At 45.6% G+C, this 144,179-nt stretch overlaps 2 protein-coding genes and 1 long non-coding RNA gene across 4 annotated transcripts; 1 reads left to right on the top strand and 2 right to left on the bottom strand.

The window, feature by feature from the left end:
* Positions 1 to 27,410: 27,410 nt before the first annotated feature.
* Positions 27,411 to 100,512, bottom strand: LOC139057641 (protein regulator of cytokinesis 1-like). Its single transcript, XM_070536232.1, has 11 exons — positions 100,291 to 100,512; positions 84,950 to 85,205; positions 68,324 to 68,560; positions 65,346 to 65,513; positions 62,823 to 62,972; positions 61,713 to 61,857; positions 54,692 to 54,921; positions 48,817 to 48,960; positions 39,602 to 39,847; positions 31,094 to 31,201; positions 27,411 to 27,800 (listed from the first exon to the last, which is right to left on the bottom strand). The coding sequence occupies exons 1-11, from the start codon at positions 100,320 to 100,322 to the stop codon at positions 27,657 to 27,659; spliced, it is 1,860 nt and encodes a 619-aa protein (XP_070392333.1). The 5' UTR covers positions 100,323 to 100,512; the 3' UTR covers positions 27,411 to 27,656.
* Positions 100,513 to 114,026: 13,514 nt separating this feature from the next.
* LOC139057642 (uncharacterized) lies at positions 114,027 to 123,713 on the bottom strand. 2 transcript variants are annotated; one of them, XR_011512955.1, is made up of 4 exons: positions 123,629 to 123,713; positions 122,493 to 123,490; positions 122,066 to 122,278; positions 114,027 to 114,142 (listed from the first exon to the last, which is right to left on the bottom strand). It is a non-coding gene; the product is annotated as an uncharacterized lncRNA (long non-coding RNA). The 2 variants fall into 2 exon arrangements; XR_011512954.1 differs by having other exon boundaries at positions 114,027 to 115,501.
* An 8,761-nt stretch (positions 123,714 to 132,474) lies between these two features.
* LOC135896264 (uncharacterized) lies at positions 132,475 to 133,829 on the top strand. The gene has a single exon (XM_065424617.2). The coding sequence runs from the start codon at positions 132,487 to 132,489 to the stop codon at positions 133,699 to 133,701; it is 1,215 nt and encodes a 404-aa protein (XP_065280689.2). The 5' UTR covers positions 132,475 to 132,486; the 3' UTR covers positions 133,702 to 133,829.
* Positions 133,830 to 144,179: the final 10,350 nt, after the last annotated feature.

A 144,179-nucleotide genomic window follows, 5' to 3' on the forward strand; every position in this document is an offset into this window, starting at 1 on the left:
CCCTTCGACCTGTTTGCTTACGTACGCGTGTCCTTTGGTCTACGCAACGCAGCTCAAACGCAGATTGCAAAGATTCGTTGCCGAGATAACGCGCGGCCTCCCTGCTATATTCGCCTATATCGACGACATCCTTGTCATGTGTCCCACACTACACGATCATGAGCGTCACCTATACTGTAACTCTTTCAACGCCTTGTGGTTCTCAACCCCCAGAAATGCGTCTTGTCTTCCGAGCTTGAGTTTCTAGGCCACCACATCTCGGCTCTGGGAATTCGTCCGTTGCCATCTCACGTCCAGGCCATAAAGGACTTCCCAGCACCCACTGCCCTACGCCAGCTGCGTGAGTTCCTGGGCCTAGCGAGTTTCTCCCGGCGCTTTATTCCGCGTTGTGCTGAGCTTCTGCACCCACCGACTGGCATTCTTCCCAGAACCAAGGGCTCCTCATCCGCTATTTCCTGGTCTCCCGAAGCTCAAGCTGCTTTTATGTCTGCTAAACAAGCCGTCGCTGATTCGGTACTACTCTTCCACTCGAGGACTAACGTACCCACTCTCATCGTGGCGGATGCTTCCAGCCTTTCCATCGACGCTGTTTTCAAACCGACAACTGACTCCAGGTGGCACCCACTGGGTTTCTTCCCTCGGAAGCTCCAAGCTGCCGAGACTCACTACGACGTTTTTGGCCATGAGCTACTCCCCATGTACTCCGCCATCCAGCACTTCGGGCACTTCTTGGAGGGCTAACCATTTTACGTTCTAACCGATCACAAGCCTCTGACCACCCCTGTTCCCTCCGTCTGCAACTCTTTCCACACCTGTTTGTATCTGGCTTACCCTCGTGCCACATGCCAGCGGCTCCACCTCGCCCATACATTCAGGCTGCCTTTCGTCGTACGCTTTTTCAATTACTTCACGACATCTGCCATCCCAGACCCTGATCACGCAGCGCCTCGTTACACAGCTGCACGTCTGGCTGAGCATTAACATCTATGTTCAGCAGCGTGCCCGCTCGTGCCTCGCTTGCCAGAGCGCCCGAGACCCGTCACACGAAGACTGCCACAGAGTTTTTCTTGCCACCTAGATGTCGCTTTGAACACGTCCATCTTGATTTGAACCGCTTCCTCCCTCTCACGATTGCCGGTAAGTTCTGACAATGATTGACCACTTCACCCGTTGGCCCGAAGCCGAGCCCACTTCGGACATCACTGCGGAAACAGTCGCCAAAGACTTCGTTTCGTAATGGGTGACCCGCTTCGGATGCCCCAACACTGTTAGAAGTGATCGCGGCCGGCAATTTGAATGTATACTCTCTTCACTCTACTCACCACCTGCTGGGCGCTAAGCAGCTGCCATACCACGACATACCACTCTGTGTCAACGGCATGGTTCAGCGGCTCCATCAGCTCAAGGCTGTCCTCACTGCACGCCTGAAACGAGACCCCTGGCTCGGCCACCTTATTAGAGTGCTTCTTGGCCTACGCGCCGTCCTTCATCGCGACCTTGGCTGTTCAGCGACTGAACTCGTCTACTGTGCACCTCTGTGGCTTCCTTGAGACTTGTTCATTCTTTCGGCGCCGTTGCCCCAGCCGCTGCAGTACCTCCAATGCCTACGTGACTGCATTCAGCAACTGCGCCCCGTCCCGCCTCGATGTTCTGAGCACAGCATCTTTGTGCATTCTGAACTTACGTCTTCGACGCATCTTTTGTCAGACGAGATGATGTAAAGGCGCCTCTTACACACTCCTACGATAGGGCGCACCGTGTCCTCCACAAGAAGCCGAAGTCCGCCAACATCTTATAGAATGCTCGTGAATAGGTCGTTTCGTTAGACCGCCTCAAACCGGCCTATCTCGAGACGCCTACCATGGAGCTCCCCACGGATGTCGCCGGTGTATCCACCGGTATACATGTCACCAAGATAGCGCCATCTCTACCTCGTCGACGCGTACATTTTGCCGTCCCGTCTTGGCGGGGGCCCTGTAACGCCCACCGACGCCGCAATTGGCGCTCTCAGCCGTCACCTTGGTGACGGCTGAGAGCGCTAATTATGCGGACGCCAATTTTATGCGGACGACATTGTGTTGCTAGCTAACAAGCAAAGTGGTTTGCAACGTCTGGCTAATATTTGTGGACAGGAAGGCAACGATTTAGGTTTGAAGTTTAGTGTTAGAAAATCAGGTGTTATGGTATTCAATGAAAACAGTGAACAGATAGTGGAGATACAGGGCCAGGAAATACCTCGGGTAACAGAATATAAATACCTTGGTATATGGATAAACGAAGGCAATGGATATATGGAAACACAGGAAAAAACCATAACAGTAAAGGGGAAGAGAAATGCAGCCATAATGAAACACAGAGCGTTATGGGGATACAATAGGTACGAGGTCCTCCGAGGTATGTGGAAAGGCGTAATGGTTCCAGGACTTATTTTGGAAATGCGGTCGTTTGCTATAAATCAGGGGTACAATCAGGACTCGACGGGAACCAAAGGTCAGTGGGTCGCCTCGCATTGGGCGCTCACGGGAAGACTGCAAATGAAGCTGTGCAGGGTGATATGGGCTGGACTAGTTTTGAAGTGAGGGAAGCTCGCAGCAAAATTGAGTATGAAGAACGGCTGAGGAATATGGAAGAAAGTAAATGGGCTGGGAGAGTGTTCAGGTATCTTTACAGGAAAAACATTGATTCACAGTGGAGGAAAAGAACTAGGGAGCTTACCAGCAAGTATGCGGCCTGTAGGGTGGACAACACAACAACAAAGGTCAAACGGAAAGTCAGAGAAGCTGAATTAATCTCATGGGTGGCGGCAATGGAAAAGAAGCCTGCCATGAGTAACCGCTTAAGAGGAAAAAACGAAATCAGGAAAGAAACCATTTATGATAACTCAAAGGGAAGCTCATTACTTTTCGAAGCGAGATCAGGATGCCTTAGAACACGCACCTATAAAGCGAGATATAAGAAGGAAGAAGAAGCATGTGCTTGCTGTGCTAAAGCTAGGGAAACTACGGAGCATGTTTTATTAGAATGTGAAGACTTCTACCCAGCGGTCGATTTAGGCACCACTGGCCTCCTTGAAGCCCTTGGGTTCAGAGGGAGCAGTGGTAAAGCAAAGATGTCCGCAATAGACATTAGTAAGAGGCGACTGGAGGATTGGTGGAAGAAAAATAGGGAAACGACAAAAGACGGAGACGTACAAAAGCACAGTTCGCAATAGGGGATAAGAAAATTTGGGCGTGGTAGTTCATAGTGTTTTTTTGTGTCTTTTTTCATTGTTTAACCTAGGTAGAATATTAGGCAGTATAGTAGCAAGAGCTTGGTGGCGCAAGCCACCGCCCCGTTCCAAAGGGGACGCTCATAACACCCATCCATCCATTGGTGCCGGCTGCAAAGCCGAGGGGAAAAAAATATGGGTGGTGCGTGCTCAATGCACAAGCACGGCATGGTCAGTTTATTTATTCATTATTTACTTCCTACAATACCCACCGCGCCTTGCGTTACTGTATTGAGAGGGGGGGGGGGCAAAACAATGCTAACTGTATCGATAAAAAGCCGATAAAACGAAAGAAAAGTACGCAAGAAACCGAATACACAACCATAAAAAAACAGCAGTTTATGTCACAAAAGTCACCGTAAGCTGGATGAGCCCTTTATAAGGAGCCATTATAGAAGGAGCCTTTATTGGAGCTCCATTTTCGGCAGCACGCACTAGAGGTTCGTACCTTGCGAGGAGGTACGAACCGAATAACGTGTACCGAAGAGTAAACACAGGTATTGAGATCATGCGGCGCTCATGTCACATCCCTTGACCCGTGGGACGATACGATGCTGCTGCTGTCGACAATGATAATTTATTTGTATGTCCTTTGAAAGGAGGCGGTGACAAATAGTCGCTTAGCCTGCTTGAGTTGGCCAGGTCCATCCACATGCAACATACAACTGCTGCATGCAACTGCTACATGTAGGGACTGTTACGTCTCAACACTACCAAGGGTGTTAATTGTACGTTTGCCACGTGTCAACCACAGCACCCCCTAACCAGACGTCAACGGGGCGTGGACGACTGAAACCGCTCACCCCCCTCCCCCTTACCTGCAAACAGGAGAAAAGGATGAACGAGAGGGAACCCGCCAACGAATGGATAAGTGCAGTTAATTGAACTAGTCAAATCACCTGGCAGGCTGAGCGAAGAAGAAAGACAGCATGCAGCCCGGCAGCTGCAGGATTCCACGAAAGGCCCTAAGCCCGCGTCTCACCTTGCAGACTGTGGAAAGAACGAGGTTGGCCACGACGAACGAACCAGGTGTCGCCGGATGATTTGTTTCTTCCACAAATTCCAAACCAATTTCTTCGAGGCGGAGTTACTGTGGGTTATGGATAGCCCGGGCGTGGTATCGTAACGGAGTCGACGATGGTGATTTGCTTCTGGACAGTCTTCAGATTCCCTAGTAGACTCGCCTAGGGAAGACGAGGAGATTAAAAGCAGCTACCTTTTTTAGAGTGAAACAGAGGGTTCTGATGTGAACCGATACGTTAACTTGCTCTGGCATGGAGTGGGCTTCCACACTCTAGCCGTGTAACTAAGCTAAATAAATCCTTTTTCCTTCATTTTCTACAACTACATGTCGTAGTCGAGCGGCTTGGTGGTTTCCATGACACTTGGTGGAATACAACGCAACTGCAATGAAAAAATCTGCATGTATCGGCTCTACGTCACGCACAGCTCAAGTTGTGACAAGTGGCACAATGTGATGCTAATTCTGATGATGATTTATTGGCATCTCCTTTGAAACGAAGTGGTGAAAGTCACCTAGCCTGCTTGATTTATTCATGTATGCTATAAATGTTTTTCCTTCCAGCATTCTTGTGTACATCTCATTCATTCTTTTTTTCTTCCTCAAGACCTCTATTTCCCTCGTACCGCTACCTATGAAACTGCTGCATGGCGTGTCGCCTAGTGTAATATTACGCTACTGCAATGCAAAGTGTGCACATATCAACGCTACGCGGTAGCATTCATAATCCGTAAAGGACATAGCGGACAACATTGAAGAATTCTACAGAATTAGTGAGAGGGTAGCAGTAGATATAATCAAACTGAATAAGTGGTATAGATTAAATGTAGTACAAGCCTACGCTCTAACATCCACTCACAATGATGATGAAGTAGATCAGTTTTACGAAGATGTTGAATTAGCGATGAGAAAAGTGCAAACTCAGTATCCTGTAGTAACGGGTGACTTCAATGCAAAAGTGGGGAAAAATAAGGCTAGTGAACAAGCAATTGGCAACTACAGCGTCGATTCTAGGATTGCTAGAGGAGAGATGCTGCTGGAATTCGCAGGAAAGAATGAGCTGCGAATAATGAACGCCTTCTTCGGGAAGCGTAGCAACAGAAAGTGAATCTGGAAAAACCCTAATGGTGAAGCAAGAAATGAAATTGACTTCATACTTTCTGCCAATCCCAGCACAGTGCAAGATGTAGAAGTGATAGGTAGGGTAAGATGTCATGATCATAGGTTAGTGAGAGCTAGGATTCACCTCAATTTGAAGAGAGAACAAGTAAAGTTGGTCAAGAAGAAACAGACCAACCTAGACGCAGAAAGGGTACAAGCAGACAAATTCAGGCTTGTGCTTGAAAACAAATATGCAGTCTTATAACAGAGAGATGAATGTAAATTGAGGTAATTAATGAAAGCATAACTAGGCTAGCTTCAGAGCCAGCAATTAAAGTGGGATGCAAAGCACCAAGGCAAGCAGTAGGCAAGCTCTCCCAAGTAACAAAAAACCTAATAAAGAAATGACAAAAAATGGAAGTGTCCAACTCGAGAGATGTCAAAACGAATCCACAAGGCGAAAATAAGGTATATTCAACATTATAACCTGACAAACGCTGAGGAAGCCGTAAAAAATCAGTGAGACGGAAACTTGGCATAGGACAAACCATGATGTATGCACTAAAAGATAAGAAGGATAATATCATCAGCAATATCGAAGATATAGTAAAAGCAGCGGAAGAATTCTATACTGACCAGTACAGTACCCAGAGGAGCCACGATACCTACATTTGAAGCAGTAATGAAGAGGTTACAGAGACTCCTCCTATAGCTAGCGATGAAGTCAGGAGGTCCTTGCAAGACATGAAACGGGGGAAAGCGGCAGTATAAGATGGAGTAACACTCAATTTATTTAAAGATGGAGGAGACATAATGCTTGGAAAACTGGCGGCTGTTTATACGAAGTGTCTATCGACTGCAATGGTGCCAGGAAACTGGAAGAATGCAAACATTATACTAATCCACAAAAAGGGAGACGGTAAAGAGTTGAAAAATTATAGGTCCATTAGCTTGCTCCCAGTATTATATAAAATATTCACCAAGATAATTGGCAATAGAATAAGGGCAACTTTGGACTTTAGTCAACCCAGTCAACAAACTGGCTTCAGGAAGGGATACTCTACAATGGATCACATCCATCTCATTATTCAGGTAATAGAGAAATCCGCAGAGTACAATTAGCTTCTCTATATGGGTTTGATAGATTACGCAAAGGCATTTGATTCAATATAGATACTAGCAGTCAGAGGCATTACGTAATCAAGAAGTACAGGCCGCTTACGTAAATATATTGGAAAATATCTACAGATATTCCACACAACAAAAGTAAGAAGATACCTATAAAGTGCACTTTTTCTTTTCTGATGTTGAGAACAGGAAATGTGTCACTTGTATAAGCTTGTCGTACTGTGTATGTTGAACGCATGACGGCATGGCCACCCTAGAAAAGAGGTCACGAATGCTGTTACTTCCCTTTAAGAGAGTAACACCTTCGAAAGCAATGGAACCGTTGCAACTGACAACGGAACTGCTTTATGTAGTTAAGGCTTGGATGGAGGCCTGCAGGCTGACCTTTCAATAAAACATCTGCCAAAAATTTCTATTGCTCACCTTTCCTATTAATAGAACGAATGTTGGAGCTATACAGGTTTGAGCCTTGTACAAAGAGAGGGACGCAGACCACAGCGCTGTCCTTTCGTTTAGCGCTGTTTTCTGCTCGTAATCATGAACCAACCAGCCCAAGCTCTTCTACTTGTCTGAATACTGTAGTTGAATGTTCCTTATTACTCTAAATGCCAATGTACATATATGCATACAAGTTCTTCATATGTCTGCAGGCCATAACGATGCACTTCCTATGTGACAATTACCCATTTGTCTTTTGTGAGGTGAAAATGTGAGCTCACAGTTCCGTATTACAAAAGCATAATAAAATACAGTCACTTTAGCATACGCTAAAGAGGGTGAAGGCGAAAGCCAGCACGCTCAAGAGACATGCATTAAATTACTCGACATTTTCATTCAAACGCGTTGTTACTTATTACTTGTTTTCTCTCACTAAAGGTCGTATGTTCGAGTGCCTTAAGAGAGAGAGAGAGCGAGAAAAGGAAAAGAAAGAGAGGGAGGTTAACCAGAGATTATATCCGGTCGGCTACCCTGTATTGGGGCAGGGGCAAAGGGATGTGATAGGCGAGAGAGAAAAAGAATTACAAAAAAAATTGTGAGAGTGTGAGCGCACACACACACTACAGAACTGTTTCTGTAGGCACTGTCACGTAGTCTGCGAAGGCGTTCCTAGTGATACACACTGTCATATGCACCTTAACATGTTCACTGCGACACGCTTTCTTTAGGTCTTGTTTTACCTGCCGAGTGACCTACCGGTGGGACACGCGGCTATGCCTCTTTATTTTATTCGAAAGAGATGGTGCTGCTGTCTTTGCGGCTGGCATTTGGCACGTTTATTTGAAAGATGCTAGAAACGTATGTTGAACTACAAAGTGCTTGCCACCAGAAAACACAAGAAGTCAGTTCCTGTGTTAGAAATATTTATTAGTTAGAGAAAAGGTAAAATTTAGTAGGAACATTAACCATGTTTTTAAGTTTTCATCTTACTCATATTACAGTTGAAACTAGCTTGCTTCTCAGCTTACTTGTGCTTAGAATTAAAGCACAAAAAACAGATGAATGGCTTGCCCGGGCATTATCCACAGAAATTGGTCACTTTTCTCACTCTCACCGTAGAGTTTGGGCTACTGCTGGTACTGGTGGCCGCATAGCAGCCAGTGCAGTGTCGCTGAGTGTCGTGTGCCGATGTGCCGGTTCTTTTTTTTTTCAGCACGTGGACACTCCTCCCACGAGTTTATTCGATGTTGTCTCGACGAGGGCCGAACAGTGAACGAGCCAGTTCTTTTCAAAATTTTATAATTGGCGTAGAGTTTCCTTCAAGTATGCCACGAATGTTCCACGCATTTACGATGGCACTTCCAACAAGCAACTCAACAGCTATACCTTTGTGTACCACTTGAGTCCTTTTCTAAGGCAGTTGTGGTACGACGTCATTTGGTCACTATAGTTGACGCCTTTTTTTTTCTGCATTGTAATCCCGAACGGCCTGATGTTTCGTGATTGGTGCGCCGTCCCTTGTTTTCTTCCAACTGTCCACCAAAGTTGCTTTATGTTCGGCGACAGATGCGAGTATCAGAACGGGCCTCTTGTCCATCCACTTCAGTAGCTTCACTCCATCTTCGGACTGAAGTCCAGTAACACTGTCATTTGCAACCTTTACTTCAGTGACATCTTTTGGCAGCCTTTTCCTCGCTGAGCGAACTTTGCCACAAATGAAAGTGTCTTCCTTTATAAGGCGAGGAGTGAGCGGCAAGCTCATGTAGAAGTTGTCTACGTGCAGTGGGCACAAGAATCTCTGTAATTTTGCATGAGTTTCAAACAAACATCTTCGGCGTGTCCGATGCCAACTTTTCAGTCACAGTTTATGGAATATACATCAACCTTTAGTGTGTAACTGTCTTTTGTACGTGCCTTGAAGAGCCTGACTCCGTACGAACGAAAATCGGCCATGCCATGGCACTATTGTTTCATCTATCACAACTTCCATTCCCGGCTCAAGCAGAGTGGCAAAAATTTTGGTTCAATTTATCTACCAGTTACTGGACCTTAAAGACATGATCCTGCAACTCTGCAACCAGTTAATTGTCTGCAACCTGCTCGAACCTCAAAAGTAGGGAAAAGGCGGTCACGGCTCATATTTTGACGAATGAGTTCAACACCGTACGGGTTACTTTTTGCCCAGTAGTGACTCAGAGTAGGATGATGGACGCGACCAATACAAATTAGTATTCCAACAAATGCTTTCGTTTGTTGGATATTGGTTTCCATCCAATCCTTCAACTGTGATTTAAATTTGGGAGTAGGAAGACGGAGGAAACCAATACAGATCAGTATTCGAATAAACTTTCATTTCTTGGACATTGGTTTCCGTCCAGTTCTTCAATCGTGATTTAAATTTGGGAGTAGTGGACTCCGACATATGTTGTGTGAACCTGTTTATTTCATTGACCATCATTTGCCAGATATCATTCATAATAAACAGTGAGCATAAAGACAGGGCATCATGGCTAGGTGGCAACTAAATGATAGTGGGTGACCTAGAATGCGGCGTCACGCTAGGCGAAGTGGTTATCCATTACTCTAGGATGGGCTGAGAGAAATGAGAGTATCCTACCCTAGCTGAATCATCCGCCTTGAAATCATTAGTCAGGTCCGACTCTCCGTTCGACGTGCTGGCTGAGGTCTGTGACAGTTCGTAAACACTACCTTTGCCATTGATTTCACTGTCTGTCCACTGCTGAACATCTGACACTAAAGTATTTGACTCATCAGCCTGCGATCGCGAAGTTGCTGGTGCACTCTTCCATCCATAGCTAAGTTTACTTGTTTATTCTGCGTTGTGCTTTTTTTGCATCCATAAAAGGCATGAAGATCAATTAGACACGCTGAAAAGCTTGGGAGTAGCAAGAAAAACGCAGATACTTAGTCCAACGGAACATATTTCAGAAACTGCGGCGAAATGTTTGCAAGCAACCCAACTAAGAAAACGTGCCGCCACTCCACTCTTGAAACAAACGTGCCACCCGATGTCCAATGCAATAAAAAGATATATTCATTGAAATTTAGAATCTTGGACGGCAACACAAGAGAGAATTCTCGCGCGTGGGTCACTGGTGGGTCGTAGCATTTAACATCAGACAAGTATTCTACTGGCTATTTATAACCTCACGTAACAAAAATCGTACCTCTGCGTTCAAGTGTCATAAAGTTATCGTAGCAGCAACCAGATGAACGCACGTAACTTTGCTGCCGCATAGGAGGAGCACAGGCTGTGACCCACCGGTGACCCACAATGCAGTTAAAGTGTTAATAAAAGCTACCTTGATTAAGTGCGCTTTAATCAACTTTGCCCTAATTCCCACCAAAGATTGTGGGTACGAGTGCCTTAACTATCTACATGTTAACTGTGCCTTAATCAACTGTGCCCTAATTAACACCAAAGGTCGTGGGTTCGAGTGCCTTAATTAACTATATATTAATTAACTGTACCTTTCTTTTATGCAGGATTAGAGGCATCAATGTGGAAGAAGAAGACAACGAACACGCAAGCAGTGTCACGAGTGCTCCGATTAACCATGCCTTTTGTTTGGCATGATTAGTGGCATCGATGTGGCAGCGATGCGGAAGAAGACGACAAACGCGCGAGCAGTTGCACGAGCACTCCGATTTTCTGTACCTCACAAAGCGCCCTTGAAACATCGGGACCTAAGGCTTTCGCCTTAAAGGGCTTCTCATCAGGTCTGGCCATGTTGAGCTGACAAGCCCAGTGCATACATGCGCGCTGATCGTGTCTGCTAAGTATTGCATCCCTATGCGCCGTGGAAAGAAACCAAATTGCCTTCTCCTCACGGGGGCCGCGCTGCCAGCCGGACAGTTGACGTCAATCGCATAAGGGCACCTACGTACGTGGCAGTGCTGTGATGTCACTCACAGTGACATGTGACTTAGATAATTATTCAAGGCAGCCTCATTTATTTGTTCAGTCTGTTACTTCAGTGGACCAAATAAAGTTTAGAGAAATAATAAAACATACAAACCTAATGTCTGGGTGCTTTTGTTTTACTTCGCACTGTAGCAAGAGAGATGAACTTCCGTTTCGTCTGCTGTTTCCGACGTTTGCGGGCGGAGAACGAAACTATATGTCATTTTCTACCGTGTTCCCGCACTGCGATCGTGCTCTTTCATCCTCTCGCGTCAGCCTCAGTGCTCGTGACTGGGGCACTGACTTATACCGCTAATCGCGCGTTTTCGTGCAGAGCGTGCAAAATCGTCCGCTGCAGGAAACGAGACAAGCGCAACAGCTTGCGCGCGACACCGTCACCGGAAGTGTGCCACTCAACAAAACGCGCGCAAGAGAGAGAGAAGAAAAAAGAATCCCTCGGCTCCGGTATGGGAGAACGCAGTGAAGGAATTTCGCTTGCGGAGGCGAGACTGGGAAAGTGGAGAGAGTGTTTCCATAGGCGGTGACGGTTGCCTCCTCAAATCATGGGCTCGCGACAGTTCAATGATTCTAGCTCTACTGTTAATGAACCAGTTTGAAAAAAAGCTTGCGGTGGAACACTTATTAGAGGGCACGTAACAACTTTCAGCGTATAACCAAAATTTCCCATGTAGCTTGTGAGGGGCCCTTTAAAACAAACTGGTAAAAATCGGGCAGACCGTGGGGTGTTGTTACAGCTCCATCGAGCTTCACAGCTCTCTATACAATCATTGCTGTGAAACCTGTGGCAGAAATAGAGTTTTATGAAATCAAAGGACATCATAGAGTGCGCTCTTGTGGTGTACTATGTGAATTAAATCATTCATCGCCTGTCTGCACAAACGTTTGCATCTCGAGTTCATTTCAAGCACACCGTAATAATGCATGTTCTGTTGAGCTTCACATCGCTATACGGAAGCATTGCCGTAAAGCTAGTGGCAAAAGTGCGCTGTCATGAAACCAGATGAATGCGTATACCACGCTCTTGTGGTGCGCTGCGTGAATGAAAGCATTGGTTGCCTGCCTGCGGAAACGTTTGCATCGCTAGTTAATATCAAGCAAACCATAATATGTGCAGTTTTGTCGAGTGCTTCACCGCACTACACACAAGCACTGCCGTAAAGCCTGTGGTAGAAATAGGAGTTTCAGAAGTCAAATGAATGCATGCATAGGCCGCGCTCTTGTGGTGTACAAAGGGACCAAATTATTCGTTGCCTGTCTCCACAGTAGTTGGTTACGCTGATTTGTGTGACCATATAGGTTCATGTGCCACATCTACCTCTTTGACGAGAAAATAAGCAAGAATGTCAGCCGCTACGTGTCGATGCATGTGCTTTATAACAAAGTGTAGGAGCAGTGCATTTTACATCATGAGTAAGCCACTTATGGAAACAGTATGTTCCCTGAACATTATAGCTATTTAATAGCCTAGGGAAGTGCGCCTGTAGTGGAGGTTGCAATTCTTTTTTTGCATTAGCAAAACTATATAACTCAATTGATGCTTTCTAAAACCAAACTTCGCAATGGTGCGTGCGCTGCGTGAGTAAATTAAGAAGGCAGCATATTAATTGGGTTAAACCAGAGAAATATCTGCAGGTAGGGATTTATACAAACGTTCAGAGTATTTCTTTTTTACGTTGTCGCAAATGTTTTCAGTGACAGCCCGGGTAAGCAGTTGCATATGCGTCCAGCTGATCTTCTCCATTTTCTTCAGGCTTTCTGTTGAACCTTGATGCAACAGAGACGTACCATTCAGCACTATACTTCGTTACACCAAAATTTTCTTACAATGGAATACCGCATGCATTCTTCTGTACGTGCCGCGCATGCGCCCCAAAATTTTGGCCCCTCTAAAGAAGTTGCTGTTTCGCCCGAAACACAGCTAGCGCGACTTCCAACACTCATGAAACCAGCAGCAACGTCGGCTTGCCGCCTTTACAGCGGCAGCGGATTACTTCCAAAGAACATGCGCTCAGCCGCGTGCGGGCACGGCCGAGAACAGCGCGCGCTAATTAAGTTGATCACGGGACGTGGACAGCGCGCACAAAGCTGCCATCCTTCTCGGCTCACCCTCGCAACATTTCATTCGCAATTAACCCCACCACGTGGAACGCAGCGGGGCACTGTAATTTTTATTGCACTTAGACTTTAAGCGGAACTTCAGGTCGACGGCGAAAATTCGCCTAGAGTGCCGAAATAATTGCTATCGCAATAATACACTATAGGGAAAGGTACTATGGAAATTATCCGTGAATTGGTCGAAACTACCTTAATTTCACCAAGCACGCACCCATCCACGGGCTCGCTGCACACGTGGATCGCGCGCGGCACGGTGCATCGACATTAAGGCGTATCGATCTTCCCTAGCTCTATGATTATTTCTGCAGTAGTCAGTTGGCGAGAAGCTTAATTTTCAACCTATGCGCTAGTGTCGTACCTGAATTTCAAAAGTACATGGACCATATATATGTTGGCAAAATAATCGAAACTTGCTCAGACTCGCCTAAATTATACTTAGCTGCTCACTTGAAATCATAAAAATTCTACTCAGTCAGGCTTACTCGTGCTCAAACTAGCCAAAATACTACTCAGCTGAGCTCACTCACTCATGAGACGATCTCAGGGAGTTGACTCATAAGTTAGTTTGTCAGTATATGATGTGTGCTGAACCATAAACTTGGCTTCCTAGAATAAAAACAGTTGGATGGAGCAACAACCATCCCGGCCTGTATATGGACGCGATAATATGTGTGTAATGCAGAGAGCGCGACATTGTAAAGGCTCTCACAGTTACCACGCCATGCTGCAGCTCGTTTGAATAATGTCATATGCAATACCCCTGCCAGCTTTGAGTCAGTCGATCAAATGGAATTGTTATTTACTTATCTCATCACAACACCTAATTTTCCTGCCTAAGGCCTTGGTTGAATTTTCCTTAGCACCCATTGTGTTTCTCTAACAGGCTGCCAATTCACGTGGCATTATGCGTGGCCGATCAATTATCTGATGCCTACGAAATTTGAAGTTGTGCACGTCATGTGGACTCCATGCCAGACTGGTGTGTTGTGGTGCATGTGTTTGTGCAGATATGTAGGTCTACAGTTACAGATTCCCATGTGGGAGCTAGTTTAGTTAGCAACAGTAGCCTTGGAGCAAACACACGCATGAGAGAGTGCTAAAGTGTATCTGTCAAGACTGGGAGCACCAAGGCAACTTGTGCACTAAAGGCATGGGCAGTACCAGCCCACAGATTTTACTAAGTGTGGCTGAGGTGATGCGTCCAGATTTCACTATGAGGAGAGCCAAATGTAAGGTCACCTACCCATCATACCTATTCTGCAGCCTTGGGCTTTTCTAAAACATCAAGCTCAGCATCAACACTTTATCACAGCATAATTATTACAGCTGATGTAAAACATTCTATTGTACAGTTTCTCCAACTCTTTATGGAGGCAGCTATCCATAGATTAAACAGCAAGAGGCTCAATATGTTGACATATCTCCACTGTAGCGTCTCCAGGACCTCCTGTCACAATGGACCTCCTGTCACAATGCATCACAGACATTATTTTAGTGAACTCCAAAAGTGAAGCTCTTCGTTAACATTGGCTAAAATTGTATTTTTTGCAAAGTAATCATGCATAAATCTGTCTGTCACAATATAACACTCCATCATTTCTCGCGGACTTTGGTCCACAATTGTTTTCAGGTTCAGGAAAATTACGCAGTGGTTGGTTCGACAAACTTAACACTGTTGTGCAGAGTGACAAAGGGACAGGACATGAGTGAGAAAACAACACATGACACCTGAGCGCAAGCTATCAACTGGTGATTTTCACAAGACAGTGATTCTGCTCAAAGTACGAACAAAATGAAAAGACAAGTCGTGGAAGCATACAACATCAAGATGGACCCACAGGGCTCATGTGTCATGTGTCAGCATGCCGTCTATTTCACTCAGCAATGAAGAGATTTGCATAATTACTGACAATAGAGGGCACAGGTAGACCGGGAAGAGCACTCCTCTGCATGCGTGTAGGCCTTATGTACGCTTCGTTTGCAGAAAAATAAACCAGTTGATAGTTTGAGCTCAGGTGTCTGTACTGTTTTCTCGCTCAACTCCTGTCCCTTCATTGCTCTGCGCAACACTGTTAAGCTTTCAGGTTGTTTACTATGTGATGTAGGAAGGATAAAATTGATGGGAAATCTAAGTATTCTCGGGCATATTGTGAAAAATATGCCCAAGTCAAGTGTCGTTTTAGGCTTCACTGTCCTCTTTTATGGGGCAAGTAGTAACAGTTGTTTTGATTCTAAGGACGTTGGTTGCTTTTTCGATGAGTCTTACTCATGCAGCCCTTGACTCGACCATTTCCATGACGACTGCACCGACTTCTCATATGACGAGTCATTGCTCCTCCGGTCAAAGGCTATTCTGTGTTGATTTTATAATTCTGGCCCCTGGTATATTCTATAAAGTTATATAAAGTTAAGTGCAGATGCCTCTCAAGCTTCCTTGAGACATCGCTGCGCGCTGGTAATTGGGAAGCTCGCAACAACATCGCCATAAACTGTTTGTGCACCAATTACACAACGTGCATTGCTTTAGCTTTTGCTAACGGAATAAGTAAGACGTCAGGACAGTTCACAATGCCATCAATGAGTTAAAGATGCAAAAGCGATATATGTGTCATGGTAAATTCATTTTCCGATTATAAGCGGAAATAAAAATCATTGTCATCGATCGAAACTATAGAGATGGACGCACTGCAATGAACTCGCTCTGAGCAGACCTTTCCTACTCTTCATCTTGCAACAGAACTGACCAAGTTATTGAGGTACAATAATGGCGCCATAAAAACACAACACTTATACAACCCACTGCATATACAGTAACGTCTGCCCTCGTCACCTACGCTGCCTCTCCACGCTAAGGGCAATCCATTCTGCGCATTCCTTTATATTAAAACACCACCGCCTTCAAACGCCACATGGCCATAGGACTAGGTGAATTCCGGTTAACTATTGGCATTTTTGTTTTGTTTGGTTTCTCCTCCCTTCTCCTTCGTTCTTACCTTAAGTGTGCACTGAAAATAGTCTCCCGGCCTCTGAAGCCCCTGAAACTGCTTAGTTGCTTTCCTAAGATGGGTGTTCACGCTTGAGCCTCAAATTTTGTCAAAAGGACTGGGCTGAATATTAAGTTTCATAATCACATTTTTCACACACAGCCTCGCGTGCAATTTGATTAAGCACACCAAATACGATCACGTACTGCTTATGCAAACAAAGTACACGTCGCATAGGAATCGTGTTAAAGCATGCAGACAAATGGCAACATGCTCAGCTAAATGTCAAATAAGTTCTTCCTCCGTATTCGATGGATCCATGCCTTTCTTAACCCATCACGCTTACCGGACCTATCGAGAAGAGCTTCTTGCCTTTGCTGAAACTATTTTGGCATATGAAGGCGCAGCACGTCTTGGTCATGGAAAATGCCGTGAAGCAACGTTGCACTTGCCACAGAACTTATTTCAAGGCATTCGCAAACCAAAACAACATGGAAGAGCAACGGTGCCAATATTCACTCCTCGCCAATTGGTAAACGTGGCTAAAGCAAAAATGGTGTGGAGCACTACTGTAAAGAAACGAAGCCGGTGTGAGGGCCCACGTAATGTCATCAGACCAACAGCAACGTGGCCTCGGCCAAGGCATGTGAGGAGGAGGCGGCATTCTTCAAAGCGTGTCGCTACTTTACAAAGGTCGAGGGGCTTCAATGGTGGTGTCCACAAAGAAACCCGCGTGCAACGTGCTCGAGTAAGTGAATTTATTTGAAGATTTATCTCCATGCAATTCAAGTGATTTAAATCATGCGAGCTAACTGAAATCTATTTGAAACATTGTTGTGGGACAGTTGCCTTAGTTATGAGTATGAGGACGTTCGCAATGCGAGAATGTTGTTATGTCCAGTGCACTGGTCACTACGATTCAACTGGCGCGAAATGTTCGAATTACTGTGTATGACAGTTACATTTGGGTTAACATTTCTTATGCCGCAATATTAAATAACTTCATTGCGAGGTAAAAATATCCCTGATGGTATTATTTTCCCTGCAATAACTTGATTCTGAGCAGCACTTGGTTGCTTTATTTGCAGAAAAGATGCTCACTAATGAGAAAATCCAGGAATTTTTGTTTGGAGACAAGTCAGGTCTTGGTGTCGATTCAGACTCAGGCAATAAAGCGGAATAATTCCAGCTGGAGTCTCTTCTTCACAGCAAAGAAAGTAGCGATGATGTGTGCAGTGAAGATGAGAATGTTGAAAAAGAAAAGGTTGAAAAAATATCTGCACCAGAACGTTCACGCCAAAAAGCAGCACAGTCGTGGATGGCACAGGTATTTTCGGCTCCAGCCGACATTAATCACACAACTGCAAGGCTTCATCAAGAGCCTCGGATGCTTTTGACATACTTCAAAGAATATTTCAAGGATGACTTTTGGAAATTCATAGCGATCAGAAATAACTTGTATTGGGTTCAAACAAATGGAACTACACTAGGTATGACAGTTAAAGAGGCCAAAGCTCTCTTTGGAATGCACATTGTAACGGGCAACCTGAAGTTCTTTCAGGTCCGCATGTATTGGGCAGCAACAACTCGAGTATCACTAATTGCCGATGCCATGGCAAGAGATTGCTTCTTCTGGCTAATAAATGCATTGCACGTCTGCAACGACTGCGACTATAATGAAAACAAACGATGCTGGAAGGTTCAAGCACTTCTAGATTGCGTGAGGAAAGCTTGCCTGAAAATTCCGAGGTCGCATGCAGCCGGCGTTGATAAACAAACGATTAAGTTTACGGGAAGAACACAAATGAATCTATATGTTCGGGGAAAGCCAAACCCGAGTGGATTCAAGAACTCTGTGCTTGCTGACTCGCTCAGTAGTGTGTTAGACTTCAAAATTTATCAGGGCACCACAACACCTATTCCCCCCAGAGCACAAAGATCTCAGAATTGGTAGAAGGATTGTGATGCATCTTGCAGACACAATGCCTTGTGGCAATGACTGTTTGTTAGTTCGACAGATTTCTCATTTCGGATCTGCTAATCGAGCATGTTCTGGAGAAGGGAATGTTTGGTCACGCTACTGTGGTGACAAACAGCATTAAAATAAGCCTGAAGTCCGATAAAGCGCTTCTTGCAGAAGGCTTCAGATCAAGCCTGGGAAGGTTGAGCACTGACGGAAAAATGGTGGTCATGAAAACGGATGGACACAAGATCAGTTACACTGCTGTCGTCATGTGGTGGAACTGAACTAGTTGGCTCCACAAAGCGCTATGGCAAGAAGCAAAAAAATATGTTGAAGTGGAAAGGCCAGCAAGCGTCTGGTTCTACAACAAGCAGAAGGGAGGTGTAGACCTGAACGACTTCCTTATTAGCCTGTATCGCATAAAAATGAAGACTTAGAAATGGTCTGTAAAGGTCCTTTTTCACTTCATTGACCTCGCTTTGGTCAACAGTTGGCTCAATTACAAGGAAGACAGCAGAGAGGCAGCCTACATGAAGAGACAAGTGCTTCGCCTGCTAGAAGTTTAGGATGCAGGCAGCAGAAGCTCTTATCAGAGCCTCATAAGAAAGGAAATGGCGTAGAACGCCATCAGTGGATGCAACTGATTGTCGTGCATACCACCATAGGGCTGCCATGCAAATACACGACCCTGACATCCGTTTTAATTAAGGCCATTGGCCAGATCCGCAAGTGATGGCAAACTCTCGTACATGCCAGCTTTCTGAATGTAAGACCGAGTCGCAAGTTCAGTGTTCCAAGTGCAAGGTATTTCTTTGTCTAAAGGCAGGCAAGGGCTATTTTCACGATTTTCATAATGATTAAGCACCAAACTTGACAAAGTTTAATTATTTCGACGAGCATGAAGGCTATTACGAAAGACGAAGTCGCATATTCAGTGCTCCTTGTGCAAGTTGTTTCTTTCTATGAGGTCAGAAAAACTGTCCTTGTGATTTTTAAAACAATTAACCTTCTGAGATGATCTAAAGCACCTTTTCAATCAGGAAAGCAGAATGTGTGCAGCTCCAAATGCAACAAATAAATGCCAGTTTCCTCACAAAATATTTGGGATGCAATGGGAAATATATGCAACTTTATTTGGTCATTGCACCATTGAGGGTTGGCAGTTGTTTCATTGCTTCGCCCCCTTTTGCAAGGTTTCAGGGGCGATGTATACTTCTCAGAGCATTTTTTGATGCTTAAGTTGTGAAATGAATATTTACTCACTATCTCTCGTAAAAATCTGTATAAAGATCTATTAGCTATGCTTTTTTGATCTCTACTATAATGCTCATTATACATCAGTTTACTTCGTCATGATATGCTTGCACAAGTCCACAAAATGCTTATAGAAATAAGGCATTTCTCCATGCTCCTAGACATTCTTTTATAGAAAGCATAAGCCTGGTTACGTAGAAAAGGCATTTCTGTGTAACTAAAAAATCGTTGTTTCTATTATACAGTGGAAACTATAGAGCATCTGTTATTATACAAGATTACCATTTTAGGCAGTCCTCTAAAGGATGTTTAAAAAAACCTCATCCAAACACGCCTACCATACATCTATGTGCCATCTAGAAGCAATTTATTTAGTTAATCTCAGGGTAAAAAGATCACGGAGTGGAGTGGTCATAGACAGGAAGATTAAGTACAAAACAGCGATTCTGTTTATACAATGTAACCTGTTACAATAATACCGTAAACAACTACGAAAACATTATTAATGCAATGCACAATATGAGGTCAAAAGAAAAGGAAAGAATGTTATAGTAGTTGATATGTAAAACACATTGCAGTTATTGCTCTAATAAACAATTGAGTCTTGAATTTGAGCCATTCTGAGGGGCAGGGGTATAAAATTCTAGTCTTTTGGTGTACATGATGTACCTTTGAACATGCTATACTCACGGGGCTGCACAATTGGTGGAAAACCCACATGCTAGACTGGAATGCAGAACGAGCTGTTTCTTCAGTCACATTGCATTCCAGCGATTTCATAGCTGACCGTCTCTTATGATCAAAGCAACTTCCCACTGGACTTGTATCCAGTGTTCATGAAGTGTTTGTTTGCCTCTTATTTTAGAGGACTGTTGGCTTTATTAGTTCTCCTGCTAATTGCTTTTTTTGCACTTTTAGAAGTGGATATGGCTGTTCTGGCCACAATGTAAATATTTTACTTATTCTTATTTTAACATATAGCATGAAAGGGAAAGAGCCGATTGTAGCCTTATGGTTAGAGCATTGGGCTCATTTGCTTGAGGTTTGAGAATCGATCCCATTACAGCCAACAAATGCTTCAAGTTTAAATGAGTACCTGCATGTGCTCCTGCTGTAGCGCTGTAGGTTGCTTCATAGTTCATGGAACAAATATAATCCATCATTAAACCTGAAGCTTAGCAGGCACAATGCTCTAAAAAAGAAGATGAGGCAACAAACACAGCAGTTGGCACATATCATTCACTGCTTTCCTTTTTGGCACTCGCAGCAGAGTAATGCATTACTGAATCAAACAGCTGATGAAAAAGCATAATCCTAGTGAAATCGAACAAGACAAATATTGCGCAAGCACTGTAACATTACTGATGCCGAGCAATCTTATTTAAATCTTGATGCGAAACTTGCAAAGAACAGAAGAGAGGCTAAATGTATCCTTGCATTCTTCGCTAGACATTTAATAAGAAAGCTGCAGAGTATGCACAGAAAGAAGGCAGAGAGAAATTTTTAAAGCGAAAGCTTTACTATGCCAGCCAGCGAGCCATTTCGGCCCGTCACGCCATATGCCACATGCCGTGGCCGACGAACGACCTTTATATAGCCGCCATCGCCTAGCAACGCTGCAGCCACACTCCAACAGATGGCGCCGCCGTTGACGCCACTGCCGTCATCGAAGTGCATATATATATATATATATATATATATATATATATATATATATGCACTTCGCTTCAGAGTATTTAGTCGTTATGGAGAGTGCGAAAGAGACTCAACGACAGAACGAAGCGAGGAAGAGACAATGTGCTCAAGAGACGCCAGAAGAATGCGCCGCACGACTAGAGAAGCGTAACGAAGATGTGGCTAGAAGAAGTCGTGCCACGTCCCGGAGTGACTCTTCAACTGCGAAAGAGACCGCTTTGAGTTCTCGAGGGCGTCGGAATGAGACGCTGCGTAGGCGATGTGCCGCGGAAACGGAGGAAGAACGTGCAAGAAGACTCGAGACACTGCAGCTCGCCGAAGCAGCTAAAACGAGCTCGCTTGCACTCTGTGGCAACCAAAGAACCGTCAAGCTCAGAGGGTAGGAATGAGACGCTGCGTAGACGACGTGCCGAGGAAACGGAGGAAGAACGTGCAAGAAGACGTAGCCGTGCAGCTCTTGCTTTCGCAATTCAACTAGGGTTAACCAGAGCTAAACCACAGGCAACTTTTTGAGGTGCATCACAATATTATCAGAAAAGGCCCATGTCCAAAAAGCAGTTTAATACTTGATGTTTTCTGCTTGCACATTAGGTTGAACTTGCATTTTCTATATAAGGTTCTAAACAATAAAGCAATTGTGTGCGAATAGCGAATGCAATTGAACGCCTTTATAATGAAATGCTCCGGGCCTCCGAAGTTGTAGAGGTCACTGCTGTAAAAGTAGCACACCACAAACCTCCCAATAGAACCAAGGCAGATTCGTTCATTATACGGGCCACATCGTTGTATAGTGTTAGGAATGGCCGTACGGGGTGGCAACGTGCCAGCTTTAAGCCCGCTGCGCGTGTTCCAAGCCCCCCCAGACGGGGCGCCTTCTGAGAACTACGGATGACCGGCGGCCACGTGGCGCGCGGTCAGCTCTGGAATGTGGTGCGCCGCCGCGCCACCCGGGACGGTGCACAGTTCTACGAGGCCCTCGGTCGACGACACCGCGGGCTACGCTGTACCGAGAGTTCTACAAAGCCCTCTGACGTCGACTCCGGAGCCTTTGTGTGTGGGCCAAACGGCGGGGCGCTGGCAAATTTACAATGAACGGACGAACGTTTCCGACCACTCGCACTCCGCCCACGCCGAGCGATGACGTCGAACTATGACGTCAAGCGGAGGCTTATAAGCAGCGTCTGCCGGCTGCTAGAGCGTGCTCGGGTCGTGCTCATGTCGTACTTGTCGTTGGGAGCTGAGTGCTCGATGTTATGCTGAAAATGTAGTAGTGAGCTGTGCTCGAATTCTGTTTGCTGAATGTTAATCTTGCGGGCTCCATATGGGAGTCGCGCTAGACTGCCGATGTATGTCTTGTCTTAAAATATGTTAATTTGTAAATAAATCCTGTTCACCGAATTCACCTCTACGACCTTCGACTCCTTCAAATGGTGGCAGCGGCGAGGTAGTCCGACGAGTCCTACATCTGCTTGACAGCGGTAGGATCGTCCGCCAAATCTTACAATAGGCATTTGTTAGAGGCGCTCGAGTGTATTAGATTTTGAATTGAATCCAGGAAAGAAAGGTGAATACTGAATCGATTATCAGAAAATTTAATGCAGTATAATGGTTCCGAATTTCGTGCAACAAGTTGCTGCATATGCTTGGTCCGAAAGTCTATTGTCATAGCCCCAGAAGAATGCTGCTGGCAGTTGGAAACATTGGCAACACCAAAACAGCATGTCAGCCCTGATTACAGCAAAGTTTGTATACTAAGGTCTGGAAAATAGTTATAATGCAATGAATGTATGAATACATGATTGATGGATTATAATGGCACAAGGGCATCTTTGGCCAAAGAGCACAAAGTCTAGAATGTATGAATACAACCAATTGCTTTATTCCCTCTGAAGATGAATAAAATAGTGAAGTTATGTTGCCCTCTGAATACCACATTGCATTTCAGGCATACTCTATCGAAAGAAAGCTTTGCTGCCCCATTTTCCTCCAAGCTTTTGCAATCTTTGTTGCAAGTGGGTGCTGTGTGTCAGCTCGTTAAACCCAATCTGTTTTGACTGCGGATCACATGACTTGACATCACTCCAGCTTCCTACAATCCTAGAGGGAACTCTGGAACTGCAATTGTTTAGCCACCACGGGAATGATGGGTAGTACATGGATTTGTCGAACTTCTGAACGTAACTGTACATTCCTTGCCAGTAGTACCGCTGTAGAAGGCGCTGGTACGTTTTTAGAACTCCAGAGTGCGCACACTGTGGACTGGCATGGAAAGCTGCCTATATTTCGGAACACAGATTGCGAGGTATCACTAACAACCACTGGTGCCCGTCGAGGTGATAATTGCATTGGTGAAGAAGTTAGTCACGAATGGCGAAATGGTGAGCTTGAAGACACAACGTGCGAGTGGTTGGTTGGGCTGATGAACCAGAAGGAAAGTCTAAAAGGAAGGCTATACAATGGTCGTTTCTCTGCTCAGAAGCGATGGTGGTAAGGTCGAGCGAAGAAATGGCAAAATGGGATAGTGAGCAGCCGGCATTGTCACTAGGTAAGGGTGAGCATGAGAGAGTGTCGATGTGAAAATGTTGGCATCTGCTGCAGTACAGCCCACGGATGTCGTAGTCCTGCAGGCGAAGTGCCTATCGGGCAAGATGGCCTGACGGATCTTTCAAGGATGACAGCTAACATAGTGCATGGTGGTCTGTGACTACATCAAATGGACGGCCATACAAACAAGGCCAGAACTTAGCAAGAGCCCAGATGATGGCCAGGCATTATTTTTCTGTCACAGCGTAATTTGCCTCAGCTTTCGTAAGCATACGACTTGCATAAGCCACGACATACCCAGGAAGCTTTTATTTACGCTGGGCAAGAACAGCACAGAGGCCAACACTGCTGGCATCTGTGTGGACCTCAGGAGGGGCTGTCAGGTTGTAATGGCGCAAAATTGGCAGAGACCTTAGGAAACAAAGGAGCTTTGTGAAAGCCTCGTTGGACTCAGATGATCACGAAGTAGCTTCGTCAGGGGCGATATGATGGCGGCAAAATTGTGAATGAAGCGTTTGAACAGCACAGAGCTATGAAAATGCACAATTCCTTGACAGACAATGGCTTAAGGAATTTAGCGACGGCTAGAAATTTGACAGGATCGGGGAGAATTTCATCCTTGCACACAACGTAACCTAGAATTGTCAGCTGCCGAGCTACAAATCAGCCCTTCTTCAGGTTTAGTTGTGGGCTAGCGTTTATTAAACGCACCAAAACACTGGAGCCATTGAAGGTGGTCAAGTCAGCAGCAAAAACTATGTCATCAAGATAGTGCAAGCATGTGTGCCATTACAAGCCGTATAACTGTGTCCATCAGGCACGTATGCAGGATTTTTTTTCGGAGGGGGCCCAACCTAACGTAACTTTTCTATGCAAATGAGGAGTGTCTTTACTAGCACAAATGTGAATAACGCCCCCCATTCGCCATAAAGACGCGTAAACCCGCAAAAGAGAAATGAAATAAAGTGTATCTCAGAGGTACGCCTGTGAGATACACCTCTCCTTTACTTGTCGAACAAGGAACCACGTCAAATGAATTCATGCAGGAAGGAATCACCGTAAAATAAAGATTACTATAGTAGAGTACAACTTAAAAAAAGAACAGCAGTTGGCAACCAAGGCACACGGACCGCGCAGGGTTGTGTTACTCCACCAGCAAATCACAGAAGCAAACAAAATCGTTGTCATGCGGCCTTGTTTAAAGGTGCGTACTTGATACCCGCGAAGCGTCTGCTGTTCTTGAAGAGCCTCTTCATCGGTCGGTGGAAGGGATGAGGTGTGCAACAGACATGCACGTGTATGGAGTCTGAGCATTTCACTCTTCAAAAGTGTGCGGTACAGTTCATTTCACTGTTGAACCTGGTTTACTGATGAAACTTCACTGCCAGCTGAAGTGAAACCTGACAGTAAATAGTTGCAGTTAAGCAAGCATTTTATTTCAATTCAAGAAAGAATTAGGCTTTCACCATTCCACTATAATAGACGAGTGAGAACATACAAAATTACACGCTAATAAATTCATTTTTGTGGTTACCGCCTCATTTATGTAACAGGAAAAGTGTAAAGTACGAATTATTTGCAGCCTCGGGGAGTGGCTGGCGGTGATAAGGGCATAGGCGAGGCTTCATTGCAGACTTAAGTTGTATCCGACTATAGTAGAGTTTCTTGAATCAGCTCTACAAGACTTAGAGAAATAAATATTTGCACAACAATAACAGTTCTTATTTATCCCTCGATTACTGCTCAAATCGATAAGTGCCCAAACTGACTAGCATTGTTATTTGGAAAGTTGCGTAATGATGCGTGGCCGCCAGTCCCATACAGTCGCATAGAGCGCAGGACGCTGCTGTTCTAGACTTGCTGGGCCCACCGTGGAAGGTTAGAAAAACACCCACTTTAGTCCAGCAGAGAAGTGGCTATGTCAGGTGGCTCGACTGATAACTGTAGATGAGTCATTAAAAACACACGGAATTGTTCTCCAATTCCAGCAGCGCTTTCTCTACTTCTTTTTTAAATAAAATTATTTTGATCCATAAATATTTTCATAAACACGTTAAATTTGTTAATTTTCGCTTTTCCTTCCTGTTTGGCTGCTGCCTTGGCTCTCTCCCTAGAAGATCGCATAATTTTTCAACTCGTGACTCGTTTCCAGTTGCCAATTTTTCACGAGAAGTGCTGTGCAATTAGAGAACAGTCATATTACTTATGGATTAAGGGTTGTTGCAGGGTTTGATGATGGACACTGTTTTGCATTATTTATTTTCCACCTTATCTAATCTATATCGCGGGTATATGGTTCAGAGGATCTGCCAGCGTCACGGCGAGCCGTCATTTGAGGAAATAATGAAGTGAAAGGAAAAGCTAAACACAACTGGCGTTTTCTCCGGCCACAACTCATTCTACGAGCATACAGACCATCTGACTACAAACCGAATCACTTTTCTGGTCCCTGGACGAGTCTAAACAAAGAAGGTTGAATTAAATAAGCAACAGCGATGCGTGTGACCCTTGAATAAATGGCGACAACTTAACACATCTTGAGTTAATTGCGCGGGCACCAAATCAATGAGAAAATTTGTCTTCACACCCCAGGAGAGGCCAATAACTACCACTATCCAAAAGGAGTGTAAACGGCAGCAAAATGTTGACCACGGAATAGCTGTCAAGTCTCAACTTTAGGAGTGTGTGTGACGAGTGGTAGCGTGGGTGGGGAGAAGGGGGAAAGGCTATGCTGGTTATGTTGGAGGGGGGGGGGGGGGGGCGCCTTGTGTACATCATGCGCTCAAAAGTTGCAGGCACATTACAAAGTCCAAAATGCATTTTGGCAAATTCGTATAAGCAGTCGGGTGTGACAAAAGTTGCCTTCTGCCATGGGTACTTGCCAATACGCCGAGTGCAAATCTAGAGATGAAGTCTGCACCTTGTAGACCGTCAATCGAGTCGTCTATGCATGGGAGAAGGTAGACGTACATGTAAATGATCTTGTTGAGGCACCAGCAGTTCACACAGAACCATCTTTCTTCATAACAAGAATAGGGGATGCCCATGGACTGTTCGAAGGTCATATCACCTTGGAGCGAAGCATGTCATCGACGTGTTCATGGATTACACGAAGTTCTGCAGGAGATGCACAATATGGACATTTCCGGAATGGCGGTTGTGAGCCAATGTTGATGCAAAATGTAACAGTTGACGTCTGGCCCAGGGAAGATTGCCCTACATCGAAACAACGCATAAGAGGCACAAAGGCTGGGACCTCTGGACTGGTGTGAAGTCATCAGCAGTAGAGGAACTGAACACATCACTAGGCGATAGGTCACATGTAGAAACAGCACTAAACGCACTGGAACTAGCTTAAAATTGACCATTGCCATATGACTGCGGCTCGCAATGTCTGATTATGCTATTTGCCCAATTCTAACATTCGCCCCCCTTTTTTTTTCCTTCAGGAAAATCGAGTCAAAAATTGCCTGTGTGGTGCATTCAGATACCACAAAGCAAAACCGCCTTTTCAGCGTTTGTATGCTTTATGGATGCATTCGCATGCCTGAGCAGGAGGAATGACATTAAGATATACGGCGATATTTACGCCCGACTGACAATACTGCGGAAATTAATTTCTTTGCACTCGAACAGATGCATTTCCCTTGCGGGAAAGAAATGAGCGCGTCACTGCTTGTGCTTGTATTCCTCTTTCGCTTGCAAAAATTGCCAAAGAGGTCATGTTGTGCAGGGTACGGAAGGGGCAGGGGACTTGAATGCTATGAAATCTAATGACAGTCTATTTGAGCCGTGAAAAGGGACAAAGTCGCAGGAAGTCATGTATGATCACTAGGGCGATAGAGTAAGTTCCTGTTGTTGACAGGTGGCCTTGTATACCTAGTGGCAGAGACAGTACATATGCCTACAGCCCAGAGAATGTCACATCACAAGTGCACCATGAAAAACAGAGAAACAACTAGAATAAAACGTTTATTATACAAAGAGCAACACCAGATTGCAACTTCATTTCATGGTGCAGCTGCTGGTAAGAGTATCACCGTCAAGCTTAAGAACAAATTCTAAAAGGATGCCGACACATGTGAAATATGTACAAGAATTTTTACATGACTGTTTACAAAGTCCCGCAGATTAACAGACATCTATAATTAGTAAACATAATAAGACGAAAAAAATTGAGAGCGAAACGTATGGACTGTTTAGGCGGGAGGCATTTGTTCCTCTGTGAGCGTCGCATCCAAGTCTGCTCCTGTGGCCCGTGGAGCGGTTTCAGGTTGTGGTGGCCTCGGTGCTTCAAGTATGCTGCTGGTGAGCTGCTTCCCATTTGCCTGGGCGAGGAAGTGCTGAAAGACAAACGTTTGAAGCATTAATGACCAAAGTTCATTATACCACACTATGGTCGTAGAGCTATTTTAGAATTGCCTTAACCTTATTCATAATTACTTCAACTGTATTCATCACAAGTTTCCAACCACAAGCAGGTTGATGCTTTTTTTTCTTTTACGGAACCTACTTTCAGATCCATTGATTGTGAACAGACTGACATCCTGATGTGCAATTTACTCTCGGAATTAAATTGTGGGATTTAGCATCCTCAAACTGTGCATTGCATTACAAGAGACAGTGTTAGTAGAGGTCTCCGGACTAATTTTGACCACCTTAGGTTGTACACCTAAACGAGCGTTTCAGGCATCTCAGCCCCACTGAAATGCAGCTGCAAGCTCATGCTCAAAAGCATAATGTCATTAGCCAATAGAATTCATTCTTGATTATGCTAGAAGTACAAGATAGCCTTCCCAACTGCTGTCCTGAAAATTCCATTTTACAGCCACGCAAGCTGTGCAGTACGATGGATTATATTTCAACTAAATACTGTGAAACACTTACAAACAGTTATGAATGCATGATGGTTACATGACTTTTATAAAAATAGTGTGAAGAGGTTGATACTGCATGTTAATACTGCCATTATAGGACAAAATAATTGGGTATTATATTGCTGTACCTACTGACATGAAACACAGCCTATTAGCATGGCGTGTGAATGATCCATAGCCACGATGTGCTCCCACCACAAAACAATGCACAGTGAATGTGTCAGGGCAGGCACTGCGGCAGCCACAGAGATCCTTACAAAGTTGTTGAAGTTCCTGCAGGACACCGAGCTCGACGAGCGGCTCTAGCGAGGCAACTGTCTCATGTACATAAGCACTCACCACTTCTCTTATCATCATCATCCATCCCAATACTTTCACTCCCCTTCCCTCTTCCCCAGTGCAGAGTAGCAGACTAGAGCGCACTAGCTCAGGTCGACCTCTCTGTCTTTCCTATCAATAAATTCTATTCATTCATTCATTCATTCCTCACCAATAGACATTTTCACTTTACACTTGGTGTTGTCTAACGAACTTTTTACAAAATTTTTAAAATTGGTTCCTCATTAGGGGAAAAATAAGAAGTTCAACTGTCCCGCTACCATGCCACTAGCAGGTGAGCATTCTTGTAAACAGAGACACCCTCTGTCTTGACTAGGACCTGCGAGCGCCATTCCTTCAGTCTTCTCCCATACCGGAGCAGAAGAATCGCACCATGTTCATGTGTCGAGCCCCACCCTAATTTTTTTTCTCTCTTCGCTGCACAGCGAATTTACGGCAACAACATTGCGCTTTCCTCATTAGAGGATTAACTAGACACATGTTGTGGTGAGGAATGTAGCTAGCAATGAGTTTTACGTAGAAGCATCTGTGTGCGAGACTAACTCTGGCTGGGAGCGCAGCTTCTGCAAAAGAGAGAATGCATGGCATTTGTTTTGAAACTTCAGCTGTTTCTGGAGTGCGCAGTGATGTAATACAGTATACACTCGTTCATATGCTCTGAAGGGAAAAAATGAAAAAAAAACACGTACTAACCAGAAAAATTTACGATCCGAAGTGACTAAAAAATTCCACAGGCTCAACTGTAGTTGACATCTACATAATGCGAAGCGTTGAGCAACTCGTTACGGCATGAGGCACGAGACACCTAAGCACATAGAGCTTAAAGGGCCTTTGAAACGGTTTGGACAAATTTTGTGGATGCATAGGGTACAACTAAAGTTAATCAACTGCACCACAATTTGTGTGAAACGTCTCATATTAAGAGAGCTACAAATGATTACAAGTTACCCTCCTCCATAGTCATGCATTTTCTCCTTAACTCGTTCGCGGAGTGATCGGGGCTAAGCTCCGCCTTCACTGGCTGTGTCATGATGGCACATCATGTCGTCGACTTTCGGTTCTCTAGGAGCAAGCGCGCGAAGCCTCTCCAAACACTCTGCCAGCTACTTGGCAGTCGACCCCAAGCGAAAGCTTATTGAAGCAGCGTGCGTTGCGAGCATTCTGTCACAGCGCCGAACGTGTCTGGTATTCCGGTAACCACAGGCGAGCTGGGCGTTTCGATGGAACGGTGGAGGCATAAACTCAAGCTGATGAAGGAACTTCAGCGTAGATGTACATGGGCTGCCTGATCAGTCTCCACAGTCCGGCCACCCATTGGCGCAGAGCTTAAAGAGCCCCTGAAACGGCTCGAATGAATTTTGTAGACGCGTAGGGTACAGCTAAAGTTAATCATTTGCACCACAAATCCGCTTGAATTTTACAGGCAATGAGAAAGCTTTGCAGGCAATGAGACAGCAGTTAAGTGGCAGGAAGAGCGGGAGCTCAACATAAACTGCGCTTTACGAACACGCTCTTTGCGATCAGGATGCGATTCCCCTATGCAAGCTTAATGGTTGTGTCGGTGACATAGCCTCTGAGACTGCACCACTTCAGAGGCCATGCCGATGAATTCGGTGGGTAGGGGGCTGTCTACATGTAGCTCAGCAGACAACAGCAGCCAGGAGAATGACTTCCGGTCATGGCGCTTTCGAGGAAAACCTCGAGCAGTCCCTGAATGCTGGATCATGTGACTGTGTCCAGCTCTTCTGTCAGAACTAGTCAGACTGGAAGGCGCAAACAGTTTGCGGACAGTCCCGGACTGCATAATCAAAGAGGCCCACTAAAGAGCATGCACCATCCTTCTGCCTTGGAGGCCATGCCCGCTCTTGGCTGATAAGATGCTCCAGGGGACAACACTTGATTTTTTTCAGTCAGCACTATTGTCACGATTACCTAATGCGGGATCAGTTTTTCTTCTTAAGTTCAGATTGCTATTTTGCACGTGGTGTGTCCACAGAACAGGTGTGCCTCGAAGATATCTCATTTTTGTGTCTATTTGTGTGGCTTCACATTTGTATGATCGGCGCCACCACCTCTGTGTGCCCTTATGAGAGTGAAGTGGTGCGAAGTAATGTGGCTTATTTCTTTGATCAATGCAGTGACGCTCTTGTCGACTGTATACTTCAAGGGCATTACTGTATGCAGAGACGACGTCACTCTTGCACAAATCCAAGCAAATTTAATTGCCTCCAAGTATAGTATGAGGCATGGCATTGTAAGAGATTGTGCCACTGTGATCCCTACGAGGTCCGCAAAATCGGTTAGGGACTGTACTTTTATTTTCAAGGGTACATTTAATTTTCTTTGAAAGACAAAAAGAAAATGAGCCGAATAAGTGCATCTTATGCCAAGCCAATATACGTAGACATTTCAACACTCACTGCAAAGCTGTCCATGGAGGTCAGCCCACCCACAGGTCCGGCTGTGCTGCTGGATGGCTCATCAGCTCCTTTTCCCTTGAACAGCTGTCGGCCAGTGGCGCTCTTCTTCTGCAGCAGTGACCAAGAAGAACAGAAAACATTGCTACCCTGCTGCACGTACATGGGCAGCACAAGTGGAATGCCTATTAGCCAATACAGTCAATACAATGCCAAGGGTTGTGAGAAACACTGCAAAAGTCGAAGATGCCAGTACTACTGAGAAAGTACAGACTGCAGGCCTTGGACAATGTCCTGCAGCAAGGGTGCAAAGGCAGGCAGTCATTTTACTATCAACTTGTATTGCTTTCCACTTGCCCAAGTCATTGCAGTGTGTTTTGAGAGGAGTTCTGGGACAATGCTCCTCAAAGAGTACCTCCTCCACACAGTTGTCAGGATGACAACTGTAGAATTAGTCAGTCTACAAGTAAGTTTTCATTGTAGCAAGTGATATGTTCCCCTGCCAGTGCTAACTGATTGTGCCTTCTCTAGTGATCTAACAATTTAGTCACAGACAGATTACAGTTACACCTGCCTATAATGAACCTCCATACAACGAATTCCCCGATATTCCAAAGTCTTTCTATTGCTCGCCGTTACTCTATAGAAGCACATGTATTTGTGACCTCTATGTAACAAAGTGGCAGCGGGAGACACCCTTGAAGTAACGAATTCCCCCTGCCGACCAATTAGCGATGTTGCCCCAAATTTTGTGATTTTAGCGCGAGCAGCAGCCGCATGCATGTCCTGGGGTTGCCCCGCTGCTTCCACAGTGCGGAAAGTGTCGCTGGCACAGAAAGCAGGGGACGACGACGCTGGTCTGTGCATGTCTGCGCACGCATTGAGGCACCTCCTGCGTTCCTAGAGACAGGATCCTACGATTCTTGCTGCTGCGGCCATGTCCTTCTCTCCTCCTCCCTTCAAACCTCATCCTGCTGTTCATTCTAAGTAGCACTGCTGCTGCTTGCGGGTTCCCAGTGGCATGCCAGCAGCGTCACTCTTTGTTTGTCGCAGAAGTCTCTGCACTTCACTTAGTTAACCTGACACCAGGTGACACTACTACAAGAAAATAAACTGTAGCTTTCGATGTCTGGCGAGTTGTAGTGTCTATCCCTTCTTTTCACCATCATGTCATTTGCTCTTCGTTTTTGACACCATACGCACGTGCAAGTTGTCTTCTGTGTCCACGCATCCGGTCACTTTGGTGTATCATGCCAAGAATGAGTGCCTCGACAAAGAAACGTAAAATATTGGCTCTTAAAGACAAAATGGCCATTTGGGACACCGTTTCTCGAGGCGGGGAAAAAAAAAAGCATGATGTAGCTGCCAAATTTGGCATCCCAGCTAGTTTTGTTTGAACATAAAAGATGCAATTTGCAGTGCAGTGGAGTGGAGTCGGGCACCAACGGCAAGAAGCTGAAGCTATCAACTTGCGCCGACGTTGCCAAAATGGTGTTTACATTGACTAAAACCAAAAAATGTTGTTGTTGTTGACTAAGACCATTATGAAGCCTACAAATAATAAAGCTGAGGCAAGCTTGGTTGTAGATTTTTTTTCTTTCATGGAAGTGCGAAAAAAGATGAAAGGAATGAAATGGGGCACCTGCTTAACAATGTTGGGTGCTTGCAGACCGCTTGGTATGTCTTCAAGAGCCGTTTGTGTAGCATTCGACAGATTGTAAGCGCGATCATCATTAGCTAGATTTGGCGCACAACATATTGCTGCAACAAGTTCAGGGTGTGATCATTACATGGGAAAGAAAAAAAAATCAAATTTCGACGACGAAATTCAAGAGTGCAACCATTATGCGTGTGATCATTATGCGAGTAAATACGGTATGTGTCGCTCTTTAACGAACCTCTTTCATGCTGACACAGATGTGGCACTGGGTAGGTAGCGTTGTTCAAAGGAACTCCGATAGAGACTGGCAGCACTGCATATGTGCGACTCGGTCCGTGCTGGTCTGCAATGGACCTCTCGCCAATGTGGGTCACCGCGCACGTGCCACTAAGCGTGCGACAAGCAAGGGAACGATTCCGGGCATTCGCAGGTGCCGGCACACCACACTTCTAGTCTCGGAGGCCATGTACAGACTTCTCGGCAGTGCCACTAGATGGCGCAGTGCGTCCAGAAAGAACCGCAAGAGAGGGGCACTGTTGCCACACGACTTGTTTCTCGGCGTTCGTACGCACCGGCACGCCATGTATTTCAGAGTCCGCACGCAGGCCTCGTGGCACCAGATGGCACTGAATTTATTTATTTATTTATTATTTATTTTACAATACTGCCGCTCTCAGCCGAGAGCCTAGCAGACGGGCATGAACACTTTCTTTTCCAGACATAAATACATTGCGAGTTACACAAGAATGAAAAAGCAACAATATTCAACAAAATACAAAGGATAAGGTAGATAAGCTATACAACAGAACACTAAACAAAGCAGAACAAAAATGAACAACAACCGGGGCATATCATAGTCAAAGCAAAAAACGTGAAGTATTGGAAACAAAAAAGTGTATACATTTTTTTTTCTAAGCACTGTTAGTTTAGCATAAAGAGAACAGGGAACAAACATGAGAAATCATTAATAATCTCTTGTGATGAGCTCCAGTTGTGAAACGAACAGGGATAAAGAATTTGTCGCTGTTAATGATGAGTTAAGTTCATTCCATTCTCTGATTACTCGAGGAAAGAATGAGTACCTGAATGCGTCATTAGAAAAGGAATATTCAGTTAGCGTATGTTCGTGTTGATGCCGTGTTATTCTAGATTGCGAATATGAAATGTACCGGGTGATATCAATTTTATACTGATGGTGCAGCATTTGAAACAGAAATTTTAATCGACCTTGTTTCGCTCTCGTCGATAATGTGTTGAGGCCTGAGGAAGCTAAGAGACGTGAAGGTGAGTCAGTAGAACGATATTTACTATGAATGAACCTTGCGGCTTTTCTTTGTACAGCTTCAAGTTTAGCTATGTTAGTTGCTGTGTAAGGAAACCAAACTGTGTTAGCGTATTCTAAAATAGGTCTCACAAATGTTTTGTAGGCCAGAAGCTTAATGTTCGTTGGAGCGATCTTTAGGCGTCTTTTTAGATAAAATAGCTTTCGTAGTGCAGTAGTTGTAATATTAGTTATGTGTGTTTCCCAATTGAGGTTTGATGTCAGCGTTATTCCTAAATATTTCTGTTGCTCAACCATGGAAAGAGGCGTGCCATTAACGACATAGGTGAAATGAGAGGGTTGCTTTTTTCTTGTTATTGTCATTGCCACTGATTTATTGACGTTAATAGACATTTGCCACTGGGAACACCACTCGGCTAGCGTGTTAATGGAATCAGAAAGATCGAGATGGTCGTTATGGCTGTTAATTTCCTTATATATCACGCAGTCATCCGCGAAGAGTTTGATTTTGCACCCTATATTATCGGTTATATCGTTAATAAAGATTAGAAATAATAGCGGCCCGAGTACCGAGCCTTGTGGTACTCCAGATGTGACAGGAACGACATCAGATGGCATGTGGTCAAACATAACAAATTGTGAGCGGTGTGTTAGAAAAGCTGTTATCCAAGCAGAAACTTCTCCTTTCCCGATGGCATGCTCCACTTTTGCAATTAGTTTAGTGTGACTCACGCAATCAAAAGCTTTAGATAAGTCAAGTAAAATCATGTCAATTTGAGAACGATTATTAATACTAAGAGCGAGGTCATGAACTACCTCTGTTAGTTGAGTGATGGTTGATAAGCCAGATCGAAAACCATGCTGGTGAGGCGATAGGATGTTTTCACGTTCTAGAAATACTGTCATGTGTTTTAGAATGATGTGTTCTAGTATTTTGCATGAAGTGCTGGTGAGAGATATGGGTCTGAAATTGGCAACATTATTTTTGTCTCCTTTCTTGTGGATCGGTATTATTTTAGCCTTTTTCCAGTCATGTGGTAGATTAGAAGTTGCTAGTGATTTACGAAAAATGTGTCCCAGATATCTACTGCACCACTCAGCATATTTTTTTAGGAATTCGTTTGGAATTTCGTCAGGCCCGGTTGATTTCTTAGGGTCAATGTTGAGGAGAAGATTGTGGATGCCGGCATCCGTTATTATTAACCGATCAAGCACTGACGTACAGGATGGTGGAAGAGGGGGGAGTGTGCCATTGTCTTCCGTGAAGACTGATTTGAAGAAATTGTTATATTTGTTTGCCGTTGCACTTTTTTCTTCTTCAGTTAGTTTGGCTGTTGTCTGCTCGGTACTGCGCAGATGTTTCCAGAATCTTTGTGGGTTATCTTTTAGGAAGTTAGCAAGAGTGACACTGTAGTAATATTGTTTGGAATCTTTTAGTTTCTGCTTGAAATGCATAACTGCAGATTTTAACTTCAAGGTTGTAGATGGTTTTGGGTTATTCTTGTTAGCCTTACGAAGCCGATTTGCGCGCCGTTTAGCATGGATTATTTCGCGCGTGATCCATGGATTTTTAAGGTGCTGTTTTTTCTTTTGCATTGGAATATAATTAGTTATACAGTGCAGGACGATGGTTTTAAAATGTAGCCACAATGCATCTACATCAGTAGATTCCTGAGATGCTTTTTCCGAAAAGGAATCGAATTCATGCGACAGATAGGTTAGTATGCTTGCGTCATCTGCTTTATGAAAGTTAAAAAAGCTTTTTACTGTTGACTGGGTAGTAATACAATGATCAAGCTGGAATGTACACATAGGTATACTATGATCAGATATTCCTTCAATAATGTCTATTTGTGGTTGACTTGTAGTAAAATGGTTGCTAAAAAATATGAGGTCGAGGATATTTTTCGTTGAGCCTTGAACGCGGGTAGGACGAGTGACAAGTTGATGTAGGTTAAAATTTAGCATTAAGTCTATTAGCACTTCAGAGGCTTCTGACGCATGATGCATTGTGGACCAGTCTATGTCAGCTAGGTTAAAGTCGCCCGCAAGAATAATCCTGGATTGATGGACATGACGCTGCATATATTTTTGAATTGCTGAAAGGCATGCACTGTCAGAGGAAGGGCTCCGATAAACGCAACCGGTTACGATTGACGTCCCGTCGCACAAAAGTTTGCAGAAAACGGCTTCAGCGTTGTCCACCTCGGGAAGAAGGACAAAGCGAAGACAGTTTTTTATCAGTAAGGCCACTCCTCCACCTCGTGAAGGTCGGTCTTTCCGGATGATTGTGTAGTTTGGCGGGGCAATCTCGTGGTCGAATATAGCGGGTGATAGCCATGTTTCCGTGATGGCCACAATATCGGGCTCGTAATCGACTAGAAGGCCTTCCAAGGCTTCTGTTTTATTTAGGACACTGCGGGCGTTTACATTTATCAATGTTAATCTTTTGATTGTGCGGCTTGTGCCGCTTGTGCGGCTCTGCGGGTTATTCGGCGGTTTGTTTCTGCGTCGTTTTTTTGCATCGGTACTTTGTCCTTCTTCTCTTCATCCCAAATATATGCGCGTTTGTTAATGTAAAGTTTGTCAAAAGAAAGTGATACTTTTTCCTTTCTTTCACGGTTTGGTTTTGCGCTATCCCAAAGTTTCTTCCGTATGTCTCTTATTCTTTTAGAGAAGTCTTCACCAATTGAGTAGTCAGTTGTTTTTAGTTTGAAACCTCGGCTTAAGATTGCCACTTTTTGTCTGTAGTCAAGTAACTTCATTATTACCGGTCGAGTTTTATCTGTGGCTCGTTTCCCCAACCTATGTATACGCTCGATGGCAACTTTTTCTAGTCCCAGGGTGTCTTCGATAATGTCTTTGTTTACAGTTTGCTCTAACGACTCGCTAGTTTCATCGTTTTTTTCCTTTAGGCCATAAATAATTAGGTTAGATCGCCTACTGCGGTTTTCAAGGTCGTCAATTTTATGTTGAAGAATGTCTATTACTTCGCTCATAGAGGCAATTTCTTGTTGACAGGATTCGACTCTATTTTCAAGGACTGCAAGGAGGTCAAGCTTTTTTTCCATATCTACTAAACGTTTTTCTTTAATATCTTTGATGTCAGCTGCAATATCCTTCAGCTGTTTTGAAATTTGGGTTAGATCGGGGCCAGGGTTAGTTTCAATATCACCACCTAATAGCAGCAATTTTGTCAAGGCCAAGGCGACATCAGAAACCAGGATACAAAACGGTGGGCACGGCAGCACTAGCAAGAAAGGGTCGCTTGAGCGGATGAAATATCCAAAATCCTTTCTCACCTGTACAATGAATGCAAACGGGTTAGCGTGCCGCATACTGGCAGTGCCACCGTGCCCAGTGGCCGAGTCGATCCCAGGCAGGCTATTTAAGGCAGCGGAGAGCAGTGGCGCTGAACGCAGATCACGGGCCAGTATCTCCGAGCATGCTATCTTCCGGTGTTGATGGTGCAATTCCCACGATGAGTATGGTGGTGGATCCAGCACGTGGCATCGGGTAGCGTAGAGCTCCTGCGCCGCCCTGGTAGCCCCGGCTTGCGCAGTGCCGCCATCCCCGGCATGAAGCAGCAGGCCGAAGGACAGCTGTACAATGAATGCAAACGGGTTAGCGTGCCGCATACTGGCAGTGCCACCGTGCCCAGTGGCCGAGTCGATCCCAGGCAGGCTATTTAAGGCAGCGGAGAGCAGTGGCGCTGAACGCAGATCACGGGCCAGTATCTCCGAGCATGCTATCTTCCGGTGTTGATGGTGCAATTCCCACGATGAGTATGGTGGTGGATCCAGCACGTGGCATCGGGTAGCGTAGAGCTCCTGCGCCGCCCTGGTAGCCCCGGCTTGCGCAGTGCCGCCATCCCCGGCATGAAGCAGCAGGCCGAAGGACAGCTGTACAATGAATGCAAACGGGTTAGCGTGCCGCATACTGGCAGTGCCACCGTGCCCAGTGACTTGTTTCTCGGCGTTCGTACGCACCGGCACGCCATGTATTTCAGAGTCCGCACGCAGGCCTCGTGGCACCAGATGGCACTGAATGTTCTTAGGGAAGTCCGCAAGAGTAATCATACATAACTTGTCTCGACAGGGGCAATACTTTGTCACTATATTGATTCAATGCGAAACTCATTACCGTGAACAGTCATCGTGAGATGGGTTCCACCATTTTTTTTTCACAAAGCTTTTCATTTTTCATTTCAACCCCCTTTTAAAAGAAACCCTTTTTGCACCTTCGTCTTACACTTCGTCCTGCACTTACCACAACCTGAAAGTCAATGTGCCATACAATCCTTTACAATCCTTAATGCTAAACTTTACATTTTTGGAAGTTTTTAAACTTTCGAAAATCATGAATCAACAAATTGGCCTACACCCACACTCTGATATCCATCTCTAGCATAAGCGTGGACTATAATTGCCTTTCGACATCAGCTGCACTCACCACGCAAACAAAATACATCAAGACCGCTATACAGAACCTCTTTTGTTAATACAATAGAAGCTCGTTAATTCGGATTTGACGGGACCAAAAAAAAAAAAAATGTCCGACTTAACCGAATGTCGAATTATTGAGGGTGCCAAGAAAACAATGAGCACATCCTTAGTACGTCGGCAGCTTTTACTGAATGAATGAATGAACAAATCCACGCTATTTTGCACAAAAGCAGTGCGGAAGCTGCAATTTTCGGCATCTTGTGACTGTCAGCGCAGCCATGGCACGTGTCTTCCGCTGAGACAGGCATTTTACTAGCAAGTACACATCCCAATTATTTTTTTTGCCATTGAGCTGGTTACCGTCCATCGCGATGAAGCCGGTGTTCTTCATACTCAAAAACTTGTCCAAACAAAAACTACTGTTTCTGCAACCGCTACGAACAAAACCACGGCTGCTGTCGACGTGATCATGGACGGCGACTAAACAGTCGTCAAGGCACACAGCCAACATGGTGCTACGCGTGGTGGTAAATGCATGAATTAAGGCTTTAAGGGCACAAATAGGCACAAAATGTTCTTTCGTTGCTATCATTCACGAATGATTTTCACTGGTGACTATGGCAATAAAAACACTGCCGCTACGTTTCAGTAGCAGCTAACACTGGATTTGCTCATTTGCGCCGCTCGCAGAGTTCCGAAAGTTGTGCGAATTGACTGACGTGCTGCCAAATACGTTCGAATTAGAGTCTCATTGCGTTAAATAATGCATACGCCAGCCGGGACCAAAGGAAGAGTGAATTATCTAATTTTCCTAATTAGCAAGGGTCGAATTAACATGCTTTTACTGTATTCTTACTGCAGTTTGTCTTTTACCCCTACTCCTTTCTGTAATGCCTTGAAACTATCTGAAATGGATAAGCGAAAAAATAAAGGCACTTCACAATTCAACTTCCACAATTCAACATTCAGCTCGATTCCTGCTTTGCAATGCACTTTTCATTCAATCATGTCTTGTCTTGAAAACAAGTACCTCTCCTGAAACAGGGCACTCAGGGCTTCGGTACACAAATAAAGCCCCCCATTTTTCTGAATAATATTGGAGAAGTTGCTTGTTCCAGTCATACCTGGGCCTTTAGCGAGCGCCGCCGAATGCTCTTTGCAGCAATGATAGCAGCACCAGCACGGACTGGTGTGCCACCATGTGCCACCTGTGTGTTCTTGCTGGCAGGTGTGCCTACACGCCTGCTGGATCCAAGGGTGGCATTGCTTGCTCCAAGCCGGAACATTTTGGACGCACTGCTAGAAGGTGTTCCACAGAAGGTCCGCTTTGGGTTGCTCGACTTTGCGGGCGTGGCTTTGCGACGGTTCTCCTGCAGGTGAAGCCGGCAAGCAAACTTGAATTTTCAACAGCACAGTGGCCATTCCAACTACAATGCACCAAGAACAGGTTTACTGCCTGCAGGTCAACTAACAAATTCACATCCCTTTCAGATGCTGCATGCGCAATGGCACATGCCGACATATTATTGCCTAAAATTCAGAATTGGTACAAACGAACATAACGACAGTGCACTCCAGGCGTTCTTGAGACAATTCTGATGGGAGCTATGCTGTGACATTCACCATTTTATTCAAGGCCGAATGCAACAAAATATTGGACTGCGCAAGGAACCTAGCTTAATACTAAGTTCCAATGGCAGAATTGGAGTGCTCCCGGATCAAAAGTTTCTGCTTTTTTTGAAGCAACTCTGTTCCAACGACAGATTGAGAGCACCGATCACTTATTCCAATGACAGACCAACAGTGGATCTCAATCCGAGATTGCCCTGCAAAGCACTTCAGACCGCTCAGCCAAAACTGGCAGATTCGACTGGAAGTCTGAGCGACAGTTCCCCGAGCAGCCATTGACTGAATTGACTTGCAGCAGACCGTATAAAAAAGACGAGAGCAGATTATCACAGACAGCACGCGCCACTCAGATGAAAAGGTAAGAGAGACATAGGTTTAGCAAGCACATATATTCTCAGAATTTATGCACCGAAATAACTGAAGTTCCACACGCAGAACATGCCACAGAACTGCAAAAAGTGAATTTGGCCCGATTGGTTCCAAATGTTGCATAAAATATGAGTAACAGCACAGGACACTGGACACAAGAAGGAGACAGACAAAGTGCTGAAGTCGGCACTTCGTCCGTCTCCTTCTATCCATCTTCTTGTGTTGGTCCTAGATTTTTTTTTTACGCTGCAGAAGTACAGCAGGAACCTTTATCATTTGCAAAAACAGGAACGTGTCACTTTGGCATTAGCCAGTACATGCCAACACATTGTCAGTGGAACGATGGTCGGTATGCTGATTTTATTGATGCCGTCGACAACTTCTGCTCGTCCGATGCGGCATTGTCAATGTGGTATGATAAAACTGTTTTGGTGATGCACTGTGCTGAATACAGTCGCCGACCGATTTTCCGGACTCCAAAAATTCAGACATGCTCGATTATTCAGTCTGCTTCGCGGCACCGCAATTCTCCCCATAGACCATAATGTATAACAACTGCCGAAAGTTCGGACACCTTGCAACCTCTCGTCTGATTTTTCGGACACTCCTTGAGTCAACTCAATCGAGAGCACCCTGCACTGACTCTGACTGGTACGTGGTTCGACTTGCTGAACACCATCTCTGTTTTGAACAAAGCCTCCTTGCTGCTCCACGAAGTGGTGCTACTGCAAATCCCCGCTCATTGTCATTGTTTCTGCGTGGTTCGATAGAGTGGCTCCACAGCAGTTCCGGTTTCTGCTTAGTAAGCCATGTCAAGACAATCCAGCAGCTGATTTGTTTCTTCGCGCACGATGCTGCGAGTAGGCCACGTTTTTCGTTTGTGCGACTGGTGCCGGCATGGTGGTGTTTGCTTTGTGTGCTGTGTCGAGGTTCCGGTGATTCAACCATCGCGTCAAGTGTCTAATGGCGCCGACAGTGCCCGCACAGACTGCGCTGGGGAATGCCGGCAAGTGGGTGCCGGGGCCCTAAGATTTGTCGCCTTCCGATGTGCTCCCTACTGATGCGGAAAATGTTCCGCCGAGACCAGCGCAGTGGTTGCATTGCGGTTCTGGACACCTTCTCAATTGACAGTTCCACAGGTGCTGACACTGCTGTACTGACATGCGCAGAACTCGACGATGGCGAGATCGTTCGTCAGGTTTCTGCTGCAAAGCCGGACGATGACGAGTCGGAAGATGACGCACCATATGCTACGCTGACGTCGCATGCGGAGCGTGTACAAGCAGTGACTGTGCTTTCAGCCGCCTATAGTGACCGTACAACCCTCTCCAAGATTCAGGCTTATCTGATAGAGCGTAAACAGAACAGCATGCAACGGCGCATTCGCAATTTCTTTAAACCTACTGCCGAGCCCGAATAAGAGCGTGGAAATAAAGGATCTCATTTTTTTTTTCTTAATCTGCTTTTTCGGACACCTGTTATTCGGACATTTCCGCAGTCCCCGTGAGGTCCGAATAAACGGTCGGCAACTGTCATTGGCCAATTGTTGGGAGAGCATCTTGTCGGTCTCCTATACACCCAGTGATGCCACGCCTTTAGGGGGGACCCGGGTCTTTGGGAACGAAAATCAGCTCAAAATTTGAATTTAAAATTTGAATTTTCCGTGTTCCTGACACATTTCCAAGCTTATCTCCGAAATTTGGTTAGAAAATACCACGTAGTTCTTCTGTTATTGTGATCTAAAGATGCAAATCCACAAGCGTTGCCCTTTAAATTGGGGACAAATCACGCTTGATTTTCGTTGCTCTTAACTCGAGAACTATGCGCTCTGCCAGCGACATTTTGGTATCAATCATGAGCTCACGTTTTCTTTCTGGCTTTCTTTATTCGTCACTCAGCAACATTGCCGGCGGTGCGGTCACGAAAAAGGAGAAAAAGAAATACACAGCGCATGCCATTATTGGCCAGTTTGAGCATGTGACCAAGATGACGAGTCCTGATTTGCTCCAAAGACCACGACCGCTCAAACCACGAAAAAAGCTCCAATTTTGTCTTAGTCTCGCGACTGTGACGCTAGATATGCTGGAGGTCCGACCAAGGTTGAATCGTTACAGGCAAAAACGTACGAGATGCTATAAACTTCCGAAAGTGATTCCGTCATTGCAGTCAGCACAGGATACCCGGCAGCTCGCCACTGAAGTCGCGCCGCCACCGAATGTCACCGCCTCAACTGCTTTGCCAGATCACGCATATCCACACGCCGGTCAAACTCGTGAAGAACTGGACATGGCTGTCGTAACTGAAGAGGAAGTGGATAAGACAAGGGCACATGAGAAAGCTACGCTTGACAAGATTGCATCTGGGACAGCCATGAAGGGAAAGATTCAGCATTTTCTTGAAGATCCAACCGCCGATAGTGCAATAGCCTCAGTCGCAAAGCCCTCTGCTCTGTATGGTGTCATTCGTCTTGCAGCAGTGAACAGCCTTCTCGGCGTTTTCTCATGCAATACTTGCGGTGGTTCTCCGTAGCCGGTGCAGAACGATCAGGATTACAGTCTTGCTACTAAACTGACTGGTTTGAGAGATCTGGGGTGAAGTTGCGTAGGGATGGAGCTCGCGGGGAATTGAGGGCCCAAAAACATGTTCTCCTATTGAAGTGAACGTACTCACAGTGCATGCTGCACGGCAACGGCCAAGCGGCCATGAATTAACCCAGTGCACACTGATGGCCTTGGGTGAAGTTTTTTCAAACTTTCTTTCAATATATCAGTTGTGAAATGTTTTTTTGTTGCTTTCTCAGAACCACAATTTTGATGATGCCATATTGGATGAGCATTATCTCTGCTTCTGCTATCACTGTAATTCTCTTTTTCCAGAAAGCCAAAGCTGTCTACAGTGCAAATACCGCATTTATACGATTGTAAGTCGACCCCCCCATATCACGTGACAGAGAAAAAAAAAAAATACAGCATACCTGAGGGCGCATTCCATAACGAACATTTATTAGCAGCTGGCATGGTCACTGGACTACTCGTCTTCACTCGTGCTGCCATCGTCATCGCTGTTACGGTCCCATAGCGTGTCGTCGTCCAGCGAAATTCCACATTTGGCAAACGACCGCACTACAACATCTTGTGGAACAGCAGCCAATGTCGAATGCACCGAACCACATGCAGCCATCAGGGAGGCTCTTTTGACAGGTCAGGTTGGCGTAAGTTTGCGGTCTTCTGCCGCCAGCCACTCATTGTACTCACGGCAGAGCAGGTCCTCAAAGGCGAAAATCCGGGCTTTTTTCATCACCATGTCGTACTTCACTGGTTGGGACCGATCCTGCACTTCAGCGACGTACCCTACAAGCTTTGCCTACATCGACGCACCCCGCAAGCTTGGCCTACAGCTCCGGAAAGCGTCCTAACTTCGGCCCATGGGAAATTCGCTTGCCGTCACAGGCGAAAATTTTGCTTCGCTGCAGTCACCACTCTCGCACCACCCGTTCGGAAACATTGAACTTGCGGCCCGCTACGCAGTGATTTGTTTCTTCGGCATAAAGGATGGCAACCCTCTTGAACGCTGCTGTGAACGAGAGCCGAATGTTTAGAGGGCCTGGAGCACTCATGACGGCTCAGGAAGCATGAAAGTAGCACGTAGCCGGCAATCGAGTCGAACGCATCAAACTAAGAGCCACAGGGAAACAGAAACACATGAGCGGCATCTGTTCTTCCATGAACTATCGATAGTCCCTGCAAGCGCAGCCGTTCCGGGGATGCCACCGTGAATGGAACAGAGGCACTTCCATTGACCATCGACACCCCCCCATGAGTGTTGCGCGTGCTGTGAAACCCTAAAGAATGTTGAAAAAGCCTTCTGAAAAGCGAACAAACACGCAGGATAGCGAGAACTAAGGGCAGGGCCATAAAGCAAACATAAAATTGTAACTACATTGTAGCTCCCCTGATATCTCATTGGTCTCGCTTTTTTTTTTTGGCCGTGCCATGTTTTGGTTTCGGTTGTAAGTCGACCCTCCCTCTCCCTCTAGCGTACGATAACACAATACAAGGTTCCTAGACAAAAATACAAGAAAATGCCTCCTAATCCATGTGAGAAGACTCATTGCAACTTCTGCTAGTGCAGAGGCCAAGCGGTATCACATGATCCAATGTTCAACGTGAGAACGACTGCAGCATTAGTACTTCCAGTGATGGCGCTTGTGCCCAATGCACCACAGGCAATGCTATAAAGGCTACAGTGACCTTTCTCATTCCTTACATTTGCAACCAAATGAGTCACATTAACAATATAGGCTGTGCCATGCAATTCGATGCAACGGTAACTCTCATGATTTTATGTTGCAAATTATGAAGTGATTATTGCATTAAGGTATCGCAGGTCTAAACCTATTGTGAAACCAGGGGCCATAGTCTCAAATGTTCGCCTCCTGCGACAGTTTAGCCGCCGTGATATTCACTGCTTGTCGCAGTGACTGCTTACCCGTGACGTCGGCGTGCACTACCAATTCGCGCTGTTGAACGCTTTGCATCGCATGAGAGAGCGCAACGTGCGAGTGCAGAGCAGCTCAGGTGTGTTGTTTTCAAGTGTAGTGGCCGCAATACAGGTTCTGCGCACAGACTATGGTTGGCTACAGCTGCTTTAAGTAAAATACATTGAATAAATTGAATTGTGAAATGTTTTATTTTAAATGAATCAACAAATATTGCCGCGAAACAATGCGTGTAAGGCATTACCAATAAGGCTACTATAAACCACCACCCTACCTTATGTCTACTACACTCCGCCACCAACCGAACGCCAAAAGACTCCAAAAGACGTGTTCGTTAATTCAATATATGTCAAGAGCACCCATCGACACCACGACGTTAAAATGACATAGGCAGGAAATACTAAATGGCGCTGTTTATTTTCCGGTTTGCTAAAACTGCCAATGAGCGCATGCCGTTGGCGGAGGTGTGGCCAAGGCGATAGTTTTGCGGAAGGCAAACATTTCAGAATATGGGCCCAGATGAGTGGAGTGACCCATTCTTGCAAACTGCGATTACAGTGCATCACTTCCATTCACGAACTGTGCATTGCACACTGGAAGCACACAGATGAACAAGCGCATGGTTTGAGGTAACCTTCAGTACACAGGTTGTAGTTGTAACACTTGAAGCAATTATTTATAGAAAGCATTGTAGATCATTGTAGGATTATACTTATAATGGATTATTAAGGCATCACTGCAAGGGTGGTGGTCTCGCTGAGTATGTAAATAAATTGTACGAACAATCTGTAATAGATTAATATTGCGTAATAGATTATAATGTGGAATGCATTACTGTATTTACTAAACATGTAGTGGTCGTTGCAATATACAGACCTCCCACCGGTAACAAACAGCACTTCTACAACTTCCTAGAAAACTTACTGGTGTTTCTGACTTCTACCAGATGCATATTTATTATTATGGGTGACATATTGTTACTGTTGAATAACTTATTGTCGAGCGATTTATGTGCAACGCAATTCAATAATACCATTGCATCCTTTGCCTGCTGGAATTGTATCCTTACCCACAAGGGTAAATGTTGAAACAAGTAGTCTACCAGACGTACATATATTACAAATCTGGTATCTAAACACATTCTTTCTGGTGTCCTCTCCCATGACATCAGCAATCATTTGCCAATCTTTTGCTTCCTGCCTGTCATGCACGACATAGATATGAAGGTCCCACAGTTATACAGAGTAATTAATGCTAACACAATGAGTATGTTCAGAACATTAGTTGAAAGTTCACATTGGGATAATGTGTATGATACAACTGAGGTGAACAAAGCACATACTGCATTTATGAAACAGTTTCTTTAGTGCTACAACAATGCCTTTCCACTAAAAGAAACTAAAACTTGCAAAAAGTTTAGAAAGCTTTGGATAACTCGGGAACTATACAAAAGAATTAAGACGAAAAACCATTTGTATCACAAGTTTATGAAGAGCCGTGATGCCAACACCCTCATTGAACTTAAAGAATACAGAAATAAACTTAACCAGGATATTAAAGTAGTCAAATCAACTTATTATATTGATTGGTTTACAGAAGCACAGTCTGACAGTAGAAAAGTTTGGCGAGAAATTACCTTCTTAACTAATAAATGTAATTCAGACCCGCCCCTTACTATTATGACAGTCAATGGTGAACTTCCAGGCTCTGATACCACACACACTTAATTATTTTTTCATTAATGCAGCAGATTCTATATGTACATCGGAGACCACATCAGTGCCAGACACTTCCTAACCTAATCACTCCCTTACAAAATTCTGTTGCGCTTATGCCAACCACTGCTCATGAAATGGCTTCATTAATTCATAAGGTAAAAAATCATGTTTCACCTGGGTATGATGACATACCAGCAGTACCTTTGAGGCATGCGTCTTTTTTAATATGTGACGCTCTGTGTTCCATCGCAAACGGTATGTTAGAAAGTGGAGTGTACCCAGATCGCTGAAGATAGCACGTGCATGTCCAGTTTATAAAAGTGGGGGAAAGAATGACATATCTAATTACAGACCCATTTCTGTTCTACTCGTTTTATCAAAAGTCTTTGAAGGTGTCATTAATACTCGTCTCGAAATTTTTTTTCCATAAGTGCAATGTTATTGTTATTACTTCCTCACAGTATGGATTCCAGACAAACACATCAACAGAGCAGGCACTGTTTTAACAGTAAAAGACGAAATTATTAAGAACATTGAAATGAAACAGTACACTTTTGGCCTTTTCTTAAATTTCCGAGAGGCCCCCCTCCCAATTCGATTGCGTTTATCACAACACCCTGCTACACAAGGTTAACAGTTATGACATACGTGGTATTGCATTTGACTTGCTAAAGAGCTATTTAAATAACAGACTGCAGTATGTTCAGGTTAATGGCATACCCTCAGAGAAATTGGCAATTCAGCATAGTGTTCCTTAAGGATCAAAATTAGGACCATTATTGTTTTTAGTTTACATAAATGATATCGCTAACATATCCGAATCGCCTAATCTGGTCATGTACGCTGACAATACGAATATATTTTCATCCCACTCCTTGTCCCAAATGGAGGCTACGGCAAATGCATATTTAAGAAAGCTACATAACTGGTTATTGACCAATAGGCTAAGCCTTAATTTATCAAAGACAAACTACATTATTTGCCATCCTATTAATACAGTGGAAAGTATCACTCTGAAGGTTGTCTACGAGCATACTGAATTAAAGTGAGTTTGAAACCAGAAATTTCTTGGCATTTTTTTCGATGAGAATCTTTTTTTGGAAATTTCACACAACCAAATTAATGTCTGATCTAAGCAAAACAGTCGGTTGTTTGTATATCTCATTATTTGCCCCTCTCTGGTTAAAGATATCCACATATTACGCACTCCTGTACTCAAGGTCATCATACTGTATTCTTGTTTGGGGAACTACGACGCCCAGCAATTACCTCAAACTAATTTAAATTCAGAGACGCACTTTGCGTGCCATTGAGGGGTTTTATGGCAGGCCTTCAGATTTACCTATGTCACCGCTACTTCAAAAACATGGCATCCCCAAAGTAAAAGAAGTATATAATTTCTGTCTAGTGAAGTACATCCATCGTCATGAATTGTTCTTTTCTTGTCCAGATAATTCCAGCAGCCGATATGCTTTCTGGACGAAATGTAAACTTGTTCCAATCACATGCAGCAAGCAAACACCGAGCTACCAAATTCCCAAGGTAATAAATCAATTTCCCTTTGAAACTGAATATCATCTTCCACAAAAAAGTTTTAAATCTACAATTAAAAAATGCCTAGTGGAACCAACGGAATAAGATACATTTAGTTGACAGACCATTTATTTTACATTCTTTGAGATATTGTTCCTATGTTTTAGGACTGACATTTTTATGTTCGTAAAAAAATTATTTGTAAAAGCTTGTAAAAAATGCTTATAACGCTCAATGTTAAGTTGTGTATGCAATTTAGTTGTTCTTTTTTTTGTACAAATTTCATGCATGTTTACTGCGTCATGCTTTCTACAAGGCTTGAGAAATTCATTACGAATTTGTTGTGAAGTGCTTGCGCGCAATGCCAGCTGTTCTATGGGTGACCAGGACCTTGTCAGGCTCTTGCCTTGTCTTGACGCCCTCTTTTTGTTGAAAAGAAATAAACTTTCATTTTATTGGAAGTGAGAATCAGTTAAAAAAAAAAACAATGGCAGTGCGAAATACACGAGTGATATCTATGCAATCACACTACTGGCATAGTTTGTTTAGCAAGTTGCCTGTTATAGATTAGGAAGACAAATGCTGCCCTCACCCTTTCGAGGCGTTGGCGCTCTTTTTCTTCGGCACGCGCACGCTGCTGGGAATCCAAATGGTCGAGGAAGTCCTTACCCCAACGCGCAAATATTTCACTCCTGCCGCTGTAGGTGGTAATGTATTCTTGAATTTCTTGCCTGAGCTGAAACCGAAATTTGAAAGAGCTCAGAATGCCAGGTTGAAAAAATGATAGTGCAGCGATGTAAATCAAGTGTTGAGCACAAGCTGAAAGCTCGGATACTTTTGGGACATCGAAGCATCAAGAAAACAATGCACTGGATAATTCGAAATGAACGTCACGAGTGCTACACAGACAAGGGAACTTCTGTGCTCCAGCTCCAACTGTGTAAGAGCAAAGCTTTGACCGTTCGTACAGGTAAGGCTTGAGGAACAAAATTCAACTGTTAGTGCACCATTTGCAACACTTAGCATATTTTTCCACGTATAACCCGCACCCTCAAATACAGCAGGCTGAAAGAAGAAAAAAAAGTCGGCATGTAAAACCCACAGAAATAACTCCATACACAATATTGCACATTTTTGCAGAAAGTATCTATGTTTGTGGACGCACAGCTTATCCACGTTATATCTTCGGCCAGCAGCTCTGATCTTTATTTTTGAAAGCCATCAAAGCCTTGGTTAAGAAGCTAACAAGGTGTCGGACCCAGAAAATCTTATTTTAGTTTTCGCAAACAAATGTGACACGTTACTTGCGCTACGGAATGGCCTTCGATATACAGTTTGCATTAGTAAGCCTAAATGGCCCCCTGCGTGGCCTGCAGCGCAGGGCCCATTGCACACATCGAATCACTTGTCGCACTTTCTTTGTTTCCCCACGTAGTGCATGAAAATGCACCGTGCCGACACATATGCTCCCGTGCACCAAATAATGCGTGCATGCATCCCGTGCATCCATCATCCGTGGGCTGTACAAAAGTCGACCGGGGCAGACAACTGGCTCTTAGCTCGCAGAACTTCAGAGTTCATTTCCACCCACGTGTCACAAATTGCACAGCACAGCCACCTCTCTTGCGTGGGCCACCTCGATCACTGTTCGCAGACAATACTATGTGAAATGGGCGATGGCTTAGTTAAATCGAAATGAATAAATTATGGAAGAGAAAAGGAAAAAAATTCACCAGCAATTACGATATTCCCTAATGCGAAATTTCAGCCCAGCTCTATACGCGTTTCCATTTTGCAATGTCTTGGCTGGCACGGACAATGTCTCGTGCAGCATGGCGCAAAGTGTGGTGCCGCTGCCTCGCTAATCGGGATATCACGAGAGGTAGCGTGTGGCTGATGTGTGGGCACGACTCACAGCAGCCGCCGCACACAGACCTCCGTTCATGCAGCGCTTTGTTTCCATATACATTATCGGCAGACGCAATCGCCGCATGCATTGTCAATGGCGTCATCAGTGAACAGACAACATGCGCCACCTTGCGCCACCTTGCGCCATCTAGTAGCGTTCGTCTCAGAACACGTCTTGCATGGCACTGCCTTTGCCACATCTTCCTCCTCACGCTCCCTTTATTGTAACTGCCTTTCATCCCCAACTACGCTACGCGTTCATGGTTCCATCCTTCACTCTGCTTGTTTCCTCAGTTCTACCAACGGATGCCAAGGTACGCAGACATCCAACGCACGAATGAATACATGAGCTGCGCTCTAAAGAAACGGGATGGGGTCTGATTCCGACTGCTCACGGAACTCTAGATACCATTTGTGGAACTCGATTTGAAGACCCATGCTAAATAAAATGTACCTGCATCTCATCGTAAGCCAACACTTCTTGCTACACACTTAGCCCTTCAACCCCCGTATTAATTGTGGAAAAACATACCGAATTTCCCAAACGTTTTATATAGTTGTAATGTTTCTGTCTTTATAATTCTGAAAATGTATTGATTGATTTTTGCTTAGAATTAACACAAAATAAAAGCTGGTTTTAAAAGCAGTTTTCCCTCGCTGCCAACGATAACTCGTCTTTGGCAGTGGAAGCAGCACAACATCGGGCTAAACAAATGCGACTCGTCATTGGCGATATTCGTACAACTTTCCATGACGAGTACAGCCCGGGATGGGGGGTTATGGAGTTAAACAATTTGTGCTTAGCACGGAGAAGCTTCCTGAGGTCACACACTTCTGGTTTTGGGTGTGCCATTCACCATATTTTCCATGATAGAAGCACCAATTCTAGTAGCACAGAAAGGGAATATACCGTATTTACTCGCATAATGATCGCACTTTTTTGTCAAAAAAATTGGTGCAAATTCAGTGGTGCGATAATTACGCGGGTTAAATTTCCAGCGAAAAAAAATTTTCGTCCCGCATTTGATGCGGGATGACAACAGGTCAAGCAGGTGGCTGCCACTGTGCAATTGCGCCGTAATAGTGCGGGATTTGTGCGGGACACCAAAACAAGAATGGCTGCCGGTGGAGCAAGCCAAACACTATTTTTTTTCTTCTCGCGAGTACATTACGCGCATTGAAGCAGTTTATTTCATATCAGTAATGAGTAATATCATTAATATCAGCAAGTTTGCAACAATAACCTAGCCATGTTAACTTTGAGGGGACAAAAACGGAGATGGGCGCGTTTAGCTGCCAGTGACAGAAACACATGGCGAGCATGCTGTGGAAACTGCGGCATCTGTCTTCACTAATATCCTGATATGGCACATTTCCGCTAAAGGTGGGCGAATATCTTAGCTGTGTTACAAGCGTCGGTGAATGAATAGGGTACACTTCTAACGTGTCAGTCTAAATGTGGCCACTTTCATTTGTTGCGTGCCCACGAGCGCAGATGAGAAGAATCGAAAGGTGCCTTTTTGTCGTTGTTGCTGGCCACAACCATTATGAAGCCTACAAATAATAAAGCGAAGGCAAGTTTGGTTGTAGTTTCTTTTTTTTCATGGAAGTCCGGAAAGTGATGAAAAGAATGAAATGGGGCATCTGCTTAAGAATGTTTGGTGCGTGCAGAGTGCTTGGTATGTCTTCAAGAGTCGTTCGCGTAGCGTTTGACAGGATTCGACAAATGGTAAGTGCGATCATCATCAGCTAGACTTGGCACACAACATATTGCTGCGAGAAGTTCGGGGTGCGATCATTACACAGGAAAGAAAAAAAAATCAAATTTTGACGACAAAATTAAGGGGTGCAATCATTATGCGAGTGTGATCATTACGCGAGTAAATACAGTATATTGTTGCATTGCTTTTCGTATTCTGCCAACAGCTGTAAGCCTCAATTAGCCTCATTTCAAATTACCGCCACTTAAGATAAACACGGGGTCAGACAGGGAGACACAATGCTTGGAAGTATTCAAGCTATTAAACTGGGAAGGCTAAGGAGTAAGGATCGACGGCGAATATCTTGGCAACCTTCGGTTAGCCAATGACAATGTTCTAGTCAGCAACAATGCAGACGAGTTACAACAAATGATTGAGGACCTCAACAGAGAGAGTGCAAAAGTGGGGTTGAAGGTTAATATGCACAAGACAAAGATAACGATATATAGCCGGGCAAAGGAACAAGAGTTCAGGATCGCCAGTCGACCTCTAGAGTCTGTGAAGGAGTATGTTTACCTAGGCCAATTAATCACAGGGAACCCTGATCATGAGAAGGAAATTCACAGAATAAAAATGGATTGGATCGCATACAGCAGACATTGGCAGCTCCTGACTGGAAGCTTACCATTATCATTGAAAAGGAAGGTGTACAATCAGTGAATTTTACTGGTGCTGACATATGGGGCAGAGACTTGGAGACTGACAAGGTAGCTTGAGAACTAGTTAAGGACCGCGAAAAGAGCGATGGAACGAAGAGTGCTAGACATAACGTTAAGAGACAGAAAGAGCGGTTTGCATCAGAGAGCAAACGGGTATAGACAATATGCTAACTGACATCAAGAGAAAAAGAAATGGAGCTGGGCAGGTCATGTAATGCGCCGGTTAGATAACTGTTGGACCATTCGGGTTACAGAATGGGTACCAAGAGAAGAAAAACACAGTCGAGGACGGCAAAAGACTAGGTGGCGCAATGAAATTAGGAAATTCGCGGGCGTTAGTTGGAATCAGTTGGGCGCAGACCAGGGGTAATTGGAGATCGCAGGGAGAGGCCTTTGTCTTGCAGTGGACATAAAACAGGCTGGTGATGATGATGAACAACACGTGAAGAACTGCCTTGTTTTGAGAAGCAGTTAAAGAAGCAAGAGGTGCTGGTAGAATCTAAACTGCAGTGTTAGTTAAGTCCTCGTGTTACTGTCAAGCGTTTCTCTGAAGGAATGCAAAAAAATAGATATTATACCATAAACTACTTGTCGTGAGCAAACCTGTTTTAGCAGATTGAAATGAAGATAACTGTTGTAGAAGTCGTACATAGCCAACGTTTGTGACATACGTGTCGCACCGTGGCAGGTATCTGGTATCATAACTGGACTCTTATATGGCATATTTTTGCACTTGTTCATCCACGCATGAAAAACTTACAATGGGCTACTCTGCCCTCCTTCAGCAGGCACTGTAGCGTTCCCTTTAAGAACTGTATTGTCGTCCGAGAAATAAGCTTTTTGAATAAATTTTCTCGGCCGAACACGTCGCAAAACTATATTTGAGACGACCACCATAAGTATACAAGCAGAGGGAACAAGAGCTAACAAACGAAAACACTGCAGAAGGTGCCCGGACACCACAAACTGCAGCAGACAACAGGCGAGAGTGCATGCCCCAATCTCACGGGAGCGACACTCGCAGCGCCCCCTTAGTTTATTCATGGGGCTTATAGTACACGTTTTGCATCTGTACAGCCTTTCTACAATGTTTTGGTTATAGTGCGGCACCGCTTACAGTACGGAAATTCATGACTATGGCGACTTACGTTATAAGCGGTCTATGCTGTAGCCTGTAAAAAAAGCGTAACTTTATTGAGCCATTTTTGCATTCTCGATCAGGAATGTTGTAGCCGGGAAATCGTATGAAACTGAATTTAATCAATGATGTTCTGGCTCGCATGTTCACAGGAGCCTTATCTACAGTTCGGCAACATATATTTTATTATGTTCAAAAAGTGTTCTCCCAATCGTCTCTAAACGATAGACGCACCGGCAATTTTTGGTGGGATAGCTAAGCAGCTGCTAGATGATAGCCAGCCCACAAGCAAACTGGACGGCATGTTACCACCGCACCCACAGGAGTGAACTTTGCGTGTGGTAGTGCGTGGGCTCGAGCTTGGAAGCACAAGGTGGCTGCTGTTACACGTGCTTTGGAGAAGAATGAGAACACGTTGGCAGAGGCAGACGCAGCCGAGAAGAGGAGCAGGGAAGGTGCATTGGCTTGGTCGGTCGTCAACGTTTGAGGGACAAACAGCTGTCGGAGGAACCCGGTCGAGTGTCGACACCAGAGGGGACCTCGAAGTGACACGCCTCGCCCTCCCGTCGCCAAGCGGACGCACACGAGTCTGTCTGCAGCGTTTCCTTACGAACCCTGTGTACAGAATGCTTCGCATTGTTCTCGCATGGTGAATTCCTTATAATCGTGTAGCTTGCTATATTTATGCTTTATCGCATGTTTGTGTGCGGTCTTTGTTGCGGTTTCTTGCTGACCTTGCCGGCATCTCTGGCTTGCACAATTAAGAGTGCTCCCCGAACCAAATCTTAACTGCTGTAAAGAAATTCAGTCTGACCGTGCCAATAGTTCTCACATTAAAAGACAATTGGCAATGTTGGCCAATACTCTTAATGCCAGCATCCCATTTTCTAGGAGAGACTGGCAATAAAGCACATGCTCTCCTGACGGCTCTGTGATGTAGGCCTTAGGTTGGCTGGTTACTGCCAATGAAGACGTCACAATGAAGCATCAGCAGGCACACACCCTCGGCAGCTCTGTCTGCAGGCGCTGCCTCTCTTTGGTCTCAATGAGGAGGTGGCCTCCCCGGTTCATCAGGCGGGACGGGTCCGTGGCGAGCTTCTCCAGCTCTAGAAATCTCATCCACAGGGCTTCGTGACGCTCTGCCTTGGCTATGATGACCTTGTTCTCGGAGTAGAAGTCCTTCAAGGACTTCAGCAGCTGCTCCAACTTTGCCAGGTGTTCCTCGGTGGCATCTGGAAAGGCACAATGCCAGCATGAACAATAGACATTCCAGAGACAGAGCACAAAAATTTTGGTAAGACCACTGTAACACAAATAAAAAGGACAAGACAGACAAGACCAGTCATCAATAGTGTCCGTTATGTTGTCCAGTGTCATCATGTTTCCGTTTTATTTGAGCTATGATGGCCTAACGGAGAATGCACCAACTAGCCCAAGAACAAGTTATCTTGAGAGCACAAAAAGTAGTTAATGTCAGTAAGTGAGTGCCAACCATGCTCCATTTTTAAGGACTTCATTTCCAGCCTTCATAAAGGGCAGGTAATAGACTGCAAATGAGATAGCTGCCTGACACTGAGGAAGTCCTGGTTACAATGCGCAAGGTTAGCAGACGACGTGTAATGACCATCCTGCCCTGTGTGCTTTTGTTTAACTCTTTCACAAGTGTGGCAGTCAAGAACTACAATAGTAACCCAATCGCTGTGTGCTCCAGTGAACAGTTGTCTGCAATGGGGTAAGTCACTATGGACAACTGAGAAGTTGAACCAGTCGGCAAGTGAACATGCTGAACATGAAGATTCGGTGTGATACATTGATTGCACAGTTGCACAATGCACAGAAGAACCTCTTTAATAAGCTTTGGAAAAAAAACATGAGAAAAAAAAATGAACCAACCGGGACAACATACAATGTCAACTAACTAAAAAAAGTTTCACGCTCAACTATTGTTGACATTTACACAATGCGAAGCGTTGCGTGGGACGCCGACGCGCATCAAGCTGGCGGTGCTATGGCGGCCCGAGATGTGTTTTGTTGTTTTCTTGTTGCGTTGTGTCTTAAGTGAGCGATGGGAGACCAAAACGAAATCGACCTGGTAGGCAACGCCGGATGCCGCCAAAGCAAAATGTGACACCCACATTCGCCCACTTGCAGCAGAGAACGGTAGCGTATTTGGATTATCACATACTAGAATCGTGCAGTGCGCTACCAATGGCACTACGCATCATGCACTGTAAAGCACAGGCGAAGATGCTTATCGCAATAGGTTTGGTGGCAATAGCTATGCATGTGGCATGCGATAACCAAGGTGGAGATTTGTTGGTATTGGAATAAGAAACTGCTCACTGTCGCTTTTACGCGAGACGGGCATCTGCATACTGTTCTCGATTGTGTGCGCCTCGTACCTTTTGTTGTTCACATGGGATCTAGTGACTGGGAAACATATGCGATTGCAGTATGCAGCAGGGAGCGGCAGCATGTTTGTTATCACCCATTAAAAGCTTGCACTGCGCTTCTGATGGTACCACGCGCTGTGAAACAGATAGGCGAAGATGCTTATCGCAATAGGATTGGTGGCGATAGCTGTGAATGTCGCATGCAACGATCGTCTGGAAGTGCTGCTTTGCCTTCACGGAGAAAGAAAAAGGAGAGACCATTATGTCACACAGCCAGCCTTGGTAAGCAAACACTCCGGTAAGCCAGCCCTTTGCTCAGTGGTGACTAAACACGTGACAAATCTTGCACCAAGATCACGGAGTAAGAATCGTGATTTGCCGAGACGTTTGGTCGCACCTCCTTCAGCCAGTTTTCTTCTAGCTGAGCAACACCCATATGGATTAGTGCACAGTATGGTGTGGTGCGGCGTGCCGTTGCAAACATGCCCTACATTCATTCTAAGAGTGTGGCTAGTATCATCTCCAACAAATCTGCTTTGGCGGGTGCCGTTTTTTCCTTGCAGCTATTCTTGATTACCGAACAGCCATTTTATTTTTTGGTTGTTGTAATAGGTTAGGTTAAGATAGGGAACCTAGCCAGTTAGCTTGATGTGCGCACTGGGCAGTAAGGCAGTGTTGTAACGCATAGGGATGCTGCACACAATATTGTGGTTAATAGGTGTTGTAGTAGGTTGTTGTAATATGGAGTGCAGGTTACACACGGTAGCAAGTTGCACACGGTATACATATATAAATTAAAGCAACTGAAACCATGATTTGTCTCAAAATGCTGTGCAAACCAACATGTTTTCAAATATAAATGCTTTTGGATATTTACAAGCATGCTGTTTCCCCATCCCTCATACCTATGGATGCAGCTAACATGGAGCGCTTCAGCATTCTCGCGGTGAATGAATGGATGCATTGATTGCTGCAGTAAATTCCGTTATCGACATCGCTGACGCATCCACAGCAGAAATGGTCATTTGTGGCTTTATCAACTTTATATTTAATAACCCCAGACAGGCTTGCAGTGCAAATTTTTACATGCACATCAATCTCCATCAGCACAAGCATATTCATGCACTCAACTCTTCTGTTCGCATTTCCATGTTAAACCAGACTTGCACATGTTATGGAAAAATGTAACAAATTACAATTACAATTACTTATAAAAAATTAATTGACTACAGTTACAAATTACTGTTCCATGAAACTAATTTAGAAATTACTCAATAGTAATTGATACATTCTAAGTTATTTACTTCCAAGCATTTATTAACATTGCATAGATTCAATGAACACAAGCTGACCAGACCTCTTCAGTTTATGCTTTGCAGGCCTTCACACGGTGCCTATCCGCACAAACAATTGCTTTTAAAAATGTTTCGCAGTCACCGTCTGTTGCTGTCAGTGGGAAGACACCAGCAGCAACAATGAAAACTTGCACGAGGTGGAAAAAGAGATGGAAAGACAGGGAACCTAGCCAGTTAGCTTGATGTGCGCACTGGGCAGTAAGGCAGTGTTGTAACGCATAGGGATGCTGCACACAATATTGTGGTTACTCAGCATCTGGATCTTTTGTGAAGCGTAGCGCTTCGTTGTTGCTGAGACTAAGACGACGTTCCCGTTTGGGCTAATGAAAAGCTGCAAAAATCATCCTTATGTGACTTCCTGGTCCACAGATAGCATAACATGGTCTGCGTATGCTCCTATAAGCTGCACCTATCTCTGAAACGCTCTCTTTTCAACAGAAGCCTGCTCCTCATTCTCTTCTGGATGCTTTATTTCGTAATAAAGCAGATTCCCATACGCAGCTGCTATTTGTAGATGTGGTCTGCTACGTAGCGTAGATACTGCGGCCGCTGCGGGGTGCCACAATGAGTCCACTGGTGAAGTGCACTGCGGCTCGCTGGAGACCACCACTCTGGCATACACGTGGCGCGTCGTAGGTGCCAAAAGTGGAAGTAGTGGAGTTTTAACATCCAAAATGAAATTTGAACGCCGTGCCAGGGCAACATTTAGAAGGCTGGGCGTTGTAGGCATGCCCTGTTCTGTCATAGCCTATGCGGTGGGAGGCATTGAAGGAGTGGAAGCAACATGAAGGCCACGTTTGATTGCCAATCACTATGCTTCCGCTAAACACATTGAAGTACTTTTTGCGGCAGGGTATTTCTGAAATTGTCTATCTGAAATTGTCTATTTTCACGCAGATGCATTTCTCCTGATCAGTAAAAAGTGGTTCAGGGCACCTTTAACATCTTAAGTGACTTTCACCATCAAGACATTCCTGCACTTGCCCAATTTATTGGCGAACATCTGGTGGAGCATTAAGATAAGGAAATGAATGTTCAGCCTGCAGGCTTCCTTGTCTGAAAATGTGCATTCGGGAGGCTGCTGCATGGCATGATCTCGGGCGCTGTATTGCAGTTTATGTGAAATTCAAGTTCTCATAATGCAAAGAAGGGGTAAGGCGTGCAGACACGGACACAAGAGGAGAGAAGTGGACAACACGAATGCCGACTATCAACTGAAGGAAGCACTGAGGTGAAAAAAAGAAAGAAGACAAAACTCATCTGCGCATGCTCTGGAAAGATAGCACCATGTGTCAGTCGGGTACACGTGCCGGTCTATGTCAGAGGTAACTGTTAAGGCATTCGATCACTTCTTTATGTAAAGTAATCGAAACCCGACTCACGCACGCACTTCTGCCATTATTGATATGCCATGCCTCCACCATGAGACGCGTATCTTCATTCCTATGCCTGTACATATAGCTCATTCATCTAACTTAGGCGTGCAGTTACAATCTTGGCAGTCTTGCCAATGTAAGGAAAGATTAGAAGGCAATCTACCGGTTGACAACCTTTTATGTTCCATTAGCCTCCAATTGATACACTGCAGCGTTTGCCCTACATAGAAATGGCCACAGCTAAAGGGACCTTTATATACCACACCTATACGACAGTCGGTAAAACTGTTGTTCTTGATGTGCTTCACTGGACAAATATCTGCTCTTTTTTTGCCTTTCACCTGCTCCTTTTTTCGCTGCACAGCAGCGCATATCTTTCCTAGCTTATTGAGAGCAGTGAAAATGACATCAACACCATATCTAGCGGCCATTTTTTTAAGCCTGTGCGATACTGAATGAATGCAAGGAACAGCCACTACTATTTTCTTGATATTACTGCTTTCTGTAATCACGTCCATCCCTCTCGAAATATACTTCTTTAGGCTTCAGCCCCAGTGGCCACTGCTACAGTAGGACTTCTCTGCATTATGCATCCTTACCAACTAGCTCAGCTTTCTGTCGTTCAACAAGCTCAATGCTATGCTGCTTGTTACAGGTTGCCTCGTCAATAAATCAACTGGTTACATGTAACGAGTTACTCAAAAATGTAACTGAATTACAGCGAGCATTACAGAGTAAACTAAGTAATTAATAAATCACAATACTACCAAGAAATGTACCGTATTTACTTGATTCTAACGTAGCCTCAATTGTAACGCGCACCAGTTCTCCATGACAAAAAACAAAAAAAAAGAAGAAGAAGAAGAAGTACAATACTGCGCACCTCGTGCTTTCATATAGAAATAATATTTTCTCTCATTTGGAAAACAACAGATTTAATCCCAACACACTAAAGTTACACAAGCATACACAAGCATCCCACGCAGACCCAAACTGCCGCCGGTTCTCTTCCGCCAAACGTTTTAACAATCCAGTCAGCAACCAAGTCCATGGTCATCCAACCTTTTTCATTTGCGTGCACAATGACGCCACTCAAACACTATTCCTTTTGGGAGCGTCTTCCGTCTGAATATAAGATACGGGTGCAGCTTGCACCCATCCACAGCGCAACAAAGCATTGCGGTGGCTCTAGTTTCTTCGTGACCGGAAGACAAAATGCTCACTTGCTTCGCCCCCTTCTTTTGAACGGTTGTGGTGGCAGGCATGTCAAAGTAGAGCGGCGTCTGACCGGCATTTCCAATCTGTCCGAAGTGGTAGCCGTTTCTATGGCGCAACTTCACAACGTAGCATTGAAAACGGCGCAATTTCTCTTTATATTCTTCGGGCAATTTCTGACATATCCCTGTCCGCCTTCCAAGAGAAAAGCCTTTTTTTTTTCATAAAATTTGATAGCCAGCACCTGCTCGCTTTGAAGTCACTCCGCGTTAGCCCTTTTTGTAGGGCTAACTGCATCGACTGTACCACTTTGAGCAGATCGGTCATCACAGGCCGCTGTGCTGCTCGTTGCTTGTGCACGTATTCCGTGAGCAGCTCTTCTATTTTGGTGAAGCGGCCCTGCTTTGGTCGACTGAAACCCTTTCTTGTTGCTTTGCTGGCAAAACTATTCTTCTGTTTGCACCAGTCCCGCACGCAAGTTCCGAGAACTCCGAACCCTCGTGATGCGACCCGATTTCCGTCTGTCTTCGCACGCATGATAACTTTCCTTTTAAATGCGGCATAATGGTGGACTCTGCGTGTCTTTGCAGTCGGCGCTTCCATGCTGATTAATTAAACGCAGAAAACGGGAAGGCAGGCGGTAGACTGGGTTACACCAGCGCTTCGTTACACATACAGCATGGAGGTATGCACATGGAGGAAGCAACGGCAGCTAGGCTAGAGGCGCATACGAGGCGGCCATTTTTCTAATGCCGATGGCGATATGATAATGCGGATTTAGGGTCGTACTCTATTCTAACATGCATGCAATTTTTGGACCCGTTTTGTCGGAAAAAAGGTGCGCGTTAGGTTCTAGTAAATACGGCAATTTATTACAAGTAATCAATTACATGCATTTTGTTATGTACAAGTTTGTGTTAAACACGGTATCTTTAAGGACATAAATGGTTTAAGGATCTCGGTATGCCATCACATGCCCATACATTTGCGGTAAGGAGTCTTGTAGTATGCTTTAGCACATAACAGAACAAAAGCAGTAACACATTTACAACATGGGTGCTTTCAACGACTTCAAACGGTATGTTCTTAGAGTAAACAATACCTTTGCACTCCTACAGTGTCCTCGCAGGCAACGAGCACTCCATTTAAAACATCTGCATTTTAATTTACACTTTACAACGTGCATACTCGCATCACCGTAAATTAAACAAACACACAAACAAAATAAACACATTGAATGATTCGAATTAGTGTTAACTGTTGCCACGTGAACGGTCGTTTAAACTAAGCTGTCTCCCAACGGGGGGTGACCGAGCCAGCAGAGCTCGTTCTATTTACCGGCAGCGCTGCTAAACACAACTACATGCGCATGGTGGTGTCTCACGAGATGAACACGAAAATTAATGCATGCGAGTGCTGCACAACACAGGCTGGGACGATGCAGTGCTCAACGACTGCAGCATCTCCCAGTATCCTGGAAATAATGCTAACAAAGCCCAGGCTATTTACTTAGCTGGCACTGCCCTCAAACTGGCCTCGGCTCGAAACATTTGTGCTCGCGTGCTTAGTGTTTTAGAGCGGCTTGACACAGCAGTTCGGAACTGTACCAGCACATTGGCGCAGCTGTACCACCCCTGCAGTGGCAGCCTGACATAAAACCGTGCATGCAAACAATAGCACCCACCTTCGTCGTCATCGTCGAGGAAATCTCGACTCATTGGCAGACAACACTTCCCGTACCACGTGAGCAGCTCGTCTTTGACTCTGATGACAAACTCCCGAAGGCGCTCTCGCTTCTGCAGCTCGTACTCGGCGAGCTTGTTCCTGAGCTGTTGAGGCAAGGAGAATGTCGAAAAGTGTGAGCACACATAGCCAGATGCACGACGCCATGACACCAGTTACAGCGCAGACAACACGGCGGCATCACCAAACTTGCATTTTTGCAAGCATGCTGGCGGAGTGCTGGAAGCCTCCAGTTTCACACAATGTGTATCATTCGATGAAAGCACACAGACGTGTTCTCGAGAAGCAGCGACTTGCGTCTTATGAAAGGCACTCAGGCGTGCCAAACTTAGAATTAAAAAAATAATAGTAACAGCAAAAAAGAAGAAGAAAAAGTTACAATTTGCGGAAAGATACAACTTGAGGAAGTTAGCTAAATATTGATTGGTTGACATACAAGTTGATTGTCTGAAAGAGATCTGCCAACTGTTTTGTAGAGATGCTGTGAGCAGGCACTCTGCTCATACTGTCGCAGTCAAGATGACCTGCACCCATAATAAATGTTTACACAGTTTATTCATGTAATATTCATATAACCGTAGCCGAAATTATGGCCACTGTTACTTGTTCATTCTATATTTGGTACAAGGGGAGTGATGGTATGTTCCATTTGCACCCAAGAATAACAGACCAACCGCTTTTTCTGTTGCCCTGATACGAACAGCAAAGAGCTATGCAGTAGCCCTCATATGGCGAGGCAAGAGTCTTGAGAAGGACACCTTGGCACATATGTAAATGTTGCAGCACCAAACCACACCTCCAAACCCACCATAACATTCATGAACATCAGGCAAGCAATCAAGGAAACTGATTTTCCACACCTTGTTACCCTCCACCCTTGCAGGACATTGCCCACTCCACATCCTGAAATTTCGGGCATGCAACAACTTTCGTTCCTCAGAGAGGTTCAGACATACTTCAGATGCTGCCATTTTGTCATTGACGTTTCGGGACAATTCTTGTTGCCACAAAATCTGTTCTAAATGGACCAAACGGAAACCATGCACCATACCGCAGCCATTGTCGCAGGAGTGAGGCCATTGCTGGCATTCCGAATGTGGTCCTGCTCTTCGAGTGGGATGTCCAGCCGGTCAAAAAACAAGGCCAGCTGATCCAGCAGGGCAGCAAGCTCCTGGCGTCTTGCCTCTTCAAGCTGCTTCAGCTGACCATGCAAGCAAAAGAGAGAAGCCCGTGCATGACAGTACACACATAAGGCCTCCAGAAAGGCCTCGATGGAAGCTTCAAGATGCCATGTCAGCCTAGTCAGGACCCATCAAGTGCGGCTGACAAGATGAGCTCGAGCTATTCGGAGGCAAATTGCTGCGACTACAGTGCAAAATGCACTGACCTCTCGAAGCGACGGCATTCTTGGCACAGTGCCAAGCACGCCATGTTTCAAGTGACTAGCCGTCCGACAAATAATCAGTCGTTGTCTGTATAGCAAAGTGCCGATTTCACTGACTTATTATCGAAATTTAACCCTTTGACGGTCAATGACGTAAATATACAGCACCGCGAACAAGTCCAAAAATGGTCAGTGCCGTGTATTTACGACGCCATCTGTACGTCCAAAAAGCGCGCCAATTACCTAACTTTTTCTTTTCTGTCATGTGCTGCCACTAGGTGGGGATACAGGGAATTTTTTTCGCGTGCCTCGCTCTCTCGGTTTTCGTTGCATGGTTTTAGCGCTAGTTTTCTCCCGCGCGTCTATATACTACTGCTCACACCTTGGGGCGCGCGTAGGCGGGCGGCTGTTTGGATTTTGTTTCACGGGCAGTTTTGGCTTTTTGCACTTGCAAAGCTGATGACTACCTCATTACTAATCGCTCAAAGGGTGCCCGCTTGTTTCTTGCTCGTTCAGCGCTCACAGGGATGCGCATAGGAAGGATGCCGCCATGCATGCGTTTCCATTTCTTTTTTTTAGGACTCGCGAAAACTAATTGCCCTAGCTGGTTGGCGATAAGATGAAGATTAGCGGAAGTTTGTCGCGCGTGTTGCTTTTTTTGATGGGCACACAACCAAACAGTTTTTTTGAGTGCACGCACCCATGCAGTTCGATTACGCTATGGACGTATGTATTAGTGTAAGAGCAGGAACATTTGAGACTTGCGAAATATTCTCGTGTGTGGATTTTCAAAGCCTTGTACTATGTGCATGAAAATGCATCAAATTTTTAATTCTGATTAGTTTACAGTGGAATCTCGATGATACGATCATGGCTAATACGAATTTCTGGATGATATGAATTTTTCTGTGGTCCCGGCCGAGCCCCTTTACTTTGCAACGTGCTAGAGAACGGTTGTTACGAATCAATTTTTGACCCGCGTCGGTTGATACGAAAATTACCGAAGACACTTTGGAAATTCTGAAGTGTGCTTGGCGAAAGCCAGACGCTGCTGCCGTCTGCGCTCCACTTCCCTGGCTTTGCTGGTCGGTTAAATGGCCAGTCGCTGCTGCCGTCTGTGCTCCAATTCACTCGCTTTGGTGTTCGGCGATATCGCCAGTCGCTGCTGCCGCTTTCGTTCTGCTTCCCTGCCTTTGATACCCGGCGATCTAATCAGTCTCTGTTGCATTTTGGTTCTGCCTCCCTTGCTTTTGCATCTGGCGATATGTTCAGGCGTCGCATGCACATTCGCTGCTTGTTCTTCTGGCGTTTGGTGTTGGGGGAATCCGGCGTCCGCTGCCGCTCCCCCGAACCGCTTGGCGCGCGATCACTGGGCTGCTTCGGAGCCATGCCTCACACCCGCTCGACTGCAACGAGACGTCTGGCCAGGTCTGGCCATAGAGAAATGTATGGTCTGGCGAAGGAGCGGCAGTGCAGCTGCCACTGCCGACGCGCGTGCGCTCGTTCTACGGCTACTGTGTGACGTCACGGATGCTATGCGCAGCTGCGCCCCCCACCGGCGCGACGGTTGTTAAGGGAGGGAGGAGGTTGCGCCGCTGTGCGGAGGAGAGGCCACAGTTGGCACGATTCCGCGGACGAAATCAGCGACGACACGTGCACGCGTTTTTATGGATTTGGACAAAGTCTGCTAAGTGACCTGACAAAGAAAAAGAAGCAGGACATTTGATACCTTTTCCTCAAGAAATAAATGCTTTTTAAGTAGGTGTGCCTGAGTCTTTGACTCTTTAATTTAGCTAGTTTTAATTGTTCCGATGATACGAATTTCGGCTAATACGAATATTTTTCGTGACCCCGTGAGATTCGCATCATCGAGATTCCACTATATTTCCATTTTTACTGTTGTTATTCATGAATGAAGAGTGCATATATACCAACGCAAAATATTTTTTTCTCACTCTACGGTCACCCTAAAAAAATTAAGGTAAATTTTTCGAAAGAAGTCCCTAAGAAGAATTGGAATCTGCAAGAAAAAAAAATCGACCCTGGGCGGTCACATTTGCGAAAAAAAAAATCGACCCTCAAAGGGTTAACTGCACATTTAGGGGCACGTAAGGTGCAATAACTGCGGTCTGTACAACACAGCTCCCTCCTATGGTGTGAGCGCAGGTTAGTCCAACCAGTGTGGCTCACCCGTTCGAGGTAAGCCCTCGCTTCATCGATGTTGCTGTTTGAGAGAATTAAGCCCTCCTGGTCTTCCACCAGCTGGATCTCCAGCTGTGCCTCCGGTTGGACATCGAGCAGGCTCAGCTTGGCGATGATGCTGTTCCGCAGCGCAGAGAGTGTGCACGAGCGAATGGCCTGGAACAAACATCGCTGCTCAACGACACGCGCACATTGGCTGCAACATCAACCTGCAACTGCACTCACAAGAACACTGCGCTTCTCTCTGAGCCCAAGAGTAGTAGTAATTGCCTTGCTCAGAACATGACCTCCAAAATTTGCACATGCCAGGTGGTTTTGCTCCAGCCGTCCCATTCGCCGCGCTCCCCAGCAAAAAAGTGTAATACGGCGTGCGCCCGGCTACCCCGAGGGGGCGCTCTTAGCCTGTGTGTACTAGAGTCACTGGAAAAAATTTCAGTTTCAGCTGCCACCCACCCACCCACCCACCCACCCACCCACCCACCCACCCACCCACCCACCCACCCACCCATCCATCCATCCATCCGATGCCAGCGGTGGCCGCGGTAGAATGCAAACCGTGCGAGGTCTCAGCTTTGCGCACTGGCTTTTTTCGCCTATTGCGGCGCATTTTCACAGCCAAGGGGAGGAAACAGTGTCCAGATCTTCCAAATGCATTTATTTTGGCCTAATTTATGATGGAAAACACAGCAACTGCTCAGTTTTCTGAAATTAGATCATCGTAAGGTTATACCTTTTTGTCTGTGTTAGCATTACATTATTTTATTCGTGCATGCATTAAATTTCCCGATGTGAGAAGTAACAGAGGTGTTCTGGCATCCTTCTGTGCTCATGAGTAGTATCTCAATGGAAATTAGGTTAATTGTGGTAGCCGGCTGATGCATTCTGTGGTCCTCATCCCGAGAAACACCGCTTTATTATTTGATCACGCACAGATATTGATGAGGTATGGACAAACCGAAGCAGGGCTGCTGTCTGTGTTATAAGAAGCCCGTTTGAACGCCCCCATAGGTCGCTGTGCAATGAAGGCTGGCAGCTCTGAAAGATTTTAAAGCATTCTGACTCCTGACACCCCCCTGCGGCTTACGTTCTTGTATCTAATATTGGCATTATTATGTATGTCTAAGCAAGCCATTTGTGTCCTTTGACTCCTGCATGTGTTTCTGGAATCTTAGGAAAACCAAATAGTATGTGCTGTCAGGCTACTTGGTACGGGAATGAGCCCACTTGTTACAAGCCCAATTGAAATATAGAAAAAATTGTCATAGGGAAACTGGTCACACCAGCCAGCTGGTTCGATGTCTCTAGATAGAAATTCTGGAGAAGGTGCTTTATCCTCATTCTAATTTATTGTCACCGCAACCTTACAAATGCAAGCACTGAGCTCAAAGGGGTATGGAAAGTGGGTATGGCATAGGTCAGCCAACTCACGAGTCGACTCACTCAAACTTACACTGAAGCTCGAGTGTGATACTGGCTGGGTAGAATTTGCGAGTTTTGAGTCCGAGTGAGCCTTAAGCGAAAAATAAATGTTCCAACTATTTTTTAACTGTACGGTGAAATGGAAACAAAAAGCATCACTAAAATCACTGCGACAGTGGCGTTGTGCGCCATACTACAAATGACTGTATCGAGAGAAAAGGACGCATCACTGAACTGCATGACCACCATGTTCATCGACAGCACAACACTCGCACGTACACGCTGAACGCGTGTATGCACGTACACGCTAGCCGCAGAGGCAACGCCAAGCATTCAAGCAATTCAGGACTTCGGCATCATTGAGAAATGTGTCAGTCGTTGGAAGGGGCAACGGGAGACATTTGTCACGTAAAGTGCAATGAGGATAATATTTATCAGACCACAGCAGCAATGACGATGTAGAATGAGCTCAGCATGCTCATATTCAATAAGTGTGCTTTTCTTTTTCTGAGCGCAGTCCTCCCTGTTTTGTTCAGCTTACATCGATGTAAGCTTCCTTTTTTTTTTTTCTGGCTTTGGACTTTTGGGGGCCAGCTGAGCATTGTGGCCGGCCAAGATCCGAGTAAATATAGCAGCTGGTGCCCGATTTAGTGAGGAAAGTATGCCCTGCTACACTATAAGAGACAGAAATGGAACATGAAGACACAGAAACACCAAAAATGAGCACATTTATAGTGGTAACGAAGTTGAAGGCCCTCTCACCTAACCCTATACCAAATTTTCCTTTTACGCTGGAATTGGTTAAGCAATGCCTAGGAAGTGTCTTACCGAAATAATTTTTCAACTTTCCAACCCGTTACCATACTTCCAGGGGACGAGTGCAACTGCCTGTAAAGACTTCCTCCGACTAGTGACAACAGCATAGTTCCTTCCCTGCCTTCTGCCATACAGGAGCCGAAGGACTGCGTTACGGTTGCACGACAAGCTCCACATCTTTTTTGTTTGTTAGTTTTTTGCTGCACAGTGCACTTGCAGTGGCGGCTTCTGAATTGGACGGTTTACCAAAGTCACGTGTCACGGGCAGTGACATTGCAGGGAGTGCATTTTATGTAAGACACTTGTGCATTCAACCTTCATTCTGGCTGGGAGAGAGACTCCTTAGAGAGAAGGGGCACGCAAGATTTTGTGTAAAATTTCAGTCACTTTTGCGGTGCGTGTTGTTGCAATACCTTGCAGGCACAATTGTCAGCATGTGGTGATACTGTTTCTCTCTGTTCAAAATGGCTAAACCTGGTGACGGGTCACTTAGCAACTTCGCTATAAAAGAACCTGCAAATGGATTTGCTCCTTTTCCTGCTCGCGAGATGGTCAACAATGGGCGACAATTAATGCCCACACTCGTGTATGTAATTTCACACACACACACAAGGTACCTTTGCAGACCCAGCCCCTGGATGCCACGATGCTAGAAAAAAAAATTAAATTATGGGGTTTTATGTGCCAAAATTACTACATGATTATGAGACACAAACAAACAACAAACAAACCTTCTCTCGTTCCAGCTGATTCACGTGCTGCTCCAGCTCTTGCAGGTCTTTCTCAGTAGGAGTGGATGTGTTGTTAGAAAGGACCAGAGCTGGCATGCCCAGCTTGGTGCACAGCTCACACTCCTTGGAACGCAGCTTCTTGCGTTCTCGCTTCCGGAAACTTTTGATCTGCTTAAGTTGCTCCAACTTTTCCCGGATGACATTCTCCTTCTCGAGCATTGTGAGGGAACTGTCAACCTGAGGAAGAACAGATGTGGAAACATCAGAGCCAGCGTACTTAGACGGGGCTGGGAAAGGACATGAACTTGTTCGTCCATCTCCTTTCTACTGTTGTACCAATAGACAGAGTTGATGCATTATTTACACTGGACAGTATTATCATTATTATTATTTTCAAATACCGTTGGCCGTCTTAGCCATAACAGGGTGGGTACAGCTGGTTTGCACATAGCGTAAAAAAAATGTAAACACTTTACAAACGTAAATTGGACATGAAGCAATGAATGTTGGAAATACAATGCGAAACAAATAATGAAATACAAAAACAATAGTTTGGCTAAGAAATACATGTTTCTAACATTGTGACAGTGATATTGGAAGCAGCATGAAAGAAAGACTATTGTATGTATTTCTAGAATAGTGCGACAATGTTTGCACGGCACCACTAAGATTAAATTTCATAAAAGGTTTTTAACATGTCCCTCAAAGATTTCAATGCTACTCGACTGCAAAACAGACGCTGGCAAACTGTTCCATTCCTTAATCGTTCGCAGAAAAAATGAATAAGCGTACATGTCCAGATATGCTTTTGGAATGGAGAACATGCAACGATTGCTTGATCTGACGTTTCTAGCCTGCCTGGGAGCAAGATAGGACGTCGTTTCAATATTGAAGTGGCCTTTCGACAACAAAAAAAGAAATTTAAGTCTAGCTAACTTCCGCCGTTGAGCCAGTGGAGGCAAATCAAGCAACCAAAGCATTTCGGAAACAGAGTCAGTACGATAATACCGGGAAAGAATGAACCTTGCAGATTTTCTCTGTATCTTCTCAATGCAGTTTATAATTCCGGATTGAAACGGATCCCAAATGACACTGGCATACTATAACGTTGGTCTAATGTAAGTTAAATATGCAAGTAGTTTGACGGGTGTCGTAGCTAGCTTTAATTTTCGGCGAAGGAACCACAACTTTTTTTCTGTAGCTCCACAAATTCCGTCTATGTGTGATTTCCAACTTAAGTCATTCGAAATTGTTAAACCTACGTATTTTATCGTTTCAGCTTCGGTAAGAATTGTTGAGTTCATCTCATAATTACACTCAATAACATGCTTTGTTTTGTTTGTAACTCTGAGCATGACTGATTTAGATTCGTTAATTTTCATTTTACTTTTTGCGGCCCAGATTTCTACAGCTTTAAGGGCTTGACTAAGTGACGCCTGATCGCTTTGGTTATTGATTTCACGATATAATAAACAATCGTCTGCAAATAACCGGATGGTTATGTCGTTACTTATGTTATGAGCAATATCATTTATGTAAGCTAGAAAAAGAAGTGGTCCTAAAACGGATCCCTGTGGAACGCCTGAGGTTATTTTTAATTGGTTATATTTGTTACCATTTATTTCAACGTATTGTGTCCGATCTGTAAGATATGAGCGGATCCACATAACAACATCATAATTTATATTCATTTCCATCAGTTTTTTAATTAATTCATTATGTACAACCAGATCGAAAGCCTTCGAGTAATCTAAAAATATAGCGTCGACCTGCTTTCTATTGTTCAAGGAAGCTGAAAAATCGTTGATCGTTTCTATCAACTGTGTGACAGACGAAAGGTGCTGTCTAAACCCATGCTGGTTGGGAAAAAAAGCTTTCTTGTCTTCAAGGCAGGTGTAGATTGACTTTGAAACTATGTGTTCAAGTAGCTTGCAGCACACACACGTGAGTGAAATTGGCTGATAGTTTGCAATATGTTGCCTTTCACGAGACTTGTGAACCGGAACCACTTTTGCGACCAGTCAGTCATCTGGGACCCGTTTTGAACATTTTCCGAACATGTTCCACTGTTAAGAGCCCAATATGTACAGGGAGAATGGGTACAGGGCAGTGGCCCACCGCCTTAAGCTGAAAATGACGATATGCAGATAGACCAACAAAGACCAGTTCTGTGTGTGTGTGTGACGGCCTATATGTGTGTCGCAATTCTTGCGCCTTGTACCTGTAGATCTAAGTGTTACGACCGTGGTGTGCCGTCTACTAAATCCCCTACTGGTGTAATGTGCTAAGACTTGCTGGAAGTTACCCTTCATAGTGCAAGCGCTTCTTGAAGCAGTTTGTGGTTTGGACAGCATTAACATATCCAGTGTGTTCGCCCTTAATTTTTATATTGTGTGCTCTGTAGGTGTTTAGAGTAAAAGACTGCGCCAGTTCAGAAAATTCGCTTCAAACTCGGGCCATGCTTCAGGTATCAACCAGCCAAAGAGCTTAATCATGACACCAAGGGTCAAGACACTGTGTCGCATGTTAAAATGTGCTTTGAAATGGCAAGCTTGGCTGAAAAGAAAAGTTGCATATTTTTACTTGCTTGTTAATTTTGTTTTGTTTACAGTACACTCATAGATCTGCTTTTACTTCTTTTTACATTTCTTTGGTGCTCAGAGGAAGAGCACATTACATGTGTGGTGCTTTACCATTAAGCTACTACGATGGCTGCCCTACACTCAATTTTAATGTCCTGGTTATTTGTATCAGTGTTTTTGTGCACCTCTATAAGATTGCCCCTGGGAGAGTTAGCCAGCACCTGTCATGGCTATCTCAGTGTAGGTGGAACATCACTTCAATCGCAGCGATTACCGTGAGTTTAGAGACAACCATTAACTTGTTGGCCCACTTGTCGCCAGCCCCCTCTATGCAACTTGCCAAATACCAAAGTGCATTCGATCTGTCTGAAGACAACTACTACTGGCGCATTGTAAGGTAGCATGGATTAGTGTGGAGGATGCTTTAAATGAAGTTTGATTCTGTTAAACATTGCCACATCCTATACCATTGGCGTGTGTATGTGCCAGGCCATGAAAACGACACTGAAGTAGTATGTGGGTAAAAAAACAAACAGTGACGTCATGTTGGTCAGTCTTATAAAATGCTTTTATATGTCTTGTACACCAGCTTGTACAGCTTGTCTTGTACACCAGCACCAGAGGTGCAGCGGTGGCGTAGAGGTAGAACACCCGCCTCGCGTGCAAGAGGTCCGTGGTTCGAATCCCGGTGCCGGCAATTTTCCACCAGAATAAAAAAAAAAAATCCGCGCGTTGATAAAATTGCATAAGCAGGCCTCGAGTGTGGCCTGATCCCGGTGACCAGAACCGGTAACGCACTCCCTCACCAGAGCACGATTGGCCACCCTGGTGCAGTACTTGGCTACAACCTTCTATATGAACAACATAATCAAACCCCGGCCCTCAGTCCCCAGCACCGGTGAAGCTACTGACCACGGCGGCGGTCAGGCCTGCGACGCAGCAGAGGGTGCTAAGAATCACTGGCTCCGGACAGGCCACCATTGGAATATGAACCTGGCAACGTTTAACGCTAGAACGTTATCTAGTGAGGAGAGTCTAGCAGTGCTATTGGAGGAATTAGAGGGCAGTAAATTGGATATAACAGGGCTCAGTGAAGTTAGGAGGCCAAAAGAAGCATATACAGTGCTAAAAAGCGGGCACGTCCTGTGCTACCGGGGCTTAGCGGAGAGAAGAGAACTAGGCGTCGGGTTCCTGATTAATAAGAATATAGCTGGTAACATACAGGAATTCTATAGCATTAACTAGAGGGTGGCAGGTCTTGTTGTGAAACTTAATAAGAGATACAAAATGAAGATTGTACAGGTCTACGCCCCTACATCCAGCCATGATGACCAGGAAGTCGAAAACTTCTATGAAGACGTGGAATCGGCGATGGGTAGAGTGAAAACTAAATACACTATACTAATGGGTGACTTTAATGCCAAGGTAGGCAAAAAGCAGGCTGGAGACAAGGCAGTAGGGGAATACGGCATAGGCACTAGGAATATCCGGGGAGAGTTATTAGTAGAGTTTGCAGAACAGAATAATATGAGGATAATGAATACCTTCTTCCGCAAGCGGGATAGCCGAAAGTGGACATGGAGGAGCCCGAACATCGAGACTAGAAATGAAAGAGACTTCATACTATGCGCTAACCCTGGCATCATACAAGATGTGGACGTGCTCGGCAAGGTGCGCTGTAGTGACCACAGGATGCTAAGAACTCGAATTAGCCTAGACCTGAGAAGGGAACGGAAGAAACTGGTACATAAGAAGCCGATCAATGAGTTAGCACTTAGAGGAAAAACAGAGGAATTCCAGATCAAGCTACAGAACAGGTATTCAGCTTTAACTCAGGAAGAGCACCTTAGTGTTGAAGCAATGAACGACAATCTTGTGGGCATCATTAAGGAGTGTGCAATGGAAGTCGGTGGTAACTCCGTTAGGCAGGATACCAGGAAACTATTGCAGGAGACGAAAGATCTGATCAAGAAACGCCAATGTATGAAAGCCTCTAACCCTACAGCTAGAATAGAACTGGCAGAACTTTCAAAGTTAATCAACAAGCGTAAGACAGCTGACATAAGGAAGTATAATATGGATAGAATTGAACATGCTCTCAGGAACGGAGGAAGCCTAAAAACAGCGAAGAAGAAACTAGGAATTGGCAAGAATCAGATGTATGCGTTAAGAGACAAAGCCGGCAATATCATTACTAATATGGATGAGAAATTTCAAGTGGCTGAGGAGTTCTATAGAGATTTATACAGTACCAGTGGCACCCACGACGATAATGGAAGAGAAAATAGTCTAGAGGAATTCGAAATCCCACAGGTAATGCCGGATAAGGTAAAGAAAGCCCTGAGAGATATGCAAAGGGGGAGGGCAGCTGGGGAGGATCAGGTAACAGCAGATTTGTTGAAGGATGGTGGGCAGATTGTTCTAGAGAAACTAGCCACCCTGTATACGCAATGCCTCATGACGTCGAGCGTACTGGAATCTTGGAAAAACGCTAACATAGTCCTAATCCATAAGAAAGGGGACGCCAAAGACTTGAAAAATTATAGACCGATCAGCTTACTGTCCGTTGCCTACAAGCTATTTACTAAGGTAATCGCAAATAGAATCAGGAACACCTTAGACTTCTGTCAACCAAAGGACCAGGCAGGATTCCGTAAAAGTTACTCAACAATAGATCATATTCACACTATCAATCAGGTGATAGAGAAATGTGCGGAATATAACCAACTCCTATATATAGCTTTCATTGATTACGAGAAAGCGTTTGATTCTGTCGAAACCTTAGCAGTCATGGAGGCATTACGGAACCAGGGTGTAGATGAGCCATATGTAAAAATACTGAAAGATATCTATAGCGGCTCCACAGCCACCATAGTCCTCCATAAGGAAAGCAACAAAATCCCAATAAAGAAAGGCGTCAGGCAGGGAGATACGATCTCTCCAATGCTATTCACAGCGTGTTTACAGGAGGTATTCAGAGACAGGGATTGGGAAGAATTGGGGATAAAGGTTAATGGAGAATACCGCAGTAACTTGCGATTCGCTGATGATATTGCCTTGTTTAGTAACTCAGGGGACCAATTGCAATGCATGCTCAATGACCTGGAGAGGCAAAGCAGAAGAGTGGGTCTAAAGATTAATCTGCAGAAAACTAAAGTAATGTTTTACAGTCTCGGAAGAGAACAGCAATTTACAATAGGTAGCGAGGCACTGGAAGTGGTAAGGGAATACATCTACTTAGGGCAGGTAGTGACGGCGGATCCAGATCATGAGACGGAAATAATCAGAAGAATAAGAATAGGCTGGGGTGCGTTTGGCAGGCATTCTCAGATCATGAACAGCAGATTGCCATTATCCCTCAAGAGGAAAGTCTATAATAGCTGTGTCTTACCAGTACTCACGTACGGGGCAGAAACCTGGAGGCTTACGAAAAGGGTTCTACTCAAATTGAGGACGACACAACGGGCCATGGAAAAAAGAATGATAGGTGTAACGTTAAGGAATAAGAAAAGAGCAGATTGGGTGAGGGAACAAACACGAGTTAATGACATCTTAGTTGAAATCAAGAAAAAGAAATGGGCATGGGCAGGACATGTATTGAGGAGGGAAGATAACCGATGGTCATTAAGGGTTACGGACTGGATTCCAAGGGAAGGGAAGCGTAGCAGGGGGCGGCAGAAAGTTAGGTGGGCGGATGAGATTAAGAAGTTCGCAAGGACAGCATGGCCACAATTAGTACATGACCGGGGTTGTTGGAGAAATATGGGAGAGGCCTTTGCCCTGCAGTGGGCGTAACCAGGCTGATGATGATGATGATGATACCAGCTTTCCTGTCTCCTATTAAGACGTGACACTGGTGAATGTACTGGGTAGGATTGCCTCACACCTGATACCCCTTCATGGAGCAATACATCGATAACATGAATTTCCTTTTATACAGGCACTAAGGAGCAGAAAACTGACTAAAAGGATTTGACTTTCAAGGCTGTAGAAATACAGTCAACTCTCGTTTAACGGAGCCTGATAATCCGACAAAAAATTTTCGTTTTATCCGAAGTCCGTAACCTGGAACGCCTCACTTCCGAAACTATGGTCCCTATGTGTTACAACATTATTGCAAAAAGCCAGTTACGAATGTCTGAAGTAAAACGCAAACAAAAAAAGTCGCAGTTTCTCCCGAGAGGCAAAGCATCAATTGAGATAGCAAATTAAGTGAGATAAGCGTGGGCAGAAGCAGCGAGCGAACTGACCTTCGTGCTGTCTCTCGCTTCAACATGAACTAAATGTCGAAAGCACAGCACATGCAAAGCTACCAGCCCTGGGCTCACTTTGTCCACTTTGCAGATCACTTTCAATACGCAGCGGCTGTGCAGCCGCTGGAGTACAACTCCTCCCCCAGCGCCTCGTACGCTAAAAAAGACTGCGCGCTTCCGCCCCACCTTCCTACCTCACGTGCACAATATTGAGCCACGATCTTAAGCTGACCCTCATAAATCAGTTGTCAGCCAGTGTCGACAAGAGGAAAAGTCTGTTTTATATGCCCGAATTTTGAAAAAAATTGCAACTTATTTCGTCCGCTGTAGCCGATAGTCCATAGTAGCACGGTCCATTAAAAGCTAACTTTGTTGCATGAATAAAATAAATAGTAATACATTAATAAATACGTAAATACGTAGAGTACAAATATTGTTCGTTATATCCAAAACTATGTTGTATTGGGGTCCGTTGTAACGAGCATCGACTGTAGTATGTTAAGCTACACTCGTAATGCCCACATCTACTACACTTACAGACGAGTCTCGCCACGAGCAGGGGCTCGATCAATGAGGAAAGGTACAAGAACATGGCTGACGAAGTCTAAAATTACAATTGCACCTCACTCTGTTATAACAGATTTTCCCTGCCTGTTGGCACTAGTTGGCTCTTCACTAATAAATAACTAATAGGCGGCTTGAGAAGCAAGCGCTAAGAATCAACCTTGCATCTTGGGTATAATACAGTAGAACCTCATTCATATGTTTTGGAAGAACTGCGAGAAGAAATGTATTAACCTGGAAAACATACGATCTGATTTAACTAAAAGAATTTGACAGCCTTGACTATTGTTGACATCTACGTAATGCGAAGCATCGCATGGACCATTGGGGCATGAGATGCCAGCGCGTTTCCTTGTTTTCTTGTTGCGTTGTGTCTTAAGTGAGCAACAGGATACCGAAAAGAAATCGAGATGGTAGGCAACGCTGGATGCCGCCAAAGCAAAACGTGATGCCCACATCGCGCCACTTGCAGCAGGGAACGGTAGCGCATTTGTATTATCGCGTACTAAACGTGTGTAGTATGCTGCCAATGGCGCTACTCACTCCACACTGTAAAACAGATAGGTGAAGATGCTTATCGCAATATGTCTGACGGCAATAGCTATGAATGCGGCATACGATAACCCAGGAGGAGATTTGTTGGTATTGGAATAAGAAACTGCTCACTGTTGCTTTTATGCGAGAGGGGCATCTACATAATGTTCTCGATCAGGCGCGCCTCATGCCTTTTCTTGTTCACATGGGATCTAGCAGCAGGGTAACGTATACGACCACAGTCTGCAGCAGGGGACGGCGGCACGTTTCAGTTATTGCCCATTAAAAGCGTGCACTATCCTTTCGACGGCACCATGCGCTGTGAAACATAGGTGAAGATGCCGCATGTGACGACCCCAGATAAGATTTGCTGGTACAGAAATGAGAAACAGTGCATGCCGGCGTTTCCACGTGAGACGAGCAGGGGAGTATTGCGGTGAAGCTGCCACGGCGGGCAGAATATATACTGTTCTCGATCGCGTACACCTTGCGAATTCTCTTGTGTACATAGGCTCTAGCGGACCGAAAATGTATCATACGATCACAGTTTGGCAACGTATTGAACGTTGGTGCCAAAGAACTTGTTTTCCGGGAACATATGAACCTCTAAAAAGTTTGTGTAGCTGTTGGGTCATTTTTCGTGTTCTCGATTTTGAACACTGGTGCGGGGAAAAACTTGCGTAATGGCAACGTCCCAACAAGGTTCTACTGCATGTGGCAACAGGAAAATATACGAAACTCAAGGAGACAATCGAATCTGACACAGCACTGCATCAAGAGAGTAAGTTGGGCCAATGGGTTAGGATTCATCGTAAGATTTGTAACAGCGCAACAAGACACAAACACAGGGAACGTAAAAACGACAACACAATACCGACTCTCAACTGGTATTTTATTGAAGAAATGTCCAACATGTAGTCAATTTTACTATATGTATGGCAAGAGCTATTTAATTTAAAGGAATCGCAGAGATTCAGCCCGACACCTGCACCAAGAATGCGTCTTCATCATTGTTGGCACCCAGCTGACTTCGTTGTCCTCAGCTCCTGCAGTAGCAGCAAATTCGCATAACAGCCAACTGCTATGTAGCTGGCATTACCCCGTCCAGAAAGCATTGTCGCGATGCTTCAAAAGCAAAAAAAAAAAGAGAAAGAAAAAGAGAGAGTAACACTGATGACGTTTGTGAAGGGGAATGGGTCATAAGTGGGATGAAGGTGAGTGCAAATGAGAATGGTCTCGTCAACTTGAGTGCTGCAGTTTCATCCTGGAAACATGGACAATGTCCCACCTGCTGCACACAACAGGATTGACGAGTGGTGTCTGCAGGGAGAACTTCATAGTTGCCCTCTATAAGGCGGCACAGGACACTGTAGGGACCAAAGTAGCGGTGCAGTAACTTTTCCGACCGACAGTGTTGGCAAATGGGTGTCCATACCCAAACATGGTCAATGGGTCGGTAGATAATCTCGCGATGGTGAGTGTTATACCTCAAAGTCTACGTATTGTAGACTCTGAATTCGCTCCCGTACAAGCTCGCAAGCTGTGTCTTGGAGCCAGGTAAATTCACCCACGTCAACGGTGATGTATTGGCCGGGTAGGAGCATGGCGTCCAGCATAGTGGTCACCTCACGGCCAAGGAACAACTGGAAAGGAGTGAACCCAGTAGTTTCTTGAACAGCAGTGCTGTATGCAAATTTAACGCAAGGCATAACATTGTCCCAATTCTTCTGGTCGACGTCAGCGATTGTCTTGTTTAACCTCTCCACAAGGCCATTGGTCTGAGGATGGCATGCAGTGGCTTGGTGATGAGCTGGTCCACTAAGCATCATGACGTTTTGCATCAGCTGTGATGTACATCACCAAGCTGTACTACGATTTGTTATGACTACCGCTGGTGCAACATGCCGGAGAACAATGTTGTGGATGAAAAAGTTCATGATATTACCGGCTCAATGAAGGGCTCCAGTTTCGCAGTATTGCACCTAATAATCAGTTGCAACCACGATCCAGCGGTTGCCAGAAAAGACTTAGGAAAGGGCCCGAGCAAGTCCATGCCAATTTGTTGAAATGGTGTTGGTGTAACAGGGTTCAAGTCCATTGAGGTCCACATCGAAAGGTCCACTGAGGTGGAACCTTTCGATTTTGGCAGTCACAGTACATGTTCATATAATGCTCGATTTGCTGGGCGGGCTTAGGCCAGTAGTAGCAATGATGAATTCGGGCCAAGGTACACGTGAATCCCAAATGGCCTGAAGAGGGCTCATCGTGGCAAGCAGAATGAATATCGACACGCAGTGCAGGCAGAACGACAAGGAGATGTCCAGTCGCCAATGGGTTTTTTTGTACAAGACATTGCCACGGAGAGAGAACGAAGATGGTAAACACGTGAGTATCTGTGGAAGATCTGAACTTTGGCCTTGAAGACAGTCGATAAGGTGCCAGAGTTCTAAATCGTCCCACTGTTGCCGAGTCAAGCTGGATATATCGACAGCGCAAAGGCAACGACTGTCGTCATCTGTATCACTTGACGCCGTTACAAGTGGAGCTTGTGGAGTGGAGACAAGACATGATTCCCACTTAAGACCTGACAACACTGTGGTCATCATACTTTGAAAGGTTGCGGGAGCTGAGCATAATCCGCAGAGCAGCCCCTTAAATTCGTACAGACCGTCGGAAGTTACGAACGCAGTCTTTTCTCGATCACGTTCATCAACTTCGATCCGCCAGTATCCACTTTGCAAATCCATTGATGAGAAGTATCGGGCATGTAGAAAGCGGTCTAAAGAGTCATCTATGCAGGGAAGACGGCAGACATTTTTTCTCTTCACCTTGTTCCGTTTGCGGTAATCCACACAAAACCGAAGAGTGCCGTCCTTTTTACAAGTACAACAAAGATGCCCACGGGCTGGTTGAGGGTTGAATTACACCGTTGCTTCACTTGACAAATCACCTGTTGGTCCTTTTGTGACACTCGGTAGGTGTGCTGATGCACGGGTCGTTCGTTCGGGTCAGTTATGAAATGGTGCTTCATGATGCGGGTCTGTTTTTGTAGACATGGGTGCAAAACAGTCACTGAACAGGTATAAAATACTTCATATATGCTCTTTCTGTGTGGCTAAGAGCTCAGGATTTATGTCAACTGTACTGACAATCGTGGCATCACTCTTGGCTGCTGCAGAAAGCTGAGCAAGTGGAGAACTTTGTGCATCCCCAACCCCTTCAAAGTGAGCAATGGCCGTTCACTTTGCCAGGTGTTGGTACTCGTCGCTGAAGTTCGCAATTAAAAGTGCAGTCATCCTGCGATTCAGTTGAATAATGATACGGGTGACAGATTCGAGCCAAGAGCACCGACAGGTTTCCTTCAGCGATGACACTACCATCATGGTCACAGTCGCCATCAACAGTTATGAACATATTAGTTCGAGGTGGAAGTGTTACGGTGCCAACAACACACAGTGCTGATTTGCGTGTGCTACAATCTTGCAGTACGGGTGCGTAGTTATAGAAAACATTATAATCAGTTCGCAAAGGTGGATAACAGCTCCGTGCTTGCGAAGAAAATCCATTCCAAGGATGACTTTCCGAAAGCACTCGCGCGGTGCGATGAAAGCTGCAGTGTACGTTGACAGACGAATTTGGAGTCTGGCTGTGCATCTCCCAATTGACGTCAAGAGATGACCACCCGCTGTTAGAGGCTTGGTCTGTGCCATGGCATCGTGACTCAGTTGAGCCGCTAGTTCAGCACTCGTAACGGAATAATTGGCACCAGTGCCCACAAGGGCAGTGAACGGACAGTTGTCGACCTGAATGGGGATGAGAGCAGAAACACTTTCATTGTCAATGGCATGCAGCTGTGACAGGGAATCATCTGCGGTAGTCCAGCGTATCTGGGGAGAAGGATATTTTATGGTTCGGTCAACAGCGGCTCCACCATCGGAGTTCGCTGCTGCTTTCCCTGGCATGGGCTGAGGGCCTAGTAGATCTGCCCCAAACACTTTACGTGAGCACAAAGTGTTGGTTAGGTGACTGTTGAGGAGATGGGGAGGAGTCGAGGAGGAGAGAGGGACTGACGTCACGGGAGAGCCGAGGACTGGTGGCTTGCCAAGTACTTGGCAATAGCTCGGGGACACACCATCCTGGGGTCCACGTGCGTCTGGGCAAAACCCAGGAAGGCCCATCTGTCGGTATGTACACTCCCTATACAGGTGACCTGCTTCGCCACAATGGTAGCAGAGTGGCTGATTGTCGGGAGTGTGCCAACCACTGGATTTCCGCATGTTCAGACTTGGGCATGCAGAAGGCAGAGGGTTCAAGAAGTACTGTGCCATCTGCTGCGTTGCTGGACAGGACGGACAGCTGACTGCTGGCATACGAGCTCTTAAAGTGATACAGAATAAAAACTTTGTCGCCGAAATTTCTGGCTCCAATGATAGCTACCGCACTGAGTGACCTAAACAACACTGAGCAGAAATGAGCAAAATGTAATTAATCTAATGACTGTCTCAGATTGCCGCACCTTGTGGCCTCCTTGGAAAGCTCTAGCAAAATCATATTGCGTCACACTTACCTGCCTCACTTCTTCCCGCCCATTGCAAGCGATCACCCACACCCAGCGCACAAAAGGGGAGAGTGACATTTGATGCGATGTGTTTGCTTTGTTGTTTGACCGTCCAATTCGTACCGCTTGCTTGTGTGAACTGTTCAAAAATCTCATCTTTCACCTCGTGGTTTTGCGGTTTGATGTGAGGAGCAGCCGGGTCAACGCTGCAGAATGCCGAGGGAATACTGCATGCTTTAAAGACACACGAGCGCCGGCAAAGCGTCCCTACTGTGTCCGCCAAAGGCGTCTACTATGGCATCCGCGATTAGCGCTGTAGTAGATGCCGCAGTTGTCTCCACTCTGTAGGGAGCGGCTCGCTCCGTACAGAGAAAGCTTGCAGCAAGTTTGCATCTGTCACACAGCAAGCACAGCAAGCTTGCACCTGTCATGAATGTGAAAGCGCACAATTTTTCCTAATCCCTCAAGGCCTACGCGGATGCATGCAGTGCACAACGTAAACACCACGTTGCTGCTTCAGGCTCTCTCAGCATTACGGAGGGGGACTGCTGTGTGGGTCGTTGTCACCGCTAGATGACGCGGACGGATCGTATGCATATGCCTTTATCACGTGTGGTCATTCAGTAGGCCGCTCATCGAATTCAGAGCCAATCTCCGCTCATGCCATCATTCTCACTAAGCATTGTGCATGGCACAACGCGGGGTGTGATGTCAGATCTGCCAGCTTGTTGACCGGAGCGTGTTGCGTGTGACCCGGTAACCGCTCAGCGCGTCAAAAATGAAGCCATCCGCTCAAAAATAACCCGAATAAGAACTATAGAAGAGCAACTGTGTCTTAGGAATGCAATTGTGGTGCTTTCTCAATATTCTTAGATTTTTATTCTGTATCCCTTTAAGGCTTCGTCATACGACAGAAGAGGGGTTGGTTGCAGTTGGCAGTGCGACCAGCGGTTGTACCAGTTGCTTGACCACTTCGCAAACTGTATCGCTTAGAGCAGTCACATGGGGTAGAGGAAACACTGCACAAAGTTTTAGCCAGCTCTTCACATACAATACCGCGCACAAGTTCCCTGAGGGTCGTCAAATCAGGGTTTGCCACAGACGACGATAGATGCAAAGTTGCTTGGGCGCTCATACTGCGACAACCGCTATTTGATATTTGCTCCCGCGTCGCATTTTCCCGCAACTGCAAATGGACCGCGGGGCCATCAATGAGCCCTAGACTCCTCTAAGAGCGTGCTAACCAAAGTACGGTCAGGGACATTTTGCTCACCAAAGGTTTCCTCACCAAGAATGCTGAGGACGGGCCATCCGCTATGCTCAAATGCACTGATGACATTGCGTCCGCACAAATTCGGGCCATCGCATTGTGGTACGGGTAGAGTTGCATCTAGGGTTTTTCCTGCATATGAGACCGGAAGCTTCAGCTAACCTTTCACGGGAAGCTTGCCAAAAAAGCAGAACTGCAAAGACGTCTCGCAGAGCACAGGCCAGACATGCCGATGCTTGAAGTATGTTTTCCACAGGTGATCCGGTGTCCACTTGCATTGTGAGCAGAATTCCGCTCCAGCAGAGGATGCGAACCACGGGCTTGACCCAGTTTACCGACACAGCTTACAAACTCGGTAGACAAAGTTCGCTGCTGTCGCTCTCTGAAGAATGCTCTTCACAATGGTCCACCCCTTGTTTCCATACACACATTTTAGCTAGGTGCCCTTTAGGTTGGCAGTGAAAACCCTCCACCCGGTGAAACTTGCACTTTGCTGCCTGGTGCTCAGTGCTACCGCAACATGGGAAAACGACGTCTTCGCTTGGTCAAAAAGTGTGCGGGTGTGTCTTGTGGTAATACGGTTGACCTTGCATCTTGCTCCTCACGGCATGGCCGTTGCCATACTCCTGTGTCTTCTCCATATGATCAATGTTGAGGGCTGCCATCTCGGCTGCTAAAGCTATATCTTCGGCTCCTTTCAGCGTCAGAGAAGGTTCTGCCAAAAGCTTCCGACAAACTCTGGCATCACGTAGACTGCAAACAAGTCTGTCTCGTAGCATCCTGTCCCGTGCTGCGCCAAAGTCGCAACGGCAGGTCTTCATCAGAATTTCAACAATAAAGTCCTTTGTTGTCTCGTTGGGACGCTGGCATCTGGTGAAGAACTTGTACGGCTCTGCTATTTCATTGCCTTGGCGCGCAAAGTGTTTTGTCAGCAGTTCAAGCAGCTTCTTGTAGGTGAGCTCTTGAATCTTGGCCGGCGCGCATCATCCTGTTATTATGCCAACTGTTGCCATGCTTAAGGGTGCCGTTAGCAGGGCTCCTTGTTTCTTCGTGTCAACGAGTTCGTAAGCTTCGAAGTAGGGCTCCAGACATACCTGGTAAGCATCCCAACTGTCTTCCATTTCGTCGAAACCTGGCGGTACGGCATGGGTCGCCATGGAGCAGACAGCGGCCCGGCGCTGGGCACCCTCGTCACCACTGTAATAACTCGACAAGCGGTTGGTGAAGAACGAAGACTTTATTAAAGGTTAGTGTAGTTTTATAGCCTTTTTCTTGTCACGTCACCACAGCCACTGCCGATTAACAAGAGGTGTGGCCGGTGAATCTAACAATATAAACGCGTGTCTGCGGCACAAGCTGATTCACAACAGTTTTTACCTTCCTTTTGACTGTGTCTTGTATTGTGCTATTACGAGTTTTACGATGACACAGCACTGAACTGACCAGCAGCGGAAGTTGCCCACAATATGTTAAAAGTGACATTCCTCTCGCACCCCAGTAATAAACTTCTTAACTGCAAGTATGGAATGTTCTAGCTGTCCAAATTTAGCATATCTGTTAGACAAAAAGAAAATATTTGATTAAGCTGAAGTAGCAAACTCTGCAACGTTGATAAGCTCCTGCCTACATCATGGCAAGGCGGAAATACATTGCTGCGCTGCCTCCTCATGACAGCACACATTGCTGCCTGGTTAAACCAGCATAGGCACATTTTGTAAATCTTGCTCCTAAAAGGGCTAAAAGAAAAATTGGCAAGTACAGGATATGATAATTTGGCGTGAAGCCTGTCTCAAAATATCAGACTAGGAGTCATCGACACTGTCATGACACAGCAAAATTTGTGGGCATTGTGTAGCAATAAGGTTATGCATGACAGTGCTAGCTCATAAAAAATATGCTGTGCTTCGTCTTCATAGCTGCTGCAGTGATTGCAGGAAAGAAACCAGCCACATCACTGAGCATGTGCTTCCCCAGTAATTTAAATTTCAATTCAATTCACTTTAATTCATGTTCGATGAACATGAGGGTGGGAGAAAAGGACACTGGCACTCACACCCCCTGCATTGCAGGCACTTAAGTTAGTACAAATGTGCAATAAACAAAACAGTCACACAAATAAGTATTGTAACAGATGTATACTAGTGAATGCTACAGAATAAAAATAGTATCACAAAAAAATTCTGAAGTTGATCATTTTACAATATCGCTATAACACAGCACATCAAGTATAACACATTTCCAGTTATTTTGACACATACACGTAAACAGAAACACAAAAAGGGTAATATAATACGTATAACAGAAACACTGTAGTTGATCACTTTTCACACAAGGACAAGATGTTTCGTATGTGCCCGTACAACATGCAGCATGTGATTGGTCCACTAAAGCTGCTCTAAAAAAAGTACTATTATTACACTAAACGATTTAATCCACTCTGGTAGCTTGGCAGTATATTATCTACTGTTTGGAGCACTAGGACATTCATCTAATGCAAGAAAAGTGCAGAAGAAGAAAATGTCATGCCAGTATACTTCTATTGTTCATTAATAAAGCGGAAATGCATTTCGTTCTAGATGAACCAAACTTTCAGCCTAATAAAGTTTGGTCTAGTACTTCCCTTAGAGACAAAGACAGCACAAGTATAAAAAAGATAACTGACCTGCAACATTACGCTTGTAGTCATGCTGAAGTTTGGGCTTAAAAGTAGACAGTGCTTGGCCTTTATCTTCTATCTCCACTAGCAGTCAACATTTTATATGCCAAAGGAATCAAAATCGAAATATGAAATGATATTGCAGCAGTCTAAATTGCCTTTTTCAATTGTGGTCCTTCAGGAAGCAGCAAAGCTATGCCAGAACTTACCGCAGGGCTGGCAACTGAGAGCTCTAAGGCTAGCTGTTGAACCTCATTGCTGAACTCCTTGATGTTTCGGATTAGTCTTTCCCGCATTTCAACTTCGCCCTCGAGCATCTGGTCCAGCAGGTTGGCAATGTGGGCCCGAGTACGCTCGAGACGGCTTCGTGTAGCCTCGTAAGTGATGCCCACGTCGGACCAAATGCTCATCAGCTCACTGACCTTAGTTCGCACCATTTCACAGATGTGCTGACTCATCTGCGCCCTGCATTCAGAAAGAAACAAGAGAGTCTAAGCACACCTCACCACAGCATCACTTATTCCAGCACCTCAACAATAATGATTTCACTAGTGCAGATCATGCAGCACCTGCTGCCTAAGTATATTGTGGAAGGAAAAACAACCTTTGACAGCTTCTCATCACAAGCCATTCAGAGTGGCAAAATATTCATGACGAGATGAGGTCATCAAAAGCCAAAAAGTCGCAATCGCTTGCAATGATATTAGGGTGTCAAACCAATTAGGGATTAAAGACACACTAAAGATTAATAACTGGTACTGTATTATACTGGCGGACAACTTTTCTTGGCTATGAAGCGAAAGCAACGGGGGCGGAGCTTTTGCACATGACTGTATTCGTACACAATGTAGTCCGGGCGCGCTCAGCACTGGTTTCTGTTTCGCCAACCTCGCACAACTTCTCTAGTCAAGGCAGATACAATAACTCGGTGTGAATCAGTGTTTATTCACACACGACGTGTACCAAGTTCTGAACAGCCAGCATCGCAGCCTGCGTTGGAGCTCCAAAGCAGCCATATGGAGACGCGCCACCGATGCTGCCGTCGGTAGAGCCTGTGCAGCAGTCAGCTCGCTCGCTCGTTTGTACGTGCCGATGGTTGCGATTTCCAGAGGGGCTCGCTTGGTTTCTGGGCAGACGCTGGAAAAACTTATTTTGTGTTCTTCAACAGTCTTTAGTTGCCAAAGTTAGTCAACAGCCTCTCAGGGGAGTTAATTGGCGAGACAGCAAGCACGAACACTCACCAGAAGACACAGGTGTCATTTTACGTTTGATGAACTTGCAGAACGAGCAACGGTCTCGAGTGTGCGAAAACTCGAAAGAGCAAACTAAAAGCGCAATAATATACCAATATTTGACTGGTGAATATTATGTAGTGTTTCAAATTAGGTGTTGTAAAAAAAACAAGTATTGTTTCCTATTTCCCACGTAAAAAAACATGAGCAAAACTGCGGGACTACTTCCAGTAGCGGTGAAAGAGACGCGCTTAGTTTTCGTAGCCTTCGCTTCATAGCCAAGAAAAGTTGTTCGCAAGTATAAAAAGTTATGTTTCTGCAAAAAATTTAAAAAATAATAAATAAAAGAAAGAAACTGCTCCTGCAGAAAGGTGCAATTATCCTGAAAAAAAGAGAAGGGCGGCAATGCCACATTGAAGCTTTCACACCCGGGCGTACTAACATAATTGATGCTGACATCTGCTTGGGCCTGAATAATATTTTATTGGCAAAGAAACTACATATAGTGTATCGCAAGAGCCCAAATCTGAACTTGGCAAGGTTGAAGGATCTTACTGAAGCTTAATGCCCTGTATATAGTTGTAAACTGTGCGGGAGTCTCAAAGAAAAAAAAAAAAGGAAGAAGAACAATCTTACATTTACTTTTGTTCTATTAATCAACCAATCACCATGAGATCAACAATAAAGTTTAACAGTGTACATCGTCAGTCTATATCGATTTACTTTTATCTGCACGAATGTTTTACTTTCCCAGAACAAAATTATGCAATTCTTCATTTGCATCAGAGATGCCTACCCCAAGGATAATTGCAATTTTATTAGAGGGAACTGTCACACATCATGCACCACAACACCATGCAGTTGGGCAAACTTTGTGATCAATACAGGAAGAAATTTTAATTACAGAAAACCCAGACGAAAATATCCCAGCTGTTAAAAGAACTCTAAAATATTAAAAAATAGAGTGCATTTCTCATTGCTCCAACTGCAACAAGCTTCTTTGAAATTTGATGTCATCCTTAGTTGAATAAATAACAGCTTCCGCATCAGCCTTTAGCAAGCTTCACAATGTGAAATTTTGTCTAGGCTCTAGGAGCTCAACACAAATAGAAACCATTCTTTCTACTGGAGTTATCTGTTGCTGCTGTTGCCACTAGCTCTTCGAATATGGTATGTCCCCCACCTTGTTTACTGTAGACAAGGTCAGCATTTTTATTTCTTGACATATTTATCACAATAGAGGGTTTTAGAATAGACGCCCTAATGTTCGGGGCCTCAAAGAAATAGCGTCAAAGCCACCGTGGATGCACGAAATGCAAACAGATTAAGTTTGGCATCAGACATGCTATTTCACTGATTTAGCAGGAGCCCCAAAAGCTTTGCATTGACAAACATAGCGGCACCCATCGAAGCGATGGATTTAACCTAGCACCAAACTGTGCTCGATTCGTGTTGACATGTTTGCACAGCGCAAAAGACGAGGACTGAAGGAAGAGCACAACAAAGGCGCCTGTGTTGTGTTCTTTCTTCAGTCCTCGTCTATTGCACTGTGCAAACATGTCAATATTGAATCACCAACTCACCCAAGCTTCCACCAACTAAATTCGTGGCACTGCATGAAACTTGCAAGCTAGGAGACGTGACTGCGGTTATCGCTTTCTCTCAACTAGCATGTGTTATGAAGATTGATTCATTGATGCCGCTAATTCCGAATTAGATTGTAGATTTCATGGCTTGTAGGCCTAACTTGTAGGCCTTAACTTGGCTGGTGAGGCACCTAAAATTGGTCATTCAAAACTAAGCTCAACGAATTGCTTGCTGCAGATAGAATAGCCTCTAAATTGTAGTTAAATGTGGCAACATGAATGTCAAAATTACTCTTCTCCTAAAATGGTATAATTTAATTATTTATAATAGCTTTCCTCTACTGCTGTAGTGGCGCTACAAGCGCAAGATGCTATTCGCATGTGCCAAGCGCTATCCTATTATCTTTTTATTATTATTAGAGCAGAGTACCCAAACTTTTGGGGTCCCTACTCTAGAACTCTCAAATAATGGTGCAAAGTAGTCTGCAAACCTATCACAATCTCCAACGAAATTTTACCTACATAAAAGCAAATTTCCATTCTCTTCCACATAACGTCCCACATAACATGCATTCGGTATCACATAATACAGGGTGTCCTGCATATTCACTCAACATGTTCGAAAAAAGATTGTGCTTAGCGCTGCACTGTTCTTGCCTAAATTTTGCAAAATCACATTATGGAGTCCCTTGTCGTTCAGAGTGACACTTGCTACAATTAAGTACCTGGTTTTTAAGGAAAATGTGCAAATTTGCCATTGTTATGAGGAGACAAGTTGCTGCCACAATGGCACAAGCATTAACTTGTGTAGCTGCCTACTGGCAGCGGCAGAAAGCAGCATACAGGGACTGGTGTTGCGTGTTCCAGGAATGGGCAACATGCAACAACGCTATCCGATTGGCTGCTTTCTGCAGCTGCCAGCAACACAAGATTATGCTTGAGCTGTTGTGGCGGCAGCTTGCCTCCCATAAGCAATGGCAAATTTGAACATTCTTTGTCAAAGACCAGGCAATTAACTGTAGCAAGCATTACAGTGAACAACGTGGACCTCAAACTGCTAATTTTTGCAAGAACAGTGCATGGTAAACACAAAATCGCTTTCTTAGTACCTTAAGTAAAATATGCAGGACTCTGAATGCAGCAATAAATCCTTGCCTCGCAAAATCACATTAATGGTTTTCTTGCTCAAAACATTACAGTAGGCTGATAAAGACCAAACAGACCCCTTGATATTTTTTTTCTGTGCTGATTTCAGAGTCGGCTTGACAACCATCCCGAATTTAGCGGGACAGTCCCAACTTTTGAGTAAATGCCCCCGAGTTCAGGATGGCAGTTTGGTTAGCCAATTAATCTTTATGTATACTAGGGGTGCGACTACCCATGACTTTCATATGATGCATTGAAGAATGTCCCATTTGATGTTATCTCCAAATCAAATAGTCACTAACTATAAGTATGAATATTTTTCAAATAGTAGTCATCAAACATTTGAAAACAACCACTAAACGCCATCTAACATAAGTGGAACAAGTTTCATCCCCGTGCACAGTGCAAGCATAAAATATGAGGAGGAGGAAAAACATTTATTACAGAAAAAAAATAAAGAAAGGACAAGCAGGTGTCTTTCTGCTTGCGCTCTTGGTCCAGGGCTCTTGCAGCTCTTGCTCCCGGGCCCAGTGCATTAGCTGCTGCTGGTTATGAGGGTCTGAACTAGTCAGCACGGCCTCCCACTGCTCGGGTGTGGGGTTGGGTGTTTGCAGGGCTGCCTTCACGTTGGGGCACACCCATGTGGTGTGATATAGGGAGGCGCAGTCGTTACAAAGGGAACATTTGTACGAGTATACAGTCGAACACGGCTATATCGAACTCGCAAAAAAACGCCTATCAGTTCGATCTAGAGCATAATTTGATATAAGCCTGCTGAGTAATTGGATGTCATAAAAGCAAATACCATGTATAAAATCACTTTATTTATGAGACTAGCTTAGTTTCTCATGAAATAGTCCTGCATTTCTTGCTGCTTGGGCAATTTCGCTGCCTGCGACGCACGCACTTCTTCACATTGTCTAAGGAGTCGGGAGCAGCTGAGGCCGCAACCTTCCGCACTCGCGCAGAAGCACCGGACTAGTGCGAGCGCACCAATCCCTTCGGAGGATGTGGGCAAAGGACCGTCGTTGCTTTCCTCATTGTGCCCACTTTCACTTGTGTCGACGGTACGATGTCAGCAGTGTAGTCTTCGTTTTCTAGCTCTCCTGTGATAGCGACACCATCATTTGCACTCACAAACTCGTCCACTGTTGATTCGTCAACAGCTTCCGGAAATTCTGACAGCCGCTCCAAGTTACGGCAACACCGGCAACGACTGCATCACATTCATCAGAATTTACAGTCATCACTGAGCACATGGAAGCCGGCACGGCTGAAGCAATTTCGGATGAACCACTCGTACACGGTTGTGCGTACGCGTCAGGCGCCACGGGCACTGGTGCGAGAGTTTGGCCACTTAATTTCCCCCTTATTCTTCAAGATTACCCCGAGAGTGTTCCTCGGAATCATTCACGCTGTGGGGACACATCCGACTTCTCACCACGTTCGACCCGATTTATGATTTCAAGCTTCACGACGAAAGGCAAATTCTGCCGCTTCATCACGGCGACACTCCGGGAGAAGGCCCACAAGGCACACACACAATGGACCAGAAAAGCACCAACACAACTCGCACTTTCGTCATTTTGCACGATGAGGGCACAAGAGCCTCTGATTGGCTGTCTGAGCAAGTGCTGCGGGCGGGCCAGGATCACTTTTTGCAGGAGGGTGCCGACGGCTCATCCGAAGCAGTGCGGTCACGGTAGGGAGAGCAGTTGGATGGAGCCGCGCCGTCAGGTTTCCCCGCAAGCACGAGGGAAAGCCAACTTCTGGGGGCACTTTTCCGCCGCTCGACGTTTTGACACGTGACACGACACGTGAATGGAACAAGCTGGACCCTAATATTACAGACAGCCCATCGTTAACTACTTTTTTGACATTAGCCGAAAATGAATTGCGCGTTTCGCAATTATGATGTACTTGTGTCACCATCTATTTTTGTGCCATTTTATTTCATTAGATTGTGTACATAATCACAATTTCTTTAACGACACCTTAACCGTATCTTATGGATTACTACCTCTTGTGTATACCTCACTTTTATAACTTGTATTACTTGCCACTACTGAGTACTATTGTTGATTTATGCAAATTGTTTACTTCCTTCTTGTTGTAATTATTGCTTACCACCATTGATGTTTGACAGACTACCTAATTACCCCTTGTTACTCTTAAATTTAATGCTATGTATTGTGTAATTTATGCATGCCATTTTGTTCACCTTTGTATATTTTCTGGCTTTGATTACCTGTTGCTTTTTTTATCAACATTATTACAGAGTATAACGTTACTTTTATGCCTACTACATTGTCTGCCTCTGCTAACTGCATGTTTAATATGTCTAACCTTATTATTGCGCTAATTATTATTGTTACACTGCAAGATAACTATGTATGCCCTTCCTGTTATGATCCCTGATGGGATCGACAGTATGAATAAATAAATAAATAAATATATCGGGAGTTGCTGCTACTTTTGTTCGATGTAAACGTAATTTTTGCTATATATACTCATTGTAACTATACCGTGCCCAGAAATTGTTTGATATATAGAATAACTCAATGTAAACGGGTTCGATATAGTGGGGTTCGACTGTAGTGTAGGGTGTATTGCGTGTAGTCCGCTTAAATGGGGGTATGTATTGGTTTGTAATTGTCGCCATGTTAAGGCATCTTCACGTGAGAGGGTCTTGTGTGGAGGTGGGTATTGTCTGTTCAATCCGTGGTGTTGTAGTATGTTGTTGTATTACAGTAAAAGCTCGTTAATTCGAACCGCAAGGGGAAGCCACTTCAGTTCGAATTAACGAAAGTTCGAACTAACGAAAGTGAAGGAGGGCAACAGTACACTGCGATTTGGAAGCAGTAGGGCATGTCAGAAATTTGGCGTGTCAGAAAGTGATGGCGTGTGCCCACGCACACGCCATCTTCAAGTCGAAGCTCTGGGTCCGACTGTGCCACACCACTGATGTCCACTGAAACGAACGTTAGCCGAAGCTTAACACCATCACAATGAATCGTGACGGCCAATACCTCCTAAGCTGAAAATAGAGGTCCACAACCGATGAAGACTGCTGAGACAAAGACGCTGAACATGTGAAGGTGGTGAAGGCCCCGATTCATTGGTTCTTGATTGCAAGCGCAGCTGCGACGTACTTGATTCGCTGTGTTTTGGAGCTTGCCGTGCCATCTCCGCACAACATTAGCATCTGTACAAGATTCGGAAAGCCTCCGAGATTCGCAACGGGCAAGAAGTCTTGGAGGTTACGTAGAACGGAGAGGCGGCAGCCGCCGCTGCCTTCTGGCTGACTCCGCGTCGATTAGATTTTTTCCAATTTTGCCTTCTCTCGCCGTTCTCTCCGTTTCGAAGGCAATACAGCCTTGTGTGTAGGCAGTAGGCGCATTTCTCTGGCCGTGTGCCAGGCGAGCGTAGTTCGAATTATCCGTGAGGGAACCTTCTCGCATTCGAATTAACGGACTTTTTTATACATAGACTTCTGTGGAGCTTGGCCGGACCAAATCGTACAGTTCGAATTATCCATAAATTCAAATTATTGAAGTTCGAATTAACGAGCTTTCACTGTATAAAGGTACGGGCTCCATAGTTGAGGCCGTATCTCTCTCTTATTGCGCCCGGGAGGCATGAGCTTGGTCTACAGCATGCACATGCTGATTTCCACGGAGGAACTCATGTCCTGGAGTCCATACTATTTTGTTGTCCAGGAATTGGGAGGCTTGTTTGAGGAGTCGGTGGGCGATTGAAGATATTCTGCCTCTCGTGTAGCTACGGCAAGCTGCCTGGGAGTCTAATAATTGTGACGTACTCGTTGGTCAGACTAGAGGTGATGGCCAAGGTGATGGCTGTCTCCTCTGTTACGAGGGCGCTGGCAGTTCGGACCGTCATCGAGACCACCTCTTGAAGGTTATGGTCGACAACGCTGGCCATCATGACTGCTTTTTGGGGGTACTGCGCGGCATCTGTGTATAGTGTGGTAGGGAGACTGCCCTATTTTGGCTGTAGAGTCTTCGTGCGAGCTTGGCGACGACCGGCACGATGTTCCTGGTGCATGCTTCTGGAAATAGGGGCTACCTTGATGTGCTCCCTAAAGTTGGGGGCCAGATGGATTGTTTGTTCACGGCATTTTGGGGTAGCCTAGGCGCGCTAGGACTGTTCTTTCTGTTGGTGTGAGGCTAGGCGCTCTCGTTGGCTTGCGAGGTTGGCGTCTACAATTTCTCTTATTGCTCTTATTGGTCAATTTCTCTTATTTCTCTATGGACTCCTAGGGCTTCAAGCTTGAGTGCCATTCCCGGTGATAGGCCGAGTGCTTGCTTGTATGCTTTCTGAAGAAGCACGTCTGATTGATCTATCTCCTTGGGAGTGAGGGGCAAGTACGGGGCAGCGTAGGCAATGCGGCTGATTATCAGGGCCTGGATGAGCTGTGCTATGTCGTCTTCTTTCAGTATGCATTGTTTGGTGGTGATGCAGCTAACCATTTGCATGATTTGGAAGGTGGTCTGCTTGAGACATTGGATGGTATAATCGCCTCCGCCGTCCTGTTGTATGTGGAGGCCACGAATGCGGATGCGGTTTACTGTTGGTATTTCTTTGCCGTCGAAGGTGAGTGTGATGTGGGGTATTTCAATTAGTTTTCTTCACGATTTCTGTCGAACGACTGATAATTCCGACTTCTCGGGGGGAGCACCAGAGACCACTTGTTTTGGATATTGCTGGACGACGTTGGTCGCTTGTTGAAGGGTGTCTTGTTTCTCTCCTTCGGAGCCAATGGTGGTCCAGATAGTGATGTCATCGGCGTATATTGCATGCCCGATTCCTGGTATTGCATCGAGTGGGTGACAGAACAGCACCTTGTGGGGTTCCTTTGTTGTGGGTAGATAACATCGAGGTTCTGAGTGGGCCAATGCCTATTGTGGTCGTGCGGTTGCTTAGAAAGGCGCATATTTAATTGCAAGTATTACGACCACAGTTCGTGAGACTTGGGTTTTTAAGGATAGTATGAAGAGCCACATTGTTGAAAGCGCCTTTCAGATCAAGTGCTAGAATCGCACAGGTGTTGTGTTTAAGGACTTGTTCCTTCAGCTGAAGGATGGCATGGGTAGAAAGGTGGGGCCGGAATCCGAACATCGTTTCAGAAGAAAGGTCGCTGGATTCTAGATAAGGTTGAAGTCGGTTCAGAATGACATGTTCCAGAAGCTTGCCTAGGCGTGAAGTTAGTGGAATTAGTTAGTGAAGTTAGTGATACAAATAACACTGATAGCCACTTACTACAAACTGTCCTGGACGCAATAAGTGCATGGTGTTCTAATTGGTTAATGCCATTAAATATTTCCAAAACTAAACTCATGTCTTTCACCAATAGGCCACGAATTCCAACCACCTACTCCCTTGATAACAATGCTGTGGAACTCGCAACTACTTACAAGTACCTTGGCATCAATCTTCAGTCTAACTTATCATGGAATAATCATATTAATCTTACCCTTGCCTCTTAAAACCGTACTCTCTGGCTTATTAAACATAACTTAAAGGAAGCCCCAATACATGTTAAAAAACTAGCATACACAACATTAATCCGTCCTAAACTAGAATAGGCATCTGGGATCCTGAACAAACTTATATCATCAGTAACATCGAAGCCTTGCAGAACCGTGCTGCACAATTTATATTTCCAGATTATTCACGTTACACCAGCGTCACCTCGTTAAAAAATAAAGCCAAGTTGGACAACTTAGCACTTCGCCATAAAATTTCTAGCCTAGCACTTTTCCATAAGCTTTATCACCATCCATCACTTCACGATGATTTATTTCAGTCACCACCAGTTATTTTTCCACGCCGTGACCATCCATACAAAGTCAAATGCATTAACTGCCCGTCAACCCATTATGCATATTCGTTCTTACCACGCACAATAACTGAATGGAACGCTTTACCATCAGTCATTGCCACGGAACCAGACTTGACTAAGTTTCAACAATTCGCTCACGACTTATTGACTAATCTTATTATTTTTTGCAACTTTTACAGTGTTTTCAATGTTTGTTGGTGTTTTTCATGCAGTTGACTTATGTTTTCCTAATATGTACTAATGTTTTCTCTTTAATAATTGTGACCTAATTATCTTGTATTTTACCGATGTTTCACTGTATTATTACTTCTGTTACATTCTCTTGTTTTTATTATGTACAGGCTATGACCAGTGCCTTGGACTGCCCTCGTAATGAGGGCCTTTGGGGGTATATTGAATAATAAATAAATAAATATTGGTCACATATTTTCTAAGCTGGAGAGTTTGGAGTCCGTGTGCTTCCAGTCTGCTGGTAGCATACCCGCTTCGCAATGATGATTAAAGAGGTCAGTAGGAGACTGAATGGCGCCATCATCCAGATTGCGCAGAAGTTTGTTATTTATTTTGTCCTTGCCTGGTATGGTGGTTCATGTGAGTGAGTGCATAGAGTGCTTTGTTGCACCTCAGTGATATTGATCGGCTTGTCGAGGTCGCAATTGTCACTCCCGCTGTACGTTGGATGTTGTCCTTGTGTGGGTTCGAAATCGCCTATGTATCACGCCCGCTACTCCTCCAGGATTTTGTCATCAGAACCTGGATCGTTGTGTAGGATATGTTGGATTGTTTGCTGGCTAACTGCCTTGCTTTGTGTGGGGTCAAGAAGATGGCGTAGCAGCGACCGTGTTTTGGCCATGCTAAGATTGCCCTGCAACTTGCTGCATAGTTGTCATCAGTTGCGACGGGTGAGCTCCCCAGCATAAAATTCTGCTGTGGCCGTGAGTTTCACTATACATAGTTTCAGTTTACAATTATGTTTTTGGCGATTCCATCTGCTAAAATATGAGAATTTACATCGTGGAGCAAGCTACTTCTTGTTATGCAGCGAACTTTTCCACAAAAAATGCAAATTTCAAGTTATTGTAGCTTTTAAAAGTGGAGATAAAAATAACCTGGCCAATTACTGACCACTTTCTCTTCTATCGCTGTTCTCTAAAGGTCTGGAGGAACTGTTACATTCTAGGATTTCTTCTTTCGTAGATAAATTCAATTTGATGAGTGAATGTCAGTTTTGGTTTTCGCAAAGGTCGATCGACGGAGCATGCTCTGTTAACACAAAAACAAATTATTCTAAAAGCATTTGAGGAAAAACAGTTTATTACTGGAATATGCGTAGAACGTTCAAAAACATTCAACAGTTTGAACCATGACACATTATTAGTAAAACCTGAACTTTGCAGGATAAGAGTGGTACCCTTAAAACTTTGAACATCATATTTTAAATACCGGAAACAGTGCATTTCTATCAACGACAACCTATCCCCTTCTGAAATCAATAAATGCTGGTGTTCCGCAAGGTAGCATTCTTGGACCGCACTTGTTTAATGTATATGTTAATTATGTCACTAACATTAGCAAAACACCAACTTATATAATCTATGCCGATGACGCGATTCTTCTATTTTGCGGGTCCAACATTAAAACACTTCACTTAAACACCAATGATTTCCTACAAGGCCTGCTGACATGGATAATATAAATTCATTAAAAATCAATACAAGCAAAAGTAAAGCAATCCTTTTTACTCCTCAACAGTCCCCAGTAGTTCTCACAGAAAATCTTATGCCTGACCACATGCCTTTAGATGTTGTTGACTCCTTCAAAACACTTTGTGTATACTTCCACAAGCATATGTCCTGGGACATGCATATTAAACACATTACCACACTTTTGAGGACTCTCGGTATTTTGGTTAGATTGCGTTTTTTTTCTACCACCCAATATTAAATTACTGATTTACAATCCATTATTTTTGCCCAACTTAAACTACTGCTTTTGTGTATGGGGCAAAACTACGTCATCCAATTTACAACAATTGTGTGTACTTCAGAACAAAGCTTTTAGACACATAGCTGGCGTGCCCTTCAATGCACATACAGAGCAACTTTTCAGGCCGGTTAATGTAGTAGCTGTTCGTAATATTTATTCATATAATATGGCCGTACAATGTAAACATAGCAGCATGAATACTAAGGAAGACATAACGTCGTTATCACACTTCAAGATTAGGACACCTGTATACAACACACGTATCAGAGTATTGGAAAGCCCCATTTTGTCGAACGATATATGGAGAACAAATGCTTGAACGCAGCATACCCGTACTTCTAAATTTTTTTAATGAACGCGGGATCGATATAACTGTCAACAACACACTGCACTCTATCTTTGTGATGCATTCAGGATACCATCTGTTCTGTGTGGATGTACTTGTCTGAAGACTAATATGCATATTATTATAAGCATTTAATGTATATAACTCTGCAATTCTCTTTTTTTTCCTACAGAGAATGTGTGAAACAGTAGTTCGTGCCTGAAACTTTGATATTGAAATGTATTCTGTTGTGTTTTTAACGCTTCTTATACTCACATTGTTTGAAATGTTAGAAGGAACATCCCTGGTTTATCCCTGGTATGTATGCCTTGCAAAGGGGGTGCGAAGTGAAAGTTGATTCACTTGACAGAGTCAAGTGAATCAACTTTCACTTTTAGGTCAGACTTTCCCCCCATTCAATATGGAAATAAACTCAATTCAATTGGCACTCTCTGAAATGTGTACGCAAACCAACTCCTTATTTGTTTCTTCTGCTCAATTTTTACATTTCATAAAGAACTCTTCATAATGTGGAATGTGTTAGGATGTCAATGTCATTTTAACTGAATCGTGAGAATGTGGCTGAATCGTGAGAATCGTGGCTGTTCATTATATGAAAATATGAAATTAGGGGTTTTACGTGCCAAAACCACTTTCTGATTATGAGGCACGCCGTAGTGGAGGACTCCAGAAATTTCGACCACCTGGGGTTCTTTAACGTGCACCTAAATCTAAGTACACGGGTGTTTTCGCATTTTGCCCCCATCGAAATGCAGCCGCCGTGGCCGGGATTCGATCCCGCGCCCTCGTGCTCAGCAGCCTAACACCATAGCCACTGAGGAACCACAGCGGGTTATATGAAAATATTGAAAAATACTCCATATTTGATACACTAGCTGCACTGTTCGATTCATATTCAATTCGATCACAAAAATTACCATTTGCACACCCTTAGTGTATATACCCTTCAGATTAAATCGGAAATCTGTGGCTAGGGCTGAGTAGCAACACACTTTCTAGTTCAAATGGTGATGGCACCACAGTTATATCAAGCATGCTTCAACAACAAAAAAATTCACATTTTATCGAATGAGAGGACACAGGTGCTGCATCAGTAAATAGCACCCACTGCAAAATGCAGTACCTAAGCAATATTTTATAGCAAGTGATCATACGTCTCGCTGGAATACTCCGAACAATGCAGCATGTCCTCGTACTTATTGATGGCTGTGGATTTAATGAAGGCTACCACATTTTCGCTTCAATTTCACATTTTATTTTGTCAGGCGTGGATGTGAGGTGTTCATGAAACATTCAGATTTTCGTATTTACAATTCCATTTACTATTTGAATGTTTTTCTAAATATTTGTGCACCTCTAGCCGTTCTGAATTTAGAACGGTAACTAATATAATTTTTTTTCAGTGCAATATTTCGAAATGAATTGTACCCCTTCTCTTATCCCGAAGAGAGGAAAGAAAAAAAAATGGTGTCTGAAAACTATTTCACACAGCGAGATAGCCGAGTATCTTAAGACCATGTAATCAACACCAGAACCTTCGGCACGCTAGTGCGTTATGAGCACAGGTTGTTCAGAAGTCGCAATGTCAATCCTAGTTGTAAGCGAAAAAATAAATAAATAAAAAGGTCAATGCTGGGTAGCATGAAATACTAGTGCGGGTTCTAGCTTTGGTGTCCTGGAGGCACCGCCAATAACGCGAAATAATGGCACATAGTTACAACTAGTAATATACAGACAAAAGAAAGACTATTGAAGAAATACAATAATGTCCAGCCAAGAACTTGTGACGCTTAAAGGCGCGTTTAGTCGGACGTTAGCGGCGCCGGGTGCATGGGAGCGCGTTGACCGCGTCCGGTTACGTTGGTTGCACGTCCAACCTTCGGTCGAACTAAAGACGCTGTTGTTCTCGCCAACGTGACGTAACCTGTGTGCGCGCTCACGCTACGTCGAACTATGTTTAGCCCTGAAGTTGAAACGCTAGGTCTCCTCGATTTGGCTGCACTAGTTCAGGGGGTGCAGCACTCTAGCGCTCGATTTGGCAGTGCAGCTAGTGCCACCTGCACTTCGGCACTCGATTTGACGTCGTGCTGCACGAGTTCATGTACACTTCGGCACTAGACTCTCCGCAAGTTCTTTTCTCGCGCACGTAGTGCAATGCTTTTGTTAGCAGACGACACATGCGGCTTCGTGGCCATGCGGATGTTGGTAGACGGCATCGACGGCGCCTGTTATTAGTAATGCAGCACGGACGCCAGTTTTCTTCAGGATGTGTACGCAGCATCTTGTTAAGGGCGCTTTCCGGGTTCAGCTGCTACTGTTAAGTGCACAGAAGGCCAGGATTTTCCCTCAGGTCACAGTCGTTTGCATTAATTTTTATGAGCTTACCGCTACCTCGATGTTAAGTTTGCGCGAAACCACATCGGTCAGTCGTTTGAAACGTGCCATATATGATTCAGAAAAGTGTGGAAACTGCGCTTGGTCATGCTTTCTGAATAATGATGCCGAAGTTGAACTAATTTCCAGCTACTAATACATAAATTCTTTCCACAGGATCAAAAAGGGCATTGCGCACACGTTTACGCTCGCGGCACATACCAACAAAAGAAAAGCCACAGGCGCCCAGTCGCAGCAGACGAAGACCTGTACATTTCTGCACTATTGCCCTCGATTTGACCGCTGCACCGAAAACGCTAGTGTCGCGCTACACTCACACTTCAAGAACTGGCGCTGCACTGGCACGGCACTTTGCTGAACTAGTGCAAAAAGTGCAGCCAAATCGAGGAGACCTGCAACCGCGCCCCGCGCATTCAACATCAGAGAGAGCCTTGCGTACAGCTTCATTACTTTACAGACATTCATTCCTGCTGAGTAGATACGCAATCTTGTGTCCCAGGTTTGCGAGCACCCCATGGAAATGCGTTAAGGGTAGTTAGTGTTCCGGACTAGTTCAGCCTTGCTAACCGCCAACTCCGAAACTGTTTAACGGCCAACGCAAAAACCGACACAACGGCGCAATTTTCGACCGTTGCGGAGCTCGTCTGATCGAGGTTCTTTTCATTCGCATTTATGCGCCACTTCGACGGTCGAACGAAGCGAGGCGTAAGAATGACAGCTATTGCCCCCGTCCGTCACAATGTTCACGAACGCATTTGTGACAACGTCGCAGAGCGCATCTGGAGACCGGCCAGCCATGGTAGAAAGCCAGCTGCTGAATAGGCAAAATCACGCCATTATGGGGTGATGACGCTTTTGCAGCTTACCTCTGCTCGGTTTTAACAGCAAAGTAAGCACGCAGTGATACAAGGAGAGACGTTACTGTCGGTCGGAAAACCAAATTGGCGCCCAGCGTACGCGCTGCGCCCCAAATGTCAGGTACGGCAGTCGTGCTCACCTTAATTCCGTAAGTCCTGTCATGTTCTCCATGGTAAGCCCCGAAGATACAAACGTGACCAAACTGGTCAAGTGCACGTCTGCAAGTGCCGTTGTCAGGTTGTAAAAGTTACTGGCCCATGGGCACGTGTTCAATACTGAACCTCTCCAATCATATGTAAACGTTCGCAGGATGCGGCTACACGCGGCAAGCGAACAATTCAAAATTTCGCATCGCCAACAGCGTCAAGGGCGAGTAGACCAATCGCCGAGCTGGCTGCCATAACCGATGATGATGATGGTACACGTGCGTTTTTCTGGTGTCCAAATTCACGCTTGGGAAAGTGGCATCATCTAGATATAAAATGGTAATATGTGGGCTATGCATTTGCAGGTTGAAAGCGGCGGAAGCAATTTTTGGAGCTGAAAACACGTCACGGGTATTGGTGGGAATAAAATTTTGCCCTTGCCTTTGCATAGATCGTGCTTGAATTTTGCAGCAAGCTTGCATGCTATGGCAAAATTGTTTATTACGACACCTGTGAAGATTTAATTCCTCCCTACGCATATTTTAAAGCAAATCTTGAAGGCCATGTTTTGTCATACTGCAGAGGGCGAAAGTAAATAACGCTGTAAAACACGCTACAACTTTACGTGTTTTTGGCTCCCGAAATCACTTCTGCCGTATGCATTAAAGAAACAATAGCCTTAAAGATCTGTAATTGTTTATCCAGACGGCGTGACCTTGGTGTAAGCTTAGTAACATTGGTACGGGGGATCTCTCACTGAGGTGCCCCATGTGGAAAAATTATGCGAGGGCGCTGCGAGCGAACTGGATTCGGGTGAAGACGCGCTCCGCGGCATATTCAACGTAATTTCGATGCGGGCGCTACGACCGATTGCGCGCGTACGCTCTGATAATAGAGCTTTATTTCCACTGCTTATTTTTATTAACAACTTTTCGCTACGTATATATATTTGTGGAATGTGTTATACTGCACGACTCCTTCAATTTCGCTTTCGTTGTCAAGTGCGTCGTACGCTAGCGAGCACGCGTTCATTGCGCGGACGCTGGCGGCCGCCGAGTTTTTCTTGCAAGAAGTGTGTGTATCTTATGGTTTTACTTGCATTGGTGCGCCCGCGACTCTTGTCGGCCGGTACCAATTGTAGTTTTAGCCAGGTGAACTGCTGTTTTTAACATTGTTTTCTGAATGTAACGCGTAATTTTTGCCACAGGAGCTACCGATCTGCAACATGAAGGTGCGAAAGAAAATGTTACTGATATCGTGCCATTTTACGCGCTCTTCTTGTTGGTGAAATATCGATCAGCGACAATGATCAAAGGAAGCATTATTATAGTGAAATAAACCCGGTTTATTGACTGCGTGACGTAAATAGGTGCAGATGACTAATGGCGTACCCGGTGAACGCAACGGGTACGTTGCGTTCACCCAAATAGCCAACTTATTACTGATTTGGCTTGGCTCCCGTTGGATTTTTAAAAGGCGGCGGTAGTGCGCTTTGGAGATTTCTTGAATTTCTTGTGAGCGTCTGTCAAACAAGGTGTAACCTTTCTCTATGGTGAAACCTTTACGAGGTGTTTCTGCGCTGTATGTTCGATTTAAGTGGTCTTCGCTGCCGTGGTTAGTTTGTTTGGCTGGTTAGTACATGTACAAACGGTCTTTTGTGATGTTCTGGAGTTGTGGAAGTTCGTCGCCCCTATTGCAAGTACTTGCGTTGTCGCGACATCATTCGAACACTTTACGATCAGAGCAGAAACAAGTGCTGTAACTTACCCTGGTTATTGTGTAGGCGTCAGCTCTCGAAGTATTGGTCAATGCACGGTGGGAGCCCGTTTTATCTGCGGATGCGTGCTTGCACCAACTCTGACGAAACTCTGATCATTCGGGACCTATGAAAGCAGTGCTGTGTTGTTTTTGTTCCCTGCTTAGTTCGCCTGTTTACATACTCGCCTGAATGTGTGCTATTGTGATTTGTAAGTTTTCCCCCGTTGGTCTGTACCAGATACCTCGCATTCAGCTGCTTGTCACCTGTGGTCGTTTTATAACTGCTGCAGAATTTTGTCCTTAAGTCGAATAAACTTGGGAAGAAAATCGTGAAGCTTTACTCCCGAAAAGCACTTGTACGTCCATAGAATTTACAGTTCAAATGCAACACATATCCTCATTTAAATTTTAGAAGAATTTATAATTTCAGTAAATTGAAATTGCAGATAAACAGAATTCAATAAATTGAAGATTTCTATATGCACACCAAATAAGTTCTGCAAAGTAAAACGGTTTGTTACATTAAAGTTCAATATATGGAGGTCTAATTGTACAAAATTGATTGATATAGGGGTTGATTGGATACAGGGTGTGCATATTCACACGCCTGGTTCCTTAGTCAGTCGTTACGTGCCGGTCTACTTGGGCAATAAACCAAGCAACAATGTTAATGTTTTCGAACTGTTAATATATCGGGAGCACACCAAGAAGGTGATCTAAAACCTCCAGGCATATGGTGACTTCCTGTTCCAAAAGAAAAAAAAGTAATAGTAATAATGTGTACAGTGGCATAGCAGAGTAAACAAACAAGAAAGCTGTCTTTTTAAGACAATCCTACTTTTTTTTTTTCCTAATTACAGCAGCTGTGCAAGGTGTTCTAGATCAGTTACAATATTTGAAAATTCATTGTGATGGGCCAGTCTGTTTCCCTTAGTGTTATAATGGCCTCATATTCTTGCGAAGTTAATCATATTACTCCTGTATCCTTACTACATTGAACTCCTGAAATGTTTTATCCCGGCCACTGCTCCTGCTGCTTCTGCTTAATAGTTCTCAAGGCAATTATATTGCCCTCCTCTCCCTATTATTCAGGCAGAGAAACAGATCCACATGGCCATCACAAACTAATTTTCACTTGCACATGCCCTGACGTTCAAAACATTGCAGTTGAGCTGGAAGCTAGAGGGAAGCTAGAATTAGCACTAGTGAAATGTGAAGGTTGTTAGCAAAAGTGCCCACAGTGTGTGAGGCCACAGTTTATGCGAAGATAAAAGTTTTGAGAAAGATTGTATAAATTTTGCAGTTGATGTTGTTTTATTAATGCTGCTCTTGCTTTAGTTATCCTTTCTTTTTAGTCACCATATGTGTTAAATGTCGCAGCATTTGATATTATAGCATTGACATATATCAGTGGGGTGGGGGGTCCTCATATGGATAGTTCATTTCTGATGCATACACTTTGCATGGCTTGTTCGCGTTGCCAACACTTACTGTATTACTTTGCAATTAAAACCTTCTCAATTGTTTTTCGCACAAAAATAAAACAAGCAGTCTGAAAATGTTCCTTTGTATCATGCAATATAGCGCTCCTCTCACCTAAAGCTGTATGTTCTCGAGACACAAGTTAACAGCTACATGTTAGCTGCAAAACCTCTTAAATTTGCAACAATATCGAATATATTGAGACAAAAAAGCTATCTCGGTGAACATATTGCTGCAGATGCTGACCAGCACATGAGTAGTGCTTCTTTTATTACAAACATATAATCACATTGCAGAGAGTGTGTACCACTTAAATCACAATCATTTTATTGAGATATTTTTGTGTCATTTGCATGTGGCAGAAGCAGGAAATAGTAAGCTGACTCTGCCTTAAAGCAAACATATGCATGAGAGAGCGCTTAAAGCATTACTTGTTCAAACCGAGGCTTTGGTGTCTAGATTTCACGACGAAGAGAGTAAAATGTGAGGTCACTTACCCTGTATTCTGAAACCATCTATGACTGGAAGCTTCATTCCACTGAGATGAGCGCAGTGCCACCCCTTGACTGAAGACGACACTGTGTTTCACAGTAATTGACATGAAGTTTAATTAAAACTAAGCAACCGCCTGTGTCAAGGAGTGGGGCTACTGTGCATTTGAATCCACGTGGAGGGTTGAGTGGAGAATACAGGAGTTAGTCATCTTTACCTATCCTCGAGCCTCTTAAGAGATTTCCTACAAAATTTAAGCTCAGCCTTTCTGTTTTCTTACAGCATGGTTATTACAGGTGGTACAAAACATTCCATTGTACAGTTTCTATAATTCTTTGGGAAAACATCCATCACCTCACTAAACAAGAATAGGCTCAATAGGTTCACTGGTATCATCTATAGTGTTTCCCTCCAAGACCTATTGCTATTACAAGGCATTGCAGACATTCAGTGACGTAGCCAGAAATTCATTTCAGGGAAGGATTCTCCACTGGCCACTACCACTCCCCCATCACCTCTCTCTCTAGCACTATATAAATGTGTGGAGGGTTTTACATCACACCAAGACAAACTCCTAGCACTCCCCGGACAGGAATACTTTAGCAATGAGGATGCACATTTTTACGTTGCCAAAACTTTGCTTAACTTCTGACAAAAGTTTTTCATTGCTAAGACTACGCCTAAAATTATGCTATCATCCTTGTGCTGTTTTTAAAAATGACTATATTAAAAATAACATTTTGTTTACAAATTGATGTATTTGTATAATGTATATTATGACCTTGTTGGTACATTACTTAGGAAAGCGAACCGTGCTAAAAACATGACAGCGCTCTGTCTTGTGTCTCCTTGTTTGCAGCCCAGACTTGTTGCAGCCCAAGTAACAGTGAAAGTCAGCGTTATTTTCTTACCAGATTTGCTAGTGAGTGGTTCAGCCATGGCTGTGTATAAAAGAGAGCGGGCACTATTTTGCAAGTCGCCTATTACTTAATTGCAGGCATTATGGGCATGCTTCCCTGACACCTGCCTATTCTAAAGACTGCAGAGCAGCAAGCACAGCATATGCTATGACGGGGTAGGTGAATCTCGGCTAAGGCAACTGGCCACGGCTATCTGGCGTTGAGCGATCGAGCAGTGATGAGACAATCCCCCTGTGTTCCATAATTTTTCACTTCATTCTTGATGCCCTTAATGCGCGTCACCACCCTAGTAGCCCCCTTACCGTATCATCCTCCCCACTCCCTGGAGCTCTCTGAAACTCTTTTCAGCTAATCACTGTCCCACTTTTCAACATTCACGGGGTTGTTGAATGACACAGCATTCTATAACATTCCTATATTTATGTTTCTGTGTGGACATCGAAGCCATTCACCTAGCTCCCATAGTTTGTTGTGGCGGCTTCTTAGCTCCCCTGGTCCAGCACCCCGTCCTTGATATAGATTGCCGCGCGCAAATCAGCATTCTGTAGGCCTTTCTTTCTTGTCCCGTTGTCTCTCCATTTTTTCATTCTTAGCAGTGTGTACATACTAGCCTGAGAGCAAGCTCTTCTGAAGTTTATTAGCATAATGAAAGTCAGAGTCAATGGAAAGTAAAAGAAGAAAAAAAGAGGTGAGGGGAGTGTTTTTTATGAGTTTTCTAAACAAGCAAGTTGTAATATAAGTAAGTTGTATAATAGCAAGCACCAAGTATGAAAGATTAAAAAACGCATTTGCACTTCTCGTCTGACGAAATTTACTGTGCTTTTACAGAAATGAAAATCATTGAAAAGGAGGTAAGTGTTTACGTTGAGATACGAGCACGTAATCTGTAAGCCTCGTAAGCTTATGTCAAGTAAAGCAACATGAAATCCTGAGAGATTGAGCTTCTTAAGTACACGTGTTATAATAGGAACACCAACCTTCTTCAGTATGATAAAAGCACTGTAGATCAAGGTTCTCCACGTAGTGGAAACATTGTTAAATCTGTTAAGATGTGAATGTGGGCAAGTTGGTAACAAAGTTCTAACTTGCTAATGCACATTACTGTCCTCATCGAACTAATGACTATAGTTTCTTGTACATGTGTCTTGATCACATCCAGCACAACATTATGCATTTTTAGCTTTCTTTAATACATTCTGTAGCCCCTCAATGGATTCAAGATGCTAGAAACCTATGTTGAACTACAAAGTGCTTGCCATTAAAAAAGACAAGAAGTCAGTTCCTGTGTTAGAAATATTTATTAGTTAGAGAAAGGCTAAAATTTAGTATGAACATTAGCCATGTCTTGAAGTTTTCATCCTACACAGTTTACAGTTGAAGCTAGCTTGCTTCTCAGGTTACTTGTGCTTAGAATTAAAGCACAAAAAACAGATGAATGGCTTGCCGGGGCGTTATTCACAGAAAGTGGTCACTTTTCTCACTCTCACCATAGTGTTTGGGCTACTTCTGGTACTGTTGGCCGCATAGCAGCCAGTGCAGAGCCACTGAGTGTCGTGTGCCGATGTGCCAGTTTTTCTTAGCATGTGGACACTTCTCCCACAAGTTTCTTCGATGTTGTCTTGACGAGGGCCGAACAGTGAATGAGCCAGTTCATCTTGAAATTTTATAATTGGCATAGAGTTTCCTTCAAGCATGCCACGAATGTTCCACGCATTTATGATGACACATCCAACAAGCAACTCAACAGCTACCTTTCTGTACTACTTGAGTCCTTTTCTAAGGAAGTTGTGGTATAACGTCATTTGGTCACTATAGTCGACGCCCTTTTTTGCTGCATTGTAATCGAGACCGGCCTGATGTTTCATGATTGGTGCACCGTCCCTTGTTTTCTTCCCACTGTCCACCAAAGTTGCTTCATATTTGGCGACAGATGTGAGTATCAGAACAGGCCTCTTGTCCATCCACTTCAGTGCCTTCACTCCATTTTTGGACTGAAGTTCGGTAACACTGCCATTTGCAACCTTTACTTCAGTGAGATCTTTTGGCAGCCCTTTCCTCACTGATCGAACTGTGCCACGAATGAAAGTGTCTTCCTTTAGAAGGCGAAAAGTGAGCAGCAAGCTCATGTAGAAGTTGTCTACGGACAGCGGGCACACAACTTCCTTGTAATTTTGCAGGAGTTTCAAGCATACATCTTTGGCATGTCCGATGCCAATTGTTCAGTCACACTTTCCGGCATATACATCAACCTTTAGCCTGTAACCGTCTTTGGTACATGCCTTGAACAGCCTGACTCTGTAAGAACGAAAGTCTGCCACGCCATGGCACTATTGTTTCATCTATCACAACCTCCTTTCCTGGCTCAAGCACAGTAGCAAAAATTTTGGTTCAATTTCTCTACCAGAGGATGGATCTTAAAGACATGATCCTGCAACTCTGCAACCAGTTAATCGTCCGCAAAATGCCGGAACCTCAAAAGTAGGGAAAAGGCAGTCACGGCTCATATTTTGACGAATGAGTTCAACACCATACAGGTTACTTTTTGCCCAGTAGTGACTCGGATAGGAAGATGGACGAGATTAATACAAATTGATATTCCAACAAATGCTTTTGTTTGTTGGAGATTGGTTTCCATCCAATTTTTCAACTTTGATTTAGATTTGGGAGTAGGAAGACGGAGGAGACCAATACAAATCAGTATTCGAAAAAATGCTTTAATTTCTTTGGCATTGGTTTCCGTCCAATTTTTCAAGCGTGATTTAGATTTAGGAGTAGTTGACTTCAACACTTGTGTGAACCTGTTTGTTTCATTGACCATCATTTGCCAAATGTCATCCGTAATAAACAGTGAACATAAAGATGGGGCATAACGGCTAGATGGCAACTGAATGATAGTGGGCGGCCTAGAGTAGGTGTGGTGTCACACTAGGCGAAGTGGTTGTTGCCGGTGTCCATTTCTCTAGAGATGGGCTGAGAGAAATGAGAGCATTGTATCCTGAATCATTCACCTCAGAATCATCAGTCAGGTCTGACTCTCCATTCGACATGCTGGCTGAGGTCTGTGATGGTTCGTAAACACTATCTTTGTCACTGATTTCACTGTCCACTGCTGAACATCTGACACTGAAGCAATTGACTCATCCGCTGGTGATCGCGAAGTTGCTGGTGCATTCTTCTGGCCCAAAACTAAGTTTATTTGTTTCCTCTGCATTGTACATTTTTTTTTTCATCCGTAAGGGGCATGAGGATCTATCTAATGGACACGCTGAAAAGTTTGGGAGTAGCAAGAAAAATGCAGGTACTTATTCCAAAGGCACGTATTTCAAAGACTGCTGCGAAAGTTTGCAAGAAACCCAACTGAGAAATGCGCCGCCACTCCACTCTCCGAAACAAACATGCCACCCCATGTCCAATGCAATAAAAATATATATTAGTTGCAATTTCAAACCTCAGATGGCAACACAAGAGCGAGAATTCTTGCGTGTGGGTCACTGGCGAGTCACGCCACACACAGCATAAAAACGTTTTCGTTGAGTGCATCGTGGATTGCCAGTGGGTCATAGCATTTAACATCAGACAAGTAGTCTACTGGCTATCTATAATCTCACACAACAAAAATCGTACCTCTGAGTTAAAGTGTCATAATGTTATCGCAGCAGCAAGCAGATGAATGCCCGTAACTTTGCTGCTGCATAGGAGCACAGGCTGTGCTGTGATGGCACTGAGAGTGACACGTGACTTAGATTCAAGGCAGCATCAGTTATTTGTTGAATCTGTTGCTGCAGTGAACTAATTAAAGTTTAGAGAAATAATGAAAAATACAACCCGAATGTCTGGGTGCTTTTGTTTTACTTCGCACTGTAGCAAGAGAGATGAATTTCCGTTTCGTCTCCTTTTCCCGACGTTTGCACGCGCGCAGAGAACGAAACTATACGTCATTGTCTACTGTGTAACATTGCGATCATGAATGCTCTTTTATCCTTTCGCGTTTGCCTCAGTGCTGGGGCACTAACTTATACCGCTAATCACGTGTTCTCGTGTAGAGCGCGCATTATCGTCCGCTACAGGAAACGAGACAAGCGCAACACCTCGCGCGACACCGTCACCGGAAGTGTGCCGGTGACGGTGAAAAAAAAGAATACGGCAGGGTATACCCGCCGCGATCCCTCGGCTCCGGTATGGGAGAACGCAGTGAAGGAAATTTGCTTACACAGGCGAAACGGGGAATGTCGAGAGAGTGTTTATATAGGCGGCGACGCTCGCCTCCTGAAATCATGCGTTCGCGGCACTTCAATCATTCTCTATCTGCTGTTAATGAACCAATTTGAAAAATGCTTGCGGTAGAACACTTCTTAGAGGGCACGTAACAACTTTCAGTGTATAACCAAAATTTGTTATGTAGCCTGTGAGGGGCCCTTTAAAACAAACTCGGTAAAAATCGGGTGTACTGTGGGATGTTGTTACAGCTGCGTCGAGCTTCACAGCCCTCTACACAAGCATTGCTGTAAAGCCTGTGGCAGAAATAGAGTTTTATTAAATCAAAGGACTGCATAGAGCGCGCTCTCGTGTTGTGCTACGTGAATTAAATCATTCGTTTCCTGCCTGCACAAACGTTTGCATCTCGAGTGGATTTCAAGCACACCGTATAATAACGTGCAGTTCCGTCGTGCTTCGTAGCACTATACACAAGCACTGCCGTAAAGCTAGTGGCAAAAGTACGATGTCATGAAACCAGATCAATGCATATACCTCGCTATTTTGGTGCGCTGCGTGAATGGAAACATTGCTTGCCTGCCTGCACAAACGTTTGCATCTCGAGTTAATATCAAATAAATCATATAATATGTGCAGCTTCGTCGAGCACTTCACCGCACTGCATGCAAGCATTGCCGTAAAGCCTGTAGTATAAATAGGGTTTCATGAAGTCAAATTAATGCGCAAACCTCGCACTTGTGGTGTACAAGGTAAACAAAGAATTCGTTGCCATGTCTCCGCAGTAGTAGGTCACGTTGATTTGTGTGAGCATATTGGTTCATGTGCCCCATCTACCTCTGTGATGAGAAAATAAGCAAGAATATCAGCTGCTATGTGTCGATGATATGCTTTTTATTACAAGGTGTAGGAGCAGTACATCTTACTGCATGAGTAAACCACTCATGGAAACAGTACGTTCCTTGAACATTGTAGCTATTTAATAGCCTTAGCCTAGGAAGCGCGCTATATTGGAAGTTGCATTTTCTTTTCTGTTCGCAAAATTCAATAACTCTATGCTTTTTCTAAAAGCAAAAAATTATAAATTTCGCAATGATACGTATGCTGCGTCAGTAAGTTAAGTAGGCAGCACATAATTAGGCTAAACCAGAGGAATATCCGCAGGTAGGGATTTATACAAATGTACAAAGTATTTAAAAAAAATGTTTTCTCAAATGTTTTCAGTGTGGAGTAAGGAGTTGCATGTGCGTCCAGCGCTGATTTCCAGCGCTTAATTTTTGTTGAACCTTGATGTAACAAAGACGTAACACTCAGCACTCTATTTTGTTACATCAATTTTTTTTTTTACAATGGAACACTGCATTCTACTGTACGTGCCGCTCATGCGCCCCAAAATTTTGGCCCCTCTAAGGAAGTCACTGTTCTCTAAGTTTCGCCCGAAACTTAGATATCGCTACTTCCAACACTCGTGAAACCAGCAGCCACGTCGGCTTGCCGCCTTTACACCGGACGCAAATTACTTTTAAAAAATGTGGCACGCGCGGGCCGTGTATATGCACTCTGCTGCGCACGGACAGCCATATGCATGGGCACGGCCGGGCAAGAGACGTCGCGCGCTCTCTGACCCTAGCGCGCACTTGATCACGGGACGTGGACAGCGCGCATAAAGCTGCCATCCTTCTCGGCTCACAATCGCACCCTTTCATTCGCAATTAACCCCAGCATGTGGGATGCAACGGAGCACTATAATTTTTGTCACACTTGGACTTTAAACCAAACATCAGGGCGATGGCGAAAATTCGCTTAGGGTGTCCAAAAATTGCTATCGCAATAATACACTATGGAGAAAGGTATTATGTAAATTATCTGTGGATGGGTCGAAACCCCCTAATTTCTCAAACACGCACCCATCCACTGGCACGCTGCACACATGGATCCCGCGCGGCACGCTGCATCATTAAGGCGTATCGTTCTTCTCTAGCTCTATGATCATTTATGCAGTAGTCACTTGGCGAGAAGCTTAATTTCCAACCTATGCGCAGGTGTCGTAGCTGAATTTCGAAAGTACACGGACCATATATATGTTGGCAAAATAATAGGAACTCACTATTTAGACTCGCCAAAATTATAATTAGCTGCTCACTTGAACTCATAAGAATATACTACTCAGCCGAGCACACTCGGGCTCAAACTCGCCAAAATACTGCTCAGCTGGGCTCACTCAGACTCATGGGATGATCTCAGGGAGTTGACTCATCAGTGAGTTTGCCAGCGTATGATGTGTGCTGAACCACAAACCTGGCTTTCTTGAATAAAAACAGTTGGTCGCTGCAACATATGGATGCACATAAGTGTAATTCAGAGAGCGCGGCATTGTAAAGGCTGCCACAGTTACCATGCCGTGCTGCAGCTCATTTCAATCATGTCAAATGCAATACCCCTGCCGGCTTTTAGTCAGTCGGTCAAATGTGATTGCTATTTACCTCATCACAACACCTCATTTTCCCGCCTAAGGCTTTGGGTGAATTTTCCTTGGCATCCATTTTGTTACTCTAACAGGTTACCAGTTATCTGTTGCCTATACGAAATTTGAAGTTGTGCACATGTCATGTGGACTCCATGCCAAACTCGTAGTACAGCATGCGTTTTTGCAGTTAGGTCTAGAGTTACAGAATCGCATGTGGGAGTTACTTTAGTTAGCAACTGTGGCTTTGGAACAAACACGTGCATGAGAGTGTGCTTAAGTGTTACCTGTCAAGACTGGGAGCACCAAGGCAACTTGTGCAGTAAAGGCATGGGCAGTACGAGCCCACAGATTTTACTAAGTGTGGCTGAGGTGATGCGTCTAGATTTCACTATGAAGAGAGCCAAATAAAAGGTTGCCTATCCATCATACCTATTCTGGAGCCTTTTCTTGAGCTTTTCTAAAACATTAAGCTCAGCGTGTACACTTTATCACAGCATAATTATTACATGTGATATAAAACATTGTATTGTGCACTTTCTCCAACTCTTCGTGAAGGCATCTATCCATAGATTAAACAGGAATAGGCTCAATGTTGACATATCTCCACAGTAGGATCTCCAGGACCTCGTACTGTCACAATGCATCACAGACATTATTTAAGTGAACTCCAGAAGTGAAGCTCTTCGTTAACATTGGCTAAAATTGTATTTTTATATAGCCAAGTGATCATGCATAAATCTGTATGTCATGACAGAACACTTTGTTTCTCACGGACTTTAGTTTACAATTGTTTTCAAGATCAGGAAAATTGTGCAGTGTGCTAGTTGGTTCAACATACTTAACACTGTTGTGCGGAGTGACAAAGGGACAGGACTTGAGCGAGAAAACAATAGACACCTGAGCACAAACTATCAACTGGTAATTATCACAAGGCAATGATTCTGCTGAAAAGTAGGAACCAAAGGAAAAGACAAGTCGTGGAAGCATACAACCTCAAGGTGGACCCACAGGGCTCATGTGTCAGCCCGCCGTCTATTTCACTCAGCAATAAAGAGATTAGCATAATCACTGACAATAGAGGGTGTAGGTAGACCGGGAAGAGGACTCCTGTGCATGCGTGTAGGCTTTATGTATGCTTCACTTGCAGAAAAATAAACCAGTTCATAGTTTGCGCTCAGGTGTCATGTGTTGTTTTCTCGCTCAAATCCTGACCCTTCATCGCTCTGCGCAACAGTGTTAAGTTTTCAGGTTGTTCACTATGTGATGTAGGAAGGGTAAAATTGATGGGAAATCCCAATATTCTCGGGCATATCGCGAAAAATATGGCCCAAGTCAAGTGTCATTTTAGGCTTCACTGTCCCCTTATATAGGGCAAATAGTAATAGTTTGAATTCTATGGACGCTGGTTGCTTTTTCTGACTTAACCTAGGCAGTGCTCAGCTCTCAGTTGAAAGGAACAGGTAAACAGGACTTGCCACATAAGCAGAAGGTAGCACTCCAGACTTAAGCTTAATATACTGCGTGCTTCCACAGCCCTAGGGGGCTAGTCTGTAAGTGTTGACTAAGTGGACTGTCCATTCCAGTACACGCTGAATGAATAGAGCACGAGAGCCCATGGTGATGATTGCCACTTGCTCTACCAGCTTATAGCTCTACCTAATCAGTGTGTGCTGAAACAGTCCACTTAGTGGATCCTTACAGAATCCTTCCCTAGACTGATGTTTATGTTGGTAGGCTGCAAGTATTGCACTTTCTTTCCTTTGATGTGGGCAGTTCCCAAATATGGATGCAATTTAACATATTGTATTCATATTGCCTTTGGTCTATACAAATCTAATTCATGCTTATAACCAGGCCTACAAGCTCTTGTCCTGCATATTTATATAGCCTTCTCATTGGAGAATGGAGTCATTTTCCATTATACCCTCAAGCACTTGAAGTAGACACTGCAATAACCCCAAGGGAGGGGGGACAGTAACGCAAAAACCTTACTGGGCTTGTGGTGCTGCTGAAGGATGCACACATACCATTTATGCTAAAATTCCCAGCAGACATTCCAAAGTTTGTACGAGTTCAACTTTAGCTGGCTAAACTGAATGATTCATATTGAAGGCAATTCTTGCAACATTTGGTCAAACTGAATGAAACTGGACAGCACAATTAGCTGTGTTCATCTACCATTTATACGACTGCTGCCCCGAGCATTTTGCCTGTTACTTTGCCTTTCGTTTCTGTACTATCAAGTTCAAGTACACATGTACTTTATCACTGTACAAGTAGAATGGCTTCAAGGCTTTTCCTGGGCATTCAACAGTCACTATTTATTCCTATAAACCTTCCTGCATGTGAAGGCAAAAGAAACTTATTAATTCATGCTGGAAGTATAAAAAGACAGGTATTTGCACAGAAAATGTTTATTTTGAGCACCGAGGTTCTTGCTGATGTAGATATGGTGCTGGCTCCCTCCTTGCCCGAAGCATGTGCTTGCTGTACACAGCACCAGATGATGGCTTCCTAGGTCAAAAGATCAAAGTGAAATAAGAGGCATTTTGTTTTAGCTCCGGAAAGAAAAAGCAGGATTGAGACATTAACATGTATAAAAAATACTTGCCTAAAGAAAAATTAATACACAAGCAAATTCACTAAAGAGGTTCACTTTCAAGAGCGAAAGTATGGTTACGATGAAAATTACAAGGAAGCTTCACTGCTCATTGAGGTTTCGGTTCAGTAGTTGTTGAGCCACGAGGGTTAGCATGCTACATCTTGCATATTATGTTTTGTAGAACAATATTGCACTTTGAACAATGTAGTGCCTATTTAAATGAACTGACAAGGAACGCTGAAACTCCAGGCTAGTTTGGTCTGCACAAGATATGATACAGACACTGTACTGCATTCATTTAGTGTTTTTGTCACTGATCTCGTGCACAAAGGTCATTCACACCTATCCTACATGAAATGCAGTTACTTCTTTGAAGCTTCATCTAGTCCTTGAATTTGCTGCATGCTTATGTCTAAGGGAGTTCGTTTGGTTCCTGTTAATGTAGTACATCTAAGCAACTGTTATCAAATGCCCATAGTGTTCCCTTGCATGTACAAAACATTTTTGGCCCTTTCAATGCACAATACTCATTACATTTGACACTTGGGACTCGTGCAAGGCGCCATTTAGTATTATATGCTTGTCCACATCTGATAATACTTTCATAGCTGGGTCATTCCCATGCCAAATGCCTTGGTTATTACTGTGACCATCTCACACTTTTCCTTTAGAATCTTCTTGTCCACTTTTAAGGAAGCACCCCACGACACAATGTCTCCATCCTAGTGGTGCTATGGAGTTAACTTATGTGCTAGTTGTAGCAGATGACGTCAACTGAAGGTCACTGAAGATAAAACTCTCTGCGACAATTCCTTTTACACAAAAAATGCAAACAATACAGAATAGTCAAAATGTAGTTATCTGGCAAGACTGGCTGCATCCATCATCTTTGTTTGGCGCAATTCTGAGGTGGCTCCATGTTACAAGACGCTTGGCGATTATTGCCATGTGACTGTTTGGGACTCTATAAAACACAAGAATTGCCTTACTCCGGCCTTTCTCTTTGTGCAGCGGCCAAGGTTATTATTCGTCCAATCGCACCGTGTCCTGTTCGTGTGTCCATAGACTAAATTCTTCACCACATTGTTTTTGCGGTATTTCGTGAGTGACCCATGAACTCATCTTGGGGTGGGACTTCTTATCTTTGGCGTTTGCTTCTATCTCTTGTCGTCAGCGCCTCACACAACTGGATGATGCCACTGGCAATTCTCTTCCTAACCACGAAGAATGCATTCGTCTCGTCACCTCTTCCGATTACGTTCTTTGGCCACCTAGAGAAAAGATTATAGGTGTCAACTCCTGTAACATTGTGGATGGCGGCGTATTCATTGTACCCTATGACCATACCCTATCTCGAGCAATTCTGATTACCCCTGGCCTTATTCGCTTCTCTGAGGGGTCTGCATTGCTTACTGCAATAAACCAAATCGAACCCCAACTGTTGCCTCGTGGATCAACTGTCACTTGAGCTGTTGACACTCATGTCGTTGCAATTGTCACGAAGACAGCTCAGTGTGTTCTTGCGTCTGTTACCGTGCGCTGAACAAAATCGTGCACAAAGATGTTCACCCCGTGTCACGGATGGATGATGCACTAGATTCACTCCACGGTGCTGAGTATTTTTCTAGCCTTGACTTTAGACCAGGCTACTGGCAAATACCGATGTCCAAATCCGACAAAGCAAAAACGACATTTGCTACCCCTGATGGGCTCTACGAGTTCAGTGCGATGCCTTTTGGACTCTGCAATGTGCCTGCCACATTCGAACGCATGATCGATAAGTCTTGTGTGGCTTGAAATGGAAAACCTGTCTGTGCTATCTCGACGACATTGTGTTTTCAACCATGTTCTCACAACATTTGCAACATCTTGATAAAGTCCTTGCCTGTCTTGCAAATGCTGGTTTGCAGCTCAACACACGCACACGCGCGTGTGCGCGCGCGCACACACACACACACACAAATGCAGTTTGGCCAGCAAGGCCATCAAAGTTCTGGGGCACATAGTCTGCAAAGAAGGTATTCATCCAGACCCCGAGAAGCTTACTGCCATCCTCGAATTTTGTGTCCACTGCGTCAAAAAGACATGCACAGTTTTCTTGGACTTGCTTCTTCCGGCACTTCATATGCAACTTCGCTACACTTACGTCCCCGCTCCATCAACTCCTCCCCAGTAATGCACCCTTTGTTTCGTCTGACGAATGTGAACATGCTTTCCTGCTTTTGCAACATGCTCTGACGTCAGACCCAGTACTGCGCGACTTTGATCCAACCGCGCCCACCATCTTTCACACCGACGCTAGCAGTCAGTCTCGGTGCCATTCTACTACAATGCGACAACACATTCCACGAACGAGTAATTGCTTAGGCTAGTCGTGCACTAACCAGTGCAGAAAATTACTACACCATAACCAAGCAGGAGTGCTTTGCTGTTGGGCCGTGCAAAAATTTCACCCATGTCTTCATGGCCGCCATTTCACAGTTGTTACCGACCATAACACACTGTGCTGGCTTTCATCGCTAAAGAATTTATCAGGTCACCTGAGTTGCTGTGTGCTTCACCTACAGGAGTACGATTTCAATGTCACCTACAGGGCTGCAAAGAAGCATCAAGACACCAATGCTCTCTCTTGCTACCCTCTGCCGAATCATGACGATTCACCATAACCTCTCCGCGATTGTGTACGTCCTGAGTCCTCTTCATCGGCTTTACCCATTGTAGCCCTCGAATGGCTAAGACACAACAGCCCATCTGTCCTTGTGTCCCACTAACGCATCGACCCATACTGCTGAACTATTCTCCAACGCATGGAAGATTCTTCGTCACCTCCAAACGCCTGACTTCGTCGACAACTTAACCCTTTCGCTGTCACGGACGTACCGGTACGTCATCGCGCTTCCACCCCCACAGTGTCACTGACGTACCGGTACGTTCTCTATCGTGCGTTCAAAATTTCGCGCCACAGCGCAAAGCTGGCGCTCCTGGATTGGCCACGCTATCTGTTGACTCTTTCTACAAGTTCGTACATTCGCCCCGACCTGTGTTACTCCATGTATTGAAGAGTACGGCGCAACTGCCACTCCCCACTTTCTCTTTGCTGAGTGACGCGGTGGCTCCGGTGTTCGCTGTATCATGCGTCGCGCACGTGTGGTTATGGGTTCAAGGGTTGTTCTGCCATCTTCACTGGTTTGAAGGTTTTTATTTTTCTTCTGTTGGTGTGCCTGCTACGGCGCGTCAAGTTCAGGCGCACGTGCCGTTGCCTCTCCGAAAAGAGTGACTCGTTGATGCTTTCGCTCTCTCGCCGCACCTTCGCTTCCGGCTTGCAGCAGTAAACGTAAAGCCTCCTGAACTTTGTTAGCCTTTTTCCATCTCCCTCTGTCTTCTTGATCACGCAACGTCCCATTGCTCTCCGTTGTGCGGGCGACTGAAAGCGCATCCTCCCTGCGCGCGGTTACTTTCGGATGGCTCAGCGCGCGGGACCTTCGTCTGCTCATTGGAGCGGTGGCTCAATTCCGATTCAGAATACGAGCCGAGCTCGGATTCGGACTCGGACAGAGTCGCATGCGAGGAAGAGGGTTCCGCATCGTCAGATTCGGATGTTGAACGGATTTTATAGTCAGGCTGATGATGATGATGTTTACCAACAGCTGCAGAATACTGAAATGTGCATATTGCATTGACTATGTTATTTGTATACCAATCATAATCAAAAATAAATTGCTATGTTCATTCCCTGTTATGCTCGTTCCCTGAAACCAAGCCGACACTGGGGGTGCGTCACGGCCAGAAAGGTCCGACAGCGAAAGGGTTAATCAATTCAAGCTGCACAATGGGGTTTTACATCGCAACATTTATCACATCGATGGCAACAAATGGGTCCCGGTCATACCATGTTCTCTGCAATGTGAGGTGCTTGAAGCCTTTCACGATCATGCGACGACTGGTCCTCTAGGCTACCACAAGACTTACAACAGAATATGAAGTTGCTGCTCCTGGCCTGGCCCATCTTCAGCCGTTGCGAAGTATGTTGCACCCTGCGTTCATTGTCAAAGCAAACCCAACAGCTCCTTCTGGCTCTTTACAACCTCTGCCTTGTCCCGCTTCGCCTTTTGAAGTAGTTGGAATAGACTTGTACGGTCCTCTTCCCATGACCTCACATGGAAATCGTTGGATTGCAACGGCCATAGACCATCCAACACGCTATGCGGAGACAGCATCTCTACCATCCTGGACTGCTGCTGAAGTCGCCGATTTCTTTCTACACGACATTATCTTACACCGCAGCGCTCCGCACGTTCTCCTCAGTGACCGCAGCAGTCTTCCTCTCTTCTATCCTTACCGAAGTTCTGTGCGCCTCTAACACAATTCGCAATACGACTTCCAGTTACCATCCGCAGACCAACAGCTTGATGATTGCGATGTACAGTCACGTGCAATATGAATTGCAACACCGGTGCCCGTGGTCGAAGGGGTTCCAAGGCTGTATGGCTGTGCAGACACATGGTAAGTTCCAGACCGAAACACAGCTTCAATTAGTGGTGTCTATTAAACTGCTATTTCGAATGTCAGAGCTGCTGTGCAGCCGTGGAGCCCCTTCAACAACGAACAAGAGTGTTGCAAGTCATATTGCATGCGACTGTACATCTACCCTGGCCACACAAACGGGGATGCAATCCTGTCGTTCATGACATTCGCCTATAACATGGCTACACAACGTACCACTGGATTTTAACATTTTTTCTTCATCTATGGCTGTTCACCAAGTTTCATTCTTGATGTATCATTCCTTTCGACTCCTGTACCCCCATCAGTTCCTTTCTTGGAACAGTTTGTGTCTCGCCTCGCAGAGTGCAGACGCCTCGCCCCGCTTAACACCGACGTCTCCCAGGACGCTCGCAAGTTTCGTTACGACTCGACCCACTGTGCTGTAACTTTTTCTCCTGGTGACAAAGTTCTTTGGACTCCTGTGTGCGTTCCTGGCTTATGCAAAAAATTTTGCAACACTTCTTGCTTATGCAACACTTCTTGAATGCCCACACCACCGTATCGTCGGGCAGCGAGCACAACCTGCGACACCCATGTGGCCACAGTGACGAGAGGCGGCCTGCGCAGCTGGCCGGTTGGGGTCATCAGGTTGTCGCCGGCCATCCACTGATTATATTGTTCATGGACACGGTCTTTAACAGGCTTGTTGAGCACGACGTCCAGTGGCTGAAGTGTTGACGTCATGCCTCCCGGAATGACGGCGAGTTCCGTCCTCCCGTCGCGGAGTGCCAGCTTCAATCCTGCGGTCAAGTGCCCGCGAAAGGCATCCAAGACGAGCATGCTCGGACACCGCAAGAGTGCCCCTGGTTGCCGATTCCAGACGGTCTTAATCCAATTGAGCATGAGGGCCTCATCCATATAGCCCTTTTCATTCACGTGAACGACATCCCGTGGGAAAGCCTCTTTCGGCAGCGTCTTCCTCTTGAATATTATGTATGGGGGCAGCTTTCTGCCATCTGCAGTACACGCGAGCATCACCGTGAATGCTCGTTCCCCGTAGAAAGAAGCTCGACTTCTTTTGTGCCGCGTTCGCACACTGTGGTGAGCGACGGCATGTCGAGCCACACCGGCATTTCATCAGCGTTGCCGATCTGTACCAACATGTAGCCATGCTGCTGCCGGAGACAGATAACATAGCACTGGAATTCGACCAACTTGTCCTCGTATGCCTCTGGCTGCTTCTGCCAGATTGATTTGCGCTGTCGAAGTGCGAATCCCTTGCGTTGCATGAAGCGACGAACCCAATAAATGGAGCCCTTGAATTGTTCCTTGGGCAGTCCGGATACTCGGGCGATCTCAATAGCTTTGATGCAGATGAGTTCTGCTGTGACTGGCAAAGATCTGGCACGATGCTCGCGGACAAAATCCGCCACCCTGTCTTTGAGCTCCGGGTGCACTGCGCCATAGAATAAAGAACTTCGTCAGAATAAAGAACCGCGCAGCGCCCGCGAGTTGGGCCGCGTCGGTCACCAAGGGGGCGATAACAATGTGGATGCCGAAAGGTCTGCGCTCCTACATGCTGCCAGACGACTATTCATGCTGTGCCAAGAGCCGGTATGTAAGTCAAGGGGTGAACTTTTAGTAATATTTTTGGGAAAAAACCTCAACCTATATTCCGCACTATACGGTACTCGCACTGCTGGAGACATATGCCGTGGCCGAGAACCTACGGCTTCCCGACTACTCGGGTGCCACCACCTGTGCCACACGCAGTTGCACTGCGGCACCCTGCCTAGATGGAGTCCATAAGCCAGGAAAGGCACGCACGGCAATCTATGTCCGCAGCACCCTGGCGCGTGCTGTTCTACCTGTTGCTGACATCGCCGGTGGCCCCTTGGAGTCATGCGCCGTTGTGGTACGCCTTGGCAGCCAGGACACGGCTGTGGCGAGCATCTGCATCCGTCCAGGAAAGCCGTGGGATCCCTCCAGCCTCATCCAGCTGGCTGTTCGCCTTGGTGGGCATGCAGTCCTGTGCAGTGACTTCAACGCACACCATACGAATTGGGGAAGCCGCAGCTGCACCCGCTGAGGCAAAGGCCTCACAGATGCCATCAGCTGAGCTGGCCTGCTGACCTTGGAACACCAGGGAGCCCACCTACGTCTACCGCAGAGCTCGCACGGCCATTGACCTCTCCCTCAACACTGAGCAGTGCTCCTACTCCTGGGCCACAACTTCGGACAAATGGGGGTCTGACCACTTCCCTATTGTGATCAGCCCCAGGTCTGGGAGAAGGCCTAGGTCAAGAACTTACGTCACAGACTGGTCCCTGTTCCGGAAGCACTGCAGCAAGTTGGACGATGGCCGTGACTTCCTGAGCGCCATCGTGGATTGTGCTCAGGCTGCCACCGTTCAGTGCTCTACCCAACCAGATACCCCCGCTCCGGACCTCCACCTGCTCAACATTCGTGCCTCCAGGCGCCGTATGGAGCGTGGAGCAATCCGGACGGGCAAGGCAGAGCATTGGACCGAGTACAGACGTGCAGATGCCCGCTGCAGACGCCAAGCCCGGCGCAGGAGGAGCCTCTGCTCTGCCATCGAGGGCAGGTCCAGGGGACCCCTGGCTTGGAGACTGCTCAAATCGCTCACCAGCAGGAGAGGAAGCCTACAACCTGTCCTCGCCGTGGCCATCACGCTGAGCATCAGCGAAGAGGCCCTTGCGGAGCTCCTCGCCAACCAGTTTGCGCTGGCTGTACCACGCAGTGCAGCCATCCTGAAGGTAGGGCAGCCTTCCGTCAGCCTGCCTACCTGCCTGCACAACCACCACACAGGGTCTTCGCTTCTGTAAATGGCCTGTCATCCAGTCTTGGGAGCCTGGCCTCACAGTTCATTGGCCCAGAAAGCAGTCCGAGCGCTTTTTCGCTGCCTGAGGGCAACAGACTTGAGTGCCCAACTATAGACATCCTACACTTAAGTTCTCTCTCTTCCTCTTTCACTCCCCATTCCCCTCCCACGTGTAGGGTAGCAAACTGGACTCAGCCTGGTTAACCTCCCTGCCTTTCCGTCTTCCCTTCTCTCTCACCACCCAGGGTGGCCATCGAGCCAGGTTATGACTATCTACCAGGACCCGCTGACGCTGCACGAGCTCCAAGCATCGCAGTGCACCAGGAGCCCAGTGCACCAGGAACCCAAATGCTTCGCAACCTGGCTGCCAGCGAGCAGCTGCACCTGCTTGACTGCTTAAACATCTGGCAGTCAGGGCAGGTGCCGGAGTCATGGCGCACAGCCTACGTGGCCCCCATCCTGAAGGCTGGCTGAAAAACGTGAGCTCCTATCGGCCAGTCTCACTCACCTCTGCTGCTTGCAAGCTGATGGAGGCCATTGCTTTCTGGCCGATGAGCAGATAGGCTTCCGGCGGAGCTGATGCAGTGCGGACTCCATCGTGGACGTTGTCTCCACGCTGGAAGAGGCCAAGGCCTGCGGTGACGCTGTGCTCCTGGTGCTTATCGGCATGAAGGGGGCCTTTGACGGCCTGCCCTATCCAGTCGTTCAGCAGGCCCTGGACCTATTTGGTAGAAGGCGTCCCACAAGGATCAGTGGTGAGCCCTTTCCTGTTCAACCTGGCCCAACTGCCTGCTGTCCTGCAGACTGACCCCCACAACCACGTGAATACCTCCATCAACGCGGACCACATCGCCCTATGTGTACGAAATCCACCACACAGCCACAGCAGTGCGCGCTCGGCTCTGCAAAGAGCCCTCGACACCGCCGCTACTTACCTGAGCTGCATTGGCCTTGCCATCTCGGCAAGGAAGACGGAGGCCATGCTGCGCCACCCAAGAGCAACCGCCCGCTGCACAGCTGCAACTGGAAGGCGACCTTGAAGCCCGGCAGTGACGTACCCGGGGCTACACGTTCATCACCGGCTGACCTGGCTGCCTGCTGTCAAGACCCTGCATGTCCAGGTCCTCCGGGTCCACAAGGCAGTCTCCCAGCTTGTTGCCCGAGGACAGAGCTGCACCACTAGGTGGGCTCTGCGGCTGTACCATGCAGTAGCCACCTCACGCCTGCGGTACGTCCTCCCACTCGTGGCACTACCACGTGCCCGTCTCAAGAAGCTGGAGCTGCAGCATAGGGCCGAGATTAGGTTCTGCCTGGGCGATCCCTGCAGCTCTGAAATCGCTGCAACCTTGGCCGAGGCAGGAGCATGGTCCCCATCACTCCTGTCACAGCCCACATTCTACAATCAGCCACAGCTGTGCACATCGCTGAATGACACTGCGTTCAGGAATATCGGTCACATACCGACCGCACACACAACCCCCATCACATCTGCACTGAGCATTACGCTGCGGAGAAAGCTTATCAGTGAATGGCTACTGACAGCGCAGCGAAATTTTGGTTCTAAAGCAATTTTTCCCGACCGTGCAATGAGGCCGCAATGCGAGACCGCAACGAGGCCGCAATTTGGTGACTTTATTCACTACCGCCCTTAGCCGGCAGATCTGAACCATGCATCAGGAATGTGCATTTCCATTGGGGAACAATAGAAACTCTTATTTAGGCTAAACAAGCGCGCGTACGTACGTACTTACATGCCGCACTCGGGACATCTGCCATTCAAATATTCTGCCATGTAGCAGCACCGTAACCAAGTAATGTTACTGTTACATGCTTCTGACAAAGACTCTAAATAACTCTGAAGGAGCGCAGTTACGTGTAATATACGTTCTCTGCATTAGGACACTGTAGCACTGGCTGGCCGGTGTGGCGGTCCCTGCAATGCATCACAAAAGCTCGTGAGGAACCTTGCTATAAAGTATCATCGCAGAACACCTATATATGGCATCATGCAGTCGAAAGATTAGCTACGCGTAGTAGATGCACATCAAACGCAAAGACGAAGTATACTTACGAGAAGCAAAAGCCCGAAAAATAAGCGATCCACCGCTTCGTGCACTCCGAGCCTGCCATATGCCATACTATGCCGCCAAAAAGGCCGAATGTGATATCACGAACGTGAAAAAACAAAGACCGGATGTGGCGTCCCGGACGTGACGTTTGGGTGAACCTAACGCTTGCGCTGCGTTCACCGGGTGAACGCAGACACTTTCATGACTAATGTACTTCTAGGTAAATCTAAGGACACTTAGACATATTTATCAAAGACATGCATGTAAGAGAAAATTTATAAAATATTCTAGATGCACTGATTGAAAAAGTGAGAACTCTCGCCCGGAATAAGTGTGTTTTCTTTTAAAGCTGCACCAGCCCCAGGTGATCCAAGAGACTTTCCGAAAAGGGAATCGAGGCCCCTATTGGACTGAATGATGCAGCGCCTCGAGGTGACGCTGCATTGCTCCCTACGCCGCCAAAGCCTCCACTGACGTTGGCCACTCATCTGAACCTTCTTGACGTGCAAGTCGACGGTGTTCCTGTATCTGCTCTTATAGACACTGGGGCGCATTTGTCGGTAATGAGCGCGGACTTTCGTACCCGCCTGAAAAAAATAATCACGCCCGCCACGACGCTTGTTGTCCGTGTCGCCGATGGCGGAACAGCCCCCGTAATTGGTATGTGTGCCGCCCGCGTCTCCTTCGCCGATCGCTCAACAGTCGTGCTATTCACAGTCATCGCCCACTGTCCCCACGACATCATCCTCGGCTTAGACTTCCTCTCCGCACATTCTGCTCTCATTGATTGTTCCGCCAGTACTCTCCGCCTTGACCTCCCTGTTCTGGATCCCGCTGAACCACACCCCAGTCGCCTCAGTTCCGTCGACTTTGTTCGCTTGCCACCTACGGCACTGACTTACGTTGACCTAGTGTCATCCCCACCAGTGCCCGACGGTCACTATATCGCGGCTCCTATACAAGACGTCCTCCTTACACACGGGATCACGGTACCTCATACCGTTTTATCTATTACGGCTAATTGCGTCTGCCTGCCAGTGGTCAATTTTGGCTTGACGACACAAGTGCTGCCACGCGGGATCTCTCTGGCCCAGCTTTGCTCATTCGAAGATCACTCAATAGCATCTATTGAGGTAGACAGCAATTCAGCCGATCCTCCTCTACCATCTCAGTCGACAACTTGCACCATCGCCGACTTACAGAAAATGATTGCGCCCGACATGCCGTCCGAGCACGCTCGTGAGCTCTACCGCGTTCTGCTTTCCTACAACGATATTTTTGACTTTAACGATCGTCCTTTGGCCCAAACTACAACTGTTAAACATCGCATTAATACCGGCGATGCCCCTCCTATTCATCGCCGCCCGTATCGAGTGTCACCGGTTGAGCGTCAAGTTATTCACGCTGAAGTTCGCAAAATGCTTGCCAATAACATCATAGAACCTTCATGTAGTCCATGGGCGTCACCGGTTGTACTGGTAAAAAAGAAGGATGATTCATGGCGCTTTTGCGTGGATTATCGGCACCTTAACAGGGTTACCAAAAAGGACGTGTATCCCCTACCTCGGATCGATGACGCCCTTGACTGCCTCCATGGTGCTCGCTACTTCTCTTCTATTGACCTCCGCTCCGGCTACTGGCAGATTGCTGTGGACGATCTCGACCGCGAGAAGACTGCTTTTGTAACTCCGGACGGTCTTTATCAATTCAGAGTAATGCCGTTTGGTCTATGTAACGCTCCTGCCACTTTTGAACGCATGATGGACTCCCTTCTTCAGGGTTTCAAATGGTCCACATGCCTGTGCTACTTGGACGACGTCATAGTATTCTCCCCAACGTTCGCTACGCACCTCGAGCGCCTCTCGGCAGTCCTGGACGTTTTTCGTCGCGCCGGTCTGCAACTGAACGCATCGCAGTGCCAATTCGGCCGTTGCCAGATTACCGTCCTTGGGCATCTCGTTGACGCGAACGGAGTGCAACCGGACCCAGGCAAGATCCATGCTGTTACGCACTTTCCTGTTCCGAAGTGTGTCAAGGATGTGCGCAGCTTCATCGGCCTTTGTTCGTACTTCCGCCGTTTCGTGAGGAATTTCGCCGCCGTAGCACGACCACTAACCGAGCTTTTGAAAAAAGACGCCCCTTTCCAGTGGGGCGTTAACGAGGCCTCTGCATTCTCGCATCTAATCGACGTTCTCACAACGCCTCCCGTTCTGGCCCATTTCGATCCGTCTGCGCCTACCGAAGTTCGTACTGATGCCAGCGGTCACGGAATTGGCGCAGTACTGGCACAACGCCAGCGCGGCAACGACCGTGTTATCGCTTACGCCAGCAGGCTCCTCTCCCCCGCGGAGCGCAACTATTCCATCACTGAGCGTGAGTGTCTGGCCCTAGTTTGGGCGGTTGCGAAGTTCCGCCCATACTTATATGGCCGACCCTTTTCCGTTATCACAGACCATCACGCGCTTTGTTGGTTATGCTCATTGAAAGACCCTTCAGGCAGACTTGGTCGCTGGGCCCTACGCCTCCAAGAATATTCGTTCTCTGTCACCTACAAATCTGGCCGACTACACAAGGACGCTGACTGCCTGTCTCGCTACCCGGTAGACAAGCCTGACGACGCCGACAGTAGTACTGCCGACGGCATTTTCTCTGTGTCTGCCTTCGTTAACATCGCCGATGAGCAGTACCGAGACCTATCGCTGCGAGTACTCATCGAGCGTCTGCGCTCTACACCTACCGACGCATCCGTTCGCCGATATGTCCTCCAGGGCGGCATTCTGTACCGAAGGAACTTCCTCCCTGACGGATCTGATCTTCTTCTTGTCGTGCCAAAACATCTACGACAGACTGTGCTCTTTGAGATGCATGACGCACCTACTGCAGGACATCTTGGCGTAACCCGCACGTACGACCGCGTCCGCCGCCACTTCTATTGGCCTGGTCTCGCTCGCTCTGTCCGACACTATGTTGCTGCCTGTGATACCTGCCAGCGTCGGAAAACACCTCAGGTGCTACCTGCCGGTCATCTCCAGCCGATCACTGTCCCTGTGGAACCGTTCTTTCGTGTTGGATTAGACCTCCTCGGTCCCTTTCCCACATCATCCTCTGGGAACAAATGGGTAGCCGTCGCAACTGACTACGCCACCCGATACGCTATCACGCGGGCTCTCCCTACCAGTTGCGCCACTGACGTCGCGGACTTTCTCTTGCGGGACATTATCTTACTTCATGGCGCCCCGCGACAGCTGCTCACTGACCGTGGTCGTAACTTCCTCTCGAAAGTTATCGCCGACATTGTACGTTCCTGCTCGACTCAACACAAGCTGACTACCTCATACCATCCTCAAACCAATGGCCTGACAGAGCGGTTAAACCGTACTCTCACCGATATGCTGTCTAAGTACGTTTCCAAGGACCACCGCGACTGGGACATTGCCCTTCCTTACGTCACATTCGCTTATAATTCTTCCCGGCACGACACCGCCGGATTTTCTCCCTTTTATTTGCTCTACGGTCGCGAACCGACCTTGCCCCTTGACACGGCACTTCCTCCTACTTCGATCTCAACAAGCGAGTATGCGCGCGACGCCATCGCTCTCGCCGACAATGCACGCCAGCTTGCCCGTGCTCGACTGACGGACTCGCAAACCACTCAGCAGCGTCAGTAGTACAACGCCCGCCACCGTGACGTACAGTTTTCGCCTGGTGCGCTCGTGCTCTTGTGGTCGCCCTCTCGTCACGTCGGACTTTCACAAAAGCTCCTTTCGCGATACACAGGACCCTACCGCGTGCTGCGCCAGGTGACGCCTGTGACTTATGAAATTGCTCCTGTGAGCTCAACCTCGTCATCTACTCTGGCGTCTAGTGATGTCGTGCACGTCAGTAGGCTCAAGAGCTACTACACTGCTTCAGAGTCCAGCCTTTAGTCGCTCCGGGACGGCGCTTTTGCCGCCGCGGGGTAGTGCTACAGGGTATATTCCCACTGACGAAGAGCTGAGCAGGAAGAAGACGACGACAACGATTAGATGCTAGCGCGGGCTGTTGCCTCTTGGCCTAGCGCAGCGTATTCTCCTTGTAAATATATTTGTACATAGCTTTTCGTCTGCGTCACCCTACGTAACAATATGAACAGCAGTGTTAGGGACAAGATATTGCCTATGTACTCAGGCTCAATTGGGGGGAAGTCTTTATCAAAGTGATCTCCGCGACTTGTCTGGCGATCTCCTTCAACCTGCCAGCAGGCGTAATGAAGTAGAAACATATATAGTTTAATCGAACGGTATTTGCTATTCAGATCGTATTCAACTTCATAATTCACTATTAAAAATTGTTGAATAGCCGTTTGCGTTCGAATGTGAAGAATAGCAGCACTTTTGTAGCCTCGACGGTGACGGGCAGTGAGGACTCTTATTCCGAACGATTGTGCTGCGGGAGATTCATGGCTGTTGCGCCGAGGCGCACCAGTTCCTGAGAGAATTAACGCACGGGTGCTAATCGGTTCTCGTGAACAAGTTCCTAGCTGTCATTTAATATAAACGCCTCGTTTTGGGACAGCCTGTAGATATGCAAACTTGATTCAGGCGAGGAAAAGATATTTTTTTGACAGTCTCAACAGGCATGTCTGCGTGACTGTAACACATTAAAACTGGGTGCCCAATGTAGTACCACACTTCTTCAACGAACACAGCCGGTCTACACATATCTCTACGTGTATGTGAGGCATGCCGTTCCTTTAAATGCGTCGTTATTGTCCTTGTGATATAACACCGGATAACTGAAAGCAGCCGTCTATATTGCAGGAGCTGCTTCGTCGAGCGGACGTACAGTCGGGAACGGCCTTATACGTTGAAGGTATGAAATATAAGGTAAGCGTAACATGTTTTTCCCAGAAACAAGACTCGAGAATAATTTCTTTACATCCCTAGAAAAAAGCCGAAGGACGCAGCTACCTTTTTTTTTCTTTTTCTTTTTTGAACAAATTGAACAAATTCTGGCGTTTTTTATCTGGCGATATGCTTATGAGGCACTCTTATAAGACACAGTTCTCACCACCTGGGGTTCTTTAACGTGCGCCCAAACAGCATTACACAAGTGTTTTTCCTTTTCGTTCCCATCGGATTCTGCGACCTGGTTATCGGACCCGTGAGCTCGAGTTTATCAGCGCAACGCCATGTCCACTTAACAGCGAAGGCGTTAAGGGCTGCTCTCCCGACTATCGCGTATGCGTGCAAAAATTAAAAATAAATAAAAAAATAAATCCCGCAGGTACTATGCCAGGCTGACCCGCGGTGGAGGTGCAGTTCGCCATTAAGGGGCCCACATACATAGCTTCGCTGGTCATCCTTCTTCACAGAGTGGAAGGGCGCTGAGCTTTGTTGTTGTTAAGCATGGATTGGACAGAAAATTTGACGCGGCTTACGGACCAAAGACTAGCATATATAATCGCTACCTAAAAATGTTTTCCGAGCCCCAGTGCCATCCGCAATAAAGAAAAAAAAAATCCCGCATTCTGTTACGCCAAGAAGACAGAAACATAAGTTGCTTTGCAGTTTTCTTTTTCTTCTGCTATCAGATGACTTCCCGCAAATCTGAGTACAGCGCGCCGCATGGGGCCGACATGTTTTATTTGTCTGACGAGGCAAGCAGGACGTTTACATTTGTTTTTTTTTCGTCTGCGTTTCGCAAGACCTACTGATGAAAAACTATGTGCGCACAAATACACACGAGGAATACGCACTGCTTGAAGAACAAGAAAAATATTCGTTCTCCAAAGGGAACCGTACACAGTAACAGAATAGAATAAAAGCCGACAGTGCGGTCGCAAGGTACGCGCATTCACCGAGCTGCATTAAATATCAGTGAAATGAAATAAAGAAGTGAAAGAAAAGCGTCTATTACTAAGGCATAAATACATGTCATATCCAATTATGAACATCATTTCGGTGGTCTGATCGCAAACAGTAGCGCACGAAGCAGTACGAATGACCCCGCCGAGCGGAATCGCCAGCAGTTTCCAACAGCGCTACCTTGATGCGGCCAAATCCAGTTCGATCGCAGCGCCGCCTTGTAACTCGGTTTCGGGAGAGCACGCACCATTTTCTTTCGTATCGCAAATCCACCGGGTGACCGCCAAAGGCGAACAAGAAGAAAAGAGACAAACAAAGCTATTCGCTCTAAAGAAATAAGGCTACTAATTAAGTAACTATAAAAGGCAGGGAGTTGCTTCGCAAGATGAGTTTTCACGCTCGATCCTCAAATTCTGTCAAGAACAGGGCTGAATCTTAAAAAAATTGTGATCACATGCTTGCAGGCGAATTGAAACCTGTTGGTGTACAAAACTATTAAGCGCTCCGAATACGACCACGTATTGCCTATATAAACGAAGTACACCTCGCGCAAGAACCGTGTTAAGTAAAACTCTTGCTTGCGCTAGTTGGTTCATGCTTGAAGTAGTAAAGGCAAGGCGCAGAAGACCAGGACTCAAGAAGAAGAACACAAATGACAGGACCGGCGCCTCCTGTCCGTGTTAAAGCGTGCAGACAAATGGCAGCATGCATAGTGGACTGTGCAATAAGTTCTCCCTCCCAATTGATGAGTCCATGCCTTTCTTATAGCCCGTCGCGCTCACCCGACGGTATCGAGAAGGGCTTCTTGCCTTTGCTGAAACTATTTTCACATACGAAGTCGCAACAGGTCATGGTGATGGAACATGTCGTGAAGCGATGTCGCACTTGCCACAAAATTTAGTTCAAAGCGTTCGCAAACCAAACCAACACGGAAGAGCAAGGTCGTCAACGCGCGCTCTTCGCCAGTCGGTAGACGCTCCTCATACGAAGATGGCGGTGGAGCGCGACTGTAAACAAACGAAGTCGGCGCGAAGGCCCACGTGCTGCCATTAGGCCAATAGCAACACGGCATCAGCCTCGGTCAGGGCGCACGAGGAGGAGGCGGCATTATTCGAAGCGTGTCACTACTCTACAAACTTTGAGGGACCTTAGTCATGCGTACTGCCGAGGGGTAGGCAGCTTTCGATCAACAAAGCTGCGAGCAGAACCGCGAACGAGCTCGTCTACGCCGTGACGATGCTGCAGCCCGGGCACAAGAGCAGGCTCGTGCAGCCGGGCGCAAGCAGCAGCTACGTGCCGAGGATCCGGCAGCCCCACGAGCCGTCGTTTAATGAATCAGCGGGATTAACCCAGTGATGAACACCGCAGCAGCACGTTTCAGCTTCGCTGGTTAACCATCTGTATATAAAGTGTTTGGGCGGGCATATCTTGTTGGAAGGTGGGTGGGGAGGGGCGCTTGTCGAAAATGTGGCCACAATTCGCGCATATATTTGTGTAAATGGCGCGCCTTAGCACAAAACACCTTATCGTGTCACTCAACGCAGTAATATTAGTTTAGTTAAGATTACTGTTAAAACTTTCGGGTCCGCCTTCAGTTTAGTTGGGGGACAGAAAAAAAGCTGTGGCTGCGTTTGCTTTAGGCTGTTTCATTGTGGTTAGGATATTTAAATATGAATCGCTTTTTAGGTATTCTTACGGCGAATTTTGCTCATATCATTGCGATGCTGAAACCAAATCAAAAGTTACGTTTTATCCGCAACATTTACTTGTAAAAATTATAATCTTTATTGGCGTTTCCCTTTTTTATTGATGCCCGTACTTTAATTGCATTTCACAGAGACACTGTTCCTTAGTCGAGGGCTCGACGAAACGTCAATGGATTGTACATCGACGAAACATCATCAGGTATGGATTGTACATTGCTGAAGGTAAACTAGCACTCGGAACTTCGAAGAAAGAGCATCAAGGGACGCTTCTGAAGCGTTCCCGGGCCCTTGTTGACAAAAAGGAAACTTCGGTCGTACCTTACACATGGCGGATGGTGCAATGATATAATGTAGATATCCTTGAGATTGTGACATGTACGACTCAGCGTGTGTCGTGTGGGTTTATAAATAATCATTCTAAAAGAAGGTGGGATAATTAAAGATTTTGAATGTCTCACACGAACCAGTCAATCGGCTTCCTAAAGCTCGTACACTGGCCTGTGTGCGACTTGAACTGCATAATTTTTAAACGAGCACGCTTACAAGCGCGCCACTCACCTCGGAGCATGCGGGATACTTTTCAGGTGATCGGCAGTAATATAGCGGGATTGGGTGGAGCTCAGTAAAACAGCGTTTATGTAAGCGCAGAAACTGGAAGGTGGAACCATAACATGCAAGATAATTTCTTAGGATTTTTTGCTTCTTTCATAAGGATTTGTCCTAGCAAAGGCGAAACGCCTCATTATACAAGGCTGTAATGCAGTATACAAAGATGCCACCATAAAGCCTAGATCGACCCAAAGCGATTTGCCTAAATGGATGGGTACCTGTCCAAGGTTGTTATGAAACCGCCAGATAATTGCCGTACCAAATCAGGGAAGGCGCTGGGTGCGTTGGTTTTCAATGCGAAGCATTCGGTCCCTTAAACCTGGTACTTTACAGTAGGCAAGTTCTTGTTTCATCATGTCTTGTATCTTTTCGATGACTCAAAAAAAACTGGAGGACGCTTAAGCTTCGCCTTCAAGAGTGGAACGCGACAGCGTTCCCGTGGACCCGCCAAGGGATGTGAGACAATGGGCTTCGGCGCAGCGACTACGCGCCCCGCATCGGACGCGGTGAGCGTCGAGCAACGCAGCGTTCGGCGCGGCAACGAAATGTGCGCGTGAGCAAGCGACGCACGCCTGAGCCTTAGAAGAGCTCGTTTCTAAGGCAACACCGCATTCACTAGAGGCGCGTTTGTAACGCTTTGAAGCATGGAACTCGTGGCTCACCACTCTGCCTCTGGACACGGACGCGTTCGCACGCAAGATGTCGAGCTCTGCAAGAGCGGTTTCAGCGGCCGCGTCTGGCCGTGGTAACAGTTCTTCTGTCGCCCCACCGGGCTATCGGTATCTACTACCGACTTTGCCATCAGGCGAAACTATGAATGAGTGTCTGTTCTTACATTGTGACGTTGCCGGGAGACCATACCGCCTCGAAGACTTCCGTGACCCGCTGCAAGAACTCGGTGTATTGAAAGACGTGACCGGTATTGGGCCCTTACAAATGACGCATGTGTGGCTCATCAAGCTACGAACTCCAGAGGTGAAGGAAGTGCTGGTTAGAGCGGGAGGCCTGGAGGTAAAAGGGCGCTTTTGCGCCGTAATTGACCCAGTGCAACAAGACATCACACTCAAAGTACACTGGGTTCCATTCCACGTTACCGGGGAAGCATTGAAGAAGGCTTTCGACCACTATGGCGAAGTGAAAGAAGTAAGACAAGAAGATTGGAAGGTGAGGGGCTTCGAGCAAGCTGAGTCTACCACGCTTATTGTGCGGATGACGCTCCGGGAGAACTTAACACCGGACGCTCTGCCCCATTTGCTCAAGATCTTTGGTGGCTCTGTGCTGGTTGTCGTTCCCGGGAGAGCTCCGATTTGCCTGCGGTGTCGACGCAAAGGACACATTAGAAGAGACTGCAGAGTGCCAAGGTGTTCTGAGTGTCGGGAATTCGGCCATGAAGCACATGATTGCGTACGTACGTATGCAAGAGTTACTGGCAGCACGCAACCCGACGACGAAGGCCTGGAATTGATGGAAGAAGAGGTAACGGAGAAACTGACAGCGTCCTCGGAAACGCCGGTTCAACAGGTGGCAAGTGTCGCAAAAAAGGTGGCAACGCCATCCGCGTCGACACAGGACGCCACAGCAGGAAGAAAGCAGAAAGAAAGAAGAAGGAATGAAGAAGAGAAGACACCGCCTGCGCCCGCAGAAAAGGAGCCCGGGTGTGACGCGTTTAACGTGGAGATGGACGCGGAGCCAGAGACGCCATATGAGACGCCGGATGAGTTGGCCACTGAGGAGCCAGCCGTGCCTTCCAAGAGGCACCGAAGCGATGCTCCAGAAGAGGAGACGCCGGCTGACAGTGTTCAGCGCCTGGAGCCGCAGTGGATGGTGGTCCGGTCGACCCGGGCCAAGAAAGGGAAGTCCGCCCCACCGCAACGGTCAGCGTCGCTCACCCGAGAAGGGCAGGCGACGCAGTGACCAACGCGACTGGTGTCGCGGGTGCCCGTGGAAGCTGTCGTGCCGACAGGGACGCTCAGTTTGTGAGCGTTGCTATTTGCTGGGCGCCTTACTGTTGTTTTGCTCTTGCTCTCTGAAATGGCTATGTCGTTAGCTCAACTGCGCGCGGGAACCCTCAACGTTAGAGGTTTTAGGGCGAGACGGCGGCAGCGTCAGCTCCGACGCGTAATGTTGGAAGAAGATTTAGATATATTGGCGATTCAAGAGACTAAAATAGAGAGTGAGAGTCAGATGATAGTATGGTTGCACAGTTTATTGACCGCTATACCATATGCGTTAGTCATGCTGTTGGCACAACGGCCGGATGCTGCATGTTTATTAAGAAAGGTTTGGGTATACAGTTGAGGAAACAGTTCTAAGTTGTCAGAGTGGTCGATTCGTGCTGTGCAATTTTGTATACTGCAACATAAAATACCGAATATTATGTGTGTATGCACCAACGAAAGTGAATGACCGGCTAAGTTTCTTTCAAGAAATATCGCATTATCTGAATACAGACAGATGTTTGATAGTGTTAGGAGATTTCAATTGCGTTTTGAGCTCGGACGATCGTTCGAGTGGTGGATACTGGGCTGATAAGAGCGTTGTCTTTCTGAGGGGGGCCATTGGAAGAGCTCTGTTGGAAGACATTGCACATTACGCGAAAGGAGGGAATAATCGGCATTATACTCATTTTCAAGGCAATAGCCATGCAAGGTTAGACAGAGCTTATCTTTCGCAAGAAATCGCTACAATGTGCGATGACTACAAGGTGCTGAACATAACATTTAGCGACCATTGTTTAGTAGCCTTCACGATAGGGAAAAAGATTACCGCAAAACCTGGAATGAAATGGGAAACATGGAAATTAAACGCGAAACTCTTAAACGACGACCAATTTCTAGAAAGTGTACGCACAGAAATTGCCAAAGCAAATAATGACTGTGAAAAAGGATGGGGTGAGCGATGGGAGCGATTTAAAGAAGTCGTAAAAATGAATGCCATAGAGCGAGCAGTAGAAATACGTTTTAAAGAGCGCCAAGAGGAAAATAACCTTAAAAAAATGCTTCAGGAATTTGTGGATGCCGAAACTGCAGCGCCAGGCACCTTTATGGAAGAAATAAGGGAAACAAAGAATAAAATTGAGGCTATCGACACGGAAAACTACCGCGGCGCACTTATTCGCGCACGAATGGGAAAGATCTTGGCTGATGAAATGCCAACAAAGCGTGCATTGGGAACTGAGAAAAAGTATGCGAGGAGAAACGAAATAGTTGAGATTGAATACAAAGGGAAAATATCTAGAGACGCTGAAGAAATTAATTATGCGTTTACGGAATATTACAGGGAGCTCTTCAAGTGTAGAATACCGAGCAAGGCTGGGTATGAAAGCCATTTTCTAACCACTCTACCTAGGTTAGACTCCGAAGAAACAGATAGATTATCCGAAGATATCACAGCAAAGGAGATCGAAACGGCCATTGAAGACCTTAACCCTGGAAAATCGCCAGGACCTGATGGCCTAACAGCAGTTTTTTACAAGGCCTTTTGCTCGAAGATAGCCATCTTATTATAGCGTGTTTTTATGGAGGCGTATCAAAAAGGTCGTTTGCCACCGTCCTTTAAAAGGGCGTATACAGTCTTGATACCAAAAAGCGATGACGCAAATAAACTTAACAAAGTAACAGGCTACAGGCCAATTACGCTGACAAACGTAGATTATAAAGTATTAATGAAGATATTTGCGCGGAGACTACAAGGGGTTATTGGTGCTTTAGTAGGACCGCATCAGACCTGCGGGATAAGAGGGAGGTCTATATTTACTAATATCCATGTGGCTCGCAGCATTCTTGAAACTTGTGATGGAGATTTTAGGAAAGTCGCTATGTTACAAATTGATCTAGAAAAGGCGTTTGACAGAGTATGTCACAATCTCCTGTTTACAATTCTTGGCTATGTCGGTGTTGGATCACGGATAACAGAGGGAGTTAAAATGGCATACAGTAATTGTACAACTAACCTCATTGTCAACCATAAGCTAACTGAAAGGATTGAAGTGCGTTCCTCTGTTCGTCAGGGGTGCCCCCTGTCACCTCTTTTGTTCGCAATATATCTAGAGGCTCTCTGTAAAAGAATTATTGATAGTCCGGATGTGCGAGGATTCAGCCTAGAAGGATGTGAGGTACGTTTATTAGCTTATGCTGATGATGTTGTTGTTTTCTGTGACGATAAGAAGAGTGTTCGAGCTACCATGACAATTATGCGTGAGTTTTGTGACATGACGGACAGCAATATAAATCTGAATAAGTGTGTCGGCTTGTGGCACGGCCGGTGGCAAACAACGCCGCGTGTTTTTGAAGGTATGCAGTGGAAGCTCACGCCTGGGATTTATCTTGGTGTACCATTAGGCACACATCGAGACACTAAAGACTTATGGAATGGCAAAGTGCAGGAATTAAAAGCTCAAACTGATAAGTGGGCTGGACGTGACCTCTCTATATTTGCACGTGCGGCTATCTGCAGAATCTTCTTGGTGAGCAAGCTGTGGTATCTCATGCAAGTCCTGAGTTGTTCCCGATTCAACCTCAAGAAATTCCATAGAGTATTTGCTGTTTTTGTGTGGCAGTCTGAATACGAAAGAACAAGCAGGAACAACTTGTTTCGCAAGTTGGGTCAGGGGGGCTTGTCATTACCAAATTTATACTTAAAGCAACTGATTTCTAGATTTTTGTTCCTACGAGACACGACAAATCCTTTCTTACGAACAGTTATTCAAGTCCGATTGAGCAATGCCTTACCTAACTTTGTTGTCTCGATGAGGGAGGGTGGGTGTTACGCAACGAGTAAATTTTTACGTGAGGTGGTCGTAGCATTTAGATTTTTACACCACCACTTTTCCATAGAATATTTGGCTGCAGTCAGTCGTAAGCGGATAAGCTCGGATTTAATAGATATTATGTTCCCAGAACCATTATATCGATTAATGTACCGCGAAGGCCAAGGGAAAGATGTCTTAAAACGTGTGAAGCGAATGATTGTACCAGGGGGAGTGAAAACATTCTTTTTTAAACTACATACTAATGCCTTGCCTGTAAAAACATGGCTAGAAGAAAGAGGGGACTATTTACCATGGGGGACTAACTGTTTGATTTGCAAGAAACCAGAAACTATAGAACACGTTTTTCTGGACTGTTGGAGTGCGGTCTTCTTTTGGGATATTATGCAAAGAACTATTAAAAAAGAATTGCCGTTAACAGCTCATGGTATCCGTTACCTATCCACAGAGCAAGACAGTATACCTTATGACATGTTCTTTCTTCTCGGCCTTCACAGTATCTGGAGAAACAGCATGGCTGTAAGGAATTGCGATATAAATGTGAGAACAGTAAACTCATATTTTGCTGAGAATATCAGTAAAGTGCGGGAAGTTTTTCAGAAGTTAGCGTATGACGATGATCTGTTGTCATTGATGGATGCCCTTGCCAAAATGAAAGTTTTGTAATCTAAACCGCAAGCTTCAAGCGCAGCGGTGGGAAAGTGAATATTGTCAAATGGTGGGAGCAGTATGTATTGATGTATTTGTTGATTGTCTGGAAATAAAGAAAAAAAAACTCGTGGCTCAGTGGTAGCGCCTCCGTCTCACACTCCGGAGACCCTGGTTCGATTCCCACCCAGCACATCTTGAAAGTTGTTTTTTATTCATGAAGGGCCTGCTGGGATTTATCGCTCACGGCCAACGCCGCCGACACCGACGCCGACGACACCGGCTTTTCTGCGACACGAGCTCCTTAACGCTATCGCGTTAAAATTCGGCAGAGACACCTAAGATTGCTTACGTATGAGAATGCGAAAGCATATAGTCGCTTTCGTAAAATGTTTCTGTTTCTGCGCGTTCCGTGTCCGCGAAAGCTCTGGTCATGCGTTTGAACTGCACCTCGGTAAGGCCAAGCGAAGACGCACCAAGCAGCTCAACGCGTTCGCTTGCCTGCGAGGAGTTCGTATCTCGAAGGACCGCTCAGCGGCACTCCATTGGACATTATACCACTTTTTATTTTATACACTCATTTTTTTTACACTCATGACGTGGCGCCACCTCCTACGCACAGGCTATACGCCGTCACGGGCCCAAAGACGCACGCACTAGGCCGCACTAGACCACCCAGACCAAAATTTACCAAATTTTCTTTTGAAAGGCAATAATTTACTTTGTTTGCAGGAACCTCCCTGATAAATTTGACGCCGGTTCGAGTATTTTTAATGCGCAATGGCGAACTCGCTAGCCCTGTTATGCAGAAAAGTGTGATACGTTGCATCTGCACAAAAATGCGTAATTTTCAATTTTAATGCCCTTAATTATTATGTTACTGTAAAGGTATATAACTGGGTGTTTTTAAGCGATAAGGAACAATTTAGAGCAATTGTAATGAAGCAGACGCGCTCTCGTTTATGTGGCGACTGAAGAGGAAGACGAAGGACCGTGTCGTGATCGCGAGCTAGCCCCGCGCTAGGGACAGCCCTTGCATTGCCTTTTTATACCTAGCGGCCCACAACGTTGTGGACGACAATAAACCTCGTCGCATTTGGTGGAGGTGCTGGGTAGGTGTCTTGCCTTGTTGGGATGTAGTGCAAGACTGAGTGTACTTTTGTACAGAGTTGTACATGCCTCGCCAATTATAGCGCTGACGCAATTTTGTGTAAGTTTTGAGGACGCCGGCATGAGCGCTTAGGGGATCAGCGTGAAAAGACGATCAGATGTCACAGCGCATATGACGAGGTATAGCAAGGAGTCATTTCCTATTGTCCGGCATGTAGTTCCAGCGATATAGAATCTTGTCCCGCACGGAAAAGTGTGTTGCTTGGCGACGCAACGCTCGTGTCGAAGGGACATCATACGGAGCGGCAAGATAGTCAAGTAACATTACAAGTGAGGGGTCCTTGCGCTGCTCTGTGAGCATGTCAGTGATCGTCAGCGGTAAAAGGGTCGACGAGCAAGGTGACAAAGGCGCCAAATCTGGCCACAGTGGGGAGCGAGAGAGCGCATCAGCGTCGGAGGGCTTGCGACCGGAGCGGTACATGAGGCGGATGTCGTACTCTTGCAAGCGAAGCGCCCAACCTTCCAAGCGTCCCGACGGGTCTTTCAAGGAAGAAAGCCAACAAAGGGCATGGTGGTCAGTAACTACGACGAAAGAACGGCCGCATGGTATGGGCGAAACTTGCTTAGTGCCCAGATGATCGCTAGGCCCTACTTTTCTGTGACGGAGTAATTTAACTCAGCTTTCTTTAGAGTACGGCACGCATAAGCGACGACGTATTCGTCATAGCCAGCTTTCCGTTGCGCTACACTCTAAGAAAAATCCCGGGAAAAACCGGAGTAACTGGGCAGTTAGTCCTAAAAAGGGCGCTTTCGTCCTTCAAGGCAGTAACTGCATGAATGTGCGTGCCGTGCTGCAAATTTCGGAGAGTGAGCGTTTAGTACCTGGTCGGAAAGAGAGCAACGGGAGGACGAACGGCAACAGTTACTCCCCATGCGCTCCGCGCTGTTTTCGTCCGTGTCGTGGAGTAATGCGGCAAAAATGGTATTGTCTATAACATGAATACTTCGAAGTTCGTGCACTGTCTATTGAACTACATGCAAAGCAGCACTTTGCCTTTTGGTGAGAAAATTGCGTGAAATTTAGAAGCTGGAATGTGAAGAGCCACGCCCTTCGTGCGCACACCATAAGTGAGCGATACACTTTAAACGCGCAAGTCACTGATAGACTGCCAGATTTCGCTGGTCAATGGTATCTAAGTTTCTTCGGTTCCAAGGAGATTACGAACTTAACTGAAGCGATGTGTAGCTCAAAAGGGACGCACTAGGCGACAGTGAAATTGTCCTTCTCTGTCATCTTAGGTGCCCCGTTTGAGCTCGCTACACGTTTACATCGCGTAGTGCCTCAGTTTAAAATACCCCTAAGAAAACTCGGGCAGACTTCTTTTCGCACTCGCTTGTGGTTGCAAGTACATTCAACGTTACATTCTCCCCGCACAGCACACACAAAATGCCGAGTCGCTTTTATATTGCCGCACCTGCGTTCCGATGCTTAACCTGTCTCAATTTCCTATCATGTCAACCGATCTGCCATGGTGCAGAGGAGGAAGAGGCTTATTCGAACGGTACGTTTGCGATGATCAAGTCTAAATTACAGTTCTATCGTCCCACGTTCCACTATTCAAATCTAGTTTCTCTATACTTCTAACCTTACGGAAAACCACCTGCTTCTTGGCCAATCCCCCATAGTGGGTATGCGCCACTGTCTGGGACACAGGACAAGACACAAGATCTCCGCTGGAAACAGCGCATCGGCCCTCGGCCGAGGGTCACACTCACCATTAACTACTGATTCCGGTAGCTATAAAGTAGTTCTTCCTCGTCTACCGACTGGCAACACCGCTCTCAATTCCGTTTTCCTGCATGCTGACCTGACAGGGCGGCCGTATCAAGCCCCGGACTTTCGCGATGCTCTCCTTTCAGTGCTAAATGCAACTGATATCCTCGGCGTTGGACAATACCAGATGAACCATTTGTGCTTAGTGACATGTGTTAACAGCATCGCGAAACAGAAACTTGTCGACAAAGGCGAGTTGTTGGTGAAGGGCTTCAAGTTCCTCGTCATAGACCCGGAATCCAAAAAAATATCAAGATGAAGCTTCTTTGGCTTCGCCCACACCTCGAACAGAGACGGATTGTTGAAGCGCTAGAGCCATATGGCACAGTGCAGTCCATCACGAGAGAAATGTGGCGGTGTGACGGCATGGAGGGCTGGCAAATGACTTATCGAGACGTAGCGTTCTCATTGAAAGATGGAGTTTCTGCCAGTAATCTGCCACATCTATTGAGCATATACGGCCACCAGTGCCTTATCTTGGCTCCTGGCCGACCATCACTTTGCCTCCGGTGCAACAGAGTTGGGCATATCCGGCGACAATGTAGAACACCACGCTGCAGTAACTGTCATCGCTACGGTCACCCTGCAGATGCATACGTCGGAACCTACGCTGACAAGCTTCGTGGAAATAGACCAGCTGAGGAAGATACCATCACCGATCATCTAATGGACGTGAGCGAAGTTGTGGATGCAACTGGTGAAACACTCCCTGAGACTCATCGACAAGAACAGATTAAGCCGTCATCGGCTGACATTAGCCTCAGCCAGAAGCCTGCGAGCGAGGATGAGACTAAGGCGCCTGACGACGAACCAACTGTGTCACGGGCACAATCGCCACCAGTTCAAGATCGCCCACCGTCAGTGGAATCTGGATCGATGTGCGAGGCCGCCAAGAAGCGTCCAGCACCATCTGACAATTCATCGCCCTCGGGAAAGGAGGCTCGCGTTCCCAAAGTGTCAAAGTTGACAAAACCGCTCCGGGGAACACTTCTCCTGCAGATGCCCCTTGTGCTAACATGCACCAAAAGGTCCATATAGTGCATCACCTCATCAAGAAGGAGGTGGTGCACCTCTGGAGCAGCGTTTAGACGCTGCACCAAGATCGTATACGTCACTGAAGCTGAGACATGATCCAAGTAGTGATGTGTTGCAACGCCTGATATGTGATAATCGGGTAGTGGACAGTGGGGAAAATGAAAAGGCGGTATGTCGATATACGCACTTTCAGGGTACCTCGAATGCAAGGCTTGATCAAATTTACGTTTCACTTAGCGCGCTACCTCTAATTTGCGTTTGCACTGTGCACCCTATATTCTTTAGTGACCATTGCTTAGTCTCAGCATCGTTTGGCAGCCGTCGGTATCAAAGTCAGGGTATGTGCTGGGAGTTGTGGAAGTTTAATAACCAATTACTTTCGCGTGAGTGTTTCTTAAATCGTGTTACTGAGCTTATAGCTCATGTGTCATGCTGCAAGGACTTGCCACTCTTTGCTGTGTGGGAGTTACTCAAACAGGAAGCTAAAATGCTAGCTATCGAAGAATCATTAAAATTGGCCTTTGAAAGAAAGAATTACAAAGCATTGTATAGACTTCTGAGTGAATTGCATGAGCTTGAGTGCCTACATCCGGGTCAATATATTGATGATATTCAGAAGGTCAAGGCACAGTTACAAACTTTGGACGCTGAAAAATACAGAGGTACACTAGTGCGTGCGCGAAAGCTGGAACCTGTTTCCTGGAAGAACAGGCTTGCAGTAGGGCCCTTGGTGATGAGCGCCGACACGCGCTGTCTAAATGTAAAGTATGGTGGCATCATTGTTAATGAGCCTGCTCTAATAACTAAAGCGTTTTTCTAATATTATCAAAAACTATTTCGAGACCATAAGCCATTGGAAACAGATGCTGCCAAAAAATCGTATCGTTGCTGCCCCAGGTAAATCAGGATGATTACGGTTATACAAATGAAAACATTTATATTAATGAGGTGACTGTATGCATCGATTTGTTAACGAAGGGTAAGACGCCCGGCCCGGATGGACTTACTACCAAATTTTGTCAGTGTTTTTGTTCCCTCTTCAGATGTGTACCGTGAGGCCTTGGAATTAGGGTACCTAACCGCCACAATGTACGAAGGACACACCGTCCTTATAGCTAAAAGCGATGATGAGACTAAATTGCGAAAAGTTTACGGATATCTACCTATTACCTTATGCAATGTGGATTATAAAATTTTTGCGAAGGTATTAGCTAACCGTTTGCAAGTTGTAATACTATCTGTGGTCGGTGATCATCAAACATGTGGCATCAGGCGCCGGTCCATTCAGACGAACATTCATGTTGCGAGAGCGGTGCTAGAGTGTGTAGCTGAGGGGATTGGACAGGCGGCAATGGTACAGCTAGATCTGGCTATAAGGCGTTCGACAGGGTGAATCACTCTTTCCTGTTTACTGTACTAGAGCATACAAACATCGTATCCCTGCTCCTTAGAGCCGTCAGGAAATGTTATGCTAATGGCTCAACGAGGCTGATGGTGAATGGCTCTCTCTTCGATCCGATTAGGCTTGTATCATCAGTACGACAAGGATGTCCTTTGTCACCGCTTCTATTCTGCTTGTATTTAGAGCCACTTTGTCGGAGCATTCTTAAAGAATAAGATATCCAAGGGTTTAAATTACTGACTAATGAGGTTCGGGTTCTTGCGTATGCAGAGGACGTAGCCTTTTTTTGTACCGATAAGAAGAGTGTAATAAAGTAGTAAAGAGTGTAGTAAAGAGTATAAAGAGTTGTAAAGAGTGCCGGACCCACAACCACAAAGCAGCGAGCACAAGGCCACACTCCCCCAAGACACACCTGGCTTTTTAAAAGAAAACCCGCTACACCTTTCCCATTCCCTACGCGCGTCCTCCCCCCTTCAACACTAAAAACAGCCATTTCTTGCAAGCGTTAGGACGTGGTTATTAAAATCAGCTAACAATCGGCTTCACTTCGGAAAAACATATGAATGCACGAAAAAATTGCCACGGAAACACGGATGAGCATGAGGCTTTCGATACTCTAGGGGCAACGACTCAAACCATCGGCATTGCCGTTAAGCTTACCCTTCTTGTAGCGAATATCGAAGGTGTACTGTTGAAGAGCCAAGCTCCAGCGCAAAAGACGACCGTTTTTCGTAGACATGGACTGCAGCCATGTCAGGGGACAGTGATCAGTCTCTAGGGTGAATCTTGAGCCAGCGATATAGCAAGCTAGCTTCTGTACCGCCCAAACTACGCAGACGCATTCCTTTTCTGATGCACTGTATGCTTCCTCACGAACTGAAAGCTTTCTACTGGCGTACAGTACAGGATGTTCGTTCTCGTCATCTTTCTTTTGACAGAGCACCACCCCCATACCCCTGTCACTGGCATCACACTGAAGAATGAATGGCTTAGAGTAGTCGGGCGCGTTCAACACTGGCTGACTCGTTAGTGCGTTCTTTAGCATACTAAAAGCCTTTTCTTTTCCGTCATCCCACTTTACCATTTGTGGTTCTGTTTTTCTGAGAGCATCCGTTAAAGGACTTGCAATCTCGGAATACCGCGGAATATGTTTTTGGTAATAACCCGTCAAGCCAAGGAATGATCTGATATCCCGCTTGTTGCGTGGTTGCGGGAAGTTGTCTATCGCGGTCAGTTTATCCTGGGAAGGCCGACGATGGCCTTGCCCTATTACATGACCTAGATAAGCTACCTCCGCGTGCCCTAATTGGCATATTGGAGCCTTAACAGTTAAGTTGGCCTCTCGTAGACGGCACAACACGGTTCGCGGGTGTTGCATACACTCTAAAAACTAGGAAGGGTATCGCAGGAGTGAAGCGGCCGGTTCACTCTTCAAAGCGTCGTTTTACTCTCGCAAAATGTCGAGGAGAGTGAAATGCATTGTTCACTCTGTCACCAAGGAGAGAATGAAATGTGCTTTTCACTCTCCCCTTCAGAGAGAGTAGAATGCTCGTTCTACTCTTGCGGCAATAGAGAACAGAACGTAGCGTAATCTG

This window comes from Dermacentor albipictus, chromosome 3 (assembly GCF_038994185.2).
Source record: "Dermacentor albipictus isolate Rhodes 1998 colony chromosome 3, USDA_Dalb.pri_finalv2, whole genome shotgun sequence".
Taxonomy (NCBI): Eukaryota; Metazoa; Arthropoda; class Arachnida; order Ixodida; family Ixodidae; genus Dermacentor; species Dermacentor albipictus.

Bases quoted from the DNA above. Each gene is read 5' to 3' on its own strand.
- LOC139057641 (XM_070536232.1), bottom strand. From the start codon at position 100,322: ATGGAGAACATGACAGGACTTACGGAATTAAG. The intron at 62,973-65,345 runs GTGAGCCACACT...TTGCATGGTCAG, and splicing joins CGAGGGCTTACCTCGAACGG to CTGAAGCAGCTTGAAGAGGC. The intron at 31,202-39,601 runs GTATGACTGGAA...TCACTGCTGCAG, and splicing joins GGCGCTCGCTAAAGGCCCAG to AAGAAGAGCGCCACTGGCCG.
- LOC135896264 (XM_065424617.2), top strand. From the start codon at position 132,487: ATGTCGAGCTCTGCAAGAGCGGTTTCAGCGGCCGCGTCTGGCCGTGGT.